The sequence below is a fragment of the Vicugna pacos genome, chromosome 34 (assembly GCF_048564905.1).
Source record: "Vicugna pacos chromosome 34, VicPac4, whole genome shotgun sequence".
Taxonomy (NCBI): domain Eukaryota; kingdom Metazoa; phylum Chordata; class Mammalia; order Artiodactyla; family Camelidae; genus Vicugna; species Vicugna pacos.
The window spans coordinates 19,598,219-19,711,192 of NC_133020.1; the positions used below are offsets into that span (position 1 = coordinate 19,598,219).

Sequence of the window (112,974 nt, forward strand, 5' to 3'; positions counted from 1 at the left end):
TTATAATTCTCATTTTCCCCTCCTGTCCCTTACAGTACTGCTGTCATTCACTTACCTATATGGTACAATCACCCAAAACATTAGTATTATTACTCTAAACAAATAAGAATTACTCTAAACAATTAATAAGAAAAGTAAAATATGTTCTTTCGCGTCACTTACTCCTTCTCTGGTGCTCTTCCTTTGAGTGTATAGATCCACGCTTCTGACCTATATCATTTTCCTTCTTCCTAAGGAGCTTCTTTTAAAATATAGCTTGCAGGGCAGGCATACTGGTGATAAATGCTCTCCAGGTATTTTTGTAAGAAAGTCTTTATCTTCCCTTCACTACTGAAGGAAAATTTTGCTGGATATAGAATTCTAGACTGGTGGTTGTTTTCTTTCAAAATTTAAAATTTGGAAGAAAGCAACCTTACTTGCACGGTTTCCGATGAGAAGTCCAATAAAACGTTTATCCTTGTTCCCCTGTAAGCAAGGTGGCCCTCCCTTCCCCTCGCTTCTTTCAAGACTTCCTTTGCCTTTGGTTTTCTGCAGCTGAAATCCAAGATGCCAAGGTATAAACTCTTCGGTGTTTATCCTGCTCGGTATCCTCTGAGTTCCTGTAGTTTGGTGTCTACCATTAATTTTGGAAAATTCTCGGCCATTATTACTCAAATTTTTTCTTCTCCTTTCCTTCTTTCTTCTTCTTCTATTATTCCCAACACACAGATGCCACACTGCTTGTAATCATCCCACAATTTTTGGATAGTCTGTTTTGTCTTTTTCATTTTTCCCCCCTTTGCATTTCAGCTTGGAAAGCTTCTATTGACAGCTGTGTAGTCTCGTGGATTCCTTCCTCAGCTGTGTCCAGTGGACCCACGAGCCCATCAAAGGCACTCCTTCTTCATGCTGCAGTGGGTTTGACTTCTAGCACTCCTTTTGATTCTTTCTTAGAATTTCTCTCTCTCTGCTCACGTTATCTATCCATTCTTGCCTGGTGTCTACTTTTTCACTGAAGCCCTTAACATGTACTCCATTATTTTTAGTTTGCTGCCTCATAATTCCAAAATCTATGACATCTCTCAGTCCAGTTCTGATACTGTTTTTGTCATTTCAAACTGTTTTTTCCTGCCTTTCCACAAAAGCAGACATAGTGTACTAGGTAGTACGGACTGAGGCAGATAGGCCTTTTCTGAGGTTTGGTGTTAATCTGGCTAAACGCTGGGCTGTGTTTAATGTTGATGGTAGCTGTAGGGTCCTTGTGCTTCAGCTCTTTTGCTTGAAATCTGCTGTTATGATCCTGGAGCCCTGTGGATGTGGTGGGAAGGTGTCAGGGACGGGGAGCATTCTGTATAATCTTATGATTAAATCTCGGTATTTTCCTGTGCCTGGGTCTTGGGCTGATGTGCCATTCAGAACTTTTTCTTTGTCTTTTTTATTTTATCTTCCTTCAGATGAGGCAAGAAGGCTACAGGGAACAGGAGTTGGCTAATTGCCCTTCTCCCCGATGGATAAGGCTCTGGTAAAGCTGGTTCCTTGGAGAGCAGAACTTTGTGATGGAGAAGGCTCTGAGCACATATAAACGTGGTCACTTCCCCACGCTCTGCCTGAAACATGAGGGAGCTGCTGTCGGGTTCTCACCTGGAGAATCTGGTGCGTTCCTGAAGTAAAACCCATACAAGTGTGTATGTGGGTTTCCCCAAAGCTGCACCTCAGGGAGATTCTCACTCTCCAGCAATCCACACTCAGCCTCCAGCAAGTCATCAAAATGATCATTTAAGTGCCCCTACCCTTTTGTGGCCACGGTGGTTTCTTCTCCAAGTGAGCTGATTGAGGCTTTGAGTCTCCGTTTTCATCTGTCTCCCAGATTTCAGGGTGGTGCTTTGCTGGCAACATCCGCTTTCTGATGGTCTAAGAAATTCATTTATTTTCAGTTTTTTCAGCTTTTATCTTGTCACAAGTACAGAAGTGATGAATTCCAAGCTCTCTATATGTCATACCTGAAACTGGAATTCCTCTATTCTTTTGCTTTTAATCTCATTGTTGCTTTGACTCTAAGCCACTTCCCTTGCAGGCAGCAGGTGGTTTGGTCTTGCTCTTTTTTATTCAGTCTGATCATCTGTGCCTTTTACATGGAGTGTTGAGTTACAATTCTGTACCTCGTTCCATGTGTGGGTTTTTTCCCCACCGCCTCAAGCAATGCCGCAACCCAGCTGGGCGTCCTACAGTTCAGCTGAGTTCTGACCCCACTGACCTGGAAGCGGCATCAGACCGCACAGGGTGAGGGCCCAGTCCCACAACACTGCCCACGTCAGATGCCGCCGCGAGTCCCAGTGGCTTCCTGTGCTTCTCACCTACCAGCTATAAACTGGAGGCTCCCGTGACCCCCAGCTCTGGTTTGCGACTCACAGAACTTAGGAGAACCAAGGCTGTCAAAGATACTAATCAATAGGCAGATAAAGAGACACACAGGGCAAGCTCCCAAGCAGAGGAGCTTCTGTCCTGGCAGAGTTTTGGGCCCAGCACGATGGCACATGGAAGTGTTCTGATTCACCAGCCTGGAAGATCTCCAAACCCATCCTTTTGGGTTTTTACAGAGGCCCCGGCACACAGGCACGGCTGATTAAATCATGGGCCGCTGCAATTGGCTCAAACTTCAGCCCCTCTCCCTTCCCCAGAAATCAGGGGGTGGGGCTGAAAGTGCCAACTCTCCTTTCAAGATCAGTTCCCCTGGCAACCAGCACCCCACCCCTCATCTTCGGGGGAGTTCCAAAAGTCATCTCATTAACAAACTCAGTTGTGGTTGAAAGGGTCTTGTTATGAATGATAAGATACCCATTCCACCTTTATGGCTCTTAACTCAGGAACTGAGGATAAGAAACTAAATATTACAACAAAAGATGCCCTCATTGCTCTTATCACTTAGGAAATTCCCAGGGTTTGGGGAGCTGTTAGTCAGAAACTGGACAAAGACCAAATATATATTTCTTATCATAAAGCACAATGTCACAGCCCATTTACGTTTAGTGTAATTACTGATATGGCTGCATTTCCATCTCCTCTCTTTGTATTTGTTTTCTATTTTCCTCAAGTCTTTTTAAATTCCTCTCTTCCTCCCTCCCTCCCTTCCTTCTTTTGTATTAAATCAGTATGTTCGGTGCATCATTTAAATTCCTCTCTCGCTCTTGCTTTGCTATGTTTATAGTTACTTTCTTAGTGGCTGCTGTAGTCTTACAATATGCATCTCAACTTACCCTAATCTGATTTAGAATAACATGAGATTAATTCTAGGAACTTTGTTCCAAAATATTTTCTTTTCCTCTCCCCTCCTTTGTTCTATTATTATCATATCTATTTCTACCCAGTAATGTACAGTGTTATAACTTTTGCTTTATACAAGTTCTTTTAAAGAACTTAGTAGCACAGGCAACTACATTCAATACCTTGCAATACCCTGTAATGAAAAAGAACATGAAAAGGAATATGTATCTCTGTCTGTATAACTGAATCACTATGCTGTATGCCAGAAATTAGCACTGCATTGTAAACTGACTCTACTTCAATAAAAAAGAAAACATTGACGTATTAATAAATTTAAACATGTTACCATGAATAAAAATATGGTGAAAATGAAAAAAGAAGAAATTAGGAGAAGAAATGAGAAAATATATTGATTGAGTCTTTGTGTTTATCATTTCTGGGTCTCCTCATTTCTTGCCGTGGACTTGACTGTCACCTGGTGTGCCCTTCTGTCAGCCTCAGCGACTTCCTGTAGGATTCCTCATAAGGCGTGGCTGCTAGTGAGATGTCGTCTCAGTCTGCGGTTATCTGGGGAGACCTTTACTTTGCTCTCACTTGTGAAGGATGGTTTTGCTGGATGCAGGATTCTTGGTTGACAGATACTGTTCAGCATCAGAATATGCCATTCCATCCCTGTGTGGCCTCCATTGTTTCAGAATTGATTCATTTGTGTAATTGCTATCTTTGCTGAGATGTTTAAAATTCATTGAATCACTGTTATCATACTTTCCTTAAATTTGGGGCACAGTTTCAGTTACTGAGACATATTTATAACCGCTGCTTTAAAGATTTCGTCTGCTAAACCGAACAGCTTAGGGACACACAGAAACAGTTTCTATTAACCACTTTTTTTTTTCCTGAATATGGTCCCATTTTCTTGTTGCTTTGCCTGTCTTGTAATTTCTTTGTTGAAAACTGGACATTTTACTTCATATATTTAGTAACTGTGTCTTCTCATTGTCTCCTGAGTGGTGTTGCTCTTTGGTGTGTGTGTTCGCTTACTAACTTGCTTGGACTAAATCTGTGATGTCTCCGCGGTGGGCATCTATGAATGCCTCTGCTGCTTTGTTTTCTTGTGTTTTATTCATAAGTTTAGTTTTCTGTAGTCATCCCTGTGTCTGCTTAGATCAGGGTTCAGCCAAAGACTGGTCGGAGGGTGGGCTCCAATACCCTGAGCCAGTAACCCTCCCCACTCTGCTCATGAATCTGCGAGTGAGCTGGGGAGCCCATTCGAATGTATAGCTTTTTTTTTCCAAGTCTTCCAAGGCTCCTACTATCCATCAAGCGCCTGCCTCTCCACTGCACGTGCGGGCAGGCTCCGCTGGCCGGGGCTGTGTGGGCGGCGAGGCTGCTCCTGCCTGTGCAGTGCTCACAGGCCACCTCTGTCAACCCATCAAGTGTGGGGAGTTTATCCATTTCCCCACGGCTGCCTCACTGCCCTCAATTTCCTGTTAAATTTCCAGGTGGTCACCGGTTCACTGCTCACCCACGTCAAGCTGGCAGCATTGCTGGGCCCCTCGGTCCACTTGTTTTCTGAGATCACCATTAAATTGATACCTCTCCAAATAAAGAGAGACCACTCTTGGCAGTGACAAAACACCGCTGGTTTTTACAACCTGCCCTGGTTGAACCATCAAACAACAGCGCTGCGGGGGATGGGAACAGCTCCCGGCAAGGACACAAACCCAGCTGTTTTCCTGAACAAACATTCCTGTTTGTTGCATGTCTTCAGTCAGTTTCCCGAGTGCAAAATGGTTGTTTTTGACAGTTCTGACCACGCTTTCTATTGCTTTTTTTGGAGACATGGTTTATCAACCTCTTTACGTCCTCATGCTGGAGGGGACCCTCTGAGCATGAGGGGTTTTACTGCGTCTTTCCCAAGCCGGGAGAGTGATGTACCGGGAGGTAAGCGCTCTGGGCTGAAAGGCTTCCTGCCTGGACTCTGTCGGTTCCCGGCTCTGGCTCTTTGCAGCTTCCAGAGCAGAAGAGCAATGAGGTTGTACAAGGCGGTCGCTACCATTTTTTCCTTTTTGAAAATGTTAAGTCACTAACAGAATTCAGCTAATAAAGGTACATGGTGCACCTAAAATGATTGATTTCGCCCTTCATAATCGTGCTGTCATGTTTATGGCAAGGAAGGTGGTGTGTATGCTCCGTCTAAGAAGAGGCAAGTCCGTTGACTCCAGTAGAAAAGGAGGCAATTGATTTCTTTTCTCTCTTCTTTCCTCCCTTTCCGTCCCTTCTCTTCTCTCCCGACCCCGCTCCCCGCCTTCCTTCTCCCCGCCCCTCTCTTGCCTTTTTCCATCCTAACCCCGCCACCCTGACTTAGCACCAGGCACCGTACTAAGAGCCCTCTCTGTGAACCGTCTCATTTATTTCCCACGACAACCTCATCAGGTGGGTCCTGCCATAACGACGTGTCACAGATGAGGAAACTGAGGGTCAGAGAAACGTCCTGGCTTGCCAAAAGCTGCAGTCAGGTCGTATCCACAGCTCTCTCCCCTTCCCCTCTGCAGCACCGACTCCACAAACAAACTGGATGCAAGGTGGCAGCGTGACCATGTCTCTGGGAGATGCAGTCGGGAGCTGGGGGGCGAGGGTGCTGCTCCCGGCTGTGAGACTGCGGCGGGCGCTGCGAGAGCCGGGTCTGGTCCCGGACTTGGGCTACAGACGACAGGGAGGGCCCTTCGGGTGGAAAGATTTAGCACGATGATGCTGCTGGAGCACAGACGAGGGGGGCTTCGCAGCCTGTCTGCAAGCGAGAAGCAAGAAGCAAGCTCAGAGGCTGTTGAGGGCTTTGGAGGCCAGCCTAGGGAACTTGGATTTTATTCAGAAAACCCAGAAGACATGTTCATGGAAAGCTTTTGGGTTTTTGTGTGTGTGCGTGTGTGTGTGTGTGCAGAGAAGGGGCATGTCTGGACTGGGCTTTGCATGGCATCATCTGGCCGTCCTGTGCAGGGAGCACTGGATGCACGAGGGACTAAAAGTAGAAGGTCAAGGGGATGGTCCAGAAAGAGATGACGTCACCTCAGCTAAGGTGACAGAGCAGGAACGGTGGCCGTGGGGGCCAAAGGTGTCCTGGGGGAAGTCCTACGGGACTTGAGAGGACTCGTAACCTCGTGAATTAGCAGCCAACTCTTACTCTAATTCTGATATTTGCCAGCTAATTTAGAGCCTCTGTTTGGTTTTTCCTGAAATAATTCTAAGCAGCTTGTTGATGTTGTTTTGTTTTGTTTTCTGATGGCTCAGGACCTGGCTGTCTGTTCTGAAAATAGGTCATTTAACTTTCACCGTCTGAAATTCCACATTGTCGGCTGGTTTAACTGTTTTTTTGGTGGGGGGAGGCTTATTTATTTAATGTTTATTATTATTTAAAAAACGTGGTTTATTAATGTAACTCGGCTTATTTAATTACTATTTTTAATATGGTTTATTTATTTAACTACTGTTAGGTTTATCTATTTAATCACTATTTTTTTTTCATGTGGTATAACCTTTGATGTCTACAGTCGCAGCTTGGTTGAGAGCACCAGCTTAGAACAATCAAACATTTTTTTTTCTTCCCACATCAAAACAAAACTCCTCCCCCAAATGGCGATGTTCCTGATAAGCTCTGGAAGGCGGGAGACCTGGATCATCCCGAGCCGTCCCACCGTGCAGCTGGGCAGCAGCTTTTCTTCGTCCTCACTGCTCCTGGGATCCAGCGGGGTCCACCAGACTCTGGGCCTGAAAGCCTTCCCTGGCTTCTCGCAGCCTCTGCCTTACTTAAGCCCCTGCGTTTCTCCTTTGCTGATTTACAGCCTTCGCAGCATTCTGTGTCTGTGCGTCCACGCCCGAGGAAGCAGAGTGATGAGGACGAAGGATTTGCGTCTCCCTTCCTCAGATGTTCTGCATGTAGTAGAACGGCAGATGGAAAACACTGACTTCGTCACTCTCACAAGAGCTGATTCTCCCTCTGTTTTCCTGTACTTTTGGGGCAATTTATGATTCGTTGCACAGTCTAAATTTTTTTTTGGCGGAAGTAATGAGACAGTCCCTACTGTGCCCTTTCGGGGACACCCTGGATCATACAGTGCACTTTCCCGCCCTGCTCTGTAAACGCAGGGTTCGGAGGGTCCTGACAGAACAGCGCGTCCCACACAAGGCCTCGGCCCCAGGTCCTCTGCCTCTCGGAGGCTGCGTTCGCCGGCTGGGGACGGGACCCGGCCCTGCAGGGGAGGCCAGGAAGAGTCGCGTCCCCACGCCTTTGGCCAAGTCGCCCTGGACCACAGTTATGTCACCTAGGCTTGTGGGACTAATGGTGGCTGTACCGCTTTTCGGCTCCGTACCATGACATCATCTGATTGACAAGGTCCATCCTTGCTGCTGGAGAGAGAGTGTGAAGGCGTGGCTCACAAGCATGTCAGGTCTTACCCGTCCTGCTCCGAAGGACTCCGGGTTTGTAAAGAGGAAGCACGTGGCTTTCATAAACACCCTCCGGGAGCGTGTATTTTCCTACGTTCTAGCCTTATTTTTTAAGACCAGCAGTAACCTGAACTGGCCCCTGCACTCAGACAGAAACTGCCACCTTCCCACCCAAGCCCAGCAAGTTCAGGGGGGAGAAAGATGAAGGTGTGGCCACAGGGCCATCTCCTCTGGCGTCTGCTCCTCAGTGAGAGCTCCAGCCCCCTAACCCTCTGACCCTGGCAGCTGTGTGGTGCGGCCGTGGCTGGTGAGGCTCCGGGAGGCGGGACAGGTGTGCCGTTGTGCGTGGCGCCTGGGAGAGTCAATACTGAGCGGTCTGTTTGTTCTGTCGGCTTCCACCTGCTGGAAACTCTGTAACTGTAGCCATTCATAACAAGGAAGAAGGAAGCACGGGGAATTCCTGTACTGGGGCAGGGAGTGTCTCTGCTGTTCCCCTGAGGGGACCACGCAGGAGGAACAGGCCTCCAGGGCTGGGCAAGGGCAGCACGTGGGCGAGAAAACAGGACCTCTGGGAGGAAGGCATGAGGCTGAGCGGGGACTCGGGAAGAGGCGAGCACAGCTCCCCGGAATGTTGCTGGGCCCTGCAGGCCCGCTTACTGCTCCCCCTACCCCCAGAGGAGGCAGCAGCTCGCAGCACCTGGGTCTAAATGCCACCCCCAGCCCATCTCCCCACCTCTCCAGCCATCACCCAGTTTCCTGCATCACAGGGAAAGCAGGACCCACCGCCCCGGAGCTCCACCCCCTCTCCTCCTGCACCCGGCTCCCCACCCTCCCTCATCCCCCACTTCCGCCCCACTTCTGAGACCCAGGGGCTCAGGTGGAGACTGAGGGGCCTCCCCATCCTGACCCAGGCCCTCCTGCCTCTTCTTGAACCATGGCCTCTGACCACCCCCTCACTCCCCTCCCTTCTCTCTCCCGCAGAGACTTGACCCCAGTCTGTGCATCCTTGAGCCTCCTCTGTGTTTCTCTCCATCTTCCCTCCCCGGCACTGCCAGCCTCCCTGGAGCAGCCACCCCCTCCCCGCTCCCCCGCTCCCCACTCACCCCCAAACTCTAGCACTGAGGCTCCCAGCACCCCTCCAAAACACAACAGGACCCAGCAAGACAGCAAAAATCCCCTTTCCTTGGGCCAGTCAGCTTGGAATTACCTTCATCACAGGCCTTTACTTCCATCCTCAACTGCCGTGGATCAGACACCTGTTCCCTGTCAGGCAGGCGGGCCGGGGGTACAGGAGGAGCCCTGAGAAGGCGCAAGTGCCCTCCGGATGAAGGTCCCGTGGACTGCCATCTGCCGCTAGCTTTTCAGCGTGGGTGACTTGCTCTCTTCCTGAAGTTGGCTGGGTCTGGGCCTGGAGGGAACCAGGGGCTATGGGAGTCGGGGGGAAAGGTGAGGTGGGGCTGGGGACACGAGGAGGGCCGAGGGCTCCAAGGACACACGTTTCTGGTGCTGCCAAGACCTCGCAGTGGCCTCTGGGGCGGGGTTCGCAGGAGCTGTCTAGGGCTCCAGGCCTTGGTGCAGAGCGAAGGCCCTTCTCCCAGCAGGCGCCGTGGCAAGCAGCTGGGTGGCCGCGCCCTAGCCAGCCCCTGCCCTGGACCCCAGGCTCCGCTGTCGTCTCTGGCTGAATCCTGCAGGACTGAGAGCTCCAGGGAAGGCCGAGGTCCGTGCAGCCAACCAGCTGTGCCCACCTGGAGGCCAGCCACAAAGAGAACAGCAGGGCCCCTCGTTCAAAAACGATTAAGAGTTTCAAGACGGTGACGGCAGAGCTTTAAACCAAGCACGGGGCGCTGCACCTGCCCGGAGCCGGCCCCGCCCTGGGTTCTTTCATCACTCCCTAGTTGCTCAGTAAACACTCTTTGAAGGAGTGGGTTTGGTTTCCCTAGAAGCCCCGGATTAGGAGCCAAGGACCCTGGGGAAGGAGAAATCGGAGCTCCTCCTCCCTCCTGCGCTCCAGGCGGCCGCCCAGCCTGGGGCCAATCAGTGATGCCTGCGCCCGCGACCTGCATCCACACTCGAGGAGGATCCTCTCTGCCGCCTCGGTGTGTCCGCCGTGGGCTGAGTCAGAGGCACACGCGGTGCTCACACGGAGCTTTCCGCGCCTCCGGGCAGCGACTCTGTGATTCCGAGGGAGACACAAGGCGTGGTGCTCCGTGGAGAGGCCCAGGCAAATCAAAGCCATCACCGGAAAGCCCAGAAGGTGTGGTTAGGGTTAGCACCGTGGAACGTCCAGGTGTTCCGAGACAGGCAGGACGGTGGCTTTCTGCCCCACGATGTAGGTGTCATTAGATCCCAGGCGTGCAGCATGCGGTCCCGTCTCGCGAGGGGATTGGACAGGGAGCAGAACGATGTCAGTGCCAAAGAGTGCAAGGGCTGGGCGAGAAAACTAGCCCCGAGAAGCAGCAATTCCGCAGGTGAGGCTCAGCCTTTCCAACGCAGTGACTCCACCCGCAAGATAATACAGTGAGCGATAACACAAATGCTGGTCAGAGCAGAGGCCCTTGGCATTTTTCCTGTGCCAGCTACTGTTCTCAGCCCTTTGAAGACGCACGTTTGTTTAGATCCTTAGAGCAGCCCCGCAATGCGGGAACCGTGACTACCCACGTGTTACTAGTGGAGGAAAGCTGGGTAGCTTGGCAAGGTCTCGGCTGACAGGTTGGAGCAGCGAGGTCCAAACCCAGGTCTCCAGGCTCCAGACATGCACTTCATCACTCATCTCTTAATATCTCCTGGGACCAGGAGGGATGAACAAGTGTCAACAGGTGGAATTGCTTTAGAAAGAGAAAGACAACCTAAACCCACAAGGCAACAGTATTGATACCCTCCTTTAACAACAGTGACAATGATGTTAAGTACCTCTGATGCCCCGCTATCTCCGTGGCCTCAGTTTTCTCCTCTGTAAAATGGGTGTGGGTAAGCTTTGCATCAGATGATCTCCGAGATCCCTGCCAAACCTCAGTTGCTGATTTAAAAGGTACTCCTTTTTTCACAGGGGCCTGGGAGAAGGCCAGTCCTCAGACGTGTGTGCTGGAGCAGCACAAAGACTCAGAGCTGGATACAGCCCACCCTGACCTTGGGGCTGACACAAGCAAGCACACCCCAGAACAGGGACGATGCAGAAGCCAGTGCACAGACAGGGTGAGGGAGTGGGGGCAGCTGACAGCCTTCTGAACCCCTGGGTGGGTGGCTCTGGTGCAGCCCTGCTGCTGGGATGCAGGCTGGGGTGGAGGGAGGCTGTAGACCAGTGGCACTTGGGCTTCACGGAGAAGCAAGCCCACCACATCGCCATTTATGACAGCTTTTCCATAAGGGTTGATTTCTGTCCCTCCGGAACAGGGCTTGGTGTGGAGGGGGCGAGGTGCCAAAGCCGGGGAGAGAAAGGGGGATTTTAATCATAAACCAGCAGTGTTTTCCGAGACCAAGACCGGGCTGGGAGCTCTGTGGTGGGGGCCTGGGGAAGGATACGTTAGGATTTCGCAGGCAGAGAAGAATGCAGAAAGGCATTCCAGGTGAAGCAAGAGCTCCCGGCAGCTGATGTGTGGTAACAGCCCCTGTGCTCAGAGCCGGGATGCATGTGTGTTTGGGGGAGAAGCCGTGTGAGGCCAGAAAGTTAACTTGTGTCCAGGGAGTGCGTGTGGAGGGTCCTATGTGCTGGGCTCAGAGTTAACCTCCAGCCTGTCTGCCTCTGAAGGCCTTTGAAGATTTGTTTACTGCTTTGTTAATAAATATGTATTGGATGCTTTTTATTACACAGACACTCGTGGCCACAGTAGAACGTACGGAAGGGAAAGGAAAAAGAGCTTTAAAGAAGGACGAAATCCCCAGAGATACCCGCTGGAGGGGGCCGCGATGCCTGGCGTTTCCAGGGAGACCTCCATCTCTCTCTCCAGTGGGCCAGCAAGGCCTGGGGCTGATGTCCTCCTTCAAAGAACTTCCTGGAAAAGTCCTGGCATTGGGGCAAGAGACCCCAGGGACTCGGGAACGCAAGGGTCCAGGAAGCCCTAGCAGCCAGGCAGGCTAAGGCGCCAGCAGCCCCGCCCTCACCACCCAGGCTCTCCTGCAGGGCAGCCTGAGGTCTCCACCCCGCCCCCAGTTCCCAGGACAGCGGCGCGCGCAGATCCTGGAGGGCGCCCAGGGGGCGGCGGCTCTGGACGCGCGGCTTCCACGTCTGCTGCTGGGGCCGTCCAACCGCGCAAGTCGGCGAGCAGAGGGTTGGGCTGATCGCCCCGGGCCGGCGGCGCCTCATGCTGTGCGCCAGCGGAGAGGCAGAAACCGAAGGCTGCAAGGTGGGTTCTGGGGAGGAAGGAGGAGGGAGCTGAGAGGAAGGTGCCGTGGGCGCTCCCGCTCCTCTGCCCAGCAGCCTGGTGGGGGCAGCGCTTCCTGCCTGCTGTCCCTGCCGTGCCTGCAAGTGTGTGCAGCACATGGAGTTCCTGGGAGGCCACCTGTGGGGTGGGGGCCTCAGGGGAGCAGCTGGGCTCCCCTGCTGTCCCCAAGCCTGGCTTGCACGTTGCCCCATGAGCTCAGAATCCTGCAGGGACTGGAGGAGGCCCAGAAGTCCTGGGGCTGAGATCCGAAGGGACCTCAGTGGCCCTGCTGCCAGACCCAGACTCTTTATTTTACCGATGAGGAAACTGAGGTTCAGAGTGGTGACATGACTTGCCCAGGATGGCAGGTCTGGAAACCAGAACTCCTCATCTGGAGGTCGGTGCTCCCTGGAGCCCATGCCACGGAGCCAGGACAGCAGCAGGAACAAAGAACTGGGAGAGACAGAGTCAGAAATAGAAAGAGACAGAAAGAGAACCTCCCTAAGCAAAGGAAGGTCAGGAAATGGGGCGACACTTCCTCCCTGGCCCCGCTTGAGCTGTGTTCTGGCCGCGTGACTCAGCCGGCCTTGCTGACTCTGACCTAGGTGTGTTCACCTGTGCGCGCGCGCACGTGCGCGCACGTGTGTGTGTGTGTGTGTGTGTGTGTGTGTGTGTGTACAGTCCAGCTGTGGGAGAGCCCTCTGATGCCACGTCTGTCCACGTACACACATTGTTGGGAACTTGCCCTGCGTTTGGCTCTGAGGAGGATTCCAGGAATCCCCGGGGAAGTAGCTCGGCGTGGCTCCGGAGGGCAGGAGGGGCCCCGGGGTGGGAGTCCCCGGCAGCGATCCGAGTCTCTGAGAAGAGCCTAACTCACAAGGCCGTGCATTCCCGTCTCCGGAAGAAACCAGCATGTGTGGAGGAACATTTTATTAAGGCTGTGGGTGCAGGGCTATGAAACTAGAGCAGCGTATTCTGCAGAGAACTGGAATTTTAATTCAAGGGTCCGGGGTTCGTGTCCTTTTTCAGGAAATTAACACGCACGGCCGCGTTGGGTGGTGCTTCCCCGTGAGAGCTGCTCTGGGCACATCTCTGGATGGTGAGTGAGAGGGCTCACGCCTGTCCTCCGAGGTCCCCCGGTGTCTCAGTCTGGACTGTAAAGAGGCATGAGTGCCCTGAGTCTCAGGCGAGTTTGGAGGAGGGAGGTCACTTCTGGGCAGAGACGGCCAGATGCCCCCTGGAGGTGGCACTGAGGCCGGCCTTGAGGAGGAGGCTGGAGCTGCACACTTGTGGGGAGGGGCTCCTGAGGAGAGTCAGGGAGGTGGCTGTGTCTAGGACAACGCAGTGGGCGGTGTGGTGAGGAATGATGGTTGGGACCAGATGGTGGAGGGCCCGGAGGGTCAGGATACGGAATGGGCACTTGTTTACCGGCCCTGGGCATATTTGGATGGTCCTGAGAAGGGTCTGAGGTCCCTGGGAGAAACAGCCTGTCACAGGCCAGGGCCCGTGGGAGGGCCTTTTCACCCAGGAGCCCACGTCATCCTCCCCACAACCTTATGAAGAGGTTATTACTACTGTCTCCATTTTGTAGAGGAGGAAACTGAGAATCAGAGAAGTCAAGAACTTGTCCAAGGTCACACAGCAAATAAGCTGAGGGCAGGGCATGAACCCAGAGAAAGCTGAAATAGGTCCAACCTAGTAGCTGAAGAAATGTCAGAGGCCTGGGCAGAGGAGACCGTGGCGAGGGGGCCTGGGGTTCTGGTTCCTGACAGGGCACCCCATGTTTGGAACAGGGTCAGGTTTGGTGCTGATGGGAGATGGGAGGGCCTGTGACGGTCCAGCACTGGGACGGGGCTGCGGCGGCCATGGTTCTGCACCCCCTGCCTCCAGGCGTCCTGTTGTGAATTTGCTGAGCCCACAGGTGTCTGGGGAGCTGGGGGGCGGCTGGCGGGGGGCGGCTGGCGGGGGATTCCCCAGGGATCTAGCAAGTCAGGCGCTGAGGTCCCAGCCACACACAACAAGCGTGAGTTCTGTGTCCAGGCACTGGGGACTCGGGGGTTTGCCGTGACTCCTCGGGGGAGAAATAGTTGGGTTGTCCTGCTGTCCCAGGCCTTGGTTCCCTCCTTGGTTCCCTGCGGAAAGGGCTGGGGAGGGGGTGTGGCTCAGTGGTGGGGCACGTGCTTAGCATCCACAAGGTCCTGGGTTCAATCCTCCATTAAAAATGAACAGTAACAAGCCTGCCCGGCTAGCTCAGTTGGTAGAGCATGAGACTCTTAATCTCAGGGTCGTGGGTTCGAGCCCCACGTTGGGCGCAAGTTTCTTTTAATCATCTGTCTGGATTAAAACAGTTCTTTGCTCTTTAAGAAAATACCAAAAACTCCGATAATGAAAATTTATAAAAAATAAATAATAATAAATCAATCAATAAACCTAATTACCCCCAAAATAATTTTTAAAGAATTTATTTTTAAAAATTATAAATAAATAAATACATACACATTTTTTTTTTAAACGATGTGAGCCTGGCCGTGGAGATGGGTTTGCAGAATACTGTGGACTTCCACAGGTGCAGTTTCAGGATCCTAAGAATGGGGCCAGGCCTCTTACAGTGTCATAGCATCTGGGTGATCTGGGAACAAGTGTGCCCTGTTCTACAGATGGGGAAACTGAGGCTTCAGAATCCACGGTCCTTCCCCGGTGGTTAGCGTGTGGCAACGCAGGTGCAGACCCGTGGGCTCCAGACTCTCTCGGCTGCCATGGGGGCGGCAGCTATAGGAGGGCAGCCTCCAGCCTCTCCCATAAAATCGGGCAAGGAGGGGGTTTCCCAGACAGGCCCCAGCACTGGACGGACTGTTCCAAACTGTTTGTCTCTTTTTCCCCCTTAAACAACACATGCTCCCACCCGTGCACAAAATGGGAAATTTTTTCCACTCACCCACCTAGTGGGCAAGCAGTTTCTTTGATGTCTCACACAGTCTCCTGTCCTCGAAGGGAGGCGTGGTGAGGCCTCGTCTGGTCGGAGGGCCAGAAAGCGTCCCACCCCAGGCGCAGGGCCCAGGAAGAGAAAAGGGAGAAAGAGAAACAGTGCGCTGACAGCAGGGGCAGAGCACCGCTGGGACCCACGCTCTGGGGACCTGGCTGTCCGATGCTCAGAGGGGCAGCGTGGAGCAGGGAGGTGACCAAGGAGAAAGACCAGAGCTGGCCAGTCTCACCGTTTGTCGTGAAACCCGCCCACGTTTAAGAGTGAAAGGGAGAGTGTCGGTAATGACGCTGGGACAAGGGCCGAAGCCAGGATGTCGCGGGCATCGTCATCCTCACGACACCCAGCAGGCATTGAGCACCAGACAGGGATTTGCTTGTTTAAGCCTCACTATGACCCTGTCGGGCAGGGACTGCGATCAGCCCCATTTTATAGGAAAGTTAAGTGAGGGACAGAGAGGCAAAGCAACGTGCCCACCGTCACACAGCCAGTGACTGGTAGCGGCAGGATTTGCCCCGGGCGGTTTGGCTGCGCCAGAGCTCCTGAGCTTTTGGCCCTTGTCTTCCCTACACGTGCTCTCAGCGGCCGATTTAGCACAACTTCATCCGCGCTTGGGCGGGGGTGGCGGGGAGGAAGCGCCCTGCAGCTCCTGCCCGTGCGGTCTCCGTGCCTGCTGAGTGCCTCTCTGGTTCTTTCTTCCTTGCAACCCCTCTGCCTGTGTAGACGAGGTCACCAGGACCTATGGACTAGATCAGACACAGGAAGGCCCTCTTGAAGGCCAGTGCGGGGATTGGGTTCCCAAAACCCTTGTCTACCTGGGTGGACTCGCGGGGGCCACCGTCTGAGAGACAAAGTGACATTCAGGGCCTCTCTCGGCTTGAGGGCTGTGAACTTTTCTTTGGGGCGGGTCCTTCCGGAGACATTGCCTGCCCTTGGTCTGTTGGCTCTGGCTCTCAGCCTCGGTTTCTCCAAATGTCAGCGGGCTCTTTCTCCCCCTGCCTGCTTGTCGGCTCATCCTTGACAGGCCTGTGTGGCCGAGGGAGGCAGTCACAGGGGCAGCCGAGTCTGACCCTGGCGGTGCTCCGGGCATTTCTGGGAGACGCAGGGAGGGAGGTGGGAGCAGATTCCAAGGGTCTCTGACCCCACTGAGCCTGTACTGAAGGCCCCTGATTCATGAAGTAGAGCAGCCCTGCCTGGGGCTGGAAAAATGCTGAGCCCGAGAGACGGCGGGAGGGTGGGCGCTTGGCAGCAAGGTTGGTTGGCTAAATCCCAGCCCCCTGCTCAGGCCCCCGGTTCCGTGCTCTTCCGTGTCCTGCTGGGCTGAGCAGAAAGGTGAGCCGGGCAGACAGCGCACCTGCTGTGGGTGTGCTGGGAGCTGCCGGGCCGGGATCCAGCGGCGCGGACGCCTGCCTCCAGACCTGCACCTGCATTTCTGGTCCGGCGGCTTCCTTCACTCCCTTGTCAACCCCAGCGGCCCCAGGGGAGGGAGGGGCCGGCTCCAGTGGCTCAGTTACCGGTGCAGACAGAGGAAAGTCTCCTCTTACCTGGGCCAAAGGCTTCTTGTCACTGTACTTACTTTAGCCGCGGCTCCATGTTGCGCTCCGGGGTTTGCCGCGTTCTGCTGGGAAATGGATGGGAACTGAATCCACACAATCACACGCCCTTGCCCACTGGTATGGACGGTTGGATTGGTGCCGAGGCAGGGGAGGGAGACGCACTTCCTGCAGCCCCATCCTGAGCAAACACGGGCCTTCGGGAACCCTCCTCCCACTGCGCCCCGAGGCCGGGTGCGCAGAAGTGCACGCTGGGAGCTTGGCTCCAGCGAGCTCACTCGGTCCTTATTACGCCCCGAGACAGAGCTGCTGTGATCTCTATTCTCATGTGGCGGGTGAGGGCCAAGGCCCCCGCGCTGGAGTGACTTGCCGGCGGCCAGGCAGCTAATAAGAGGCTGAGCTGGGGGTTGAACCCAGGCAGCCTGGCCCCAGGACCACGTCCTCAACCACCCCCAGCCCGCTCCCCTGAGCGCTGAGTGCAGGGGCAGCTCACCAGCCACGTGCCCGCGGGACTCGCCCTCTCAGCCTGCGCGCCTTCCCTCCTGGGTGAAGCGGAGACAGCCACCTGCCTGTCCACCCCAGGCGAGCTCAGGGTGAGTGGCGCTCCATGCCGCACCCTGCTGGTCATGGTGGCTTTGCCCGTCGTCTGGGAGGCCTCCCTCTCCCTTTGGTCCTTGCCTGCGTGGTGCCAGTCTTGGACTGAAATTGCCCAGAGGGCAGGACAGACTCTCTCACCTAATTGCCATCTGTCTACGCAGCCCCTGCTGTGCGCCCAAGGCTCTCCGGGGATCTGGTTTAAGAAGAGATAACGTGGTCCCCAGAAGTTACCACTGGGGAAGAGCTACCACCAGGAAAGACAAACGGCTCTGCATCAAGCCTCTGGATCTCTCTCTGGAGCCGAGGCTTGTGGTGGCTTTGGTTTCCGAGGCTTCGGGAGCTGGGGGTAGGTGGACGTTCTGGGGCGGGTCAGCTCCGCGCCCCGGAGGGCTTGACTTGCAGAGCCTGGTGCACAGTCCCCCAGGTGGAAGGCGGCCCGACTCTCCTCTTCGCTACTTTTGTTTGAGTGTCTTCGTGGGCTGACAGTTGGGTTTTAGGGTATTGTTTTGTTTTTCAGCTTGCTTTGGTGACCTGGTCTTCTTTAATTGGAGGGAGATGTATGTAACATAAAATGGACCACCTTAACCATTTGTGAGCACACAGCGGGGCGGCGGCGAGAACAGTCCCCGCGTTGCGCAGCCATCACCACCAGCACCGTCGCGGGACCTTTCTCATCTTCCCCACTGACGGGTCTGCTATTAATCTGGGCTCCAGGGAGGCCGCCGTCTCGCCCTGTCTCAGCTTCCCCACGCGTAGCAGGCTTGCCGCCTGATGCCCCCTCCGCCTGGGAGATCTCTCTGCTGCTGTTCCTTAGACTTTCTGGTTCTTTAATTCTCTGCTTCAGCCGCTGAGCATCTGAGAGACTGCCCTCCTTCGGGCTGAGCTGTGTGCTGAGCCTTTGACACAGCACCCAGCCTGTTTCTCCCGGTGGTCCTGGGAGGTGGTTACTATCCACCCCTCCCAGACGAGGAGGCAGCACCAGAGGTGTCGCATAGCCACGGCCACAGTCGTTTCTGAGCCAGGATTTGATTCTGGACGCTCTGGTCTTCCTCCTCCACTTCGACGGGGTGTCGCGAACAGCGCAAGCACAGCCAGCCCGGACCCTTCCGTCCTTGCCTCCTCGGGAAGGTGCCGAGAGCCGGCCTGGGTTCGGGTGTGTGTCCTGCAAACCATCTTCCGTTAGAATTCTCAGCTGGAGCCTTGAGCCAAAAAAGATTTGCTTGGAAATAGCTTAATTATGTACCATAGATAAACCACTAATGGAATTGACCAAACTGCTGAATTAAGCTTTCCAGCTAATTACACTCATGCTATAAAAATGTGAGTTTAGCTTGGACCAGGCGAGAGAAGGCACAGCTCCACTGGCCGCGGGGGGCTTGGGTCACCGGGCCCGCCCCTGATCACGATCCGCTGTGCTTTTCCGTCCCCTCCGGGGGCCTTGCTGTAACCCGACTCCGCGTCTGCTCAGGGCAGGTAGCTGATTCCCTGCCGCGGGTACCGCTGAGTCTGTCTCCTACCTCTCCAGGGCCTCATTCGGTCCTCATTATGGCCCCGAGACAGAGCTGCTGTTATTTCTGTTCTAGCATCTTTAGCTTCTGTGCCGTGTCTCTCCGGCACATTTCTTACTGCTTGTCATCACCCCCTCCATGAACTACAGTAACCCCTGTACTCAGATTTTGGGGGTTCGTCTTTTCTTGGGGCTCAGGGTTTTGGTGTCTGCAGATGTTGCATGCTTCTCAGAACAAAATCAGCTGGAGAAGCAGCAAGGCTCCCAACAGACCCCCACGTGGGCCCCCTGCAAATAGCAGAATAGATTGCCAGACACTGTTTCTAACCTAGGACTTTGCATCCCCATTTTACAGATGAGGAAACTGAGGCTCAGAGAGGTTAAATAGAGTTCACACTCCTACTTCTGGTCTCTATACCTCTGTCACGGACACCTCACTGTGCTGTTGCTCCCTGCATAGAGCTGACCTGGTGGATGGAGGCCTCTGCTTGCTACGAGAGCTCTGTTAACACACCTGTAAAATGGGGGCAGACTCCCTGACCCTACACAAGGTGCGCTGCCCCAGGCATGGGCCAGGCAGAAACACAGGAGCATGGGGAAGGCCAGTTAAAATTCTGCGATGGAACTTCTTTTTAAAGAATGCAATTTTAATGCCTCAAACCACAGCTCAAATCAGAAACAAAGACACAAAAAGGAACTGCTAAGTGAAATGAATGTTAATGAAAAAAAAATTACTAGGCCTCCATTATGTAATCACACATTACAAACCAAAAATACATTTTTTTAAACACACGAGCCCTATTTACTGGAATTAGAAATAGAATAAAAAGCTCTAATTTGTACTGAATAGCAATCACGGTATTCCACATACCACATCCGAATGTTCTGACACTGTAGGAACTAAATCAGTGTGGTGTTACGGAATGTTAATGCCCCAGATAAAAAAGCCCAAAAAACAAAAGCAAAATGGATCAACAGATACTTGCACCCACTATGTGCAGTGCGTTGCACGGGGAGAAAGAACAGGTCGTAATGGCTGTTTTGACAGCGTGGGTGACGGCTGCCGGGGCAGCAGGAGAGGCCGGTCTCTGGAAGGAAGCAGGCTCTGGGGAGGCTTAACTAGGTAGGCGAGAGCGGAGCTGGGCCTTCGAGGATGGCAGCCTTCAGCAGGTGGGTGGTGGCAGGAGGTCCTGGAAGAATGTTCCGTGAGGGTCCTTCAGTCCACCCGGGTGGACAGCGTCTGCCGACCAGTCTGCATGGAAATTAAACGGCGGCGCTCTGCCCAGGTCCTGGGGTGCGCCTCGACCCCTTCCATGTTTCCAAGGTTGACCTCCCCCTCCCGCTGGCCTTCGCTGGCTCGGTTTACCATCTAAAAGCCCTGAGGAGCCGGGGTGCAGGCTGGACTCTCTGAACCCCCCTTTCCTGCAGGTAGAGAAGCCGTACAGAATTAAGCACGGTTGGCCCTGCCTGGGCGCGTGGTTGTCTGTGTAGGGCCTTCTAGAATCTGCATGGCTGTGGGGTGTGTCGGAGGGGCCGGGCTCCAAGAGGCTGGGGCTGGTGCTCAGGACCCTGCAGCGGGTGCTGTGGGGCAGTAGGTGGGGCAGGCGGGCCCACCCTCAGAGACTCACCCTCTTGGGACAAAGGTATCCGAACAAAACAGAGAGAAGGCCAGGTGAGACCTTTGAACCACAGGCCCGCTGTTGAATTCTTTCCTGTCTGCTGTCCGACGCCTTTTCAGGCCTGGTGATAGGGCCAAAGGCACCTTTTCCCAGGTGGCCGTGTCCCAGGCCTGGTGACGGTGATGCAATGGAGGTGCTAGGGCTTGAACCCAGGACCTCGTGCGCGCTAGGCACACACCTGACCTCCCCGCCTGGTGCCTTTTACCGTCAGGGTGAGCTGCACAGTCCAGTTAGGGGCTGGGGGCCCGGGCAGCACCCCATAGTCCAGAACCCTCTAGCCTGCCGAGGCCAGACTCTCAGCTGGCGGTGGGAAGGGTCGGGGCTGACTGGACCCCAGGGAGCCTGGGCTCTGCGTGCGTCCAAGCAGCATGGAGACAACACGCCCCCCAAAATCCAGTGGGAATCTGAGGCTCGGTCGTCTTCAAGAAGCAGCCCACACTGGTGTGTCTTGTTATCCAGAACTCCTGCCCTCCCTTTGCAAATGTTTGCCCAGGGGTGTGGAGACTGCGCGTGACCACAGATAAGAGAGGGCGGAGGGTGCTGGGTGTCAGCAAGTGTGGACGTGTGCGGCAGACACTCGTGAGCTTAACTTGGTGCGGCCTCGGTCGGCTGGCTCACGCGGCGCCTCCGCTGTCCGAAGCCCTGAGCTCCGAGAGGGGTCGGTGGTTCGCACCCGGCGCGTCGAAGCGGGAACCTGGAAGCCAAGCAGCTCGCTCAAGGTCGCGGCTGGTCAGTGCAGAAGAAATCCAGACGCGGGCGCCGGGCGCCGGAGCCCCTGCTCTTAACAGGGTGAGTCGGGGACCCGACGATGACCCTTCAGGCCGCCGGAGCCCCTTGCAGTCTGCACAGCGGTCCGCACTCCGCTCTGGTATCGTGGCAGCAGTCAGCGAGCCTCGTGCTGGGCGTCACGCTCCCTGACTGTGCTACTAAATGAAACTATGACCGTGGAAACACTGAGTAAGTTGTCAAGTGCTCTACAATGTGGTGTCATTATTGGCTCCAATGTATAGTTGAGGAAAATAAATTCAGAGAGGTTAGTGGCTCGCCTGGAGACACACAGGTGACAAATGGCAGAGTAAGGATGCCTGGAACCTCCAGACGAGTGCTGCTTGTTTCCTTGATGTCTTCGAAGAGAGGCTGGTTCTGGGTTTATCTGGGTTTACCCGTTCACCCCACCCCCAGCAAATCGTTACCAAATGAAAATGAGGCAGAGAATCAAAAGGAGACCAGCCTAACTTTTCCATAGCTTGGCTTCCTTGTCGATGTGAAAGAGAGAGTGAAGTGAAGGGTGGAGTTGGGATGGTGTCGTGTCCGTCAGCACAGGGGCTGGGCTGCAGAAACGGTTCAGAAGCTCATCTATTGCAGTCTAGTCAGTTTACAACATTGTGTCTATTTCTGGTGTCCAGCATCATGGTTCTGACATCCACATACACACATATATTCCTTTTTATATTCTTTTTCATTATAGGTTACTGCAAAATGCTGAATATAGTTCCCTGTGCCATACAGTAGGGCCTTGTTGTTTACCTGTTTTGTATACAGCAGTTAGTATCTGCAAATCTCGAACACTCTATTTATCCCTTCCCACCCCCTTCCCGCCTGGTAACCATAAGTTTGTTCCCTATGTCTGTGAGTCTGTTTCTGTTTTGTAAATAAGTCCATTTGTGTCTTTTTTTTTAAGATTCTACATATAAGTGATATCATATGGTATTTTTCATTCTCTTTCTGGCTTACTTTACTTAGAATGACAATCTCCAGGTCCATCCATGTTGCTGCAAATGGAATTATTTCATTCTTTTTTATGGCTGTGTAGTATTCCTTTGTATATACACACCACATCTTCTTTATCCAGTCATCTGGATGGACACTTAGGTTGCGTCCATGTCTTGGCTGCTGTACATAGTGCTGCTGTGAACACTGGGGACCACATATCCTTTCTCATCAGAGTTCTCAGTGGGTCCACTTGTGTGCTGTTACCTCCTGGTTAGTGGCAGAGCCCTGGGAAGCATGTGGGCAGGGCAGGCCATTTTGCCCCAAGGATGGACCAACATGTATTTTATGATCTCATTAAGCTGAGAACACAAATTATTTTAAAACTGTGAGTTAAACTGGAATCCAGGATATGTCCCTGGGGCTTATGTGTACGCATGCAGTATTTCTAAAATAAAGAAATCGTCAGTATTGGGTTGGAAATATTGTAAGCTTGCTACTGAAAGGATGATAAAGAAAGCTCTACACGTCAGCTCTGCTGTGCAGACTCACATGATGTGAAAAAGAACTGGAATTCTCTCTCATCCCTGAAGCAGAGGGAGGAACCCCTGTTGCTAACCACATCTTATTTACTTGTTTGTTTATTCCTTTTTGAAGAGATAAGAGATTCACATTTGTTTCATACCTTCTAGATACAGAAGCTGTGCTGGGAACATTTACAGCTGGCTGTTCATGTATGCTTTACAGAAAACTTGCTTATGAATTTTTAAGATGAGGGTCTCCAGATTCTGAGAGATTAACTCGATTTAAGTTTCCCAAGTCCTAAGAAATGACAGCAGGATATGAGGATAAATCTGTCTGACTCCCAGGGGCTGTCATTTCTTCAACAAGTGAGAAAATCAATTTTCATTTTCTTCGCTTTTCATTCCTTCTTTCTTCTCAGATCCTCCATCTAGAATCTCTTTTCCTCCTGTCTAAAATACCCCTTTAAAAAATGTCCTTTAGTGAGAGTCTGCTTGGCAGACTAGAGTTTTGTCAGATAATGTCTACATTTCTCTTATTCTTAAAGAATATTTTTCATCCCTGCCTTGTTACGCCCCATCTCAGAGCACAAGGGAAGGACCTCTGCTCGCTGTTTGCTTGAGCAGAGCTCGGAGTGCCTTGGCTGCTTGGAGACCAGCGTGAAAATGAATGAGACAGTGTGAAGTACTGCTCTGTGACGTGTATCATCTCCACAGAAGCCCACGAGGACCTGGCATTCTTATTCCTGTTTTATAGACAAGAAAACAGTAACAGACTGAAGTCACTTGGCCGAGATCTGTAACTTCTCCGTGGCAGAACTGGTGTCTGAACCCAGGAATTTCTGGCTCTAGGACCTGATGTTTTAGCCAATATATTATGCTGCCTCCAAAGTCTTAAAAAAAAAAAAAGATGTGGTTTCCAGTGACCTCTGGGTTGTCAGTGGTGGCGTGGTGATGACAGCCATGACAGAGAGAGCATCTCTGAGGATGGGGAGACAGTGACACGCCCCAGAGAAGGGACGGCTCAGCCTCGTGGTCGGCCACAGGATATAGCGAGGACGTGGCTCCACTGCCCCCTTGGCTCTTTCATCAGACATCCGTGGAGCAACGTCTGAACGCCAGGCCCCGTGGCAGAGAGGATGGAGGAGCCACACCCTGGTCCGTGGAGCCGAGTTGGGACAGGTCAGCAGAAAGCTCCGTGCCCGCCGGGTACACGGGTGTGTCAGGCTGGGTCCCAGTGTGACAGAAGACATAAATTCACTATAGAGTAAGGTGGTGGGTGGTTTTCGGCTGTCTTGGGTCCATCACTGCGCGATGGAGGAAGGAAGTAGGGCCGGAAGTGGAGGCTGTGAGTGGAGGGGTTGGGCCATCCTTCTGCTCACAGTGCGGGGTGGGGAGGCTGGCAGTGTCTGCACCCCGGAGCCCGTGGGCGCTGGGAGATGGGCTCAGCCAGGGTGGAGGGGTGGCCGGAAGGAAGCCAGCCTCCCTCCTCGCACTGCTGGCCAGCTGAGAATGTCTCATTCCTGGTCATTTGTTCAGCGGCTGAGCTGGCGTGTCCCCGTGGGCCACTGACCCCGACGTCTTCCACAGTGATGAACTAAGCCTGGCCAGCATGGGGGCAGGGGACGGGGCCAGGACGGCACAGCTCATAGGTCTCCGGATTGGACCTTTGAAATCACACCTCAGCAAAGGGGCTGCAGGCTGGGGCTTCTGGGCAGGGGACACATCTTTCTTGTTTTTTTGTGGTGACTGTCTTTCATCTCTGCCAAGGTTGCACACCTCCGTCGTCTCTGTGGTTATCTTAGAACAATAGGGGGTTTTGCTTTCTGTTTGTTCTTCCTCCGAGTGTGGCGCTAACCGCAGGCAGAGGGCGAGGGGCCCTTCCTCTTCGTTCAGACCCCGCGGTCCCCGGTGCAGCGGGAGCTGGGGCTGAAACGGACAAGACAAGTGGTGGGCATGCCGGTGCTTCTGTGGCTGAGCCCTGGGGACTCGCTGCTTTCCGGTGGAAAAGGAGAGTTCGGAGTCCTGACGGAGTCCAGACACCAGGACTTTCCAGGGCCACAGTTGCGTGGGCTAGCAGCCCCGTGGTCCCAGACCTGTCTAGTCCTCAAGGAGCTTAGTGATGAGCAGAGGGGGCAAGTGTACAGCTGACCTGCCCTCTTGGGCCCGTTTCCTCATTCGAGAAATGAGTGAGGTTGGACTTGGTTGGTATTCCCAACGGGGTCGGAGCTGCCCCTTGGAAGAGTCACCTGGCCGGGGTGGGGGAGGTCTCCTGAACCAGTGGGTCTGGTCCGAGGCTGAAGAGTCTGCATTTCCAACAGACTCCAGGTGCTGGGGGTCCAGGGGCCACGGTGCTCTGAGTGTTGAAGCCCAGAGGGTGTTTGGGAAATCTGTGGGGTGGCTTGGGGTAGCCACGTGACTAAGAGATGCCCTTGGCACTTCCTGGGGGCGGGTTGGGGACGCCGGTGCACATCGGCCCCATCAGGGAAGAATCGTCACCTGCCCTGCCCACGTCAACCTGAGACAGAGAAACCGGTGGCAGCTTTACACAGCAGCCCTGAAACGTTTCCAAAAAAGGTATGCCAAACGCTCGATGGCTCAGGAGATGGTTGTTACAGGAAGCAAAACCTACGTGGAATAAAGGCCAGGTCTTGATGTGACCGGATCATCCCCCCACTTCACGCATCCTGTCTCGTTCAGAGCATCCCACAAGCATACATTCAGCTGAGAAGGGTTTCTATGCAACGTGGAGCTTCCCCCAAAACGAGGAAACCAGATTTGTAACAAGAGACTCAAGACTTCATCTAACAGACGTAGACATAGGACAACATGTCATTAAACTAGCGGGGACACAGGAGATGTCACCATGTCCATGAACTTCTTTATATTCTCTCTTTTTGGAATAGTTTATATCCTAATATACGTGTGTGTGTGTGTGTATTTGCAGGTCAGTGATAAGAAATCTCTTGCAAAACTCACATATGATAATCATCTACTTGGGGGCTGCTTGTGTTTCCCACTCTGACCCCGACGTTCTCGCTGGAGATCTCCCAAAGAAACTTCTTCAGTCCCTCCTCCTCTCCCCACTGCCTGAAGGAAGAGGGTGGTGTTTCCCAGGCCGTCTTGGTGCTGCAGACTGAGCGTGGGCCTCCCCTCTGGGTGGAATTTCCAGATCAATGGCTTGTTTTCCAAGACGCTTCGTGCCGTGCCTCAGCAGGGCACAGGACATGATATGACACTTGCACAGGTGGCTCCGCTCCTTCCTGCTTTCCCCGCCGCCACACCCAGGACCGAATCTGGCGGGTCTGAACCGCCCGCTCCGTGCAGGCGCTTTCCTCCCTGTTCTCAGATACAGACAGGTCAGCGGGGTTGCCGTTTCTCATCTTCATTTTTTTTCTTCTGTTGTCCTCCGCTCTTTTATTTCCTTGTGCCCCTTCTAGGGGGCGTCAGGTCTACTCACCCATCACAAGCAGGTGTAGGCGTTGACTGCCCGGTGATGTGTCCCAGGCAGCCACGCACGAGTACTTCCCGATTGAAATGTATGTTATTTTGGCATAAACCACTCTCCCTTTACTTCTTTTTATCACAGTCAGAGCTAAAATGTGAAAATGTTTCTGACCGACTGGCAGAGTTTTCCGAATGCAGACACACACAGGTTTCCAAACCTCCACCTCAGATGTCGTCCTGCGTGCAAGGAAACCCGAGGGGCTTCTCAGGGTGGGTGGAGGGGTGGGGGAGCCAGGCGCTAACCGGCCCCTGACCCGTGGGGAGGACCTGGAACCCCCAGAGCGCGCTCCGCTGGAGATCCTGCAGGGACGGGTCGCCTGGGGCCGCTGCCTCCCCACATGGCCCCGAGACCGGCCGTCGCTCCGTTCCACAGGCGGACGTGGTGTGCTGCTTCAGGCTCGGCACCCAGGAAAGTGCTGGGAGCCCTGCCGGGACAGGCCAGGCTGGCCTCGGGGCGCTGAGGTCCAGCAGGAGGGAGAGACGTTCATTTTGATGGGCAGAAATGCTAAGGAGGGTCACGGTCCCTGAGAACTTACCTTGTCTGAGGGTCTCAAAGGGCATCTTGTGCAGCCCGGCCTGTCTGCAGAAGAGAAGACAGAGGCCCCGGGAGGGGAGGAAGTCGCTGGTCGGTGATGAGGACAGACAGATCCTACATCTCACTCCCAATTCTGTTTCCCTCTTAGCACAGGGAGTTGATTCCCGCTGGGGTCCGGGCCCGTTTCGTTCACGTTTTCGGGAGAATGTTCAGGTCCAGGAAGTTTTCAAGGCCTGCAGTGGACGGGAGAGTGGCGGGGCGCCCACCCCTGGGCTGGCGAGGGACCCTTTCCACTGGTCCTACTTCTGAGAGCAGGGGCTGGTTCATGGGACAGCAAGTCCCTGTGGAGGCTCTGTCCCTCAGCTGACATCAGAAACAGCAAGTGTGCTTTAGAAGCAGCCGAGGAGCCGTCCAGGCTCAGGTGTCGGCACTGCCTCCAGGCTGTCCCCCGGGCTTTTCCTCACCTCCTCTCTGACTGGTTGGGCCAGTCCAGGTCCCCACAGATCCCTGCTGCTCTAGTCTCCTCATTTCTGTGAGGCTTCTGTCCTCCACACCGTCCTCAGGCTGTCCTGGCTTCTCTGACCACTGGCCGTACCACCTAAGGCAGGTGACTAGACCCTTCTGAGCCTCGTGGGTAAATGGTGCCACACAGGAGTGAAGGCCAGACCAAGGAGGACCACAGCCTTTGCACCCAGCAGAGTTCCTGGAATGTATTAGCTGTCTAAAGGGTGCAGTGTTCTGGAACCCACAAAGAGTCCTATTACTGACAAAATAAAAACTAACCCCATTAGAACCGGGTTCCTCCAGGAAGCTGTGTGGACTCCTGTCCTGTGCTGGTTGTCATGCTAGCTGCGATGGTGACAGAATGCATGAGCCGTGATCCCTGACCTCCAGGAGCCAAAAACTTAGTGCAGGGTAGACTTGAATGCAACCAAGTGTAACGCAGTGTGATACAGCAGCAGCAGACCCAGAGGGTAGGAACGCAGAGCAGGACCCCAGGCCCCCAGGCCCCAGCCCTGCGCCCGTCCACGTGAGGGCCCTCACGTACTGTCCTCCCGCGCCTGTCATGTCCTCCCCCTGCCATGGCCGGAGGCCGCTTCATGCTGTGCCTTCTGCCTGGTATGACCCCCATCTCCTCCCTGCCCAAGATTCCCCATCCTGCAGAGCCCAGAGACACACCCCATCCTCCACAAAGTCTTATCACCCCAATCCTGTATAATGTGCTGAATTTTCCCTGAAAATTTTATCATGTAAGCAACAAAAAATATTTTATCATATAAGCAATGTATGTTTCTCATAAAAAGAAAGATCAGTGAATATAACAAACAGCAAAGAAGAGAAAAAAAATCACCATCAACTCAACGAACAGAGATGGTCACTGGTAATGTGGGGGTGTATTTCCTCCCCATCTTTTTTCAGTACAAACACACACACACACACTCATTACCCTTTCCCCGTTCTGCCTTACGCTTTAGTCCGTCACACGCGTCAGTCTCCGTCAGCCTGGGAGCTGTCGGCGGGCACGGGGGATGTGCAGCTCACTCTGCATCCCTGTTACCAAACACAACATCTTGCATCAGGCGCCTCTGTAAACGTTGGCTCCCGAGAAGCACGAGGTGCGTTCATCTCGCCTTGGGATGCGGCACGTAATTATTTTGAGAAGGCATGTCCTGGTGCCGGCTGGTTGTTAAAACCTTGTATGCCTTCCTCAAGCACCAGTCACCGCTGGCCAGTCAAGCACTCTGCTGGGTGGCTGGGGACGGGAATGAAAATCCGTAAAGATTCAGCAAGTGGCCGAGACCCGGGTGGGTGATAAAGTGCGTCCTGCCCCTCCGTGGGGCTGTGTTGAAAGCCACTCTACCCCTGTTATCGGACCGAGGCCCATTTCTTGCGTTAGAACGATGTAGTTGATTCTGGCAAATTTTTCTTTATTCTTCTTGATCAAAAACAGTGTTGGCAATTCCCCGGTGGGGGGGTGCGGGGCAAGTTGGGGGAGATTTCCTTCTCTGAGAAATCAGATTTGGTTCTAAAAGACTCTTGCTTTGATTAAAATTCAGAAGGCTCTTGAGCTGGAGTTAGAAGTGGAAATGACACAGACTCTTCCAAAAAGCTCAGTGGTGGTGGGGGGGGGGCGGGAGGGGGACAAGTCAGGAAGGGAGTTTACTCAGCGGGCCAGGCGAGGGCAGAGCAGAGGGGTTCACGGGAGCTGGGGCAGCGGACAACTTCAGGGTCCCTTCAAGGCGTAGGCGGAGAACGTGGAGGCTGGCGGGGTACTGAGGGCCTTTTTGGGAACAAGATGTAAGCGCTTCCTCGGTGTCGATGCTGCAGGACAGTAAACGCAGATGTAAGGGCGAGGAGCCCGTGTGCCTCCTGAGAGTCGTGTTTGAACACGGCAGGATGCTAGTTACTTGGACGGCTTTGCTCGTACACGGGGATGTGGTGCCGCAGAGCTGTTTCTGGAATTAAATCTCTCTAAGGGAATTTCGTCACAAGATCAAGGGAAAGTCTGCAAGGTTTTGGCTTCTGATGAAAAGCATCTAAAACCAAGTAAAATCAAAGAGAACCTTAAACAAACACAATATTGATTCGGGTGATGGGAGGAAGTTTCAGCCGGAGAGGCTCTCTGGAGACCCGGGAGTAGAGAGGAGTGTGTGGAAATACTTAGGGCTCAGCCTCGCTGTCCCCACCAGGATAAAGACGCCACTGGTTTACGCAGTGCAGGGGAGGGTCCGAGCTGCCGAGGCCCATGGAGGCCAGTGATTTGCCCAGAGCTCAGACGCTGGTGGTGACGGGAGGGGAGGTGGATTTTCAGAAAACCCCAAATCAAGGTTTCTTTCTCAACTCTACGTTGCTGTGGGAGGTAGAAGGATTCAGTTGAAAGACTGTAGGTTTGGGATGCCCTTGGTTTGAAACTTGCTGTTTCGGGACAAGTTTTTAGTATTTTTTTCCAGACTCAGTTTACTCATGAGAGTAAATCCCAAACGACCTCACGCCGGTCCCCACCTCCTGGAGCCTGGGCCCCAGCCCTGAGAGTCTCCTCCAGGCCTCACACCCCCCGGGCTCCTCCCACATTCAGGACCTGTCCCGGGGGCTGGGGACACAGCAGTAGCCCTGAGGGACAAAGCCTCGGCTTCGGGGAGCTCGTGTTCCTTCCAGGGCTGGCAGCAGACGTGCGTGTGAGCACTGAGCACACGTCCCTTCCGATATCCTCGCGGCCACCGGGGGAGAAGGAAAGGGAGCAGGCGAAACTGGCTTTATTAACATTTTATTTCACCCAAGGTACCCTCAGGGCGACCACTTCAGCATCTAGTCGGCCTGATACTTTGTGAATTAGAGAACTGGGGGATTGTTACAGCACATCTCATTTTGGACCAGCCACATTGCTGCGGCTGGACAGCGTCGGGCGGCTCCCGGCTACCAGGTTGGACGGTGCAGTCCTGGGGCTCAGGATAAGAACCCGCCACCCCCCACCCCGCTTCCGAGGGCGGGAAGCAGAGGGAAGGGCTTCCCCGCAGGCGCCGCCGCCCGCAGGAAGGTGCTGCCAACGCAGAAAGGGCGGCCCCGCCCGGGGCGCTCTGCTGGCTTCACCAGGGAGAGAGACGCCCACAGCCCGAGTTCTGCCCTGGCCCGTGGGCTCAGGCGAAGGAACGACACCGAGCCATCCTCTCTGAAATAACAAAAACAGCAACAATAATAATAATATAATCAGTACTTAAGGAGCACTGAGTATCGGCCAGGCCCCGGGCTGAGCTCTGTGTCTTACTTTCATGTCAGCTTATCGAGAGAGGTGCTCATGTGATCCATTTTTTTTTACTGACGTGTAGTCGACTTACAATGTTTGGTTCGTGTGTACAGCAAAGTGATTCAGTTCTACATGTACATGCAGACATTTTTATTTTTCAGATTCTTTTCCATTACAGCTCATTACAAGAAATTGAACAGAGCTCCCTGTGCTCTGCGGTAGGTCTGGTCCATGTTTAACAGGGGAGGAAAGAGGCTCGGAGAAGTTAGGAACCTGCTGGGGGTCACACCAGCTGTAGGTGACAGACCTGGGACTTGAACCCCGGGCTTCCTAAAGCCAACACTTCATGTTCTTAAAACAGACAAAGCACAGAAGGAGACCCTGGGTGAGCTCAGCTTCTCTGGGCCTCCGTTGTAGGGTCTCCCCCTCTGCTCACAGGCCACACTGCAGAGTCAAAACGCTTCGGAGAGGAAGGTGACCCTGCGGGTGACCTGGTGTCCCACGGAGAGGTTCACGGGAGACATCCCGTATCCCAGGCCCAGCCCTCCACCTGCCGGCGTCCAGGAGCCGGGACTGTCTCGAATCCTTATGACAAACAGGACAGCACCAGCTTTGAGGCCAGACGGTAACAGCGTGCGTGTCGCAGATGGGATGCCAGCTCACAGGCTTAGATGGCAGAGATTGTGGTGGCCTTTAATGCACCCTGTGAAAGCTCGCTGTCCTTGCTATATGGTCGTAATCATTGTCACCACTTAAACGGTGCGGCCAAGGGGCTCCCCACAGCCCAGACCCCCACGGTGGTGCCCGTAACCTCAGAGGGTAACTGAGAACATAACATGACTTGATTGTCTGCCCCCAGTGGGTCCTGGCACCTGGTTGAACCTTGTTCACGGATGTATTGAGTAGACCCCCGTGTGCAGGTGAGCGAATGAGCCAGGTGTTCTCAGCATTTTGCCAGCTCTCTCTGTGCTGAGATCATCTTTATGTTCCACCTCGGGTGGCCGGCCGCACTTGTGGCTCTTCAGAGCACAGTCAGAGAGACACTTAGAAGCCCTCAGACGTGGTGCAGGGGCCAGGACAGGTGAGAGGCTGGAAGCCCAGTGTCCGGAGGAGAAAGGGCCCTGGCTGGGCTGGGGGTTTTCGGGGCATCCTCGTGGCCTTGCTGAACGGGCTCACCCTGAAGAGCATCCAGATCCCACTCACTCCCGGAGGCCCGCGCTCAGTGCCACCTCCTTCCCCAGAGCCTTTCTCACAGGTCGGCCCCCGCGCCTCCCGTGCTGCCTCCAGTGTCCCGCGCGGTGCGGAGGGCCTGCGCCCTCGCTGCGACGTCGAAGCCCTGCCCTGGGTTGTCTGCTGCGTGTGTTCTGTGTGGCTGCACTCTGTCTTTCTGTGACTTCTCTCAGGGACAGTTGCAAGCTGACTTGTGACATCCCTGGTGATGCGGTGGGTAGACGCCCCTTTGGTCCAGAGGGGGTGTCAGGGGCTGTTTCATCACTGTCCGTTTTCATCTGGCTGTGTGTGCTGCCTCTCCATCTGGAACAGACCTCCTTGGAGAGCTGGGTCTTGTAACCGTGGCCTCTGACTAGGGTGTCTGCCCGGCCTACCTGGGGGCCTTGGTGGCAGCGCGTTGCTCCGCATGGAGGAAGAGCCAGTCCTCCAAACCAAACAGCTCCCTCTGAGGCCAGTCGTCCGCCTAATACCCTTTACTTTTTTTTAATTTTGTTTTTATTGAAGTGTGGTTGATTTACAATGTTAGCTTCAGGTGTACAGCAAAGCGGCTTAGTTATACATATACATACATATACACATATTTTTTCAGATTCTTTTCCATTATAGGTTATTACAGGAAATTGAGCATAGCTCCCTGTGCTCCACAGCAGGCCCTTGTTGTTCATCTGTTGTACATATAGTCGTGTGTATCTGTTAATCCCAAACTCTTAATTTACCCCGCCCCTCACCGGCCCTCCGCCCTTTGCTAGCCGCCGTTTGTTCTCCATGTCTGTGAGTGTGCTGCATCCTCAGACGGAGTACAAGACAGTGCCTAGAGCCTGGCAGGGGCTTGATTAAGACGGTAGTTTAATAAAGGCAGGTATGGGGCAATTAGCTTGGTGTCTGCGGAAGAGGCAAAGGTGGGGGGCAGGGCAGGAGAGAGGCAGGAGCTGGGGTGCTCAGCGCTGTTGGGAGGGCCTCGGCTGTGCAGAGACATGAGGTCAGCTACAAAAGGGCATGTGGAATAGCGGAAAAGACTTTGGCCTTGAAGTCAGGGCCCCAAGGGGCAGGCATTTTCCTGAGCTCAGTTTTATTTTCTATGTAACCTTGAGAAAGTCTTGTGAGGGCTGAAGGAGATATTTGTTGTGAATTCGCTTTGTAAACCAGAAAGTGGCATGGTAAGACGTTATCCATCACCCTGAGATCTGGTCCCTGCCTACCTGTCCAAATACATTTCTTATTCATTTGATTTAGCAAGGCCAATCCAATCCTCTTACTTAAAAAAAAATGTTTTGCCCCTTATTGCAAAAATAACACATTGTCATAACAAAAATGTTAGAAAATACAGAATAACGTCACGAGAAATCGTCTCTGAAGATTACCAGCTAGAACTAACACTATTAATATCTCGTGTATAACCTAAGTGGTTTTTCTTTCAGTATGTGTGACCGAAGCTTCTCGGATGTCAGCGGCTGGGGGCAGACAGGGCAGCACTCCACTCTGTCCCCCCAGGGCCTGGCTCTGTATGGCTGCTGCCTGGGACACATCCAGGGGGATGAGCCTCCCCACCCGGGTTGCTTCGAGCGCCTGGGCATAGGTGCCAGTGACGGGTGGAGGCAGGTGACTCAGGGAGAGAGCTGTCTTACTCCAGCACCGAAAACACTTACTGGGCTTACGGATTTATTGTTTTGTTTGTCTCTCTCCGCTGGAACAGAAGCTCCACCCAGTCAAGAGCTTGCTGGATTTGCCATTACTGCTTCTTTGGCACTGAAAACAGTGCCGGCACATCATTGAATGGATGGATGAGTGTCCAAGTGCTGTGCCACCTTGTACAGAAAAGGGAGCATTTGCCTCAGATGAATTGTGCTCGTACGCCGGAGAGAGGCCACTGTCACTGGGGACACATATCTAGTCGGCCAGATCTAGCTGTGGTTGGAGGTAGAGATAACCCCAGCCTCCTTGGCCATCACCGCTGTTCCCTGCGGTCTTGGCAAGCCTGCTGGCAAGGCCTGCTACTCAGCACAACGCTGAGCATTCTGCCAGATCCCTCTCTACATTCACGTCCTTGCATCCCCAGGCTGCCCAGACAAGGATGCTCCTCTGCTCCCTGTCCCAAAGCTGATTCCTCCGCCAGCATCCTCAGCCTGTCCCCGTGGGGCCCTTAGGCTTTTCTGACAAATACGACTGCAGACCTTCCTTAGCGAGGGCAGAGACTCTGGCTGCAATGCTGCGTCTCTGTCTTCAAGGGTGAGCTTGGGGGATGCAGACAGCACTTGGGGGTCGGATGCAGGGAACTTCTAGAGCACTGCTGAGAGCCGGGGCTGCTGGGTGGGAAGCTCAGATAGCCCTGAAGCTGTTGCAGAAAAGTGTGTTACAGCTCAGTTGTGACAGCAACTTGGATCTGGGCACGAGACCAAGCATCACTCGGAGGGTTGGAGAACTCAGGTTTATTATGCCGGCGGGCCCGGAGACGTTAGCACTCCAAGCTCTGGACCCCGTCTGTAGGTTTACACAGGCTTTTATAGGCTGCCAGTTTACACTTTGCAACATCATATGCAAATAAGGTATAACAAAAGTTGACTAATTATTAGGAATAAGCTTTGTAGAAATGGACCAATCAGGAGGGAGAGAAATAACCAATCAGGAGTGAGCCCCATGCAAATGAAGCACTACAAATGGACCAATCAGGAGTGAGCTCAGGGACCCAATAGAATTTTAGGGGTACGTTCCACTTCCCTAGAGGTAAGCCTTCAGAGGCAATGAGTGAGATAAAGCTGCTGGGCCAGGGAACCGGATGGTGCTGGCAGGAGAGTAGTGGCCCTGCTGGGGGTCCTGCCGGTCTTTTTTTATGGGGCTTCCCACCTCAAAGCCACCCCCTTCTCACGCACGAGGGTCTGCCCCCACCGGGCGGGACACGGCCTCCAGACTTCCCGCTGCTACCCCGACACCTCTCCAAAACCTGGAAGGAGACAGGACTAGGCCTGCTTCCTTCGGAGACATGGCAGCCCTACGGGAGGGGCGTCTTCCCCCGGTTTTCTCTAAATTGCCGTAAAACTCCTTCCACCGCGGCCCCAGTGGAAAGCAGGGGGTTCTCCTCTCTGCCTGTTTCCTCCGTGGGATTCAGATCGCTGGCAGCACACAGTCCCCAGACTGGAGTCAGCCACCCTCTGAAGAGGATGTTGGTCTATTTTGTATGTAGTGGTTTGTATCTGCTGATCCCAGGCTCCTAGTTAATCGCTCCCTACCCTTCCCCTTTGATAATCATAAGTTCGTTTTCTGTGCCTGTGAGTCTGTTTCGTTCTGTAAATAAGTTCATTTGCGTCATTTTGTTTTTAGATTTCACATGTGAGTGACATCATACGACATCTGCCTTTCTCTGACTCACTTCACCTGGTGTGATCGTCCCTCGGTCCGTCCATGTTGCTGCAGGTGACATTATTTCACTCTTTTTTTTACGGTCAAGTGGCACACATTTTAAAATGCACCCTTGCTATGTCTGTGTGTTCAGCATCATCCATGAGCCAGGTGTTTTGCTAACTGCAGGGAGGGGGATGTGGTCCCTTCCCTCCAGGCATTTACAGGGGTGTGTGTGGGTGTGTGGGTGTGCGTGTGCGTGTGTGTGTGTGCACGCACACATGTGCTCACACACCTGTGTCCCAGGGAAGGACAGGCAAGTAAATCTTTACAAGTAAATCCAACAGCAGGTGTAGGCCCCAGAGGCTGTGGATGCCCAGAGAAAGAGCGAGTTAAGTCAGACCAAGGGTCGGTCGGGGTGACTTCTCAGAGAAAGCGCCCCTCGAATGGATTCTTGAGCATTTGTAGGACGCAGCTTAGACAAAGGGGTGTGCCAGCTGAGGGAACGTGTTTGAAGATGCCGAGGCATGAAAGGGGCCATGGTGGGACGGGGGGAGAGGATGCCGGTAAAGAGGTGGGGCTGCTCCCGTGTGTTTAAGATTTGTCCTGAAAGCACTGAGGAGGCCTGCTCAGCTCTGCTTTACTCGGGGCCCCTTGGCAGGGCTGTCACGGCTTTGCTTACCTGGTTTTTTGGAAAGCAGTTTGTTAGTATGCACTAAGAGCCTTTACAGTGCGCGCGTGAAGCACCCTTTGGCTCAATGGCGTCGCCTCTGGCAGTGATGACACTACTCACCACCGACACGGTGCTCGTGGCCCAGGTATCGTAGCAGGTATTTTGATACCCTGTACGTATTATTTTTTAAATCCTTACAACAGTTTTGAAAAGTGGGGATCGTTGGTCCCCTTTTACAGACAAGGAAACTGAGATTTTAAAGAATTAGGCAGATTTAGGATCGAATCCATACTCTCTCACTGCTTAGCTGTTTTCCTAGGACAAGTTGCTTAACCTCTGGGAATCCCTTCCCGGAAGTAAAAAATAATCATAATGCAAACCAGCATTACAGAGAGGCTGCCCTTTATTGGACTATCCCTGCATCTGGGTTATCTCTGCCAGAGCTGGCCTCCAATTTCCTGAGCATTTAAGTTTCAATGGAAGAGCCAGAGTCACATGGCAGGGAGCGCCGAGGGCAGTGTTTGGCTTTGGGAGCCACTCTGAGAGCTGTTGCTTCTGCGCGTCTTCTACCTCCCTCATTTGCATCTTGTCCCCCCGCGAGAGTATAAATTCACCGAGGAAAGGGGTGGTCTTAAGTGTATCTTGTGTCTCCCACAGCATCTGCCCGGTTCAGTGCCTTCCCTGGGCCCAGGGAGAGCCCGAAGGTAGCTTTCCCAAAGCAGATGGGACACCATGGCCCAAGGGGAAATAGGGGCTTTGAGAGTGAAGAGCTGAGAGCTGCAGCAGGAGGGTGGACACAGGAAAGGTGGGTGTTTAGGGCTGGAGACTTGGCAGGGGAGGTTTGGAACTCAGGGGGCCTGGGGGCACGTGTTCAATAGCACGTATGCAAAACGTTCTCACTCTTGTGGAGTTGAGAGAGCCTTCGTCTTAGGCTGAGTTCCCCAGAAGCACATCCCCAGAGAGGGCTCCACGTGCACATGACTTATTGAGGAAACGCTCCAGAAAGACCCAGTAAAGGCGTAGGAGGCAGGACCAGAGCGGGAAGAAGGCAGAGTGCGAGTGGGGCAGAGTTCCAGTCTCAGCCGGTCCCACAAAAGTGCAGATCCCAACTCAGACCGTGTCCCCTCTGGAGACTGGGGGACAGGCGTCCCCACTTCTGCGCCAGGTGGCATTGGCTAAGGGCTGTTTAGAGGTGACCCGGAAACTTCGGGCACTCCTGGCTCTGTGCCTGTGGACAAAGTGGCTCCGTTAGCTCAAGGGTCACCATTCTAAGAGTGGCAGGTACCTGGAGCTAGAGGCAAAGGTGGGGAGGGTGGGGGAGAGGGTAGCGCACAGGTACTGGAGGGGATGTGATGGGGCGTCCGTAGTGTCGCCAGGGTAGCGGCAGCCTTAACTGTGCTCAGCTGATGTCTCTGCCTCGGAAACCGCTTTGCAGCTTCCTTGTCTGCCGGGTGGGGATCGTGTCAGCTAACTTGCCTTTGCCACAGAGTGAGCGTTAAAACGGCGTGAAATGAGAAATGAGGGGCGCACAGAGCCACGCTGGCGAGAGTAAGTCATGATGCTGAGCCAGGGGCCGTTGCTGAGCCTTTCTCCTCCAGGCCCAGAGGGCGCGTGAGCGCTGGGTCCTTGACCGTCTTGCAAGCATCCACCCTGACAGCCTTTGGAAAGAGCTGGCTCTGCTGGGAGGGAAGCGGGCACTTTTTTTTCATGTTGGTAAATTTTGTCTTTAATATACGCCAGCCGCCTTGAAGTGCATCTCATTAGCCACCAGCCCTCCCGCCGAGGCTGTGTTCCGCTTTGATGTGCTCATCAGCCAGGAAATATTGAAAAGCTAATCGTAATAGGACTTAGCTCTTCTAAAATGCCTTTTATCTTCAAAGTGGTTTACAACCACTAATTATTGGGAGGATTAGGGTGAACAGCCACCATGTCATGGGGACCCCAAACCGCTACCGAGGCCTTTAATGAGCCTTCTGATAGAGTGGGAGGGGTGTGAACGGGGCTGCTGAACAGCAGGCACCCAGGCCCGGAGAGTTACATCGCGGAGGGGGGCACAGCTGTCCCCGTCTCCCTTGAGGCCACACGAGGAAATTGGACCCGTCACATAAGCCGCAGCAGGCAGAACGGAGAGTCGCCCTCCCAAAGGGGCTTCTTTTATTTTTTTTTAATGAATTTATTTGCTTTTTCTTTTTCAGTAGAGACGCTGGGGACGGACCCCAGGACCTGGTGCGTGCTAAGCACATGCTCTCCCCCTGAGCTGTCCCCTCCCAGTCCCAAAGGTGCTTCTATACCCCTGCCCCTTTATGTGGGCTGCTGGGGCATAAGGCCTCCCCGGTGGCCTGGGGTGGGTGACATCCCGCCACGAGGTCCCGTCCCGCTGGGCCGTCCATGACAGATGTAGGGGTTTCTTGTTGCATCTCTTCCTGTAGTGTTTTTGTTGCTGTTGTGCTGATTTTTGTTTCAGAGTTTGTTTCGCTGGGGCAGAGGAAGCCCATTTGGGTTCCGATGACGATGAGAATGCTAACAGCAGCTGACACTTGTAAGGCGCTGCCCTGCCTTCCCGGGACAGGGGAGGAGAGTGGGGCCCAGAGAGGGTGGGAAACGTCTTTGTGGCCACACAGCCAGGGGCGCGGGTGATCCGGCCTCGGACTGGGTGTTCTTGCCCACCTCGGTTAAGGGGCCTGTCAGAGAAGGGGTGGGGGTCTCTGCAGCCCGCCACCCTGCATGTCAGAGAAGTAAAGGACAAGCTGATATGGAGCAGGGAAGGTCCCCTTCCCGGACGGACCTGGGCTGACACACTGGCATCTCGGTGTGAAGGCAGTGAAGGAGCAGTGTCTCTGTTCATCTGTCTCGCCGTCCTGGTCCCACGTGAGGGTCTGCCCAGAGGCGTGAACGAAGGCAGGCCACCTGTGCACCCTGAGACTCGAGTGGAGCCTATTTCCCAGATACTAAGATGGATTTAAAAGGGGCCCCAGCCTGTAAGTCCCTGGTGGGGGATGCTGTCTAAGGAGGAATCAGAGCAGACCATCCCCCGAGCAGACAGTGCTGCGGTTGCAGAGACCACCCCTAGGGACACTCTGGGCAGAAACACGGGCCTCAGGACGTCTTTCTTGGTAAGACCTGACCGTTGGTAGCTTGAAACTGTCTGCGGTGGCAACACTGACACCACAGAAACGGGCAGGTGCTGTGCCCACCACGGAGAACTGCTGGTTCCATATTGTGGTGTCTTTTTGTTCCTAACAGCATTTCTGACACCAAACGTGTGTTCTCTAATCCAATTCAATTCTGACAGTAACACAGACCCTGAAGGCTAAGGGCTCAGTCCTACAAGACTGTCCCCGTTCTGATGCCTGCTGCACATCCCAGGTTGTCACCCATGTGTCTGACTCACGGGCTGTAAATTCTGGGCTTCCCACAAGCCCCTCCTGCAGAACTCAGGAAGTGCCTTACTTGCTATGACCAGTTTGCTACAAAGGATGCAGCTGGCAGGCAGCCAGATGGAAGAGATGCAGATGGGAGATGCAGGTACGGGCTGGGGAAGGTGGGGTGTGGCACGCCCCCCCAATCCTCCACGTGTTCACCAGCCCCCATTCATTAGGACTTCTTATGGAAGCTTTGACACCTAGGCAGGACTGATTACTTCACAAACCATTGGTGGTTAACTCAAGCTCCAGCCCCTCTCCCCTTCCTGGAGGTAAGGGTGGGGCTGAAAGTTCCAACCCGCCGTGGACAAAAAATATTGCCTGCCATTTTAGGAAACAGTGTCTCCTAGCATCAAGCCATCACCCACTGCAGCCGCCCCCAGCGGTGCGCCCTGCGGGGAACTCAGGCTGGAGGAAATCAGGAGGGTGGCCCTAGGGAGTTAAGATGCTCATCAAAGGAGTGGTTTCCGTGAGCCCCGACTCCTGCGTCTTCCCGTACACAGAGAGTCGCTCAGACCATCTACTTGAGATGTCTGGGGGTTTTTTGTGATTAGCAGTAGTCTTTTGACATTTGACTGTAAGTTTTATTTTTCAGCAAAAACCACTATATATCCTGGCTCCTCCCTTACCTCTTCGGAACAGTCCCTCACAGCTACCCAAGAGGCTGTCTTCTTGGGCTACAGTCCTGGGGAGTGTCCTCAAATAAAACATAATTCTCAAGTTTTATGTTGAGTGCCTGTTATATGCCAAGTACCAGGCTGGGGATTTGTTCATTTAAATGATCAAATATCAATTTCACACCTACTCTGATTTATCGATAGGGCTTCTGCTTTCGAGAAAAAAATGCCATATCATGTGCACTTGACAGTCTAGCCAACCGGACCCGGCAGTACGTTCTCCTGCGTGAAGCATGAAGGAGCAGGCGCTCAGGGCCAGGGGCCAGAGCAGTCCATACCGGGGGGTCAGGGAAGACTTCTCGGAGGAGGTGGACTCAGAGCTGAGCCCTGAAGGCGTGCACAGTGCTGAGAGCTGGAGCAGACGTGTTCTTCCAGGAGGGACAAGGAACTGACAAGTGCCCTGTGCTGAGTCCTAGAACACACCCACAGCGCCGCTGCGCCTCTGGTCTTTGCTCTTACCTCCGGGGTGGTAAGTTTGCATCCCTACTCTGCTTTCTCGTGACCCTGGGCAGGCCACTTAACCTCCTGGAGACTGAGATTCTCATGAATAAAAGGGGGAAGAGACAGCCAGTCCTCACAGCTTCCCAGGATCACTATGGAAATGAGATGACAGAAGTGAAAGTTCTTTTTAAACCTCAAGGAAGTAATTAGCATCACTATTCCTTTATGTGTCTTTCATTATTTTATCACCTCCGGAGGAGTCATCTCGCTCTCAGAATTTTAAACTAAAAAGAATAACTGAAAATGAATTAGAAGTTATTAGAAGAGCTAACATTTACCAGCCTCTCACTGTGCCAGGCACAGTTTCCAAGTGCTTTACGTGTTTGGAAGTTGCCTGGTCCTGACTTGAAGTAGGTACTGCCATCTGCATTTTACAGATGGGGAAACTGAGGCCTGGGGAGGTCCTGCAACTTGCCCAAGGTCGTCCAGCTAGGACGTGGTGGAGGCAAGAAAATGTGGCTCTTCCCATTCTGCTAAGCAGGGTGGGAGTCCTCTTCTCCAAGGGGAGGAAGACGAGAGATGGAGTTCTCTGAGCCTCCAGTAGCCCAAGCGGCTCACCCGGTAGCTGGCTGGACCAGGCACCTCCCACCGGCTGCTGTCCCCGCCCACTCCCCCGGACTGGGTCTCCCGTCCCCTCCAAACCAGGCACTTTCACTCCCAGCTCAGGGTCTTCTATGCCGCCACCTGTGAGGAGTTAAACTGTGTCTCCCAACAGATATGTTGAGACCTTAACCCCCAGTACCTTGGAATGAAAGTAGGGTTGATACAGGGAAAATGGGGCGCGAGAGGATGGCCACGTCCCTGGTCCCGGTGAGTCCCTGGCTTGGCTTCGTGCAGGAAAGGATTCACGAGCGAGCCATAGCTGAGCAAAAGTAGGTTTACTAGCTGAGCTGAGTAGCCTTAGTCAGAGAGAGGCGCCCTCCACAGACAGAGCGCAGGCCGTCTCAGAAGGCCAGAGAGGCCACAAAGCGCGGGCGGGTGTTGCATGGGCTGGGTAGCTTCATGTGCTAACAAGCGGGACGATTATTCCGACTGCTTTGGCGAAGGGGCCGGGATTCCCTGGAATCAGGCCCCTGCCCACTTTCTGACCTTCACGGCCAGCCTCAGAGCTGTCGCGGCGCCCGTGGGAGTGCTGTTTACCATGCTAATGTGTTACGTGGAGCCTGTGATGAAGGTCAAGGTCTACTGGAGGCCAAATCTCCCGCCGTCTGGGTGCTAATTGCTGCGTCATTCTTTTAATGGCTGTGCCCCGCCCGCTTCCCTCCTGTCTAGGGGGATTGGCGATGTAATTGGCCAAGCTAGGATGAGGGTGGGCCCTTCATCCAGCACAAGGGGCATTCTTCGCAGAGGGGGAGATGGCGGGAACAGACCCAGGAGGGGAGAGGCCATGCGACGACGGAGGCGGAGCTCAGGGGAGGGGTGGAGCCGAGCAGGACTGTCCAGGGCTGCCGCCACCACCAGACGCGGGGAAGGGGCGAGGGCGGATCCTACCTTGGACGTGCAGCCTCAGAGGGATAAGCTTCTGTTGTTTTAAGCCACCTGATCTTTGGTCCTTTGCTGTGGGGGACCTGAGAAACCAATCCACCTCCCACGTGAGACCTTGGTTCTTTCCGACCTTGCTCCCTCCCAGGGGCCGGGTAAGAACCACTCCCTGTGAGCATCTCTCGTCCTTTTCTGTGCAGCTGCCTTTGAAACCTTTTGCTCAGCAGCCCTCCTGCGCCTGTCAGTTTGACGAGACTGGTCCGTGTGACACGGAGCAGAGGGTGGAGGCTGGGGGTGGAGGCTCGGGGTCCTGCGGCAGGTGGAACCTTCCTGCCCCGGAGCCGGGGTAATTAAGGAGAGTTGAACTGATCCTGACGATGCTTCAGGGCTCTTGATAAGTGTCTGCAGCCCGAGAGATTCAGGGGAGCTCAGGAGCTTTCAGGTCGGCCACGGGCGTGGCGCGGAGCGAGGGACCAGACGATCTCCAACTCCACGGAGCCCAGAAGGCGGGGGCGCTGAGCCTGGAGCCTGCAGAGGGGATCTAGGCTTGGTCTGTGGACGCTCTGCTTGCGGGCAGCAGATACTAAGCTGTGAATGACTCTGGAAGTCTGGGAAGTGTTCCTGGGAATACTTGAGGGCTGGATCGCTTCCATCTGTGTGTGAGGGTTTCATGGAACCATTCTGGAGGGGAACAGTGGTCTGCCAGCTCTGGCACAGCCAGGCAGATCCAAGTGGCCTCTCTTTTCCCTTGTGATGCTGATGCCCTTTGCCCTCTGCCCTTGGAACCCATCCCACCACTCTCCCTTTTATGGGTGCACTGTCTGGTCATTGAAAAAATCTTTGAGACGGAAACCTGCGTCCAGCCCTGGGCCCAGGGCGTCGCTGGGCTTCATCTAACTGGGAGACAGCCAAGCTGCTCACCGGGCTTCTGTTTTGTCCTGAGATGAGGGCAGAAGCCCTGCTGTTGATTTGCGGTCTTGTCCCTTGGGACCCCGGGCTGCAGGCGGAGCCAGAGGAGGCAGGAGGGGAGCTCCGCGGGGAGTGGTCTGCGGGGCGGCTCTGCCCTGCCCCCTCACTGCCAAAGTTCACCCAGCTCCCTCTGCTAAGGGACTGAGGGTTTTCACAGGGAAATTACTTAATTTTCAGCCATTTTCCGGTTGCCAGAGTTGAATGTAAAAGGAAGAATCAGGACCCTGGGGATAAACACAGTAGGCAGGGCTTGGTTTGCAAGTCCTGGGGCGTATGAGAAGGTTCTGGCTGGACCTTTTTTTTTTTGATAAATCTGTTGAGCTGTTGACATACAATACACCGCACATATTTAAATTGTGTAATTTGATGTTTTGATACCGATTTGTATACACATGTCTGTATATGTGTGTGTGTGCTTGACTGTACATATATATGGGTGTCTCTGTGAACGTAGCACCACAGCTAAGATTTCGAATATATCCGCATCCCCCCAAAAGTTCCTCTGGCCCATTCGTCACCCCTTCTTCTCACCCATCCCCACCTCCCTGTCTCTTTCCTGACACTATAGATCAGTCTTCATTTTAAAAAAATAATTTAATATAAATGGAATCCAAGAGTATGTCGCCTTTTTGTCTGGCTTCTTTCACTCCCATGGTGATTTTGAGATTCATGCAGGTTGTTGCTTGGATCAGGAGTTCCTGCCTTTCGAAGCCGAAGAGCCTCTCATTGTGTGTTTAGACCACCACCCGCGCACCCATGCACCTGCTGGTGAACGTGTGTGCTGTTTTCAGCTACAAGGAAAGCTTCTATGAACCTTCACGGACAAGCCTTGTATGGACAGAGGCTTTTGTTCTCCTGGGGGAAGATGTAGGAGAGGGGTGTCTGGATCGTTCGGTAGAAGTTTGTTTGGCTTTTTAGGGGAACCAGCGAATGTTTTCCGAAGGGGGTGTACATTTTGTGCGTCTGTTCCCACCAACAACATACAAGTGTTCCATCCGATCACCCCACATCCTCGCCAAGATTTGGTCCATCTTTTCATTCCAGCCACCCTAGTAAGCCTGTCGTGGTATTCCATTTCAGTTCCAAATTGCATTTCCCTTATGCCTAATAATGTTGAGCATTTTCATATAGCTATTTGATATCCATATATCTCATTTGGTGAAGTGCCTGTTCAAATGTTTGTTCGTTTAAAAAAAATGAGCTGTTTATTTTCTTTTTAATGAGTTCTGAGAGTTTTTCATATATTCTGGATCAAAATCCACTATCAGATATGATTTGCAAACAACTTTTCCTCTGTAGCTTATGGTGTCTCTCAAAGAGCAGAAATTCAAAATTTGGATAAAATCCAATTCAGCAGGGTTTTCTTTTTAAGGGATTCTGCCACTGCTAGTGTACCGAAGAAACAGTTCATTCAGCCAAAGTCGAAAACCCGTTTTCTTCCTGAAGTTTATACGTTTAGATTTTCCATTTAGGTCTATGATCCATTTTGAGTAAATTTTTGTATGTGACACGAGGTGTGAATTGAAATTCCTTTTTGCAAGTGGGTATGCAATTACTCTGGTACCATTTGCTGGAAAGATCACCCTTCCTCTGCTGGACCATCTCTGCATCTTTGTCACAGGTCAGTTCTTTATCCGAGTCTATTTCTGGATCCTCTATTCTCTATTCCATTTCATTGATCGTTTTTTCTGCCTTTATGCTGATACCACACTGTCTTGATTACTGGAGACTCATAATGTCTTGTCACCAGGTAGTGTTAGTCTTCCAATTTTGTTTTCCTTTTTAAAAGCTGTTTCGGCTGTTCTAGGTCATTTGCATTTTCCTATGGATGTTAGATCAGCTTGTCAATGTCTGCAAAAACCTGCTGTGGTTTTGATTGAGACGGAGGTAAGTCTATAAATGAATTTAGGGAGAAATGGTGTCTCATGGTGTCTCCGTGAACATGCACATCTCTCCAGTTATTTCAGCCTCCTTTTTAATTTTTCTCATCAATATTGTGTAGCTTTCCGTGTACAAGTATTACACATTTTTCGTCAGCTATATCCAGAAGCACCTCATATTTTTACCCCCTTTATTGTGGTATGGTTCCTGTACAGTGAACTGCACATATTTCAGATGTGCAATTTGATGAATTTTAATAGATGTATTCACCCATGAAACCACCACCGCACTCAAGATAGCTCACATGGGAATTCGAAAATTGCACCTCTTGGGGAGTGATGGAAATGTTTGCAGTCTTAAGGATTTCATGTTTTTGATGCTACTGTAAATGATATTTTTATTTCAGTTTGAACTTCCGTTGCTGGTATACAGAAATACAATCGATTTCCATAGAGAGAGATCGTACCCTTTAACCTTGTTAAAGTCACGTGTTAGCTCTTGCAGCTTTTTGTGAATTTCATCAGCTGAAATTCTGGGATGTCAGGTCCCAGTGAGATGAAGTATGTTAGGGGCCTGGCAAGAGGATGCCCTGAAGGAATGACAGACAGGTTTATTGGCCCAGTGTCCTGGGAGCAGCCGGCAGGAAGAGGGTAGCGGTGCAGGCACCTCGCAGGTAGTCTGGCAGGAGCAGGAAGGCAGCGGGCAGCTCTGCGGGGGCTGCGTGTTTACAGAAGCTCAGGTGTTCTCACCGTCACTATCCACAAGCCCTTCCTAAGCTCAGCAGTGACTCAGATGTCCTGGGCAGCGAGCACAAACCATGCAGACACCGCCCTGCTCCTTTGGGACTTAAGCCGGGGCAGTTCTCCCTGAGGAAGACAGAATAGAAATGTCAGATCTGCCTGTGATTAGATGACGGTCAGTTCATACCACGTAGGGATGAAGACAGAGCCAGGTTTCCCAGAGAGGGAAGCTCCTCGTCCAGCCCGAGCAGTGAGACGGTGCAGTCCGCTCTGCCTGGTCGGCTCTGTTACACGGAGTTCATTAGAGGTCGTCTTCCAGCTCTGGGCCCAGAGCTCTTGACAGATCTGGAAGATGTTGACTGAAATCATGGATGACTTAGGAGCCGGGTGTAACCAGCCAGGACCCTGGGCTGGAGACACGGCGATTTCCCGTCGTTTCTGGCCGTGGACACTGGAGGTATGACTAGGACTTCACTTTCCCCACAGAAGGCATTGCACTGCATATCTGTATTTTTAACTTCAAATATTATCATATATTACAATTTGGACCTACTCTGCTTCCAAAATGTCTTCGGATGGAAAAATCCAAGGGCATTACTCTTCTTTATGATCACATTTAACCCCATTTTTCATTAGTAACATTTTATCATTTTGAAACTTCACGGACTTACAGACTATCAGAGCTAAAAGGAACGTTTAAAGCAAGCATCTCTAGTCTGATACAGATGAGGACACTGAGGCCCAGACAGGCTGTAACTTGTTCAAGGTCACTTAAGCAGCAGCAGAAGCCAGGTTCCTGTGCCGTCTTCCACGCCATCATGTCTGCAGTGCATCCTCTGACAAAATGTTTCAAGGGACTTTCTGGTCGAGGTGTATGATTTGTGATTCTGTGTTGGCTAAAGGCAGCCCTGATGTCACCAAACCAGGCCCGGCAAGCCCAGCACAACGGGGGGCCTTCTGAGGACGGGGCGCACCTTCTCGCCCGTCAGCAGAGGCCGCAGCACGGGAGGAACGCTCACCAAGAACGTGCTGATTTTGACTAATGTAGGAGACGAAGCCTCTGGGCCAGGGGAGCTCTCCGTCCTTGGCGCCGCTTAGGAGTCAGGACCCTGTGGGATTAAGATCAAATACCTGTGAGATGAGGGCACGTTTGCATCTCAGCTTCTGCACTCACCGCACTCACCTGCTGTGTGGCCTTGGTCAAGACACTCAACCTCTCTGAGCCTGGAGACGATACTGTCTTTCAGAGGGGTGTGAGAAACAGACAGGAACACGGACAGAGGGACCACGGCGTGGTGCCTGCCTCCAAGAAAACGCTCAAGAAACGGTAGCTGGCCTCTCAGGATGTGTGTCGTCATTGGTCGCAGTTGGGAGAAAGTCTCTAGCCGCCTCCTCTCGGATCTGGAAATGTCCGTTTTCCTCCCCCCTCTCTTCTCCGAGCTCTTTGACGGGCCGGCTGGCCCATTAAGGGCCGTCCTGAGCTTGCGCACATTAGGGGGCGCTGCTAAGAGCGGCAGGGGCGCTGGCGAGTGGGGCTGTGCTCCCTGCCGCCCTCTCCCGTCCTCTTCCAGCACCCCCCCACCATCCCCACTCCTCTCTCTCATCTTCCACCTTCAGGTCCTGGGAAGACTTGGATGGCTAACCCTGACGGGAGAGTGGTTTCCAGACCCCGGAGGCCTGGCCCGGGGAGCCAGGGGAGCCAGGGGAGCGGGGACGACTGGGGACCCCTGGACGACCGGCCACGTGAGGAGACCCAGGGGGCCCGGGAGCTGGCCATGCTGAGGAAGGCGCAGGAATTCTTCCAGACCTGTGATGCCGAGGGCAAGGGCTTCATCGCCAGGAGGGATATGCAGGTAAGAGGAGGCCGGGCTGGGCCTGCCCACCCGGAAGGCCAAAGGGCCTGGGTCTCCCTCTGTTGGGTTGGGTCCTGCACCACCAGAGGTGACATCCCCTGGGAGCCAGATCTCGTGGGTTCCTTCTTTTTCTGGTCTTTACTTTCTGTCAGACGAAGGGTGGGGGGGTTTCTCTGTCTGACTCGGTGACTCCCCAGGTTTGCAGGAAATGGCGATAGCAACATGAGGGACTTAAGTAAGACATGGAGAAGAACTCTTCAGAACAAAGGCAAAGAGGCACTGACTTGTTGCTTCATAACACAGCTCTGAGCTGTGCCCAAGCCACTCCCACGAGGTGCCTCATGTGTCCCAGGGACGGGTGTGGTGTCGGACCCACAGCCTGGGAGGAAATCGACATGGTACATCATTTTCATGCCTCACCAAATATTCTTCTTTTGAAAGTCTTTCAACCATTTAAAAGTGTAAAAGCCGTTCTTAGCTCCCTGGCTGTACAAAAAGAGACACTGGTCGGATTTAGAGTGCGGGAGTGTGGCTCGCCCACCCCTGGTCTGGTGCTCTCCACCACCAGTGCCAAAAGGCTCCTCCCAGTGTCTTCCTTAAATCTCTCATGCTGCAGTCATGATTTCACCCTGACGAGAGTAAAGGAGGCGCAGGTCCCCCACCCACCCCCAGCCCTTCCAGCACTCATCTGTCCAGGGCATCTGGGGAGGGGCGCACAGCTGTGGTACAGGAGGGAGACCCACGATGGTCAGATTTTGTTTTTTAAGTCCGTTTTTTCAGAGGACGCTAAAGCTGGGCGGTGAAAGGCGGACCCTCGTTAGTACCCGTCCCACCCCTGCTCGCTGTGCGCGCCGCACAGCCTGAGCCGGGAGGTGGACCTCGAGACCTGCATGGAGACGGCGGGCCTGTCCTTCTCTCCCTGGCCCCGCGAGGGGTGGGGTGCTGTTCAGGCTGCTCCCTGAGTCCTTCCCCCATCCGGTAGCTGCACAAACTGGGGGGAAAGACCTGAGAAGAGAGGCAGCTTAGCCCACGAGTGAGCCCGGGACCTCTCCAGTTTTCAGTAATTGGCCCCCAGATGCCCTTCTGCCCTTGACACTCATTCCCAAAGTCTCACTCCCTCTGGAGGGCCAGCCTCAGCGGGTTGGGGGGAACTTTGACAAACCCCTGTGAACTCATAATGGTCACTCCCAGGCCTGGGGCCATGGTGGTCGGAGGCGGTGGTCTTCATGGCAGCCCCCCCCCCTTTTGATTCTCGTTCTAGAAAGAAAGGAAAGAGAATTCGCGTTTATTGAGGGTCGACCCTGGGCCACAAGCAGGGTGCAAATCAGCACTCTCCCCAAATCGACGCCAGTCAAGCTGCCCTGAAGCCCACTCTCTCGTGACGGCGGGGAGGGCGTGGGGGGTTTAAACTGTAAAGTATACACTGTTAAAGAAATCGTCTGTGTTTGACTGGCTGGGAGCGAAGTCAGAAGCCTCAGGTCCCAGAGGCACCAAGTCAGCCACCCCCCCTCGGGCCTCGCCTGGTCCAGGCGGGAGGAGCAGCCCGGACATCCCACCAGCGGGTCTTGCGCGTCCGCGGCCTTTCCCGCTCCCCACCGTCGTGTTCTGAAGTTTGGAGAGGTCAGCTCTTCCAGCTGAGGAGCTGCATCAAGAGAACAAATTGAAGGGCCGCCTCTCTGCTGGAGGGGGATGGGCTGGAAGGAGATATGGGAAGAAGCTGCCCTCTTGGAACTGGCCCTGGGCTCCCCGGCGAGGCCCCTGTGCCCTTGGTTCTCCTGGCAGGACCTACAGACCTCTGCCCGCCGCCGTCACCCTGACACGTGCTGCTGTGGCCGGTGGCCAGTCCCCGAACCCGCTCATCACCCCCGTTCTCACCTTCGGCTCCCAGCATGGCCTCCCAGGGTGGAGGAGAGCTCAGGGCATTCATGCACACCCAGATCCAGGCACCGGGAAAGGTGCTTGAAGGAAGGAGAGGCTGTGGGCCGGGTTGGGGGGTCTGGGTGGGAGGGGCGGCGGAGAAGCGGAACTGGAACAAACCCACACAGAGCTTGCCGTCCTTTGAGAAAGCAGCGAGATGGCGAGGCTCCTTCCCTGGTGCTCCTGGTCTCTTTCCTGAGTAACGAAAACCCACTTGCAGAGAGCTGGCTCCCAGCCATCCAAGAGGCAGTGGAGAACCAGCCATCAGAGGTGATGCTCTGGGCACCAGGCATAGACAGCCAGCCGCCCCGACAGAGCAGGGACCACAGGAGGGAAAAGGAGCAGGTCCCTGGAGCAACCTGGAGGCACTGGAGCCGGGCTGCCCTGAGGCCAGGGTGCGAGCCCCCGGGCTCAGGCTCCGTGGCCGGACATCCTGCTACTGGACGGCAGACGGCGGACGGCGGACCCTGACCTGTGTGTGCAGAGTTTGGGCAGGGGGTTGAGGGTCTTCAGCTCCACCTGTGGCCCCTCAGACCTCGCTTCCTCCTCCACAAGGAGCCCCTCTGTGTGCTCCTTGGAGACTGTTCCTGGCAGAACCGGGGTGAAGATTGCTTTGCAGGGAGGGGGCCCCCAGAGAAGCAGAGTCGTGGGCTGGAGGGTCCCGAGTGGGAACTAGTCCTTCCTCAGCGGGTCAGAGGGACATGGCGGGGCAGGTGGAGGGACTCCTTCAGCTGAGACAGGAAGATGGGGACAGACAGGCGGGGATCTCTGAGGAAACCTAGAGCCTCGTCAAAACTTCCCCCTGACTTTTTAGGGGAGTGTAGTGATTATCCATCAATGTGCTCCCTGCGGGTAATTCTGGGCTTGGCCCGACTGTTAGGAACCACCTGAGCTGGCCAGCCAGCCCAGCCTGGCCCTGCCTGTTTCTGTGAGTCGTGTTACTGGCACACAGCCAGGCTGTGTCCCCCACGTTTCGTCCACGGTGGCTTCCAAGCTGTAACGTGTGAAGCTGTGACAAAGACCGAATGGCCTGCGAAGTCTCAAATGTGATCCTCCTGGCCCTTATAGCAGACACTGGTGGACTCCTGATGTAGGTTAATAAGAAGACTCTTGAAGAATTTTGCAGTAAATCGGCCTGGGTTTTAATCCTGAACCTGCAACTTACTAGCAATGTGAATTTGTGTAAGTCTCTTAGCCCCTCGGAGCTGTGAACTATTTATAACTAACTCCCAGCATTGGAAGAGAGTTAGCAAGCGTGTATATGCAGAGCTCTTGGCCCTGAGCTGGGACCTGGCAATCTCTCCATAAATGCACACTTGTCGGGCAGGGGGGCCTTGCACCACGAGTCTTAACCCAATCCCTGGTGTCCTGGGATGCTTTTTAAACTGTGGTAAAATACACATAACAAAGTTTGCCGGTCGTCAGGGTTCCACGTTGTAGCACGGGCCAGAATTTCCTCTCCTTTTAGGGCTGGACACGACTCCACTGCACCCACTGACCACGCCTCGTCTATCCGCTGGTCTGTCGGTGGCCACGTGGGTTGCTCCACACCCTTGGGTGTGAATCACGCTGCTACGATCAGGGGTGTGTATATACTCTTCAAGTCCCTGCTTTCAGTTTTTTGGGGGTACATACCCCAAAGTAGGATTGCTGGATCCTATGGCAATTCTGTTTTTAATATTTTGTGGAGCCAACATGCCGTTTCCATAGCGGCTGTGCTGTCTTTCTAGGACTTCAAGTGCAAGTCATCTCTCCTGCCTCAGAGATCATGAAGGGTCATTTCTGCTGGGGGGGGCACCTTCCCCTCGCACCCAGCTAGTGCTGCGCCGGCTTGAGTCCAGTCTACGTGAGTGGGGGTGGGCTTGCCTCTTAGAGGGCAGTTGATAATGTCTAGGGACATTCTCGATTGAAATGACTGGAGACGGGGCTGCCGCTGGCGCATCCTAGGTTGCGCCCAGGGATGCTGTTAAATATCGCATAGAGCACAGGCTGGATTCCGCCCCCCCCAGAAAAGACTTCCCATCTCATGATGTCAATAGCGTGGATGTTGAGGGACCCCAGGCTCCGCCCAGCCATCGGCCTGAACCAAGCAGGTCAAGGCACCAAGCAGGATGAAGGTAGATCCCACCTCTGGGCCTCACCTCCCCATCCTGGAGGTGTTCGGTGTGGCTGAGCTCTGCCACAGGAAAGAGAGTGGCTGGTGCTGGCTCAGAGGTCTGAACAGGAGGCTTTGGAAGTCTGGAAGGAGGGAGACTTTAATCTGGCTGTAAAGGTGGGTCTTCTAATGATGCATTTGAAGCTATGCATCAATTCGCTTTAAGCTGCATGAGGTCCGTTGTGGGCTGGTGACCAGAAAGGCAGAGAGCCTGGCTGGAGCGCAGGGGGAGACAGCACTGTTCCTTGGCTCCGGGAGTCCGGCCCTCAGCGCTGCTGCTGCAGGACTGTTTCCCGTTCCAGGCTCTGGAAAAACACCCAACTTGTAAGACCTCACTGAGCATCACCAGCGGGGCCAGATGGTGGGTGTCCCGCTGTTCAGAAGGGGAGAAGGATGCTGAAGTGGTCTTCAGAAGCGGCTTCTGGCTTTTGGAGGCCGGGGCCAACTCGAGACACTTGTGGGCAGAAGGACCAGCCTGGGGCAGCCGTCTGGGACGAGCCGTGTTAACCAGTGGGGTCTGGATTGTTTTCAGAGGCTCCATAAGGAGTTGCCCCTCAGCCTGGAGGACCTGGAGGATGTGTTTGATGCCCTGGATGCCGACGGCAATGGCTTTCTGACCCCAGAGGAGTTCGCCACTGGATTTAGTGAGTGGTGCCGGGCGCCGGGGCCCTGGGGAGGGGCCTCCCAGAGCTCTGTGAGGTGCACCCCTGCCCCGCCAGCCCCGAGAGTCGCTGTAGCAAAGCTCCTACTCCTTGAGGTGTCCAGGCTGTGGGTCCTCTGGACCTCGTTTCACGTGTCCACCTCTTTTTATGGGGCTCATACCACTGCCCCCTCAGGGGCACTGTCACTGCTGGGTCCCCTCCTGCTGCAGAATGGCAGGGAGCAAGCAGAGACACTGGCGGAAAGCTCGGCATGGGGGCGGGGAGGGCTGAGATGGGATTGCCAGCCTCTGCTTTTCTGCCGAGATGCCGGCGGATGACAGCGACTCATTTCGTTCAGAGTCTGGCTGAGTCGTCCAGGCTGAGGGACACCCGCTTTCAGAGGAATCTATAAAGGGTTTGAATAGACCAGTCGTGCCCCAGGTAACCAGGAGGAAAAAGAACCAGGAGATGCATGAACAAGATAAAGAAACCATGTACCCCCTCAGAGCAAATACTGATCAGACAATGATAGAGCAAATGTGGGTCAGAGAAGTCACCAGGCCGGTTTAGCCACACATCTGCCTCACACAAGGTGCCGGACGTTTCCTGAGAAGTATCTGCGGCCTTTCCTGACCTTCAGGAATTTGTCACTGACTCGTGAATGGGAGGCACAGTGGTACTGGGGGCTCTGATGCTGGGAGACGGCACGGAGCGCAGGCAGCCGGGCTGCTGGAGGGCGCTGGAGAGAAAGGTCTCCTTTAGAGAAGGAATCAGAGAAGAGACAAGTCTAGGCAGACTTTAAAGGATCGTGAACCACAAAGGTGCCGTGGGACCTGCCATGCCTCTGCCCTCCCCAGGTCGTAGCCTTTCCACCAGACTCTCGTGGGAGTAGGAGAGAGACAAAAGCCAGAGCATGGCATCCAAGAATCTTTGCTCAGGGCGGAGGTGGGGGGAGGTTCCCCTTTTCTTCCCTCAGCTGAATCTCAGATGATTCCTGGCGTCTGGGAAAGCAAAGGTCCCCCTGGGTGAGTGCCGCCCTAATCCAGACCCTTGTGCCACGCTCCTGCAGGTCACTTCATCTTCGGCCAGAATAAGCCAAGTCAGGAAGACGGAGGGGAGCCGGCGGCCCAGCCCCAGGAGGAGAAGGTGTACCAGACCAGAGGGGAGGAGGACCTGGGCGGCATGGACGAAGACGAGGAGGCGCAGTTTCAGGTGCTGATGGACAGGCTTGGAGCCCAGAAGGTTCTGGAAGAGTAAGTGGTGACAGTGGTCTGGGGGATGGAGCCCGACTTCCTCATCTGTTCTGTTCCATCACTGAGGCTTCCTACGCACTCGGCCCGGCCCCGGCTCCTTGCTTCCAGCCGGGTCACTCACTCCACGCAGCCTGTCCTTGGCCATGACCTGTCTGTGTTTCGGGATCTATGGGCTCTGCTTTCCGCGTTGTTTTCACGGGAAACACTCCCCCGCTGTCCATCATCAGCACGGTCCTCAGCTCAGCCCTCCGAGCTCCCTGAGCGGTGCTCACCCTCAGAGGGCTGTGCCAAGCCGTGAGGGTTTTCCGGAGTCCTGCCTAAGGCTTCCTGTCACCATCAGCTCACCGGGTTTCCACCTCCGCTGGGTCTCTGGGGCTGCAGTGCGCCCTCCCCGCACCGTGCTGTGCTCCGGGCAAAGGCACCTTACGTGGAAGCATCCACACATCGGATCCCTGAGCCAAAGCCCACCTGTTGAGGCAGGTGGGAGGGGACCCAGCTCCGGGCAGCTCGCCACCCGGGTGATCAGCAGCTCAGCTGAAAACTTACGTGCCTGGGACTTTAAGCAAAACATAATACCACCCCCTTTTCTTTTCTTTTTTGCAAAAAAGCGTTTTGGGATAAAGAGACACATAGATTTAAGCCCAGACATTTCAAGTGAAATGAAACAAAGTGGCGCTGTATCTGGGGCACGGACACGGTGGCCCGAGAAGCACGGGGCGGCCTCGGCCCCCTTCCCCGCCGCCCTTTGCCTCCTCCTGCTGGGGCTCTGGGTCTTGGGTTGGGTGTGTGTTTCATGAGGAACTGGAAAGGCTGGATTATTGGAACTGATGTGCCCGAAGCTTGGAAAGAGGAGAGATTGAGGGGAGGGGGTGGATGATAAAGAGGAAGGAAGAAAGAGGGGCCTTCACACGGCACGCAGGCCAAAAAGTACGTGCAGCTCGAGAGTCTTTCCGCAAACAACCCGACAGGTTGTGCCAGACTTGAGATAGGCCGGCAATAGCCCGTACCAGAAGGGACACCTGACCCAGCTTCTCCAGGGACAGTGACCTCCTGGAGGAGGGGGCTGGAGCGGGCGGGGTGGGTGAGCCCGGGGGCCATCATGAGTCACAAAAGAGGGGCGCCTCTGCTCGCTTCTGGGCACTTCACCGGGGGTGCTCTGAGGATGCCTGTCAAAGGCCCATGCTGAGCTGAGCCCACATGAGATGTCCTGGTGCAGAGGCTCTGGGCAAGGTTCCAGGCGTGGTCTACGGAAACTGACACACGGAGGACGGGGCCCAGAGCCACCGCTGTCCTCGGGGAAGTGAAACAAGAGGGAAGCGGGCCCCTGGGGGAACCGGTCCCAACCGCAGGACTGCAGATGAGGGCACAGGTGGCTCTGAAGACTTCGGAGGTCTTTAGCGATGTCACCGACCGAGATGGTCTGTGTGTTGTGCTGGAAGCAGGGAGATGGACAGCCTGACCCCCCAGAACCCCTTCTCACCCTGCACCCCGCACCCAGTATCCTCCCATGAGGAGTGGCCTGCACGTGGCCCAGACATGGCCCAGGCGTGGCCCGGACGTGGCGGACTGGCGTCTGGACTGCCAGCTGTTCCCGGCGGTCTGGTTGGCTGAGGGATTCGGCAGCTTATGGGCCTTGGCCTATTTTTCATTCAAGGTTGGAAGACTTGTCCCTTCTCCAGAAATCCCCAGGGAGGTGATGTGGCCATGACCAGGTGGTTAAAGAGCTTTGGAAGAGCATCGGGTGGGTCTGCAGATTTCACTGGAGGCTCCAACAGGAACCTGGGAGGTGGGAACAGACAGGCCTGGGCCAGCAGGGTGGATCCTGACCCTAGAATGCATTTACTTCACGACAGGCAACCTGCCACAGTGACAGGAGGTCATCCTTGTGTCTCCCTGAGACCCTTTTGTCCCTGAACCCTTTGCACCACCTCCGTCACATCTGCAGTACAACAGAGCAGACAGCCACACGTGTTCTGTGTGGGGGAAGCGGAACTCACTCTGGGAAGCAGGGAGGCTCTTTACCTCCCCTTGTCTTGTTTCCCAGATTCCCTCATGCCATCCAGTCCAGTGCTAGCTTTTCAACAGATGATAAATACTTATTGGATGGGTGGGTGGATGGGTGGATAAATGGATGGGTGGGTGGGTAGGTGGATGGATGGAGGTTCTACACGGTTGTGGATGTCTGGATGGAATGGAGCGCGGGAAGGAAAGCAGGATGGAGGGATGGTTGGATAGACGATCAGCTAACTAACCGGAGGTCGGGTCACTTCTGCGTGGGCCTCTTCTCCGCTGGGTGCAGAGTAGCGTTTCTGCCCCAGGCACGTTGCTGGCATGCCACTACCAGTATCACTTCTGAGTAAAATGTCTCACATATAGGACTTGTTACACAAGCACAAAGGATTTTATTCTTTATCCTGAGGGTCCCTGCTTATAACCACCTTCAGATCACGGTGGTTTCAGAATTTAATGGAGTGCAGATCATATCGCTTTCTGGCTCAGTTTGATCACTGGCTATAGATTGTTGAGTTTCTCCATAGAGCGAGAGCAGGGCCTATCGTGTGTGGGGCCCCCTCATCCCTCCCCTCGCTGATCCGTGTGACCCTTTGGTCTCTGCTGCTGAGCGTGCGCGCACATGCCTATTGGGGATGCAACTCTGGGCATGTCGCTCTGTCTCTGTCTCTATGCCTGCCTCCTTCCCTCCAGACTCTCTATTCGTCCTTCCACGTGTGCACACACACCTCTCAGACTTGCTCCTTCTCTTCCTGTTGCCTGTTGGTCACGCCTGCTGCCCCCAGGCCCCTGCAGGGCGCTGCGTCTTCCCTTCCCTGCCCCGCCATGACAATGGCTTTCTGCCAGCCATCGGATGGCACGTCTTTCCCTCTGAGCTGCAAGGACCGTCCTTCTGGGGGCCACAGGCTCTCTCCTTCAGCTCCATGCGTCTGTCCTTGCCCACGCTGGGCTCCTGTCCCTCTGTTTCTTTCTGGCCTCCAGAGGTGCTCCCCACACAGCAGTGCGGGCTCAGCCCCACCAGCCCCTGAGGGAGACAGCAGAGCGGAGGCCAGCACGGGACCAGACAGGCTCCCGGCTCCATCACCCACCAGCTGAGTGATCTGAGGCCGCCCTCTTCACCCCGTCCTCCGTCTCCTCGCCTGTAAATGGCGGGGAATGGCAGCACCTGCCTGTCACGTTCCCGGAGGCTCAAACGAGGAAACATGCGTGAAGGAGCCGGCGTGCGGCGAGCTGTTCCGGCCGTCAGTCTGACACCTGGGCCTGTTGCCGGGGCCCCGCGCTCACGCTCCCTTTCCTCCCGTAGTGAACGTGACGTCAAGCAACTCTGGCTGCAGCTGAAGAAGGACAAACCTCACCTGCTGTCCGACTTCGAGGATTTCCTGACCAGAATCTTCTCGCAGCTCCAAGAAGCCCACGAGGAGAAGAGCGAACTGGAGCACGCCCTGCGAAAGTGGGTACCCGTCTCCGCCGCCCTCGGCATGGGCGCGCGGAAGCCGGAAACACCTCTTTGGTCTCACGTTTGGCGATGCCGCCTTATGCCCGTCTGCCGGGGTGGGGCCGGGCCCTGTGGCTGTCATCACTTGTATTTCTAAGCCCTCGCTCACGTTTGTTGGGCCCTCACCGTGTGCTAGACACTGTCCTAGGTACCTGGTCTACACTAGCTCATCTGGACTCTCTATCATTGTCCCCATTTTACTGATGAGGAAATCGAGGCGCTGAAAGCGTGAGTAACATGCCCCAGGACACACAGCGTGCAGGTGGCAGAGCCAGGATTCAGACTCAGACAGTCAGGTGCCTGAGACCCATTAGAAACGACTGTACGTGCCTCTGGGCAGTGAGGCCCCGACGCGCCGGGTCTACCCCCACGATTCAGAGGGTCCTCAGCCATCCTGACCGCTCCCTCTCATCCCGCTCTCAGTCTCTCCTGCCGCCCGCGTTGCCCCCCAGGTCTCTCCCAATCATTAGCGGTTTCTAGGGCTCCCTTGCCTGGATGAGGCGGCGCCAGGCTAGGTGAACACCAACCGGAGGAGGCAGCGCAGGGGCCGACGCGGTGTCGGCCGGGCCCCGTGCTGCGCAGGTGCGGGCCAGCGGGCAGGTGTCGGTCAGCCTGTGGGAATGAGTGTGTCTTCGGGCCCCGTGCCTGTCCGCGGTCATCCAGCCCACCGCACAGCAGTGAGCTCGCATTCTGTGAACCCTGGTGTCACTAAAGATGGTCTGTAGTCCTAAAGCCTCAGGCAAAATGCAGGCTGGTTCAGGTAGAGCGTGGAAGCACGCCGAGGAGGTCCTCTGCATGCCTCTGGTCCCACCTGGAGATTTGCTCGTGTTCCTTAAAAATCCCCAATAATTCCAGCACAGACCACTGGCCCTTCCGTGCAGGTGCTTCCTACCAAAGCCTCTGGGTCCGTGCTGCAGTCTGGGCTGACGTGGCCTTATAGAAAGCACGCAGGCCCCGAGTTCCGAGAGAGCTGGCTCACCACGTGCGCTCCTGCGTAGACCGCTGTCCACGCCCCGCCCTGAGCTCCCTGTCATCCAGGGCGTCCCCTGCAGCAATTCTAAAACCTTGCTGAGGTCCACGGGGTATACACGGGTGTGGAAAAAGGACCTGTCGGACCCTGCGTTAGGAGAAATTGTGACCAATTGGTGCTGGAGGACACACGGTCTGGCGAGGGGAGTGTTAGGGGCACTGTGGGGAGGGCCTCCCGAGGCCCGGCGGCAGGAGGGGTTGAGAATATGCTCTAGCGAGTCTTCACCCAGTAAACCAGGACTCAGACGGAGCCGAGTTTCAGTCTTAGCTCTGCTACTAACTAGCTGTGTGACGTCGGCCCAGTTACTTAACCTCTCTGAGCCACCGCCGCCTCATCTGTCAGACAGGGATGGGAACAGCGTCCGTCTCGGAGAGATGCGAGGACTAGATGTGATGACGCGTGTCAGCATTCGGAACAGCGTTGGCCCGCCGCACGTATTCGGTGAATGTTAAGGTCGTCATGTTTATCACTGTTTTAAGTAGGGATGTTTGTGTGTCGTGGAGGATCTGGCTGGCTGATGTGGAGCATTTGGGGTGAAGCTTAAGGCCCCCTTTATCCTTCCAGACAGCATGATGTAGAGCTTTGCTACCAAAGTCCAGCCTGGGGATGAGCAGGAAGCTTCTGGGGAATGCGGAGTGGCAGGCCTTGCCCCGGCCCCGCTGACTCTGCATTTTAACAAGGTGTCCAGGGGCCTCGTGTGTGGACGTGAGAAATGGGGGCTGGGAATCGGGAGGTCTGGGTTTGAGTCATCTGCGGCTTTCCAACCCACTGGCTCTGTGACCTCGCTCTGGTCTCTGGGCCTCTCTGAGCCTTGATTTTCCCACCTGTAAAATGAGGGGCTCACCACCCTGCCCTCGGACCCCAGCATTGGTTGCCCCGAGGAGCCACAGTGAAAGTCAGGCGGCACCCCCAGAGGGGACGCTTCCCTTGCTGACTAAGGAGGTGAGGGTCACTGTGGCCTGTGGCCCAGAGTCCTACCTGCAGGGAGCGCCCCTGCTGACCTGCACGCCCGCAGGGAGAGACCCTCAGCCCTTCCGTCCATCTCTAAGTGGCCTCTGTTTGTGCTTCCGTCCCAATTCAATGAGGGTTTGAACGTTCTTGAGATGGAAGTCAAGGTCACTGTCGGAAGCATGGGCAAGACTAGCTCAGCCAAGACCCCCAGCTCTCTGTGCCCTCCCTCCACAGGCACCCCTGCCGGCTGCACCTGCCCCAGGCCAGCTGATGAGGCCCCCTCCCGGGTGGGGGGCTCTGGTGGGATCCAGGGCTCGCTGAGCTCTCTGGCAGCCCCTTTCCCAAGAGTCCTCTGGTGCAGAACCCGAGGCCTATAGCCGCGAGCGGAGCCCCGAAACAGGAGGCAGGAGCACCCCGAGGTCCCCTCCCCAGGCCCTGCCACTGGCCAGCTGTGTGACTCGGGCAGCTTGCCTTACCTCTCTGTGCACCTGTTTCCTTGCTGGCAACGGGAGAGAATGGGATTTTCAAGCTTTCTGATTGTGATTCACCAGAAGAAATGCACTTGGCTTTGCCGCTCCCACACACGTGCACGTGCGAGTTACTGAGACAAGGCCCAGGAAACGTGCTCACCCTCGTTCCGGGTGACCGGCTCTGAGGTTTTCTGGTAGTTTTTTTGACTTAAAATTTTTTTATTTTTAAATTTTTTAATTCTTATTTTTTATCGAAGTGCCGTCACTTGACAGCACTGGTGTCAGGTGTGCAGCAGAGTAGCGCCACCGTGTTCTCTTCTGTTAAAGGGAAAAAACAGAGTGGTCACCCCCCGCTTCTGGGTTACACCTGGACCGCATGCCCTTAGAAGTCCTTGCAGCTCCGAGGTCAGACAAGAAACCGGAGGGTTTGAGTAGAAAGCTTTCCGGGTGACCCAGGGTGAGGCTGTGTGATTCTGGGCATCTCCTAGGAGACCGGGTTGGGCTTTTCTGTGGGAGGGGCGCAGTCTCGCGGGGAGGGGGAGAAAGGACAGACTGCGGAAGGGTCTGATCGGGCTAGAGTCGGGGGGTCCCGAGGACTCTCCACGCATTGCCCAGGCGCCTCCACTAGCTGGCCTTTCAGCGCCGGGGCTAACGTGTCACTCCGTCAGGGAATCCGTGCTGTCCCGGGGAGGGTGACGAGGCAGGGCGGCTGCGACCCACCCAGGGCTCGGCCCCAGGAGGGCGGCCCACGTAGGGCTGCACCTCGCACGGAAGGGGTGCTTGCTCTGTGCCAGGCTGAGTTCAGCCAACAGAACACAGAGTCCCCATCTTTGAGGAGTTTGTGATCAGACCGATGGGCCGAGCAGTCAAGATTCCGCCGCGAAGCCGACCGGGAAATCCATGCTGTTGAGACTCGAGGCAGCGTTGTCACTGGCAGCAGCACCCAGGCTCCCTCCTCCTTTTCCAAACCACACACATTCTTCTCCCACAGGGCCCAGAAAGATGCCACTGACCTGGGGGAAGTCCTGTCCCCAGCTCCCCTGCCCCCTCAGAGTTACAGTTTTGTGGCCGTTAGTAAGGTCCCCTCAGCTTCCCCCAGGGTCACCTCCAGGCTCTGGGAGGGAGGAGGACTCAGGGGGTCGCGTGCTTGGGGCTGATGTCAGGAGACCCAGGCTCCGGGGCGGTGTCAGAAATGGCCCGGGGCCTTCCTCACTGCTGTGGGTTTTCTTTTCTTACCCTGCGTATTGGGAGCAGGGGAAGGAGGCAAGTCTAGGACCATCCAGCCTCCGCCCTCTTGTCCTTCGGGACAGAGGGTTGAGAAAATCTCAGATTTGCGTTGGCATCCGGGTCAGTGTTGACTCCGGCGCATGTCCACCGGGAAGCAGCCATGGCCTCCTGGGTCAAGGTCAAGTGCGCAGACCTCGGGCTAAAGCCCAGCTCCCCGGCGGCCGCTCCGGAGGGGGCGCGTCCCCTCAGCACCTCCACTTCCCCTCGAGGAGGAGAGGGTCAGATCGCACCCGTGCCACGCTTCTCTGCGTGCACCACGCAGAAGCTCGGAGAACCTGACCTTTTACGATGAGAGACGTAGTGCGACGCGAGGAAGAACTGGCCCTCAGAATTAGGAATTCCTTTGCCAGAGAAACCACCCGCCCCTGTCACAAGCTTGAGCTCTCCGGATGCAAAACCATGCTGTCTAGAGAGTCGGACCTTTGACCAGACTCGCCGGGGGATGCTGGGGCCCCACCCCGGGACGGCCCCATTGTTGCCTTGGTCTGGGGGTGGGGCTTGAAGTCTGCGTTTATGAAATATCCCGAGATTCTGACTTCCGACCAGAGTCGGGATCTGCTGGAGAAGGCGACCTGACTGAGTTCCTCACCAAGACCTAACCCCAAGGGTGGGGGTCAGGATGGATCAGGCTGCCTGGGAGCTCTGAGCACTCTGGAGAGACGCGCTTTCTAGATCAGAGGCAGGCCCAACTCAGTCCTCGGCTGCTCAGTAGCCTGGACCACCACCCAGGCCGCCTGGACCACCTTGGCCTTGACAGACCTGGCAGCGCCCCCCACACCCTCGCTGGAGTCGGTTCCTCGTCTGCACAGCCTGTCCAGCTGATTCGGGCCGCAGGCCGTTTCTCAGGAGCAGGGGGGCTCTTCAATTCCTGCCCCTGCCCGGCCGCCGTCCTGCGGCTTTCTGTCCACACTGACTTCCCTCAGCTCCAAGCGGGTGTCCAGACCAGGCTGCGTCTTCCAGCCTGACAGACGGCCCCAGCTGTGACACCCGGGACCCGACAGAGCCCGAGGGCTGGTGTTGGGTGCTGTGGGAGGGGCGTCGCCCCCTCGGCCTTGCCGCCGGGTCGGGCAGCAGTGGCAGCGTCGTGGGGATGACGTTTGTGGCGAGCCTTCGCTGCATGGTTCTTGAATGTCGGCTTGCCTCAGGATGAGCAGGGAGCCTCCATGGAAGGTGGATTCCCCGGTCCCTCTCCGAGGGAGCCTACGTCAGTGTGCCTGGGGAGGGGGGACCCAGGAACGCGCATCTTAGCGCGCGTCCCCAGGGCTGCTGGTGCAGGCGGGCCCCAGACCCCGCGCGGAGAAAGGCCGCCCCACTGGCCGCTTCTTCCAGAAGGTGCCAGCCTGCAAGGGGCACTCCCGGGGCCCTTCCAGCCTGTAACTGTGCGCCTGCTCTTGGCGTGGAAACACGAGGTTCGCAGTGCGGGTTGGTGAGGCTGTGGCTCAGCCACGCACGTGTGTTTTTTAATTGGCGTGTTATTTCCTGAAGCCGAAGCGCGTTGTTAACATCGCCCCGCAAGCAGAGTGAAAGGCGAGGGCTCTGTGCGCTGTTGGCGGCGTGGACATGATGTGTAAACCTGACTAGTGAAAAATGGTTTGCTTGATAGGACAGGATAAAGCTGCAAAGCTGGTTTATACACGGCAGCAGAATCTCATTAGGGAGAAACCATCCATCTTGAAAATCCAATTGGCGATTTTACAACCTTTGCAGAATTTTCTGCGAAGTCTTATGTTTTCCTTTCATTCAGCTGTACTTCAGGTTTCTCTGTGTGTGTGTGTTTGGGTTGGAGGGGGTAACTAGGCTTATTTAATTATTTTTTTTTTATTTTTTTAATGGAGGGACTGGGGATTGAACCCAGGACCTTGTGCATGCTAAGCACGCACTCTACCACTGAGCTAGACCCGCCCAAATTTGTTCAGCTTTACTCTAATCATGTGTGCGTGTGTGAGAGAGAGACAGGCAGACAGACAGAGACGGGGACAGAGAGGCATCAGACAGACTGAGAGAGACTGATTTCGGGGGAACAAGAAAATCCCAAGTGGATTTTTCTAGTAAGAGCTTCCTTCTGCTGCCGGAGCCTGCAGTTACCTGGAGAAGGAGGCAGGGGGCAGTGTTGAGTCTGAGTCCCTCCTACTGGCCTCATCCCAACCGCAAAGCTGGCGCAGGCTGAACTCGCTTCCGTTTTCTTCTCTGGCAAATAGCAGACTCGTTGAGATGTTTCTGGTCCAGGGTCTTCACTCTGTGATCAGAGGATGAGGGGCAGGTATAGGGGAGACACAGGAAAGGGGTCAGTCCCCCACGATCATGGCCCTCTCTGTCCAGCGGTGCAGTCGGTCGGCCCCAGTCCTCGCCCCAGTCCATGCTCGTGCCATGATGGACAGACCCCAGATGGAACTTGGATCACTGCAATCCTAAACACAGACGTTTGGCGTTGGCAGCTTTAAACCGAGGATGCTGGGAGGACAGTGTGGTATTGCAGATGGACACGTGACTGGATCGAGGCCTGGATTCTCCCCCCCACCCTGGCCCGGGAACCTGGCTGACCACAGACCGGCCACTTTGCTGCCTCGGCCCTCACTCCCTTCCTGTGGGACACAGGAGGCTTTCGAGCGCGCAGTCTGTGATGAGAAGGAGACCCTTCCTCTGTCTGCATCTGCCTTTCACCAGACTTTGCAAACCAGAGATAGGCATACCAGACCACTACCCATCCACACAGAAGCACAGAAAACCAGAGCAACAATTCTCCAAGGCCAGTGGCCGTTTTGAACCGCAGTCTTGAGTTCCATCTCCTGAAATTTATCTAAAATGTAGACAAATAGCCATTTGTTCTGTCCAAGGTCAAGACTCCACCTCCATTTAGGGAGAAGACGCTACATTTTTCCTGGAATAATTTCAGCACATCCTGTCTGGAGCCTAGAAGCTGGACCAGGTGACATTCTGAGATCCTTTGTCCCTAATCAAAGGCAAAGCAGAGGAAACAGGAGAAAAATATGTTGACCGAGTAATATTCTGTAGCAGGAGGGCCTTGGCCTGCGTTCCGTGAGCTGGAACCCCAGTGGTGCTGAGTGTTAGCGCCGTCCTCCAGCTGGTACCTCAGCTCTCTGGGCGCAGTGCACTCTGTGAAGGTTAATTGATTTCCCGCGCCTGTGGGAGGCTGGCAGGGTCAGTTCTTGCTCCCTGCAAATTATCTCTGAAGGCCTCTCAGAATGTAAGCCTTGTAATTACCTGAGAATCACTATTCTCAGCCCTCCTTCCTTCCCACGTGTCCCATCCATAACTCTTCAGTCCCTCTGTTCCTGTTCACATGCACAGCCCATGCACGCGCGCGCGCACACACACACACACACACACACACACACACACACACACACACAGTCATCCTTCAGAGAGGTGCATCTTCTGAACTCAGACGCCCTGGATGGTACAGCATCCTCGAGCTGGGACCTGGGCCTCTCAGCCTGGCGCTCAGGGGGCCCCACCCTTTCAGACCCATCACAGCCCGAGCAGCATCCTCAGTACCAAAGTGTTGTCCTTCCCCCAGCTGAGGAAAATCTCCCTCTTCTGGACTCAGCCTTTCTTAGCTTTTCCCCTGAGGACCCTACACCCTCCCCACCATCGCAGCAGGGGGCCCTCTCCCGCTTCCTGCCTCAGCCAGGGCTCTGCAGTCACAGGTCACAGAATTGTGTCAGCTGGAGCTTGCAAAGGGCCTGCTTCGTGGTGTGTGGCTTCTTCTGCCTGCTCCTTTCCTCCACGCCACTTCAGCTGGACTTGAAGTTCATAAATGCTCAATTCCTGGTGTGCAGAGACCATTCTGGAAGTCCAAATTGTTTTTCCCCAAATGTGGCTTTACGAAGAATTTAATCAGTACTTTGTAATGTTGGTGGCGACCCAGTGGATCTCTCTCCACACAGTCTTCTCTCCTGAGCCACCCCTCTGTGTCCGTCCCATGTCTTCTGTCCCTCCTGCCTCCCTGCTTCTGCACACATCCCTGCACACATCTTCACACAGCACACACCAGACGGCTGCGTGATTTTCCTTCAGTTTCTACTTGCTTATTGGCTGACATCTGAAGGAATTTTAAGAGAAACAACTTTCAAAATGGGATCCCCAGGCCTCTGGAGGATCAGAGAACTTATTTAATTAGAATGTAGTAAATGCGGGCTCTCTGCTCCCTGTCACGCTGGACAAGCATTATCTGACTTAGTCCTGGTGACTTCTTTCTGACATAGCTGTTACCACCTGATTTTCCAGATGCAGAAAACCTCAGGCTCGCTGACATAAGATGGCTTGTCCAAGGCCAGAAAGCTTATAAGTGTCAGAACCATGATTTGAACAGAGACTTTCTCACTCTGAGTCTCATGAACTCTAAGCCAGCTGTAGCTGTCAGCAGGGGATTATGGCCTAGACCACCCTGGACTCTGCAAGAGGGGCTATCCAGCCATCACAGGGAGACAGAAAGGAGAGGGTAAATAGTCGTGATCATGACTATTACCTACTCTCCCTGGCTCCTCATACGTCTGTCCTCTGTCCCCCTGAGAACTCATGTTTGTTTCCCTCCCTCTCTTTTCTCTCTCTTCTTTTTCTCCTCCTTCCTCTGTTGCTCAAAATAACTGGGCACAGATGGCATAGAATGAAATAATTAAACACATCCCTGGAGGAGCAGAGTGTTTTGAGAATGGCTAGTAGAAGACAGATTGCATATTTATGCCCACATGTTATTAATTAGTAGCTCAGAGAGCTTTGTTATAGATTGTTCTCCTTGTTTTGTTCAACATTTTTACTAATGGCATGAATAAAGGGAGATGAGGGAAAATATTTTGTAGTAATAAAAAAAAGTTCCATCCATAAAGAAGATATAACAGATACAAACCCTTATGTACCAAACAACATAGCAACAAAATACATAAAGCAGAAACTTGGAAAAGCAAAAGGAAAATTGATAAAGACAAAACTTTAGAAGAATTTTAGCAAACTTATCTCAAATTTGACATTCATCTAGCAAAAAGCAGATTAAATATACAAAGTATTTGAAACATCAACCAGCAAGCTGTGGAGTGGTTCTATGAGACATTCTACTCATAGAACTTATGTAAAAACTGATCATATGGGGCTACAAAGGAAAGGCTAATAGATTCCAAAAAGTAAATTCCTTACCAATATATTCTCTTACAATAATACAATAAAACTAGAAACCAGTAGTTTGTATATTTTTAAAAATGTTCCTCTAAGTAACTCTCAGATAAATAATCAAAACCAACATTGTGGATTATTTGGCTTACATTATGATTGAACATTCAAAGTATCAACACAGCTTGGAAGGTCATTGAGCAACCAGTTGGGACCCATTAAGATAGTGACAATCTAGAAAGATGGACTGAATCTAAACAAACATAAAATCTAACAGAATTACATTTGAGACCTTGCCAAAATCCAAAACGCCAGTGGCAGAAACACAAGGTGGGAGGGTGAGGATTCAGTGGTAGCATCTTTAAAACAAAAACAAGCACACAGCCATAAGGTTTAGAGGTTTCAGCTGACAAACGGGCTCGGCATTCATCCACTGTAGTGTGGCTGCCAAGAAAAGTGAATGTGCTTCTGGGCTGCATGACTAGATACGTGGCGTCCGGGTCAGGAGAGCAGTCGTCCAGCTCCCACCTGCACCAATCAGACTCACACACTGGGCATTCAGTGTGGGGCTCCGTGGACTGAGAAGGCTAAATTAGAGTAAAGGGGACGACAGTGAAAAGACTTACAAAGAGGACAAATTCCACGTAAGACGTGGCTGGCAGAAATGGAGAGGCGTGGCCTCAACTCAAGGAGACTCCTTCAAGTCTTAACACTGTTTTAAAATATCTGCAGAAGATGCACAAGGTCATAGAAAGGACATATTTCTATGGGGCAGAATATTCCATAGAAGAAAGAACTGCTTAGAGACCCAGCATTCCCTGCCACTGGGACCGTTGTAACCCAGTTTGGGTGAATACTTGGTGGGGATATTGTAGCAAGGATTTAACACTGGAAAAACAGGTGGTTGGATCAGGCAAACTTTCCAACCCTGCAGGTTTTGAACTCCCCTGGAAGCCGGTATTCCCCCAATGTGGTCCATGGGCTTCTGAGTTTGGTATCCAAAGCCTTAGCTGTATTTCCTACAGATTTGCAGCCTTAACAGTTTGAGCACAGGCCCCGTGGGTGACATAATGTCTGAGTGTTCACAACCTAGTTTCAACAGCATAAACCCAAAAGAAACCACTGTTCAGAGCTTTGAAATGAAATGTTCCGGCAAAGACGTGTGCTGTCCTCGGAGGTCTGGGGTGGGGGGCAGTGCGCTGGGATTGATGGGGAAGTTCTCTTCGAAGAAGACCCCGAAGTCTGTTGCGTGCATCAGGCCACACGAGTGGTTTCAGAGACGGTGGCCACAAGGGGTGGTTAATAAGCAAACATAACGGGCCGCCTCCTTCCTTCGGGGGCAGGACGCGGGGCGCCCGGGGCCGGGCTCTCCCGAGTCTCCCCCTGGGCCTGTTCCCACGGCCGCCGCGGGGCCCCCGGCGGGCAGGCTGCTGGCGCCGCGGCTCCTGCTCAGCTGGGGCCGGTCGCGGATGGGCTGCTCCGTCGGGAGGTGGTGTTGACCAGGCTTTCCGTTCTTCATCTTCCTGATGGCCTCTGACCCTTTCCAAACCCAGCAGCCTTTTCTCCTCGAAACCAAGACCGTCCTCCTTTGCGGGGCGCCGGCCCCCTCCCGCCGCAGCCCCAGACAGCAATTACGACGGTAAATCAGCCCTGACATGTGCTTAGGCTTCGTGGCTTCCACCGCTTTGCCCTCCCGTTCATCATCGCAACGAGGCCGGAGGGAACACCAGTCCCCGGGTCGCAGGAGGTCGGAGCACTTGCCCAAGGTCGCGTGGAGGAAATGAGCCGGCTCTGGGATCAGAACCCCGGTCTCCTGCCCCCTGGGCTGGTTCAGTGATGCGAGGGGTGTGCGTAGGGCCTTCATGTTCCTATTCCCGGGGCTCGGGTGTCCAGCCCTGAGTCAGGGCTCACCCTCTGAAGTCACTCGGGCCTTGGCAGGAGGCCAGCTTTGTTCAAAAGCATTTCCAAAGCGTGGGTTCCGTGTCTGAGTCTGCTGGGGTCTAGGATGCTGGACGCCCACCGGGGTCCCAGGGCCTCTTGGTGGTGGGCACATCCTTTGTGGTGAGGGCTGGGGGGAGGTTCCCTTCAGAAGATCCATCTATCTTTCCTCTATTTCTTTGTTGTTTTGTTTTGAGCAATTTGCAAAGTTACTGACTTCACGACAACAAACTGACATGTGAGCACAAAAAGCATAGGGTTTCTTAATTTAATCAAATAAAATTTCAAGTTAATATAACACATTTAATGACAGTGTTAAATGAATGCCCTGCATGGTTATTAGGCCTGAATGGTAAACAGCTTATATGAATGGTTGTAATTAGTATTGCTTTAACAGCACCAAATCCATTTTTAAGTTTTTCTCATCTCCCTTTATTAGTTCTCTGGTACCCATATGGCTGGAATCACTGTCTCTAAAGTTTTCCTCAGTACCATTCACATCCAGCATCTGAATTTCTTTGCACACAGGAAGAGAAGTCCAGGGACCAAGGGAAGACCATCTTTCTTTCTGGAATTTCCATGAAAACGTATTCATTTGTGTCCCTGGGGTGGCCCTGTTCCACAGCAGGTGCCTTCACTCCCTATTTCTTGCCATTATTTCCTTGTAGTTGTTATGGGTTAGCTAAGAACCAAAGTGACAGTCCAAACGTTTGTCATTTACCAAGACAAGATTTCTCACTCTTAGCCAAAAAGACACGTGTTACTCTGGGGACGGGGAACCCAGTGGTGAACACAGAGCCTCCGCTCTTGGGGTCTTGGAGCGCTGTCCTCTCTCGCTCAGCATTCCCCGGGCCAATGTCATATTCACTCTAAGTCAGGCTGGTGGTCTTGGGGGTCCAACCAAGAAAGGGAGCAAAGACAGATGAGTGACCTGGACCACGGAGACCCACACCAGTTCCCGCGTCCGGGTCTGTTGTGTGGTTTCTGTAGGACTGGAAGGATGCCGATCAAAATGGCAGTCAGTGCTCCCCTGACAGGCAGTGAGTGAGGAAGGGCAGGCAGTGGGCTGCGGGCAGCCTCGGGCAGCAGGGAGGGCGCCGGACCAGAGTCCCGGGGGACATCAAGATACAGGAGGTGTGTATTTGAAGGGTGGAAGGCTCCGAGGAATGAATGCTTTCCCATCCTTGTTGTATTCTTCAGAATCTCCCCAGTACTTCTCAGAACTGAGAACCAGGGCTCTTTCCTCAATTATAAAAGCATGTTTCCTCGAGTAAAGGACGAGGAGGGGCAGCGTTTGCATTTAGAAGGGCAGGTGCCGAAATTTGCGGTAGGTGTGTGTGTTGTGTGTTCAGAACAGACCTTGAGAGCCACGCCATCCACCTGCTTGCTGGAGCCTAGAGCCCCTGTAACAGGAGAGAAAGAGGGGAGGGAGGGAGGGGCCACGAGGGCCTTTCATACACCCTCTTTGGACAGGAGGCGTGAAGACGCAGTCCCCTGGGAATGCCACGTGTGGTCACTTCTGGTCCTGGTTCAGGTGCTAACACCCAGTCCCTCCCGTTTGAACTTGGGGGAGGATCCGTTACTGGGAGAGAAGGAGGAGCTGCCCTGGGGTGGCCCACAGACCTTGTCCCCGAGCCACGTCTGTCTCCGTCTCCGTGCAGGAGCCCAGCTACTTACTTCCTGTCCTGTGGGGCTCTCCAGAGGAGGAGAGGATGCTGAGAGCAGGGGTGAGGACGTGTCAGCACCACCCTCAGCATTTAACCAGCCTCGCCCTGTGCCGAGACGGCCTGAGCCCTTGGCCAGGTGTGGGACCCTTCCTATGGAGGGGTGTGGTGATGGTGGTGGCGGTCACCACCAGGGACCCTCTGGAAAATCTGCTGAGAAGTGCGGGTCACACAAAGTTCAGCACACAATTTCCAGGCAAGTACAGTTCAGACGGTGCTGATGCAGCTAGGCAGAGGGACAGCATCCAGAGGGGGAAAGAGAGAAGCCAAGAAACCAAGCAGAAAAGAAGCCAGCACGACACACCTTTGTGCTGCCGATACCACAGGGATCAGTGGGCAAGCAGCTGGAGAGCGCAGCAGAGGACAGGAAGCTAGAGCCGGGGGAGTGACGGCCAGGAGACAGGAGGACGAGAGGGTTCGGCCGGGCCCCTGGGGTCAGCTGGCCCTGCAGCCTTGGCTGACCTGACCTGCGATGTGGTCACCCTCTCCGCCCGGAGCTCTGGGACTCTCCACCGCGGGACAGGGGGGTCTCGGTGTCAATCTCATCAGACTCTGCTTCTGTCGGCAGGAAAATTGCTGCTTATGACGAAGAAATCCAGCACCTCTATGAGGAGATGGAGCAACAAATCAAAAGCGAGAAGGAGAAGTTCCTCCTGAAGGTAAGAGCCCCCGTCCCGGGGCCTGGCTGCGGGCCGGGCTGAACCCTCACCTGCCCGGACCGCCTCCCCCCACCTAAGCCTGCAGGGCGCCCGCCGCCCACCGCACTGTTGGCTTCCTGTTTCTCTGCGTTGTTGGTTTCTTCCAAGGCAGTCGTCACCTTCAACGTGGTGCATCATTTACTGGTTGGTTTATTCTTATCGACTGTGATCCGCCTGGTCCTTCTAACACGTGAGCCCCAGAGAGGGAGATCTTTATCTCTGATGCACTGACATAGCCGCAGCACCTCCACCATGCCTGGGGCGTAGTCAGCAGGTGCTCGGCATGTGTGTTGAATCAATAAATGAATGAACAAGTGAGCAAACGAAGGAAGGAATAAATGCACAAAAGGATGAAGGTGCTTTACCAGTGGGAGCAGCCTGAAGCCGGGCCTGGGCCTGGGCCGGTCCCGAGACCTACATGGCAGGCGCCCCCAGGCGCACCAGCCCGTCCCGCTCCATGCCCCGCAGCCCCCTCAGTAGACCCGGGGCTTCCCCCTTCCCCTTCGGCACCTAGAGAATTTAACTCCCAGGGCAACGCAAACTCCTCCCCTTCTCAATGCCCAGGGGAGACGTCAGACTCACACCCCTGCTTCTAGCCTGTCCTTCGCCTTCCCCCAAGCCCTGCTGTTTGTCTCGGGAGGTCAGAAGCAGTGACGTCCCCTCCTTTTCCAGGCTAAGCAGGGGGACACACTCCTAAAACAGAGCTACAGGCAACGCTCTATGATCCGTCTTTGGATTCTCCGCTGAGTGGGTTCTCAGCAGAAAAGTCTTCGGTCTCAAACGGTGTTCTCCTGGCTTAGTCCAAGCCATGGCAAAAATACCATAACCCGGTGGCTTATACACAACTAGTACTTATTTCGCACAGTTTTGGAGGCTAGAAGCCCACGGCAGGGGGCCAGCACGGCCAGGTCCTGCTGAGCGCCCTGCTCCCGGCTGCGGGCTGCCCAGCGCTCTCTGTGTCCTCGGGTGGACAGGCAGGTCCCCTGGCGTCTCCGATGGGGGCTCGAATCCCACTGACGTGGGTTCTGTCCTCATGACCCGATCAGCCCTACAGGGCCCACCGCCTGGGGCCGTCACCTTGGGAGTTAAGAGTCAACATAGAATTTTGAACACGGGACCCTGTCACCCGCTGCCTCTCAGCGCAGACCTGAGCTGTTGTCAGGCCCCTTCCCTCCTCCTTGGTGCAGGCTGGTTTGAATCGGTCTTTCATTTTATGCTGCTTCCGATTATCCACACCGCAGCCCCATTTATGATCACAGATGTCCAGACTGAAAGGGCGTCTGAATGCCTCCCAGAAAAAGCCGGCCATGTTCTCCCAGGGCCCCTGCACAGGGTCGGTATTTCCAGACCGCCCCCGCTTGCTTCTTAGGGCTCCCATGCGTTCCGGCTGTGTCCGGCCTCTTGTGTGATGAAGCGGGACATGCAGACAGGACTCAGCTCCTCCCCTTGCAGACGCGGCCAGAGATTTCCAAGAACAGCAGCCTCCCCCTACCCCGGCCCCCCAGATAGGAAAGCCACCCTTTTACCCCAGTGGCCTTCTGCTCAGAGGGGCTGAGCTCTGGGGGGCATTCAGCACCCTCTACCCAAACCATGACTGTAAGTTAAAGGTCGTAGCTAAGGAAAGAGGTGGGCTTCCAGCACAAAGGGTGGGCCAAGGCCCGGGGATGGTGAGTGGGAAGAGGTCGGAGGAGAAAAATTCTCGGCCAAGTGTGCACCAGTGAGGCCGCCTGAGCACGTGGAGCCTGCGCCTCCACCTCTCCCCTCCTGCCCCGGCTTCTCCCTCCTCGGTGCCCCTGAGACCCAAACGCCTTTCAGCCTCAGTGCTTAGATTCATGCTGTTTGCATAAACACGGAAGCTGTGAAGATGTGTTTGGCCAGGCTGTTAAGCCCCTGGGTACACAGGCTTCGCCTGGCCACAGCGTGAGGATGGCGGGGCTACAGTTGAGGACAGCTGGAAAGGCTGGACCCCTGGCTGGATCTCTCCATCTCTCGCGCTGTGAGTCCACGAGGGAAATATTTAACCACCTGCACGTCCAGCTCCAGCATAACAGGCCGCCTCAACGCTCTGTGCCGGCGAGGCAGTGAGACACTGGGAGCTTGTGGGAAGGGCCTCAAGGTCCAAAGGATGGGCGGGCCCTGTGGTGGAGCAGATTCAAGGTGGAAAAAAATCTCCATCCCGGGTGCATTTGGGCCTCATGTGTCGCTCTTCCTGGCTTGGCAGGACACGGAGAGGTTCCAGGCCCGCAGTCAGGAGCTGGAACAGAAGCTGTTCTCCAAGGAGCAGGAGCTGGAGCAGCTGACCCAGAAGCAGAAGCGGGTACACTCCTGTCCGTGTCCTCAGAGGGCCAGACCCTTCCTCCCCCTCGGCTCTGGCTCCTGCCCGCTCTCCCTGCCATTTGCTTAAGGACTTTTTCTTTTCATCTGAGAAGAAGCATTTAGCTATACAAAAGAGAGCATTAGAAATTATAGGTAATTCCAAGATAAAGCCTTCACCTCTCCCGTGCCAGGTGTTGCACTTGGGAAAATTGCCGAGAATTCCCCCTCGAAGTACCTGCAGGCATCATTGCATGCTTCTGCCCAGGAGCCACCAGAAGGCCAAAGTGTAACATGTTTCCTGTATCCTGTGTGAGGCAGGGCGGGGATGCTGAGGTTGGCGGGACACGGTCACTGATATCTGGGGGGAGGCTGTGGACTGTCACGTCTTCCTGCCAGGATGGCCAGGGGTGCCTCCAGGTGGAAGAGGCTCTTCAAAGGTCAGCTTGGCCATCCCGTCTTCTCGTGTGCCAGACAAGGTGCACCAGCGTCCTTTGGGACGGTTCCTGTCACCCTCCAGGATGGAGACAGGCACCTGAGCGCCAGAGACGGGCTGAGTGGTACACTGTGTGGGGTGGTGTCCTTCCACCATGGCTGGGAGACTGATTACCGAGGCACACCTCACGCTCGCAGCCTCCTCTCCAAAGCAAGGGCTCATAGAGGAGAGAGGCCCGGACTCCACTTGGCCTCCTGTTTTGTTTTGTCTGATGCTGGAAGGAATCCAGCCCTGGACAGACCCAGACGCATTGCTTCCATGTGAATAGAGAGGGCTGTTTTTAGTGACACATTAAAGTGCGCTTGAAGACACCCCATGCTAAGGCTGGAGACTGCATCACTCCCGTGAGCACCCAACCTGCAGATTTTGGTTTCTCTCCTGCAGCAAGACACTCTCAGAGCGTTCCCCTCCCCCTGCACAGACACTCCTTGTTCCCTTCCTCCTCCTCACTCCTCTGCATTAAGTTCTTACCAATTAGATTTATCCTCCCCTGAATGATTGCCACTCCACTTAATTACTGCATGCTCGCCTGATTACACAGGAGCCTCTTGAGAATCATACAAGATGCCTTGTTGCGGCCTCCTCCTCCTCCTTCTGGCCACGTTCATTGCACTGAACGTGTGATGGTCTATTTGCCTTGGTTTGAGTCTTCCTCTGGTGAGAGGGCTGGAAGCACTGCACAGCATCATCACCAGCCAAGGAAAGCTGAGGCGATACAAACGCAGGGTTTTCAGTTGCTTCAGGGACGTGAGAAGTGGTGTGTGTCCGGTCTGACCTGTCTGAGCTCTTCCCTGAGAGTTTCCAGGGTTTCTGGCTACCCACACCAAGCTTCTCTGGATTCAAGGCGCTGAACTGGCTCAGCGGAGAGGAGGAAAGGGCTGAACGGGTGGGCTCTTAGGACTCATGACCGGGAGGGGCGGTTTTAGGAAAACGGCATCACCTCCATCGAGGACCAAGGAAAGGAAATCGGCGTAAAGGAGAAGAGGGAGTTAGGTCAGATCTCAAGGCCACCGATGAGACCACTGATGAGATGATGAGGCTCTCTGTCACCGGGGCAAGGGACACAGACGACGTGGCGTTTCCTTTCCTGGCGGTCTCTGGGTGGCGCCGCTCCCGCGGCCTGTTCGGTGGCCCCGCAGAGACGGGGACGGGACGAGGTGTGCTCTGGAAGCCCGCCTGCCTCCGAGAGTGTGTGTGTGTGAACGACGGGGAAGACAGAGCTCCCCGAGGCTGGAGGCAGTGAGGGGCCGCGGGGCAGGTTCAGCCCAGCAAGCGGGGAAAGCGGCGTGGCGGGGGCAGGCCAGCCTGACCATGGCGGTGCTCACCCTCTGCACACCCCTGGCCCCGGTTCCTTTCCAGCTGGAAGGCCAGTGTGCCGCCCTGAGCAATGACAAGCAGGAAACCAGGGCCGAGAACACCAAGCTGAGGCTCACAAACCAGGAGCTGGCCCGGGAGCTGGAGCGGACGGCCCGGGAGCTGCAGGAAGCGCAGCAGCAGCTGGAGAGCCTGCAGCGAGAGGCCTGCAAGCTGCACCAGGAGAAGGAGATGTGAGTTCAGCCCCTGCACCCCCGCGCTGCTCTCGGGCTCCATCCCCTGCTGTGAGCCTGTCAGCACTGCCCCCACCCTCCCGACCCTTCTCCTTGCTCATAACATAGGGCTGTGGCTTCTTGGAACCTTTGTCTCGGATCCTGAGACCAGTAAGCAGGCCAGCTCTGTGCCAGGCGTTACTGGGATGGATGAGACACGCAGAGTCTCATTCTGGGGAAATGCACTATGTAATTAGACAGACGCTGTCCAGCCAACAGGTGGAAGGCGGGCTGCGGGAGAGCTGAGTGGAGCAGAGACCACGCGTGGCCGTTGTGCTCCGGAGACCTGGGAGACCGAGGTGGTCAGGGCAGAGCAGGGGGACTTCCGAGGGCAGCGTATGGTTCCGTGGGCCCCTGGGAGCTTCCCTCTGCTCTGCCTGTCCTTTTCCCCAACCAGCCCTCCTCTCCGGGGTCCCAGTGGGGAATCCCACGTCTCTCCCGGCCCGGTTTGCTGACAAACTGCGGCTTTCAGTGTCCAGGGCTGGGTCTGCACCTGAGCGAGAGGGGTCCCTGAGGAATGAGTCTCAGGAGCATCCGGCTTTGAGAACAAGTGTGCTCTGAGGCCCGGGGGGGAGGAATCCCACTAGTGTATCCGTTCATTCGTGGATCCGTGCTTTCATTGGCTCAGTCACGTGGCAAACGTTTGTTGAAAGCTACTCAGTTCAGGGACTGTACTGGGCACTGAACATACCTCACTTGGGTGGAAAGTCCAACGTTATCTCATTGGACCTTCTCAGCATCCTCATGTAGCAGCTACTCTTATTATCAGCTCTGATTTACGGACGAGGAAACCGAGGTCCAGAGGTGTTCAGTAACTGTCCCAGGATGTTAAGTGCTGGCCACACGTGGCTGACTCCAGAAAGTGTGTGCACAGGATGGGGACCGGCCATCATTCACACACTCGTGCATTCACTCTGCAAAATTTACCTGTGTGCTTGGTCCCGGGCCGAGCAGGGTATGAAGTCTGATCGCAGAGGGAAGAGCCGTCTTACTCACCCAGGCTTGGTGTTTTCCACATGTTAACAACTCTCCTTGTTCAAAAGCCTTGACCTGAGTGTTGGCAAAATGTTGGTCCATCGGCCTAGATCGCATGGTTCGCTGTCTGACTCACATGTGGGGTGCTGCAGTGGTTGGGACTGAGCGGGGGGAGAGGGGGGAGATGTGTTTGGGTTTGGAGTTTTGCCCGAGTGAGATATCTCCCGCTGAAAAACAGATGCATTCCCAAGCCGTTGACTGAAAGCACAACCAGCCCTGCCGTCCCCACGCTTGGGGCACCGGAGGAAGGACAGTGTATTTCCTTGTAAACAAGCAGAATCCTTTCCTCCTCGTTGAGAGCAGGTCAACAAGGCGTTTGCCTTGACAAATAGAAGGAAGGATTCGGGCTCTTAAAATTCAGTCAAGTCCTAAAAGCAGCAAACATCTACAGGCTGGAGAGCAGCAAATGGAAACGAGCAGCCACGCACCGGAGCCAGGGTAGCGGCTCAGCGTGGGACCGCACTCTTCCTCAAGCCTCATCTTAATCAACCAAGCCGGAGATGCAATCTCTGGAGGCTGGGAATTGAAACACAGGGAAGGAGGGTTAGGAGGGAGAGACAGATGACTGCAGAACCTCAGGACTTGTCTTGCGGCATCTCGTGCAGCCGGAGGGCGCGCTGGGGCCCAGGAGAGCGAGCCTTGTCTGGGGAGGCTGGGAGAGGAGGGCGGCCTGTCCTCTGCAGGGCGGGATCCCAGCCCAGCGGTGCTGATGGGACCTTCATGCTCAAACCCGCCTCTTCATTTGACAAAGGAAAGAAACTGAGGCTCAGAGAGGGACAGCGACCAACCCATAGCCAGTAAGCTCGTTAGGGCTGGAAAACGAGGTCAGAGCCCCGTCCTCCTGACGCCCAGGTTTCCCTGCCAGTGCCCCGCTGCCTGACACTGCTCCCGAGCAGCTGGGCGCCAGGAGCGGGAGCTTCTGGGTAAACAGACTGCGTGGTGCGTTAGCTAGAATTCACAATGGGCAAAATTAATCTTCCTGTGCTCTGAAGGTGCTCAGGGAAGGAGAATGAGATTTTAGAGTCAGATAAAGAAGGAGCAATCAAGCAGGAGCGGTAACAGGAAGGGGGGTTCAGCTGCAAAGCAGCTCCTCTGTCTGTGTTGTTAATTACCTTTCCCTCTGGGTAGGTCGTTAATGACAAGGCACAAATTCGACCGGCACAGAGGGAGGTACACTCAGAGGCTGGCCCCTCCCCTGACTCCTGGCCTCCCGTCACCCCTTGATCCTTCCAGAGTGTTCCTCCGCATACGCAGGCGGGCGTGGACACACACACACACACATTTTTCATTCACAAAGCAGCAGCACACGGTGCTACTTTTGCCTGCATCTTTCACTTGGCGGATCTTTTGGCGAGCGCTCTGGTTTTCATTCCTTCTCATGAAAACAGCCCACAGCTGCTTCCTCAGGCAGCCACAGACCTCTCACCAGTCACTACCACGAAATGGCGAGTTCTACCCCTCACTCCACACATTAGCCAGATGTAAACTTGTGGACTGTCTAGGTTAGAAGGACCTTAAATGTCATTTAGTCAAATATTCAAGTGTCCTTTTTTTTCAGAAATGCTTCTCTTTTTGTTAACACACGAAAAATCTGAATATTTATGTGTGTGTGTTTAGACAGACAGAGGTATGCCTACTAGACAGACGGAGGTGTATTTGCACCACCACATGCCAGGTACGTGTGTGTGTGTGTGTGTGCACAGCTCGGAGGTCCGCTGGTGCTGTGTAAGGAGACCCGCCCCTGGAGCGCCTTATGATGTGGGAATTAGCCCCGCAGTCAAACGGTCTGAGAACCCAGCCCTTAGGTCTCCAGTGAGTGAGCGTCCTTAGCGGGGAAAGCCGTCTGCTCCCGGCTGCCCCCAGAAAGCAGCAGGGCCTGGGGTTGGGGTCGGGGGGCCCCAAAGCCGGGCACAGGCCACCTTGGCTCCCAGGGCACCAGGCAGCTGTGCTGATCCCATGATACTGATCAGAGCAGAGTCCCCAACAGGGATCATGGGAAATGCATTGTTTTCCCTCAAGTTGAAATTAAATCTAATTGGGGATGAAATGTCCTGAGTTTGCAGCTCCGCAGGAGCCAGAGAAGTTTCGTTGCTTAATTGGGATTGTCTCAGGTGAACTTAGACTCTGATTCAGTCTGTTACCGTCGAAAATTGACTTTATAATTGTTCTATAAAAGGGAAAAACCCGCAGATACCTCTTAAGGAATCAGGCGATCGTGAGCTTGGCGGGCGAGTCCCGAGGCCCCAGCCAGCGGTGCTGCTCTCGCCAGCCCAGCAAGACCATCGACTTGGGGGACGTCCCTGCTCAGCCCAGGGTGTGCACAGTCCAGGCAGCCCTGACAGCCCATGGACGAGAGATTTATCGGGCGTAAGGTGCTCCCTGCGGAAAACCATGCTGTGGTTTGGATACGTGGGCCATCGGACCCTTTGCAGTAAGCCTGAGGGACAGTTAAAATCTCCCACCACGGTGCAGAGCCCAGACAGAAGGATGGAGGCAGAACTGTACAGTTAAGCAAGGCTCCTTTTCCAGTGTCACTCAGATCTGCTTTACATTTTTCCATTCTTCTCTGAGTGGGGCCGAATTCCTCGCCTACCCCACTCCTCCATTCCGTCTCTCCTCCTCCCTCCACCCCTGCCGGCCCCTCCTTCCACCCTCTCCCCTCCCATCCTTCCCGCTGCTGTTTGCTGCCTGTGCCCCCAAGCCGGCACCGCGTGGAGGGTGCAGGTGTAAGGAGAGCACACACGGCCCCCACCTTGCAGCCTAAATTGCCCTCCAGCGACCCCACGTATCGCTCAGCGTCCTCTCCCCTCCCTCAAAATTCCTAGGAATGAAATGCTCACACAGTGGTACGAAGGACGGATTACGCTTGATAGCATTAAAGCTCTGCTTTGTAGCTGGAGATAAGAAATCCTAAGTCAGAGAAAGGAATGGCCAACAGTAGAAATTCCAGACATCTGGGAACAGATCAGAGACTGTTGGGGGCAGGTGGGAAAGGAAAAATGATTCTTCAGTGGCTCCTGAAAACAAAGTAAACCAGCATCAGGGGTTGGGAGGGGGGAGCGTGCTGACTCTGATCCCTGACCTCCGGTGTGAGCTGGCAGCGGTGCAGTCATCACTAGGGCGGGCTCTTGGGCCCGGGGCTGGATGAGAACCCTGGCCCAGTCATGGGTCGTCCGTGTGACCTTTGACTGTCTGTGTCTGTAAAGTGGGGATAATGGCGGCTTCCAGACAGCGGCCCTGCGATGACTGGCTGAGATCTGGCTGAAGCCCCTGCGCTGAGCCGTGCTCTGCAGCAGGAGGCCGGCGGGGTCCCACTCGGGGGTCGGGGGTCGGGGGTCTGGCTGCAGCCCCACCTGCCTGGCTCCCGGGCGTGGCTGCTCATCTCTGCCGTCTACCTCCTCCTAGGGAAGTGTACCGCGTGACGGAGAGCCTGCAGCGGGAGAAGTCGGGGCTCCTGAAACAGCTGGATTTCCTGAGGTGCGTCCGCATCCCCACGCCTGAGGTTGAGAGGGGCAGCCCAGAGTCTCCCCCGCCTGCCGGGAGAGCGCTTCATCCCCCTGGCCCCGCCTACTGTTGGGCAGCCGAGGGGCAGCTGAATGCCACCTTTCCGCCACGTTTGGTCCATTCACACGCGCCGCCCCCACCTCCCAGGCTGCACCTCCGCGGGCGGGCGTGGTGTCGCTGGGCACCGGCTCTGGACTCGCTTAAGTGGGAGGGGCCGGAATTTATTGAGCATCTGCCCTGTGCCGGACGCTGTGTCTCCAGCTTCACCAAGCTTGGGGAAGGGGGGCAGTTGTTAATCCAGGAGTTAACTGATGGGGAAGTCAGTGTCAGAGAAGTGAAGCCATTTGCCAAAAGAGCCCCAGATCCTCACTGCTGGAGCAGAACTGAGACCCGTATCTGGCTGACTGTCTTGATCCTGCTGTATTCCGTTCATGTTTGTTGAATGAGTACATGAATCACAGACGGGGCACCAAGGAAAGGGTTTAGGAGTTTCCTCGGTCTGCTAAACCCACTGTGAGGTCAAAGCCCGTGGTCTGGCATTCGTAGCACATCGGCTTGGGTTGGCATACACCCCCCCACAAAAAAAAACAAAAAAACAGCCAACTCAGACTTATGTGGGGGAAGATGAAAGTTTCCCTTTTGCCTCCGGGGTTTCTGAGCTGCTGTGCACACTGCCTGCCAGACAAGGACTTTGGATTCTGGTTTTTAAAGGGCAGGTGGTTTTGAATCAGGGACATTATGACGGCTTTAGGGTTTTTCTTTAAATTTGAAAGCAAGGCAAGGTCGCCGTGTCTGGCATCGCTGCAGCCGCTCAACATAAACGTGCTTCAGCCTGAATACGTTTCAGATCCGCTTCACTCAAGACGTGATTCCAAAGGCTGGGGCCGCGGGAGAGGGTCGTGGTGGCCAAGTCCTAATCCCTGGGAGAGAAGGTCCCGACTCACAGGAAGGTTTCAGCCGAAGGCAGAGAAGGAGATGGGCAAGTCTGAGTTTGGTTTGGTTTTTTTTCCTTTTGTCTATTGTTCTTAGAAAAACTAAAAGGGCAGATTCAGCGTGAGTGCGCAGGGGAGGATGCCGAGGCAGCACGCTGCCACTACTTTGGGTCTTTTTAATGGAGACCAGCATCCGTGCAGAATCCCAGCCAGACGCCTCTCTGTGCCATCGCCTGGCCCCCCAAGTCGGCTGGTGAGAGCCCAGACGCGGAGGGAGGCCCACAGAAGCCCCCTCCCCACAGTGAGGTCACCAGGTAGCGACAGAGAAACCGGGATCAGGGAGAGAGGGAGCTGGGAGTGGGTGGGACAGGAGGACAGCGGGAATGGGGGCGGGGATCAGGACACTGGCTAGGGGGTGACCGGGCCAGGGGGGCTGCCCTCCCAAGGCAAAAGGAAGCACTTTGGGGTGCCCATAGGAACGTGCGCTTTGCAGCTGGATCTGGTTCAACCCCCAGGGCCGCCCCTGGTGAACCGCGTGACCTTGGGCAGTTGTCCACCAGCTGGCGCCTGAATTTTCTCACGCAAACAAACTTATTTACAAAACAGAAAGAGACTCACAGACATAGAACACAAATTCATGGTGACCAGGAGGGAAAGCGGGTGGGAAGAGATAAATTGGGAGTTTGAGATTTGCAGATACTGACCTCTATATATGAAATAGGTAAACAACCAGGTCCTACTGCCCAGCACAGGGAACCATATTCACTATCCTGTAGCGACTATAATGGAAAAGAATATGAAAAGGAGTATGTGTACGTATATGTATGACTGAAACATGCTGCACACCAGATATTGGCACAACATTGTAAAGTGACTAGACTTCAATATACGGGCCAATCATCAGGGCCCCACCCTTGTCCCTGCACTCTCTTCTCAGCACAGCATCTTCTTTTAAAACTTGAGTCCAGTCTAGACACTCCACAGCCACCCCCCTCCATGGCTCCAGATCTCACTGGGATCAAACCCGAGCCCCTACAGTGGTGCACAGGCCAGGGATGGAGGGCTCCCATGCCACCCATCTCCCCTCTGACCTCCTCCTCTGAGCACCTGCTCCCTCCTCTCTGTTCCCCTGTATCCCGACAACAGGCTTTGCCCTGGCTGGTCCCCCATCCGTGATGAAGTCTCCCCCACCCTCCCCAAGCCGCTGCTCAGACGCCACCTTCCTGGTGAGGCCTTCCCTGACTACCCTCCATCTCTGGCCCTCTTTATTCCACTTGCCCACTTGGTTTTTCCCAATAGCATTGATCCCTGAGCTAAAATGCCAGTGCCCGTGGGGGGGGGGTAGGAACTTTGTCTCGCAGCCCTCGGGATACTCCTGGTGGCTGGAGCGGAGCCCAGCATGCCACGGGAGCTCAGGGGACATGTGCTGAGTGAAGGCACACATGCATGAATGAATGGTTTGGAGAAGGGGGCCGGGGCTCAGTCCAGGTGGAGCTGGAACACCTGGCCAGCTGTGGGGGAGGCTCCCTTAGTGACAGCGTGGACCAGGGCAGGATCCTGAAGGGCCCTGGGTGTCACAAGTCATTCCGTCTATCCCCCTGCCTCTGACCTCACTTCTACACAGCTGCCCTTAACCCCAGTCCCTAAGGAAAGTGACTCCACCCCCTCCCTAGGCTTCCACACCCAGCCTTCCTCGGCACCCATCGGACCCTCAAGCAGTTGCCCTTGCACCTGCTGACTGCAGACCCCGGGTTTAAATCGATTCCCCTTCTCCATCCACAGGGAAAGGAACAAGCACCTCCGGGACGAACGGGACATGCGTTTTCAGGTAACTGGCCGGAGCCCGCTTCCCCTGGGGTCCAGTGGCCGCCACGTTGTGCTGGGACCAGCCCCAGAGTGTCCCGAGGCTTGGGATCTGATGGCTCCTTCGTGTGGGCAGGACGGTGGCAGCAGATTTTTTGAAAGTAGCAAAAATAGAGGGTGACCTATTGTGTAACCATGAGTTAACTTCCCATGAAGTGACGCACTTTCCTCTGGACGGAACGAGACTGAAATGTTTGCCCACGTTTCTCGGAGGCAGAAATGCTAGTTCCATCCGTGACGTACATACATTCTCAAATAGCACAAAAATCCTGCGTTTATGGAAGATCTCCATAGGGCTGCATTACACAGCATCTAGGATTTCACGTTCCCCTATTACCCCCCTCCCCGACAGTAGCCACTGGATGCTCTGAAGGGAAGCAAAAGAGGGGCAGGGTGGATGGATGTGACTTCCTGACTATCAGGACCATCACGCTGCGAATGTCACGTGTGTCCTTGGGTAAATCAGCCTCCTTGAACCAAGACCTCATTTATCACAGGAGGAGAGGGAATCCCCGCTCTTCTTTTCCATGTTGTAGGGATTTTGGCAAAAACTCTGGCAAAAGGAGGTCTCGCACTGACCCTCAGCTGTTCAGTGCCCTAAACGTGGTCGGCAAACGGCAGCTGGTTTGCCTGGAAACCGGTCCCACCTGGTTTATAACTGCCGATCCTGGAGGGACCACGCACAACAGCACCTCTGTTTTATCGCTGGCTGGCAGCTCGCTTCTCCGCCGCCCACCTGTGTGTGCTGTTAGAGCAAGGCTTAAGCCTACACATGTTTGTTTGATGATGATAATGCTTATAATTGTTTTAGAAGTAACACGGAATGTATTTTAAAACTTCCCACCCCATGTCACCCTAATCTCTTGACCTCACTTCCCTTCACCTGCCAAACTCATTCTGCTTTGAGAAGAGAATTGAATTAAGATCCCTCGTGGGGCACAGAAGAAAGAGGGATAAAATCGTGTTCCTGCTGAATCATAATTAAAGATTCATTTGGAATCACAGCCATCCCTCCCGGGGCCCCGGAGGGCACACGGCCCCTCCTTCTGTCAGCGCGGATCACCGGGAACCATGGGGCTGGCTGCTTAATGAGCCAGTCTTCCTGTGATCCAGCTCCCTCCTCTCCTGGAAGACAAGACAGGCGTCTGTCGGGGACATGGGTGGCGGGGGTGCGCCGCACTCCACCTAGGCTCTCCGCTGCCGATGTGTGAGCAGTTTGTCTGCACCCAGCCTGCTTCCACAAGGACCTGGAGTCCCCTGTCCAGCTGAGGGGCTGTGTTCAGGGCATTGGGCTACTCGACCCTCTGGGGCTTTGGAAATAAAGAGGAGCTGGGGCCTCACAGGAGACCGTGATTTTAAGAAGCACAGAGTTTTTTCTGCCCACAGATATTTTTTCCTGTACATTCCACACTTAGCTCTTTTTATTTGTCCTTTTGCAAATGATCGCTACTCCTGGGCAGGCTAGCCTGGCGGACCCCAGGCTCTAAACAGTGTACCGGTTTGTTTGATTGCATTATTAGATGGGAGATGGGGGAGCGGTTCCGGGCAGAGACGACAGTGAGAGGAAGGAGTGGGTGAGGGCTGGCCGGGAACCTGGGACCTCGCTTGCCTCCTTGAGAGTTTCACTTAAAGCCGGACCTGTGCGGTGGGCAGGTGACCCCTTTTCTGCTCCAACACTGGGACAGACCAGCAGGCGGGGTCTGAGGGCATTTTGTGTTTCTGCAGAAAGACAAGGCGGCCAAGGCAAACCCAGCTGCTTCGGCAGGCTGGAAGCAGCGGTCTGGCTCTGTGATCGGCAAATACGTGGACGGCAGAGGGATTCTCAGAAGGTGAGCCAGCCCCGATTTGCTCACTGGTCATCTGTTCGCGGGTCCTGCTCTGGTTGGGCATGGGCTCCGAGCCCACTGAGAGCCGATGGGCCTTGGCGGGGAGCCCTGGGGTCAGGCACTCGGCCCCCTGGGATCTTGGAGGACGTGCCCCTTCCTGCTCTGACTTCTAAGTGGAAGAGAGCTGTGTGCAGAGTCAGCCCTGAGAACAGGCTGTTGTCGCCTGAGGACGCCCCAGCCTGGCATGTGCCTGCAGAGAGGCAGGGAGCGTGAGGGGATGAGCGGTCAGTGGGAGGAGGGCAGGCTTGCTGGACGGGGCTCTGCTGCGCAGAACGGACGCCCTCGGTTTTACAGGGACAGGACTGTGTGGCTCTAAAGGGTAATGAAAGTGTGATACGGGACAAGCACAGGATCTGTACTTGACGGACTCCTTTTACTAATTCCTGTTTAATTAGCTCAAGGATAACATGTTTGGTTGCTGTTGGACAGCACACAACGGCCTGAGAGTCCCCAGGGGCGTGCCCGTGGCTCCTCGGAGGAGACAAGCCCGTCCCGCCCGCTCTTCCTCGGGGCATGGGCTCCATCCTCGTGGGTGTCTCAGAGGGGTAGTGGGAGGCGGATCCCTAAGTGTCAGCCCTGGAGAAAGTGTGTGAACTTGCTCGTCTGGGAGACCCTGAGTACGGCAAGCGTGGAAGTCACGGGTTCGCCAGGCGGAGGTGACCTGAGGAGGCCAGGCGGCTGGTCAGTCAAGACCTTGAACCTGATCGTCGTGAAGTCCTTTTCTAAATAGCTAAGTGGTGAGACCCAGTGTGGGAGCCAAACTCCTGCAGCAACAGTTGGCCTCTGGGTTTCTCCGAACTGAGTCTAGGCCTTCATCAGGCGGTTACCGATGGCCTGCCCTGTACCAGACGTTCTGCGGGGCCCTGCGAAGGCTCCGAAGACTCACCGGACGTGGCGTCCATCACGGGTGCCTGCTGTGTGCGAGCTACAGTGCCGTGTGCTGGGGCCACGGCGGTGAACAGGGGCCCTCACCGTGGGGCTTACAGCTGAGCGGAGGAAGCGGACCGCAGACAGCGAAGAGCCAGCCGGCGGCGAGCCTGCACCCCGTGCGGCTTTGACAGAGGCGCCTGCTCTCTGCCGTTGGCGCGCAGCGTTTTGAGGCAAAACCAAGAACGAACTTGGCCATGCTAAGCTGACGGTATTCCCGAGTATGACGGGGCTGGAGAATTTCCCAAATGAAGAGCTTTTGCCAAGAAATGCTTCATTTTAGGGTCGTTTCAGGGGCCGTTTCTTTTCTGGTTGCAAGGCCTTTGAAAAGCCGTGCTCTGCGTGTGTGTGTGTGTGTGTGTGTGTGTCCTGGCACGGGGGCGCACGCACCTGCACTTGTGTGTGAGTTGTGAGCGGAGCACGAGCAGATGAGAGCATTCAGTGTGTGCTGAGGTGGGAAAGCACATAGTAGGCTCATTAGACTCTAGAAGAGATTTGTTGGAAAGAAGACAGCTTCTGTTAAAAGCTGGTTTTATACATGAGTGTAAAGGTCCTTGAGTTGCTGCGAATCCTTGATTTTATATGAAGGGACCAAACTAAGTCACCGCTTGTGTGAGCAAGCCCTGCCCCTCAGCTTGACCTCGCAGACTCGCCCGCAACTTCAGGACGGAGGAACACGCGGTGTTTCCTTTTCCTTCCTGCTGTGGGGCCTTCGGAGCCCTCAGTGCCACGAGCCAGGGGCCAAATGCAGGCTCTTCCCTGTTCGGCGTGTTCCGTGTCCTTCACTCACTGTCTTTCTTTTGTCCCCCATGTCCTCACCACCTCATCCTGCTCTATTTTCTCTTCTAATCCTTGTGTGTGTGTCTTTCGATTTTGGAGCCAAGGTCCTCCCTGTAAAACAGTCCTCATCTCCGCTTGTTCACAAAGACCTGAGAGCGCCCCCCAGAGGGGCCATGGGACTTTGCTGTCACACCTCGGGGATGCAGCCTGTGCGCTGGCCCCACCACCTGCTGCCCGGCTCCGCCACCTCCTACAGCGCCTCCTCGTTCCTCACGCTCACATGCTCCCGGAAGCAAATGTGCACTCAGGCCTCTGAGGCCACTCGCTTCTGACCCCAAACAGAGAGGAAGGACAGGCAGGTGGGGCGCCACCTGGTTTCCTTCGCACCCGAAGCCCCCGGGAGGGCAGCTGCCCCGGCTCAGCGGCCATCTGCAGTGTGAGGGCCCCTCCCAGAGCAGCGGTGCCCCTCGCCCGCATCACCTAGAGACGCTTCCCTAACGTGTCTGGTTTGTGCACCATCTTATTGGTGAGGTGGGCAGGGCAGGCGGGCCATGTTTCACGGTGAGGAAACAGCCCTGGAGAGTTGGCATCTTACCTCAGGACACACAGGTGGTGAGGGCTGGGGCTGGACCAGCGCCAAGGCCACCGAAGGTCGGTTAACCCAGGATGCTTTGTTTCCACATCTGCTACACTCCTCTCTTCAAACCTTTACTTCCCACAACCTGGGACAATGTAGCTGGTGTGTCTTTGCTGCTCTCAACCCCCTGAGCCAGGCCTTCCATGAGGACGGGGCCGTGTCCACCTGTTGCTGACTGTGTCCTTAGCTTACTACCTGGGAGCAATCATCACCTTCGCCTTCATCATCTTCAACTATAATCATCTTCACCTTCATCAGCTTCCATCACCACCACCTGCCTCCTCACCTTCATCACCTTCATCGCCTTCACCTTCACCATCACCACCTTCCTCACCAGGCACTCAGTCATTCCAGGCGTGGAATGATTAAGCTAAAGAATGCTGGGTCTGCTTTTCCCTTCCCTGGCTTTTGTCTGCCCCACAGTGAGGCTGCTCCTCAACTGTCCGTCATAGAAGCTGTCAGGCCACCCCCACTTCAGTAAAAGACTGATACATTTTACAAAATTCTCCCCACCCTTCTTTCTTCCTGCAAACAGCCAATCAGTGGAGGAGGAAGATGTGTTTGGCGTTCCGAGGAGGAGGAGCTCACTGGGCCTGAACGGACACCCGCTTACGGAAGAGGAGCCGGGGGCTGGGGGGCCGCTCCGCCGGGCGCTCTGCAGAATCATCTCCATTGAAGAGGACCCCCTGCCCCAGCTGCTGGGGGGCTCCTTTGAGCAGCCGCTGGGCAAATGCCCCGAAGAGGAGGAGGTCTCCGACCAGGGGCTGGAGGGACAAATCTCACAGGCCCGACCTCTGGGACAGGTGCCCACGTCTCCTCGAGGGCAGCCCGTCGGAAAAGAAGCCCTGTGGAAGGTAAGGGCACATCCCATGATGGCTTGTGGGTCACCCCGTCCCTTGGCCCTGGCGTGGGAGCACGAGAGCCCAAAGGCATCTAGGGGAGTCAGATGAAGCCGGCCTGGCGGTTCACCAGATTTCTCCACCCTGCCGGGTGTCCCGGGGGGATCTCGGGGGTCTGGTCCAGTCTCCTGACAGCTTCTGTTGCTGGCCTCACTTTGTGCCCTGTGCGCTCTTTCCTGATTCAGATTCAAAAGCATTTGGTGAGTCAGAGAGACCCTCTATAACTAAATAAACACACCTAATTTCCTCCCCCTGAATAAAAAAAAGATTTTTAAAGGTTAAAAATTTTTAGAAAGCAAACAATTGAAAAAACAACAGGGACGGAAGTCAGAGCAGATTAACTTAGGATATTATATCGCTGTTAAAAATCACACTTTTGAAAACCTTTAGTGATTCAAAGAAATATTTATAATTTAATAATAATATATATCAATATAGTGCTAAATAACTTAATTTAATTATAATATTTATAACTTAGTAATATAGTTATAATTTATTATCGATATTAATACATAATAATATATTAAAATAGGTTAAAATTATATATACCATCTCAAATCTCTCAAAAAACATATGTTAATTCATCTGTATAAATGGAAAAAATGCACAGACGTATGAATAGTGACCATTTCCAGGCAGTGGGGTAGATTATGAGTAATTATTATTTTCCTCTCTACTAAGTTTTGTAATCTTAAAAATTAGTGTGCATCACTTTTATTTTTTATAGCTGTTTTAAAAAGAAGAGCAGCGCGGGGAGGGTACAGCTCAGTGGTAGAGCACATGCTTAGCACGCAGGAGGTCTTGGGTTCAATCCCCCGTACCTCCATTTTAAAAAACTAATAATAAATAAATAAATAGACTTGTTTTTTAAAAAGAAGAACAGTGGGAAGGAGGGTGAAGACAGATCCCCTGACTTGCCGGCGGAGGGACCCTTTCCCCAGCCCCCCCTCCCCATAGTTTGGCTCTCTCAGTGTCACGGCGGGCGTGGGGGGTTGTCCCCCAGGTTAAGTGCCTGGAGTGGGCTCCCTGCTCCAGTGGGGTGGGTCCTGCCCAAAGCTGAACCCCCACTGTGTTGATCGCATCCTGTCTCCTGTTGGCAAGATAAGTGCTCTGCCTGGGGCGGGGCGGGGGTGGGGGGAGCACAGAGCGAGGTCAACCACCGCCTCTGCGGCCAGAACCATCCCGCCCACCCCGGCCTTCACGGCCCCCGGACCGAACATCCTTGGGCCTGGGGGCACCGAGGGCTGCACGGAGCTTTGGTCTGAAACAAACGGAGACTCAGGCTGGGAAGGGAGTGATTCCTGTGCATTGCCAGAGTGAAGAAACTGGGGCTGCATTTCTGAATGCATTTCTGCATTTTTTTTTTCTAAACTGAGTTTAAATTCTTGTAATTGACCTTGAATTCCCTCCTAAGTACTGCATGGAATTGATTTCACCCCAAAAGGCTGTTAATGGCTTTTCTCTGAAACTCAAGTACTGCTAATATCTGCTGCCACTGCATTAGAGTATTTGCTCAATGAGAGGAGCTTAACTCCCCCAAATCCACTTCTAAACGGGCTCTAAGGGCCTCCTCGTTTGGCGAGGTGGTGCTGGGCGGGGCGGGCAGGTAGCTCCCTGGACCTGAAGGCCGTTCGGCGGGAAGGACCCTCTGCTAGGCCTGACTGCCTCTCGCTCGCCCAGCACCCCAGAGCAAGTCCATTCTGCGCTGGGCTCCAGCACCTCCCGCTGCGGGGCGGAGGAGGAGGAGCAGGACTCGGTTCTGGAAAGCTCTGCCCCTGCAGCCTGGCACGTGGGCTCTCCCGGGCTGCTGCGTGGGGGCTGGCTTGCCTTGTTTCCAGGGCAGACGGGCATCCCAGAGGGGAGCTGGTGCAATGGGACAGTAGAGCAGTGTGTCCATCTGGTCCAGGCTTTCAGTCATGGGACAGAAATGAGGCCCTACCTACTCCCACCGGGATGTCTCTGCCCCTGAGAGATACATAAGCCTTCTTTTTCCTGTCTCCCCTTCTCCCTGCAAACACCCACCTTGTCCTTCCGCTCCCTGCAGGAGATCTTTGCCGCCTCTTAAGCCCCAGCTCATAGCCTCCCCGCCGCGTGTGCCCCTTGCCTCCTCCGCGCTCTCCCGGGGCCCTTGGAATGGCCCGCACCTGCCAGCCTCCCTCCCTCCACCACAAACCAGGCCCATAGGCCTGCAGCACAGGACGTGGGCCACAGTGTTGGCTGAGTGATGCCTCTCTGCCCTCTGCTGATGCTAGGAAGACACTCGAGGCCTCGAGCTCGAAGTTTCCTGCATCTGAGGCCAGAGCGGCCTCCCTGGACACCGCAGGGACAGTGAAGGGTGGGGGTGGCAGGCATGGGGGCTGGCGACAGTCCCCGCATGTGGCCGGACTCTCTGCCTCCCACAGGAGGAAGGCCCTGCGTCCACCCCAGACCGGCTCTTCAAGATCGTGTTCGTGGGCAATTCGGCTGTAGGGAAGACGTCCTTCCTGGGGCAGTTCTGTGACGGCAGCTTCTCCCCGGGCTCGGCGGCCACTGTAGGTGAGTTCTCTCCCCAGGCTGGACCCCTGGCCCACCTCGCAGAGGGGGCAGCTGTGGGAAGGGGGCCCTGGGAGGGACTTGGAGCCGTGGGAGGGACTGCAGGCCCGGCTGGTAGGGGAGGCCCACCGCTGCACGGAGCTGGCCCCTCAGCTCTTCCCACGGAGGATGGACCACGAATGCTCCCTACATCCAGCCTGAGGGGAACTGAAGTTGGCAAAGGTGGACTTCTGGCCCTTGTCCCCTCTCTGACCCCATCGGTCTGGAATCATCCCTGTCCCACTCTCCCCGGGGCCGGCACCCCCCACAGCAACCTGCCTCCCCCGCGGGCCAGCTGCCTCCCTGCCCCTTGTGTGTGTGTGTGTGTGTGTGTGTGTGTGTGTGTGTGTGTATGTGTATGTGCCTGTGTGAGCCCACGCACATGCGTGCAGACAGGTGGGATGGATGGCAGTGCTCTCGGTGCCTTCTCTCACTCATCAAATGTCCCCGACTCCACCCCGGCGCTGCTGGCTATCAGCTGGAGTCTGTTGCCAAAGCCCGTTAATCTCTGCTATTACCAGCCCATCACGGCTTCATGTGCTCCCGGTAGCATCTTGGGTGACACTGCACTGAGATCGGAGCCTTTGCCCCCTCACCCAGAGCTGCTCCTCGTGTTGGAATATGTGGGAGACCCAGGGGCATGTCAACCTCTTAGCTTCTACTGACTCAAATCACTCAAGCAGAAAGAGGAAATCCACTGAGAGCCTTCTACGGGCCATTTAACCACGCAGCAAAGTCAACTCTGTCTGCAAGTACGTTGATTTGATCTGAATGTTTACCATGGTTTATAGTCATCTATCTTCACGACAACCCTGAAAGGCAAGCACTGCTATTAGCCCAGTGGACAGACTGGGAAACTGAGGCCCAGAGAGGTCCAGAGGCAGGTCCTCGATCCCCTCCACTGGTGGGCGCTAACCCTGGCCTGCACCCCTGACACACACGCACCCCTGCTGTTCCAGTCCACCGTGTCCCTGACAACACTGCGCTGTGCGTGCCCAGCCTCCATTTTCTGCCACAGGACGTGAGCAGAGGTTGGCACAGGTGGGGAGGTTCAACAGAGCCTCAGAAATCCTGGACCTTCATCTCAGCTCCGCCACTGACCAGCCGTGTGACCTCGGGAGAACATGTTTCCTCTTTGGGCTTCAGTACTTCCTCACCCGAAGAAAATGAGAGATTTGAACCGGGTCACCCAGGACAGCTTCCAAGTCCAGGGCTCCGTCCAGACCGCCGTGACCCTTGGCTGTCTCACAGCCTGGCCCTACGAGGCAAACCTCCTGCCCAGAGCCCTGCCTGGGGGGCCTCCGTTCTCTTCCTCCAGCGTAACCTTCCTTCCAGCCATCCCCCTGCAGGCTCCAGGCGCCCCTTCCTGCAGGCTCCAGGCGCCCCTTCCTGCAGGCTCCAGCCTTCCCCCTGCAGGCTCCAGGCGCCCCTTCCTGCAGGCTCCAGGCGCCCCGTTCTTACCACTGAGCCTTTTCCGAGGCTGCACCACAGCTGGAGTATTGTCCTGTCCCCTCCCTTCCGCCCTGATGCACCCGGAGACTGGGGGCATCCCAAGATGAAGAACTGCACCCTGATGGGAAGACAGTACAGAAGAGCCTGGCCTTGTGTGGCTGGAGATGGACGGCTGGAGCTAAACCATGTGTGCTGAGCGTGGTGACACGGGAGACAATGGCCATGGAGCTGGACTGGCCTTCCCTGGAGCATTCAGTGGGGTCCCCAAGGAACGACCACCAAGGTCACGGCTCAGGCATAGGCCCGCGGGAGGCGGGGGAGGGACGCTGTGACATCAGGCCCCCGGGGGCGTCCCTCCAGTAGTGCACACTTATGGTGCCTCTCATGTTGGTGAAATCAGGGAATCGGGGTCTTACACTTCCAACCGGTGCCCCTGAGATGCAGCGCTCTGAAAAAGAGAAAAATCAGACTAATTTGCACTTCCCAGGAGGCCAATTATGGAAACACCTACAGTTTAGGAAGGGGAAAAATACCCAAGTTTCCAAATCCGGGACACCCTTCACCGTGCTGTGCAAAGCAAGCTGGAGCGGTGGCTGGGGTTCGCCTCCCCGCACGCATGTCCCGAGCAGACGTCACGCCAGCCGCCTCCTGGAGCCCACGCAGCTCCCCCACCCCGACCCCGTCAAGCACGGCGGCCCCAGCCCCTCGACACGGCACCGGCAGGGACGCAGCAGCTCCCTAGAGCTCAGCCGCACCTGGGACTTCCTGGCCCCCCATCTCCCTCACGAGCGCGGGCTTGCACACCACCCTCAGCTTGTGCGCCATCTGGTTCTATGATGCAACAGTGTGAACTGGGGCGCCCTGCCTCCCCGACCTCAGCACCAGCCCGTCCCCGCGGGCGTCCTGGAGACGGCAGGTGATGGTTCCTGTAGAAGGCTGGGGCTCGGCTTGTCAGTGAGAAGACTGGCTGCTGGAGGCCAAGGCCCTAGAACCCAGGACTCCGAGTCCTGTCCTTCTCCTGAGGCCCCGCCTGGGTTCACGTTCCCCTGCTTAAAACCACAAGCCACAGCCAAGGTGTTTCTTCCCAAAGCGTTCCTTGGCGGGATGTCCTCTGCCCTTCGGGGCACCCGTCCAGTTTCCACTCCTCTCTTCATCTCCGTGGAGAAACCCCACAAGCTTTCCTCCCTGACAACTTGCTGGCACTCCCCAGTCCCAGACCTTCCTGCTCAGAATGACCGCTCGGGCCTCTCCTGTCCAGAAAAGTGAACGCCACCCTCCCAGGGTCCATCACCCAGCCCTGACCCACGTATCCCACCGCACGGCACACCCGCGGTGACAGGGCTCCCCGTGAGTGTTGGAACAGGTCAGAAATCCCTCTGGTCCCACATCACTCTGCACTGTCTCTTCGGCGGGACGCTGGCTTCCTGTGTCCTCGCAATGTCTGTTCTCAAAGAACCTGCACTTAGATCCCGTCTCCGAGGGCTGCTGTGGGGCCCACCGTGCGTCTCCGTGCCCTGTGCCCACTCTCCAGGGTCCATGACGCCAGGTGGGGTCACAGATGGAAGTCTGAAAGTGTGATCCATCCCACCAGGGAGATTTGAATTTTATTGTGGGAACATTGAATAGGATTTTAGAGGGAAATAAGAAAAGGAAGGATGGAAAGAGGGAGGGAGGGAGGGAGGAAGGATGGAATTTGAGGACAGAGTTTCTGTCTCCTCCACCTTCACAATGAGGGAGTGAATTCATGAGTGGCAATTCTTTGCATTCGTCGGTTGCTTTTACGCACCTGGTCTCGTTTGACCCCTGAGGAGGGTCTGGGTTGCACTGCAGGGAGAAGCCTGCGGTTCAGAGAGGTCAGGTGATTTGATCAAGGTCCCACAGCTGGGCAGTAGCAGAGACTGGACCAGAGCTCAGGTCCCGGCCCTCCCTGTCCAGCGCTCTGTCCCCGCCCACATCACCTGTCAGGAGCCACACGGGGAGGGAGGACACGGTGGGGCGTGGTTTCCTGGCTTGGACTTGACGCTCTGCTCCACCCGCAGGCATCGATTACCGCGTGAAGACGGTGTGCGTGGACGACTCGCACGTGGCCCTGCAGCTGTGGGACACGGCGGGGCAGGAGAGGTGAGGCGGCATCGTCGGGGAGCCCTGCCTCCCCCCTCCCTGAGAGGGCGGGGGCGGCTGCGGAGGGGAGGCCCCGCCCTGACCCGCCCTTCGGCGCAGGTACCGCTGCATCACCCGGCAGTTCTTCAGAAAGGCCGACGGCGTCATCGTCATGTACGACCTCACAGCCAGAGAGTCCTTCCTGTCGGTGCGGCAGTGGCTGAGCAGCGTGGAGGTGAGCTGGTGGTCCTCCCTGGGAGGCCCTTCCTCCTGGGCCGCGCCCACCCGCAGCCCCACCTTCACCCCCGCTACCCGCACTTTCAAAACCTGGCTCAGACCCCACCTCCCGGAACAAACCTGCTCAGGCGTCCGCGCGTCTGTCTCCCCAAGGGCCCGGCAGCAGGCTGGTTACTGGGGACCCAAAGGTGAACGTGAGAGATGCCGCCTCTGCCCTCCTTGGGGTGAGGGGTGGAGGGGACACAGGGAAAATACAGATTAAGCCAATGATGGTGTCATTCCGGCTGTGGAAAGTGGGAGAGGACTGGGGGAGGGAGCGCCCCGTGTCAAGGCCGGCTCCCCCTGCTGTGGCTACCCTGAGTCACCACCACCTCTCCCTGCCCCTGCAGTTTCCTAGCTCCAGGGGGTCCCACTGTGCCCAGCCCAGGAGCGGCACCTCACGGTGTCTGGGGGCCTTGGTCACCACTCCTCACGCCAGGGGAGGCTGGTCTGCAGTGTGAGGACCCCAGGCTCGCCCCAGAGTCACCCTGGGCAGGGCCCGAGAGACACAGGGCTCCTCTCTGACTGCTGGGCTCTCGGGGAGGCTCTGCTTTCTCGGTGTCCTTGCAGCAGGCTTCGTCTTCACTTCCTGACCGCCTGCGTGTCCTCCGCGCCCACTCGGACGCAGGCTTCTCAAGGCCAAGGGCGGCGCGGACAAGCCACTTACTGTTTCGTACAGGCCCTGCCCTGATTCCTTCGCTCACAGTCAAATAGGAGGTCCCAGCTCCTCCCACCAGCAGGACCGCTGCTCTGTGTGTTAATTTGCTCTAAGCGCTGCCAGGCACTGTTCTGGGGTCTGGGGACTCGAGGAGCGGACATCCCATGGAGCTTAGGTTCAAAATCTCTCTCAAGCCCATAGGCCTCACCCCGCCCCTCACCCTCCTGTCACCCTGTCACGTGCTGCACCCACGCCGCTACCTGCCCGGGTCTCTGCTGCTTTGTGCGGCTCTGTCGCAGAGCCCAGCGCTGACCTGGCCCCCCGGCGCTGCGCTTAGCAGATGCTGGCTGCATGGACGGAGGCTGTGTTGCTGTGCAGGCGGAACACGGGGGTTGTTCACTGTTTTGTCTTTCGGCCCTAAGAGTCACGCTTCCTCGCGCTGAAATCTGTTTCTCTGGAAGTTTGGACTGAATGGGCCACTCCCTTCTCTATTGTTAATCCACATCCTTCTCATTACCAAGAAAAATAAGGAACAAGGATGGAAGCCAGATTCAGGGGTTTCTGGGAAATCTGTGTGATACAAATTATTTTTTCAAAACTATTGCATCTGAAACACTGACCATAGAGAAAACGTACATTTTGGAAATGCAGTGAACGGCTCTGCACAGAGCTAATAGCGGAGGCAGGTGGTGGGTGCTCTGGAAGTGACTCCTGTTTAAACTTTATAATTTATGACGTGATTATTTTTGATGGCACCAGCCGGTTTCCCTTCCTCGCAGAAGTTAAGCACTGGGAGAGACTTCAGTGATTACCTAACTCAGTGGTTTTTTAAGCTTTCCTCCCAGGAGCCCTGGCATCAGACTGACCTTTCCTGCAGGCCAGGGAGGGGCGGGGAAGGGTCGTGATCAAAGATCTGGGCCCCTCCTCCCCCACCTCAGAACCCTCTACTTTGTTCACGATTGTGCCCCGGAGGTCCAGCTACAATTTTGTTAGACCAGAGTGTTTCCCTTTGAACATCACTGATGTGGTACAGCCAGCTCGTTCTTAGACGAAGTTGGGGCCATGACTTCTTCAAGGTCACCTATTCCTTTCCCAGCTGCAGATGGTTAATGGTTCCCTATGTCTAAACTTTGATAGAAGCACAGAGGGGCTTCCTGCACACACTGAACCAGAGGGTGCGGAACACATGGATTTGGGGCGGGGGCGGGGTGCCAACCGTGCCACTCCATTTTATATAAAGGCCTTGAACGTCTGTGGATTTTGTGCCTGCCGGGGGGTCCTGGAGCCAATCCCCTGCAGACACGGAGGGACAGCTGTGTACCAGCGCTGGGACGAGGCAGTTCAGATAGTCTGGGATTAACAGGAACGGATGGAGACAAATTTATATGCTCTCCGCCGTTAGTGGGGGGCTGTCGTTTCTAAGGTCCCTGTTTTGCGCAGAGAGCCTGGGAATCTAGCAAAGAAGTGGAACCTCAGGTTGAACTTGGAGGTGGACCTGGAGGCTAAGAACTGTCAGAAGGGGCGCCCTCACAGCTGGCAGCGTGAGTTCAGTCGTTCCGCAGGGAACCGGGCCGGGCCCCGCCGCCTGGCCTGTTCCAGCGCGGAGTGGGGCTGGAAAGCATTGCCAGCCGCGCCCCCCAGAGTGTCCACGGAAGCCAAGCCGAGACAGGAGGTCCGCCTGCGGTCAACTCAGAGGCATCCGCGTGGGGCGGGGCTCTTCTGCGTGGCCTGTGGTTTGAGTTCTCCTGCTGTAAAGGCGCAGGTCCGCGTCCAGTGATAGTGCTTCCAGACTTGGAAGGCTCACCCCTGGCGCGCTCAAGCAGGACAGATTCCGGGGCCTCTCCCCACCCCCCGCCCAGGCAGAATGATTCCGGGCCTAGAAATCCAAACGAGAGCCAAAGTTTGCCGGGTTGTTTGAGTCTCAGCCGCCACGGTTCCCAGCCTAAGCCAGTGCCTCTCCAAGTCGAATCGCATCCGGGAGCTGCTGGGACCTTGTTGAAACACGGATTCTGGTCCAGCAGGTCCAGGCTGGGGCCTGAGACGTGGCATTTCTGACAAGTTCTCAGGTGAAGCCGGTGCTGCTGGTCCAGGGAAGGCACGTGGAGAAGCAAGATTGTAAGTCACTTTCAGAGATGCTGGTGCTCCTTCGACGGGAATTGGCTGGGCGTGACCTGCGTGCCCGGCGCTCAGCAGGCGCCCTGGAGGACTCCGTGTGACGGACCCGGCTCCGCGGCCCGGGGTTCCGTGGGCACGTGCAGAGGGCTAAGGCAGGCGGTGGGGTGTGTGTAGAAGGCATGGAACGGTGGCATCATAAATCCGCTTCTTAAGATTCTTGAAACGCCGAAGGCATTCTGCCTTGGCAACCAGCAATCAGAGATGAAAACTTGACAGCTAGTTTCATCGGGACCTGGTGTCTGTGGCTCACTTTGTGTTTCCCTAGCGCTCCAAGCGCTTCCCCAGCTCCCCCACCTGGAGGAGGAGAGGTGGAGGGGCCGCTTTCTGAAATCTTAGTATTAAGTGAATACCAGCTCTTCTCAGCCGCCTTTTCCTCAACCTGAAAAGCGATACCGCAGAAAAGGCTGAGATCGCCATCGATCATATGTGGCAAAGACTGACTCTTGGAGGAGGGTGTGTGGGGCAGGAACAGCGCTGGGGGAGGCGTGGACTTCCCTGGAAAGGAAGTTCTCACTGTCCCAGCCCAGCCACCTCCTGACTGTGAAACGTGGCCAGCCACTCAGTGAAACAGTGGACCGGAGGCTCTGGAAGTTTCCTCCTGGCCCCCACATTCTACAGAGGATGGCACGTGACTCTCAGGGGGTCCAGTATGGAGCTGGAGTGCATGTGGATGAGAGGGCCCTAGAGGATCTTTCCAGCCCACAGGGAACCAGACTCCTTGGGCGCAAGAGACGCAGGCAGCTGCTCTGTGTTATGAGGCGGGCGTGTCCTGCCCTCTCCCGGGCCTCTTCCCAGCTCGGTGCCTCTGCCTGGCCTGCAGGCCTCCGGCAGAAGAAGCCCACGCTGGGCCCAGACACGCTCGGTGAAGATGCTCCTGCCATTTCGTCTTTCCTGTACACTCACAGCAAATCAAAGCCTTTAGCATTCCCGGCCCTGCCGGACCTGCTCACCACCCCTGCGTGGGTTTAACCAGTCCAGTCTGCAGGAGAAGTTGCTCAGGCTCTGAGGACCCCATGTTCAGATCGTGAGACGTACTGGACGTCTGAAGACTTTGGGGCCTGCATCAGGTGGAGATCATAGGACTGGTCCCAGCCTGATGGGCTGGTATTTCTCCCAAACCCAGGTTGTTGGTCTGCAGTGTCTGCGGTCCCCGCGCGTTAACCTGAACTGTGAGCGCTGTCCTCTTAGGTCTGCACGTCAAGGGAGTGGAATCTGACTGGCGTCCTTAACCAGCAAGACCAGTGACTCTGAGCTGGGGGAAAATGTGCAGATTAATCTCACCGAGGCTCTTGCTTCATAGATGGGAAGTCCTGAGCTGCAGAGAGAAGGGACTTGTCGAGGACACACGGCTTGTCCAGCAGCTGGGACGTGGGCTTTGCCACTGTGCTCTGCTCTGTCCTTGTCCATGGCCCAGGTCGAAATCCACTTCTGGGAAAGAGGCCTTCATCTCTCTTCAGCCCTTCTGGCCTCAGTCTCCAAGCAAAGCAGTTCTGCAGCTGAGAGGGGCCAGGCCCGCTTCCCTCCCCACCCCCAGCCCTGGCCGGCTCGCGCTCTGTGGTCTGTGTCGCTGGGAGTGATGTGAGGCACGCAGCAAAAAATAGCAGTTTGATTTTTCCCCCCACGTTCCAAGTTGAGCTTGAAGTGCTGGCAGTTTAGAACGAGCTACACAAATAAATCTTGTTTTGACTCATCATCGGGGGGCCAGATAAATATGGAAACCCCCAAGATATAATTTTCCAGCCTTTTTTTTTCTTAGCCTAACTGCATGCGTTAACGTGCTGAGAAAGTTTTTTGTTCTGGGTCTGGAGAGACAGCAGCACTATCGTGGCTAAGTGCTTTTTTCTCCCAGCAAATAAAGTAGATATTCACACACACACACACACAGACACAGACACACAGAGACACACACACACATCACAACAGCTGCGCATCCTGAGCTGAAATCCAGCCCTTGCTCCAAATTGACAGCTCTTGTTATTTAAAGTCAGAGAGGAGTAATCTTTTGAATTGCAACAAATCTGTCTTCCAAGAGGCTCAAGCTCAGAGAAAGGCAACTGAAGTGATGGAAGGTGGGGAGAGGCTTCCATATCAGAGCTCACCTCACAGCTCAGGGAATAGAGAGGGAACGAGGAGGGGCGGGCAGACCCCACAGGGACACGTGGCAGAGCCAACACCCGCGGCACAGAGACCGTGTGCCCCGCTCAGGAGCTCCTGTCCTTCTCTCCGACCTGGGGCGCCCGCTGGGATTCACCAGCATCTCTAGAAGTGTCAGCCGAGGTTGGGTGGCCTCAGGCTTAGTCACCAAAGGAGATGCCCTTTGGACTTTTCATCTGGTGGATAATCATTAGCATCTTTGTCCACGCAGTGAGCAGGCTGACGCCCTAGCAGGCAGGTGAGCCGCTCAAGCTGTGAGGATGAAGTCAGAGAGGACCAGGAGACCCCAGCCCGGCCCCAGCCCCTCCTGTGTGGGAGCCTGACTGCCCGGGATGGGTCGCACGCGCCCTGGCCTCGTGTGATTGCTCACTTACTTTTGCCGTAGTTTTGCAGAGAGGCCTAATCCCTCCTTCATCAGCACAGGCCAGGGCCCGTGGAGGGGAAGCAAGGTGTCCGGAGAGTTTGTATAAAGAGGAATGTTGCAAAGAGCAGAAACCACGGCTCCAGCTGGGGCCTGGGCTTTTTTCCCTGCTGTTCTTTCTAAGCTCTTTCTTTGTTTTTTTTTTAATCCGAGAATCGCTTTAAGAAGGAAGACTGCCTCTTCTTGTCCAAGAGGCAGCCCTGTGCTGGTGGTGCGGGGCCCAGAGGCCCGGCTGGCGGTCCCCTACCTCAGCCCGCTTGGTCATTCAGGACCCAGCATCCCCTTTGCAAGGAAGGAAACAGGCCATCGCCCATCTCAGGTAACACCAGATTCCGGGTTAGAGTCCCGCCCTGGAATTTCAAGTCTGACGCTCTTATTTTCAGAGCATTTCCATGTCAAGACATCCCACAAGCCTTAGTCATCCTCACACATCAGTCTACAAATCTCTCTCCCCCGCTGTGCTCCGAACGGCAGGGCTTTTGGCCCATTTTCCCACTTCTTCCACTTTTCTTCCTTTTTGGTGAAAACCTCACCGCACAAGTTTCTGCAGCACAGCACAGGCGGGGAGGGGGGCTTCCCGGGACCCACAGTTGGACTGAGGAGCCGAGCGTTCCCCACACGCCGTCGGGGGCTCCTTGCTAGCGGGTAACTGGAACACGGCGCAGCCCGCCCAGGGCATCAGCCGCCGTGCGCGTGAGCGGGGCTACTCTTGATGGACCGGAAGACGCTGTGAGGTCTCGTGGTGCCCGGGAGCCACGTGAGTGTTCATTGCCGTCTCGCCGCAGGTACGCCGAGAGACCGCCTGTAGAGCCGTCTGGTTAATAAGACACTCGGCAGCACAGGGTCACTGGAAGTAAGAATTTAGAGCCAAAGATTAGAGAATGGCGGCCGCCTATGCTAACAGGTGGATCCCTGTACGTCTGACTTGGTCGAACATCCTCCTGGATCTTCTGAGCTCTAATGGTCTCAATGAATAAATGAGCATTTTTTCACTGCTGAGCTGCAACAAGAGCGAGCGTGTAGACTGAGGAGGCACCGAGGCTTCATTTCGAGCGGAACGGCCTTTAAACTTAGAGTCGGGGCGTGCAGCTGGGCCGCGGACGTTTATTTGGAGGGACTCGAAGGTGAAGCAGTTGGACTGGGGGCCAGACGGCACCGCTGGTTGGTCTCTGTGATCCCACAGCCCTTGCTACTGAGCAAATGCACAGCGACAGTGAAAAACTGTTTGTTTCCGAATTATGATGGAAAGCCCCTAATTAAATGTCTCACAAAGCAAAACTAAGCGCCGGCGTAAACGTGAACATTATCGTATTGACTCGCCTGGTAGCTGTGCGGCCCAGGCCCTTGTTCGCCCCCAGGAGAGGCCCACGTAGGACTTCCTCTCCACAAGGGAAGTGCAGTGACCCTGGGGCGCAGGGACCCTTGGGTGCAGGGACCCTGGGGTGCAGGGACCCTGGGGTGCAGGCCCCTGGGTTGCAGGGACCCTTGGGTGCAGGGACCCTGGGGTGCAGGGACCCTGGGTTGCAGGGACCCTGGGGTGCAGGGATCCTGGGGTGCAGACCCCTGGGGTGTAGGCCCCTGGGGTGCAGACCCCTGGCTGATCCGCCCCAGCCTTGGAGGAGTGAGCAGAGTTGACTCCTTGAATAAACTTGTTCCTCCGGCCCACGCAGGGTGGCTGCACTGGCCCCCAGTCCCTCCTGATCAGGGCTCCTTCAGAGCCAGGGCACCCACGACAGGGCTCCCTGGACGGTGCCCTCCCAGGAGGCACAGGACGGTCATCAGTCTGGCTCTGTGAACCCAGGACCATGAATCAGATTTGGACCCGACCCTCAGGGAACTACATACCCAATCTGAGGCACCTAGAGATGCCGCTGCTGACCACGCAGCCCCCAAACCACCTCCAAGCCCGTCTCAGCAATTCCATGTTTATTCCGGTCCACATAGACCACGTCTGGTCCCTGGGGGGTGCCCTCAGGGGCTCTGGAAGGACCCCTCTTTTATCAGCATCTGCTGTGACCTCGTTCTGCTCCCACTGCCAGGACACAAGGCGGGGGGGGGGCGGCACATTCCGGGATCCAAGGAGCAGGGTGAGCACCTCTGCACTGAGAGGGCTGGGCACCTCACAGAAGCCCTGCAGACTGAGACTCTGGGGGACAGCGGTCTCCTCTGTCACCGCCTGGCATGTGGGGCCAGTTTGTGCCTTTCCAGCCAGGATTTCCCGCCTGCTTTTCTGGGATGCTTCTCTCACGGGGGAATTATCTGTCCCGCAGGAAGCCGTGGGAGGCCGCATCCCCATTCTTCTGCTGGGCAATAAAATTGACAACGAGAAAGAGCGGGAAGTCCCTCGGGGCCTGGGGGAGCAGCTGGCCAAGGTAAGGGGCGGGCATTCCCGTCTCTCTGGACAGGGCGGGAACCTTTTCTGGGAGCCCCTTGGGAAGGAGGCAAGTGAGCCAGATGGGTGTCCTGGCATTGTGGGGACGGTCCAGCTGCTGTGCATGTGGAACTTGCCAGAAAGCCAAGGCTGTAAGAGGGACTTGACTTGAGTGGGGGCAGTTTCCCAGATTCTTTCTTGGAACTCGGAATTACGAATCCTCGGATAGCAATGTCAGCCGAGAAAACACTATACAGCCTCGAAGTTGAGAATTTTGTTTTATTTGGTGGACTTTCTGCAGTCTTCACTCCTGAGATCGCTCTGAGGGACGGCTCCGAAGAGGTAGGGGAGGAGCCAGGATACACAGGAGTGTTTGCTGCAGAGACCAGCTAGTCTGGAACATCCAAAGATTGGTGTTAATTAAAGAAAAGCAGACATCTCAAGTTAAGGAAATTTAGCGCTTTTCTGTGAATGGGAAGTTGCAAAAGTCTGGGCTCACTGAAATCGTTCCTTCGATGTCTAGGGCCAGTGTCCTGTGCTTCCCCATTCTGAGTCTCCTCGGGGGGGGTGCCATTTTTGGGGGTGCCTGCAGTGGCTGGCGGCTTGGTATCAAACACCCTGTTTCCATCCTGAGCGCCCCCTGGGCTCCCCGTCGGGGCAGCTGCAGTGGGAGGGCTTGATGGCTGCAGCATCCTTCACTTACCGACGGCAGGCAGTTGTTTTTCACTCACAGTAAGGAGATTACTTACTTCAGTCCCGCATCTGATACTTGAATCCCATCATCTGTGCTTCCCCGCTTGGTCGCGCTCAGGGATGAAGCGCTCACCACCCACCAGACAACGTGCCCTTCCCTGGACAGCTCTGTTAGAGCGCTCTCCCTTCCTACCAAGGCTGAGCCTCCCAACGCAAGCCCAAGATAAACTCAGGGCACGTGCTGGGAAGCTTTCTGTTAAAGCAAGCTTCAGCCCCCCGGCCCAAGCAGAGCAGTTTTCCGGGAACCACGTGTCGTGGGCGCTGGTGCTTCCCCACAAGGATTTCCCAGGACCCCGTAATTCTTAGTGTGTTCGTAGGTCTAGTCGGAGGCTCCTGGCCTCAGAGGCCAGGAAGGCGGGCACAGGCGGCGAGGCTCGAGGGGAGAGGAGGAGGAAGGGGGGCCCCCCCGGCAGCCGCATGTCCACACGCAGACCCGCATCCACCATTCTGAATCCGCAGAGCTCTAAGCGCAGGGAGGGGCTTTTTTTGCACTTTGTTTGGCAGAAAAACCTGACCAGAACCACTGTGAGACCATTTACGGGTTTTTGTTCACTTCATTTTGAATGAATATTCAAATGTTCCCCTGAAGAAATATTCATACAGTAGATTACAGGGCGCTCTCCCGGACTCGCTGAGGCTATTATGTAATACATGCTATGTGCCTGCATCTTCTTTCTAAAATGTAAAAATTCTGGATTCCAAGATGCATCTGGATTCAAGGATTTTGATCGAGGGACGGCAGCCCTGTGTTACCATCCCGTTTTCTTTTCTCTTCTTTCTACCCCCACCCCTCCGCCTTTTTTTTTTTCTGTAAGTGAAAACAAAAAACACGACTCAGAGAAGTTAAGTGATTTCTTCGAATTATCACGCAGTTCCTCCCTGGTGGGCTCAGGGCTGAAGCTGGAAGGCAAATGCTGCCTCCCAGTTCTGGGTCCGGGCGTGCCCCACCCCCACCACGGAGCCTCCATTCTGCCACAGGAGTCGGGGTGGGACAGAGGTGTGCCAGGGGCTGGTGAAGGGGGCAGAGGATGGGTGGGGCCAGCGTTTGCAGGCATCCCCAGCTGCCCGTCCCCACAGGGCACCAGCCTCCAGGGCTCATGCCAGATGCCACTAGCACTGGCATTAGCGAAGCAGGAGACCTGTTGATGGGAGTGATGGGTGGATAACAATGACCCTTGACCCCACCCCCATGCTGGCCCAGTGAAGTGATGGGTGTTGTCCCGAGACACGTGGGCTGCTGGAGGATTCCTTAACAGTGTATTAATTCACTGGGCCAACGTCCTGGGGAGCGCTGGCTGCTGGGACCCCTGCTGCGACCGGGCCTCTCACCTCGGCTTCCCTGCCTGTGACGTGGGAAGGATGCCCTCAGTCTTTGCCTGCTTCCCAGGCTGGAGCGAAAAGGGGAAACGGGCCCGGACACACTGGAGAGCAGCTGGAGGCGTGGAGCGCTGGGGCCGCAGCGTGGGTTGTGCTGTTTGCAGCTGGTACAGCTCACCCAGGTTACCGATGGCTCCGGACGCCCCCTCAGTCAGGGAGCCGGAGGGCACAGAAATCAACCTGGCACAGAGTGGGAAGGGGGCGAGAGGAAGGGAGGGCGTGGGAGATGTGGACAGGCGTTCTCCTCCGCCTCCCCTCGCCCCCTCCAGCGCCCCCACCTCCTCCTTCCTTCCCTCTGTTCTGTGACTCCAGGAAAACAGTCTGATCTTCTATGAATGCAGTGCCTACTCCGGTCACAACACCCGAGAGTCCGTGCTCCATCTGGCCAGGTAAAGAGAGACAACCCAGCAGGGGACGTGCCCCTGCTGTGCCGTCCCTGGGGAGGCCCTGCCTCTGTCTGGGTAAAGGGGCTGCAGGCCTTGGCCTTTGTGTGGGAACCCAGGGGTCAGGGACAGCCCTCTGAAACACAGTGACAAAAAGAAAGCCCCCTTGCCTGTCACCCCTTCCGCAGCCGCCTTCTTCTGAGACTTAAAGGGCTGTCCTTTTCCCAGGGATCCTCTTTTTAAATGCAAATATTCCTGGGAACGGTCACATCAGAGGCCCCTCAAGGCTGGCTAATATTTAGTGGGGCTTAGCTGGCAGCCAGAGGGGGCAAGAGGATGGTGATGCGGGCTCCTGGTGGGGGAGGGGCAGCCAAGAAGAGGGGCTGTGATGGGGACAGAGGCACCCAAGGGGATGGTGCTCAAAGGACTGGTCCCATAAGCCTCTGCCTACACCGAAACTAAGGAAACAGACCACACAGACCAATTTTTAATCCTTCGACATTCACACGTTCATCCATCCATCTACGCATGCATCCATTCCATCCATCCATCCATCATCCATCCATTCTATCCATCCGACCATTCCATCTATCCATCCATCCACTTTCCATCCAGCAGATACTGACTAGACTCATTTTATGCTCAGCATTCATTCTGGGGCATCTCAAACCTATTTTTATTTGAGTAATTAAGAGCCCAGAACAACTTCGATGCACTGGAGGGGTTAGGTTATGGAAGACCTAGGGAGTTATGGGGAAAGTTCTAGGGTTTTCTCTGCCACTGACCCCCAGGCAAGTCACCCTGCCTCTCTGAGCTTTGACCCCCAACATCCGTGTGTACCTTCCCTGCCCGCCCAGGGGCTGTTGTGAAAATCAGAAGAGACGCTGAGGTGGAAGTTCTTTGAAAGTATAAAGCAGAGATAGGATACTTACTGCTATTTTTAATCCTTCACCTCTTATATTTTATCTGGAGCTGGGGCCAAGGGGGAAGCCCTTCCATAAAGTTAATAACCAATCAGTATCATTCCTGAGCCTCCACTGTGTGCCCAGTACTGTGATACGCTGCAGAGACCAAAGATACAGCCCCTGCTCCCAGCAGCTCACTCTCTGCCCAGGGAGCCAACCGTGGACAGTGCATTATACCCGGTGATGGGGTTACAGCAGAGGAAGGGGCCAAGTGCTGCTGGGGAACTTACGCCACCCAGAGGATCGGGGAGGCTTCCTGGAGGAGGCGTTGTGAAGGAGCCGTATGGACTGTACTCCGGCTTTATCCATTACAGTCGTGCACCTGGGCTCGCCAGGGGGCGACTTGGAGTACTGTCTCTGATGCTCCGGTGAGGCTGGGTCCCTCCCTGTGGTCCAGGCGGCCTGTAACCTGAGGTGCCTAGCAGCTTCTCCGCTGTGACCCTGTACCTTCCCCTCTCCCAGGATCCTCAAGGAGCAAGAAGACACAGTGAGGGGGGACACCCTTCAGGTCGACCGCCCTGCCAAGAAGAAAGCCTGCTGCGGCTGATACAGGCCTCCCAGGACCCCCGCCCGGGCCCGAGGCCACAGGGTCTCCCCTGCCTCCTGCACACGGACTCCTGTGCCAGGGCCCCGACCGAGACTGGACCGCTGTCCTTGTGGGTGACGTGCCCCAAGGGAAGGGGAGCACATCCCACCAGGAAAGCTGCTCCTGGTGCATCTTGGGGTCTTTTCTCTCCTGTCTCTGTCTAGACCCGGAGGCCTGTTCATTTCTTTTCTCCCCCATCAACTTGGTTTCTTGGGGGAAAGAAACAGATGGACTTTTCCAGAAAAGCCACCACGTGCCTTCTCCCCCCGCCCATGCTCCTCTGAGCCTGGCCCCTGAGGTTGCCATGGCAACTGTGCCAGCGACTTGCTGCTTCCTGTAGGCCAGAGACAGCGCTGGGTGGTGCCAGGGCGTTGGTCTGGCCTCAGAGCCTGTCCCTGGACCTGTTGGGATGCTCTCGGCACATGCGTCATGGACCTGGGCACCTACCTCTGGTTCCACCCTGTCCCCCCAGGGGTCCTGCTCCTTCCCCAGCTTCAGGGCCCCTCCTCTCTCAGCAGCCACCACACCTCCCCTATTTGTCCGCTTGGGTTTTCTGGAGCCGCGCCTTTGAAAACCACTGCCCACCCACAACCCCGACTCCAGGTGCTCTGGGGCTGAGAAGTGTTTGCCTGGGGTTAGGGAGTGGGCTCACTACAGGCTTGACTTTGACGAGAGGAAAAGAAAACAAGGGGGAAAAAAAACATCTGCTGCTAAACAGAGCGACCGTGTCCGGAGGGTGTAAATAAGGCACACACAGCGTGTAAAAGCCACTTTCTAAATGTCCTCAAAATAGCTCTCAGAAAATCGTACGTGCTGATTAACTTGGTAGATTGACAGGCAGGCAGGGAGGCCTGACCCCAGGTCCACAGCTGCTGACTTCATTTGATTTTACCTTTTCCAGAAGGCTGTTTTAATTCTTTTTAAAAGTGGCCGTGATGTTGGCATTTTGCAGGCGTTTGAGATGTGAACCGAGCGCACTGCCGGCCGCGGCCCCCCGTGACGGCACTGGCCCTGGCGCCGCCGAGCACAGGTGCCCGAGCACGTGCATGGGGAGGGGGGAGCTTTTTTGGCTTGAAAACAGGGATTGAAGCATGTGGCCCTCAAGGGGCCTCAGAGTGAGTCTGGGTCATGTGACTGTGGAACCTGGGGTTCCGTGGGCAGGTGTCCAGGGCAGAGGCTCGGGGTGACCCGGCACAGGGGCGTGGGCTGCCGGGCCACTCTGTGGAGGCGGTGCGGGCACCCGGGGACTGCCTCCGGAGGGCGGGAGCACTCACCTCTGTCACCGCCTGTCACGCGGGGTCTGGCCGGCAGTGTTCGCCTGAAGGTCCCGGTGAGAGCAGAGCTGGCGTCTCGAGAGCAAGGCCCACCTCTGGGTGGGTCACTCACTCCCCAGGGGCCCGGGGCCCAGAGGCTGCACGCCTGGGCCCCTGTGGCCGAGGCGACCTGCGGGGTTTGGCTTACTGGTGCAAACGAGGGGCTGCTTCTGGGTTTACAACACAGTGCCGAGGAGCATTCCAGCTGCTGCCATTTGACTGCCTTTGCGACAGCGTGTGGGGCCCATCCAAGCCTCCATCCCAGCGCCGTTGTTACCTGCAGGCCGCTCAGCGGCCAGCGGGACCCGGGCTCCGTGCCTCCAGGCAGTGAAGCGCGCTTCCCGGCCCGGTCCGCCTCCCTCCTGGAGCGGAACCAGCCACCTTCGCGCAGCGGCACCAATCCCAGTGCTTCCTCTAGCCCGAGGACCTGTGCAGAGTGAGAACCTGCTCACAAGTTGGTGGCCCTGGGCAAAACCCAGGACTGCCTGATGCTCTGAGCCCCGGCTGGCAAATCCATGAAACGGCTCTCTGCCCTACCGGTCTCCCAGGGCGGTGTGCAGGTCGTGTGAGAAGCCTGGGTAGCGCCTTAGCCAACTGAAGAGCTCTAAACAGCGCTCGCATGACGTCTGTCTCCCGCGAAGGGACCAGAGCAAAAGGCAATAGGAGGGATGGTAACCGAGAGAAGCTGGGGCCTCAGGTAAGCGCGTCTCCTACTTCCTGGCTGGTAGGGCAAAGCCGGAGACTTGGTCTCGGGCTGTTCCGCATCTTCCCCCGCTGCCCTGAAGGTGGGCGGGGGCCAGGCTCCAGGCTCCAGGCTCCCCCAGCAGGGCTCTGGTCTCAGAACTTTGTAGTTGCTGGGGCCTGGTGCTGCCTAGACACCAGGCAGGTGGAGGTCCCACGGGTGCCGCACTCGTCCCTGAAGCACCTTCACACGCGCGGTGTCCCGAGGACCTTCTCTGTGGGGCGGTGGGCACGGTCTCGGGTTGGGGGGCAGGGAGTGCTGGCTGCACCCACTACTGTGAATGTGCTTAGTGCCTCTGAATTGGACATTTTAAATGGTTGAAATGGTGAATGTGTGTTATGTATATTTTACCACAGTACATTCTTTTCGGAACGACCTCCTCCGCAAACATTTATGTCCCATGAAGGAGTGAAGGGCTGAGTGTCTTCAACGCCCAGCAAATGAGGCTCTCAGGCACCCAGTGTGAATCTCAGCTGTGTCAGGGGGTGAAGGAGCAGGGAAGGAAGGCAAGGCTGCTTAAGGCCCTTGAACTTCCGGTGCACTGAGGGGAGGAGACACCGGGAAGCCCCCAAGGATACATTAACGGCTTGTGAAAACTCACAGACAGCAACCCCAGGCTCCCCTCCCTGAAGGGCGCGGAGCCGACCCCGGCCTGGCCCCCCACCCCACCCCACCCGTGCACACTCTTCTCTTTAGGAGTTGGCCTCCTCGCCCCGTAGATAATTTCCTGGGGAGGAGGGGACCTCCATACCCCGAATGCCAGCGGTAGGTCCAGCCTGGCCCCAGAGTAGGGGCCCAAGTGTGTTGAATGACAGCACAAAATAAATGACAGAGTCTTCTGTTGCTTCCGGAATCTTGCTGCATCGGGAAAGATGCACTCCTACAGCAGGGAAGATGTCAATTTAGCTCCCAGAAATATTTGGGTTTTGCAGAGACTGAACGGCATAATAGTTGACGGTAAGGGGCCTCAGAACTGGCCTAGGCTTGGAGCTGGGGAGGGACCTGAACACTGTGTTCAGGGATGAGGGCTGACTTTGGCACTAAGCCAAGAGTACCAGACTAGAACGCGGACTGCAGCTGCCCCCAGGGGGCCTTGTCCTGGTGCACGCTGCCCAGCAATGGGACAGGCTGTCTCACTAGGCAGCGAGCTCTCTGACACTGGAGATGTTCAAGCAGATGTGGGGGCTCTGCTCTTAGGAATGCAGGGAGACACTGGATGCTGCAAACTACCAGGCCCCCACCCGCACTGCACCAACCCCAAGAGTCTAGGATTCTTTCGAGCTGACACTGAAATGACAGTATGTCGTGTAAGATGTGGCTGGGAGTCAGAATGGGTTGAACCAGGAAGCCCCCCTGGGCCAGGAGAATGTTGGGCTGGTTCACGCCTCCAGTTCAGTTTCCTGCTAACTCTCACCCCCTCCCGCCAAGTCCGTGTCCCCCTCCCACAGTCAGGGAGGCACGCACCTGCCTGAAAGCCCCAGGGAGATGCGTGTTTCTATAGCGTCCCTGGCATGGGGAGAGGCGCTGAATCCTGCCGGCTCCTCCACTGTGGCAAGTGAAATTACCAGCTTCACACTGCAGATCTATTTAAATCAGCCTTTCGCGTCTGATGGATTTAAAAATATGCTAGAAGTCAGCATCTTAAATACAGGAAACACAAACAAGCAGATGAGGCCTCATTTTCCTTCCTCCATACCCGCCCCGCCCTCTCTCCTTCCTCCCCTACCCCCACCCCCTCCCAGAGCACTCTTCATTCATGAGGCCCATCTCCCCCTTCTCTCCCCACCCCTCCCCTTCTCTCGGCGGCCCTGAAGTCTGCAGCCTGAGCCATGGCTGGGTGGCCCTGGGGTCTAGAGTCCCTCAGCTACATGTGAGGACAGGTGAGGACATGCTGGCTCCTGGCTCGCTGCCAGGCGATCACAGCCAGCCTTCCCGCATCCAGCGTTCAGTTGTCCAGGAAGGCCGTCTGCTACCTCCAGAGCCCCACAGCTCCCAGTCACCCACCGGTGGTGGGCTACTGTCACAGCCGGCGTCCCCGTCCGTCCCCAGATATTCTGGGTCCTCGGCTCACTTTGGTGGATCTAACCCGACTTTCCCCTGCTGCAACTTAAACCAAATTCTCTCTAAGCCCTGAGCATCAACACGTGGAGGCTCGATACGTGGGCCCCACGGCGTGCCCTCCACCTGCGGGCAGGCGGCCCGCTGCCAGGGTTGCAGTGGTTAGAGTCAGGAGGGATTACACACTGCAGACCTCAAGCCACATAAAACTGAATTTTGTATCACCCGCTACTTTGAATTCCCCAGGCCATCGTTCCCCCACCCTCCACATCCTGAATAATCAAACCTGGCTGTGCGCTGTGGACTGGGAGGGGATAACAGAAAACTCACAAGCAGCCGGACTTCAGAGTTCACAAGTCTCTCCTGTGCACCCTCTTGGACCATTTTCTCTCCAAGGAGGCTGAGACTCACAGAGCGTGAGGACCTCCTCCAGAGCAGGGCTGGAGCTGTCCTACCCAGGACCCTACGCCCCGGCCAGATCACTGTTCAACGTGATCCCGTCCACCTCTCCCAGGCCTCCCCTACTCCTGGACCCCGGCCCAGCCCTCCCCGCCTTCCCCGGAAGCCCGCCTCTCCGAGGCCCACTCGTTAGAAGCACCGGGAGTGACGCTCGCGAGGGCTTCTCATCGGAGACTGTCGACAGGCAGCATCAGCAGAGCCGAGTTAACGCCCAGCCCTGGCCAGGCAGCAGCCGCATCCGTAATTCCATTTCCTCTCAGTTATTAAAATGATTTTCCAAGAGATAGTCCCAGCTCAGCAGAGCCACGGACTGACACCAGCCTGGCCAGCCCCGCTCCCCTCTGCTGCGCACTGGCAGTCCCCACGGGTGATGCCGCTGCAGTCCTGGGGGGAAGCGCCTTTCCTCCTCACCTCCTGTTCTCACCTTGACCCCTGACCTCCCCGAAAGCCCGGCACCTGTTCTCCCCTCCCCACTAGGAGGTGCTTGGACAGCTCTGAGCCAGGGCCACACAGTTAAAAACTGTGGAGCTGCAGGACTGGAAAGTCACAGACCTGCACGCTGGATGGAGGCCTGGAGAGTCTAGGCTGACACTGCCGTTTTACAAGTGAGAACACGGAGGCCCAGCGGGGACAGTGCGGGCCTCCAGGCCACACGGAGGTAGGTTCCGAGAGTGGCAGCAGCAGGTGCTGGCAGCTGACGGGAGCGTCACGGCTGCAAGTCATCACCTGCTCATTTGGCAAATACTCCCTGGACCCCTGTGACGGCCGGGCTCTGTCTCCAGCACTGAACGCAAGTGTAAGTGAGATGCACCTGCCCCCAGGAGCTCAGTGGGGGAGACAGGCTAACACAGCAGGCGCGGGTGGGCAGACATTCACCCAGAGGCGTAGGGAGCCCAGCAGGGCTCAGCAGGGCTCAGCAGGGCCGTGCGTCCCAGCCCCGGCGACGCTCAGGCTGGCCCCCGTCAGAGCTGCCATCACAGTCGTAATATGGGTCACACACAAGCACGCTGGGTCCCGGGCACGGTCCCCACTTGGCCTGCACCTCCACCCTGAGGGAGGTGACTGGGTCACCGCCAGTTTGCAGGTAGAGGAAACTGAGGCAGAGAGGCTGACTTGCTGCATGTCACACAGCCGGGAGCTTATGGGAGACTCGGGGCTGGAACGCAGTCCTCCAGGTCAGAGTCCACACTGCACCGTGCCCCAGGCTGCTCCCGTCTCAGGGGCAGCCTCCTGCCACAACGGGCAGGCATCAGCCCCCATTCCAACTCTGGTCCCAGTCCTGAGTCCTGTTTCATAGCTTGAGGTCCCCCAAGCCCTGGCCCTGCTCTGACCTCTCCCGTCGTCCCTGATCCCAGCCTCTCCAAGGTCACCTTCAGAAAGGTTTCCAAGCAACAGAGGATCGTGTACCTTGTCTCTGGCCCCAGGAAGCAAGCACCCTGACCCGCTGTGGGCAGAGACTGCCTGAAGGCGCTTCTCCCACCAGGGGCCCCTGCACGTCCTTGTCCGGGGCGCTCGGTTCAGTCTGAGCACGGTGTATTTCCCGGCCATCCCGCACTATCTCGTCATCCAGGACAAAGGAGTGATGATCAGGCCATTGAGCAGAGGAAGGATTCACATGGGAACAGGCAATTTCACTAACTTGCTGCAGGCTCACAGCCGCCTGGAGGAGCCGGGCTGCCACCCCAGGTCTGTTTATCTCTGGGGCCGGCTGGAGTTCCAGGCATCGACCATGACCACGAAGCTGAGCGGGAGCCTGAGAAGCCGGGGTCTTTGGCTTCAATCATGAAGCTCCATCCAACCAAGGGAACGAACCATGGCCAGAAAGCCATGGTCATCGCATCAGGAACCACTGCCACCTACGGAGCCTGAGAGATGCTTTGAGGATGGGCTCTGGGAGTGGAACATGGTGCCGCCCACCGGGCTCCCCTGGAAACGGCCGCCGGGAGCTTGAAGACAGCAGAACAATCCCGGAACACCCGCCAGCCTCCCGCGGACGCCGTGCTCCCTCCCGCCTCCCAGACAATGACATCCTCCGAGCCGCCCTTGTGGGAAGAGCAGGGCGACACGACACCGGAAAGGACGATCCCGATGGTTTCAGGGCCGCACAAGCTGCCCCTCTGCCATTCCCTACAGGTGCGCGCGGTGATCCTCCTGGACGGCCGTCCGCACTCCTGCCATCTTGCACAGCAGCACCCAGAGAAGCCCCCGCTCCCCCAGGGCTCCAGACATCCTGCCGGCTGCCTCCCCGCTTACCTTTCTGCGGCTGACTTTCTGAAGCAGCAATAAGTGAAGTCTAGGGCCGTTTTGCAGGGCAAGCCACCGCCAAACTGAGCTCATCAGCTTCAGAGCACGGGTGGCGTGGGAACCGGGTCCTGATTCAAGCCCTCCAGCGTCTTCTCACCGCCCAAGGACAAGCCTCCTTGACGTGGCCACCGGCTCTCCACCTCGGACCCCTTCTGCCTGCTCCCCCAGCCTCAGCCTTTCCCTCTTCCCCTCTGGGCAGGGCCCGGGCCGTGCTGTCCCTGCCCCTCCTTCCCTTATCCTCTCCTCCTGCGTTTTCAAGTTTCTGTTTAAAGTCACATCTTCAGAGAGGTTCCCTTCAACCCCTAAGAGTCCCCGCTGCCTCGTAATCGGCGTCGCTCTTGCTCAGAGGCTGCTCTTGGGGTCTGCTTTGTTCTCTGCTGGGTTCCCCTTGCCCAGCACCGCGTCTGCTCCCCAGGACAGACCAGAGCCGGAGCCGCCGTGCTGGGGAGGCGCAGCACGCACCCCTGGTCTGGAAGCCACTGTCAGCCTCCAGGTAACAGGTGGGAGTGTGTCTCCCCTCCTGCCCCAGGCTGGTCTTCCCTATTAGGAGGCCACGCAAGATTCCCAGACCACGTGACCATGCGTGCAGCACGACGTTTCCCCGCCTCTAGGTTCTGCTCCTTCCTGCACGGATGATCTCCTGGGAGGCTCACTGCCGGCCCTGGGCGCAGAGAAGAACCCTGCTGATCTGTTCTCCTGACTCACCACGCCTCGGTCACACTGACAACCAGCCCGGGCTGCCCAGGGCTCTCCCAGCCCAGGAGGACACAAGGGATCCGCACTTAGGCACTTCCCCAGGGGCAGGATCCCACACCCTCTGCCCTCTCCCAGGAAGGGAACATTCTGGGCCTTTGGAGAATCAGGCCTTTGCTGACCTGGCAGGCCCCCTTCTGACTCTGTCTTCTCTGGGAGGGGACCCGAGGCTAAAGGGTTAGAGGTGGCAGGGGGACTGGAGATACATCAACACACTGGGGAAGAGAGCTTCCGTAGGAGCCCAGGTTGCCACCGCCAGGACCCGAGCTGTTTGATCTGGGCTCTGTGGGTGCCCCATTCAAGATGGGCACGTTCCTGATGCTGGGGGGCGCGCAGGCCCTGCCAGACGCTGACACCAGCCCAGGCAGCCGGCAGTGGGGCAGAGGAGCAGGAACGCAACCATCCACCACCACAGTCCG

At 55.6% G+C, this 112,974-nt stretch overlaps 1 protein-coding gene, 1 long non-coding RNA gene and 1 other non-coding gene across 4 annotated transcripts; 2 read left to right on the forward strand and 1 right to left on the reverse strand.

Moving 5' to 3' along the window:
• Positions 1-11,970: 11,970 nt before the first annotated feature.
• On the forward strand, positions 11,971-107,547 carry CRACR2A (calcium release activated channel regulator 2A). Of its 2 annotated transcripts, XM_072954460.1 has the most exons (19): positions 11,971-12,023; positions 13,071-13,140; positions 46,898-47,133; positions 51,738-51,849; positions 52,916-53,099; positions 56,413-56,559; positions 69,697-69,787; positions 72,048-72,143; positions 73,995-74,182; positions 78,662-78,733; positions 81,475-81,520; positions 83,281-83,384; positions 86,321-86,639; positions 89,087-89,219; positions 92,747-92,828; positions 92,928-93,042; positions 100,762-100,863; positions 103,305-103,381; positions 104,803-107,547. In XM_072954460.1, the coding sequence occupies exons 1-19, from the start codon at positions 11,982-11,984 to the stop codon at positions 104,885-104,887; spliced, it is 2,301 nt and encodes a 766-aa protein (XP_072810561.1). In that variant the 5' UTR covers positions 11,971-11,981; the 3' UTR covers positions 104,888-107,547. The 2 variants fall into 2 exon arrangements, with proteins under 2 accessions (XP_072810561.1, XP_072810562.1); XM_072954461.1 differs by lacking the exons at positions 11,971-12,023; positions 13,071-13,140 and adding an exon at positions 34,932-35,010.
• TRNAK-CUU (transfer RNA lysine (anticodon CUU)) lies at positions 14,281-14,353 on the forward strand. The gene has a single exon. It is a non-coding gene; the product is annotated as a tRNA-Lys (tRNA).
• LOC140691286 (uncharacterized) lies at positions 92,448-94,239 on the reverse strand. Its single transcript, XR_012066877.1, has 4 exons — positions 94,002-94,239; positions 93,165-93,262; positions 92,912-93,009; positions 92,448-92,802 (listed from the first exon to the last, which is right to left on the reverse strand). It is a non-coding gene; the product is annotated as an uncharacterized lncRNA (long non-coding RNA).
• Positions 107,548-112,974: the final 5,427 nt, after the last annotated feature.

Coding starts and splice junctions, on each gene's coding strand:
- CRACR2A (XM_072954460.1), top strand. CDS start 11,982: ATGCTGTGCGCCAGCGGAGAGGCAGAAACCGAAGGCTGCAAG. Junction 72,144..73,994: donor TGACCCAGAAGCAGAAGCGG/GTACACTCCTGT, acceptor GTTCCTTTCCAG/CTGGAAGGCCAGTGTGCCGC. Junction 89,220..92,746: donor GGGCTCGGCGGCCACTGTAG/GTGAGTTCTCTC, acceptor CTCCACCCGCAG/GCATCGATTACCGCGTGAAG.